This window comes from Odocoileus virginianus, chromosome 2 (genome assembly GCF_023699985.2).
Source record: "Odocoileus virginianus isolate 20LAN1187 ecotype Illinois chromosome 2, Ovbor_1.2, whole genome shotgun sequence".
NCBI classification, from domain to species: domain Eukaryota; kingdom Metazoa; phylum Chordata; class Mammalia; order Artiodactyla; family Cervidae; genus Odocoileus; species Odocoileus virginianus.
This window is the reverse complement of record NC_069675.1, coordinates 69,646,962-69,781,415: the sequence shown is the minus strand read 5'-3', so window position 1 is coordinate 69,781,415 and position 134,454 is coordinate 69,646,962. Positions and strand designations below refer to the sequence as shown.

Sequence of the window (134,454 nt, the reverse complement as noted above, 5' to 3'; positions counted from 1 at the left end):
GGGCTAAGGGGAGGGTAAGAAGGGATCACAAGCAAATTTGAAACATGCTTTGCTTGTGTGAGAAACCAGAAATCCAACTGGACAATGTGTTAAATGATGGGGAGTCCCCGTGAGCCCTGCAGTATGTTTGAGGAAAACAAGTTTGGATGGGCTGGAAGCAGAGGAACAAGGATTCTAGAGGTCAGATACAAGGTTGCTATTCAAATTTGAGTTAAGACCCAACTAAATGATGGCAGAGGGCAGGCTTAATGTACAGGGGATTATGTGAAGGAGTATTTCTTGCATGGTAGGAAGTGGACTAGGTATTTGTGGGACTGTTCTAGGTTCTTTGGATTGTTATCGACAGCCTGGTGAAGTAGTAACCACTTTACAAAGTAAACTTTCAGGTTAAGTGATCTGCTTAAGGTTGCACAGCCACTTGGTGGTAGAATCGAATTTTGAAACCAAGCTATGGCCCAGTCTATTTTCATCTTCACCATATCACAGTTTCTCAGGATAAGGTCCTAAGCTTTGATTGTTACACTGATTATAATGGGGGTAATAAATATATGCTAGAGTCAGCAGAAAGAATGCCAGAATGTAGCCTTAATCTTATCGAATTAATGTAGCCACTTAGCCCGACCTTGGTACCTCAACGAAGAACAATGCTTAGCTCCGTTTACTGCTTTTCTTCTTTAAAACCTGTATCGCCCCTTATTACCAACTTGTCTGTTTTGTTTCCTCCTACTCCGCACCACCTCTTGGCTGGAAGTAAATGATAATGCAGCTGCTTTTCACAGTTATCTTAATTGGCTTTCTGGGACGATGTACTTTGAAGGGGACTTCTGTTACTTATTAATGGCTGCAGCAGTGAATTGTAATAATGAAGTAAGTCAAAATATAGGGGAGGAAGGAAAAGGCAGCTGGGTATAGTCTAACCCAGCTGGGTTAGACTTACCTAGATCCAACTACCAATTTTATAGGAACTCTGACAGGAATATATTAAATTACATCAGTCAATAAAATACAGACTAGTAAATTTTACAGGACAACTGATCCAGTCTCTTCAACTAAGTTTCACTGGGGAGAGAGAGAGGGCAAATTAACAAAAGACGGAAAGGAATAACAAGCAGAACTAAACCATAATGTGTTTAGGGAAGTACAGACAAGGAATATTAAGGAAGTGGCTACTCTAAAAGGCAGGGGTATTCTTAGGGTTGGTTGGTTTAGTCGCTAAGTCATGGAGTTAAAAATTGTGGGGGCACACAACAGGGTTTGGGGGACAGCAAAATCATACCTTGGTCATGAATGTTGTTTACAAGGGTGTTCGCCTTATAACTGCATATCTACATGTCTGTCAACGTGGGTTTTAAAATTTGTATTTACCTATAAAGGGTGCTGTGTGTTTAAAATGGTACACAGTCTGCAGGAACAAGAACCAGTTTGAGAGGCTGTGCAGCCAAGACCAACACTCATATAATCAGGCTTAGCAGAATTGGTCTACCAAGGTGCTACAGTGCCTGCTACTGAGTATCATACTCCAAGAATTCTTCCAGAAACTACAGTTGCCACCAATGCAAAATCTTTGCTCATTTCAGCCTCTGTTTCTTTGTTTCTGCAGCTTTTGCTGCAAAGCCGGGGTTGGTTGATGGAACCCAAATTCCAGGCAAGTGGGGGAAATGGAGGGTCTCTTGTCTTCAGCTTCCAGAGTGGGTGTGGTTTAGTTGCTCAGTCTTGTCCAACTCTTGGACCCCGTGGGCTGTGTAGCCTGCCAGGCTCCTCTGTCCATGGGATTTTTGAGGCAAGAATACTGGAGTGGGTTGCCGTTTCCTTCTCCAGTGGATCTTTCCCACCCAGGAATCAGACCTGGGTGGGTCTCCCAAATTGCAGGCAGATTCTTTACTGACTGAGCTACAAGGGTGGGCTCTAACTCTGAGGTGGGGGATTTGGACGAAAAGAATGATAAATGCCCTGCTTCAGTGCCATTCAGACTTGACTACATGTTAGAATGTGGGGGGAGTGCTTTTAAAAACACCATTGCCAAGGTTGTACCCCAGGCCAATTAACACAAGATCTCTCTGGTGAGACTGACTGACGTGGTTTTTTCTTTGACTTCCTGTGCGATTGCACATGCGGCCAAGTTCATGAACCAACCGGTGCCTACACCCTTACAAGGTGTGATCTCAGGTTAGCCACCTTGGAATCACCTGGAAGCTTGTTAGAAATGCAGAATCTCAGTTCCAGGCGTGCACAAACACACACCTCACACACTGGCTATACTGAATTAGAATCTGCTTTGAAATAGCCCTGGGTGATAACTCATGCACATACCAGTTTGAAAAGGGCTGTTCTGGCTCTCCAAAGTCACACCTAACACAGAGACCCATCGCAAAGCTCATTACTGGACACTCCATTGCACTCCAGAGAGAAGAAATCCAATTCCACGCACCAGAACGCTGACACAAGCTTCCCTAACCAGGAAACCTTGACAAACTAATCGTCCAACCCCACCCACTGGGCGAAACCTCCACAATAAAAAAGAACCTCAGACCACAAGAATACAGAAAGCCCACTCCAGACACAGCAATCTAAACATGATGAAAAGGCAGAGAAATACCCAACACCTAAAGGAACATGAAAAAAGCCCACCAAGTCAAACAAAAGAGGAGGAAATAGGGAATCTACCTGAAAAAGAATTTAGAATAATGATAATAAAAATGATCCAAAATCTTGAAAACAAAATGGAGTTACAAATAAATAGCCTGGAGACAAAGATTGAGAAGATGCAAGAAATGTTTAACAAGGACCTAGAAGAAATAAAAAAAAATCAATTAAAAATTAATAATGAAATAAATGAGATCAAAAACACTCTGGAGGGAACCATGAGTAGAATAACAGAGGCAGAAGATAGGATAAGTGACTTAGAAGATAAAATGGTGGAAATAAATGAAGCAGAGAGGAAAAAAGAAAAAAGAATAAAAAAAAATGAGGACAACCTCAGGGACCTCTGGGACTATGTGAAACGCCCCAACATTCGAATCATAGGAGTCCCAGAAGAAGAAGACAAAAAGAAAGGCCATGAGAAGATACTCGAGGAGATAATTGCTGAAAACTTCCCTAAAATGGGGAAGGAAATAGCCAACCAAGTTCAAGAAACCCAGAGAGTCCCAAACAGGATAAACCCAAGGCGAAACACCCCAAGACACATATTAATCAAATTAACAAAGATCAAACACAAAGAACAAATATTAAAAGCAGCAAGGGAGAAACAACAAATAACACACAAAGGGATTCCCATAAGGATAACAGCTGATCTATCAATAGAAACCCTTCAGGCCAGAAGGGAATGGCAGGACATACTTAAAGTAATGAAAGAGAATAACCTACAACCTAGATTACTCTACCCAGCAAGAATCTCATTCAGATATGAAGGAGAACTCAAAAGCTTTACAGACAAGCAAAAGCTGAGAGAATTCAGCACCACCAAACCAGCTCTTCAACAAATACTAAAGGATCTTCTCTAGACAGGAAACGCAGAAAGGTGGTATAAAAGTGAACCCCAAACAACAAAATAAATGGCAACGGGACCATACCTATCAATAATTACCTTAAATGTAAATGGGTTGAATGCCCCAACCAAAAGACAAAGGCTGGCTGAATGGATACAAAAGCAAGACCCCTATATATGCTGTCTACAAGAGACCCACCTCAAAGCAAGGGACACATACAGACTAAAAGTGAAGGGCTGGAAAAAAATATTCCACGCAAACGGAGACCAAAAGAAAGCAGGAGTCGCAATACTCATATCAGATAAAATAGACTTTCAAATTAAGTCTGTGAAAAGAGACAAAGATGGACACTACATAATGATCAAAGGATCAATCCAAGAAGAAGATATAACAATTATAAATATATATGCACCCAACATAGGAGCACCGCAATATGTAAGGCAAACGCTAACGAGTATGAAAGAGGAAATTAATAGTAACACAATAATAGTAGGAGACTTTAATACCCCACTCACAACTATGGATAGATCAACTAAACAGAAAATGAACAAGGAAACACAAACTTTAACGGACACAATGGACCAGCTAGACCTAATTGACATCTATAGGACGTTTCACCCCAAAACAATCAACTTCACCTTTTTCTCAAGTGCACACGGAACCTTCTCCAGAATAGATCACATCCTGGGCCATAAATCTAGTCTTGGTAAATTCAAAAAGACTGAAATCATTCCGGTCATCTTTTCTGACCACAGTGCAGTAAGATTGGATCTCAATTACAGGAAAAAAATTATTAAAAATTCAAACATATGGAGGCTAAACAACACGCTTCTGAATAACCAACAAATCATAGAAGAAATCAAAAAAGAAATCAAAATATGCATAGAAATGAATGAAAATGATAACACAACAACCCAAAACCTATGGGACACTGTAAAAGCAGTGCTAAGGGGAAGATTCATAGCATTACAGGCCTACCTCAAGAAACAAGAAAAAAGTCAAATAAATAACCTAACTCTACACCTAAAGCAACTAGAGGAAGAAGAAATGAAGAACCCCAGGGTTAGTAGAAGGAAAGAAATCTTAAAAATTAGGGCAGAAATAAATGCAAAAGAAACTAAAGAGACCATAGCAAAAATTAACAAAGCTAAAAGCTGGTTTTTTGAAAAAATTAACAAAATTGACAAACCATTAGCAAGACTCATTAAGAAACAAAGGGAGAAGAACCAAATTAACAAAATTAGAAATGAAAAAGGAGAGATCACAACAGACAACACTGAAATACAAAGGATCATAAGAGACTACTACCAGCAGCTCTATGCCAATAAAATGGACAACTTGGAAGAAATGGACAAGTTCTTAGAGAAGTATAACTTTCCAAAACTGAACCAGGAAGAAATAGAAGATCTTAACAAAACCATCACCAGCAAGGAAATCGAAACTGTAATCAGAAATCTTCCAGCAAACAAAAGCCCAGGACCAGATGGCTTCACAGCTGAATTCTACCAAAAATTTAGAGAAGAGCTAACACCTATCTTACTCAAACTCTTCCAGAAAATTGCAGAAGAAGGTAGACTTCCAAACTCATTCTATGAGGCCACCATCACCCTAATTCCAAAACCAGACAAAGATGCCACAAAAAAAGAAAACTACAGGCCAATATCGCTGATGAACATAGATGCAAAAATCCTTAACAAAATTCTAGCAAACAGAATCCAACAACATATTAAAAAAATCATTCATCATGACCAAGTGGGCTTTATCCCAGGAATGCAAGGATTCTTTAATATCCGCAAATCAATCAATGTAATACACCACATTAACAAATTGAAAGATAAAAACCATATGATTATCTCAATAGATGCAGAAAAAGCCTTTGACAAAATTCAACATCCATTTATGATTAAAACTCTCCAGAAAGCAGGAATAGAAGGAACATACCTCAACATAATAAAAGCTATATATGACAAACCCACAGCAAGCATCACCCTCAATGGTGAAAAATTGAAAGCATTTCCCCTGAAATCAGGAACAAGACAAGGATGCCCACTCTCACCACTACTATTCAACATAGTTTTGGAAGTTTTGGCCACAGCAATCAGGGCAGAAAAAGAAGTAAAAGGAATCCAGATAGGAAAAGAAGAAGTGAAACTCTCGCTGTTTGCAGATGACATGATCCTCTACATAGAAAACCCTAAAGACTCTACCAGAAAATTACTAGAGCTAATCAATGAATACAGTCAAGTTGCAGGATATAAAATTAACACACAGAAATCTCTTGCATTCCTATACACTAACAATGAGAAAACAGAAAGAGAAATTAAGGAAACAATACCATTCACCATTGCAACAAAAAGAATAAAATACTTAGGAGTATATCTACCTAAAGAAACAAAAGACCTATACATAGAAAACTATAAAACACTGATGAAAGAAATCAAAGAGGACACAAATAGATGGAGAAATATACCATGTTCATGGATTGGAAGAATCAATATTGTCAAAATGGCTATACTACCCAAAGTAATCTATAGATTCAATGCAATCCCTATCAAACTACCAACAGTATTTTTCACAGAACTAGAACAAATAATTTCACAATTTGTATGGAAATACAAAAAACCTCGAATAGCCAAAGTAATCCTGAGAAAGAAGAATGGAACTGGAGGAATCAATCTGCCTGACTTCAGACTCTACTACAAAGCCACAGTCATCAAGACAGTATGGTACTGGCACAAAGACAGAAATATAGATCAATGGAACAGAATAGAAAGCCCAGAGATAAGTCCACGAACCTATGGTCACCTTATCTTCGACAAAGGAGGCAAGGATATACAATGGAAAAAAGATAACCTCTTTAACAAGTGGTGCTGGGAAAACTGGTCAACCACCTGTAAAAGAATGAAACTAGAACACTTTCTAACACCATACACAAAAATAAACTCAAAATGGATTAAAGATCTAAATATAAGACTAGAAACTATCAAACTCCTAGAGGAGAACATAGGCAAAACACTCTCCGACATAAATCACAGCAGGATCCTCTATGACCCACATCCCAGAATTTCAGAAATAAAAGCAAAAATAAACAAATGGGACCTAATGAAACTTAAAAGCTTTTGCACAACAAAGGAAACTATAAGCAAGGTGAAAAGACAGCCCTCAGATTGGGAGAAAATAATAGCAAATGAAGCAACAGACAAAGGATTAATCTCAAAAATATACAAGCAACTCCTCCAGCTCAACTCCAGAAAAATAAATGACCCAATCAAAAAATGGGCCAAAGAACTCAACAGACATTTCTCCAAGGAAGACATACAGATGGCTAACAAACACATGAAAAGATGCTCAACATCACTCATTATCAGAGAAATGCAAATCAAAACCACAATGAGGTACCATTATACGCCAGTCAGGATGGCTGCTATCCAAAAGTCTACAAGCAATAAATGCTGGAGAGGGTGTGGAGAAAAGGGAACCCTCTTACACTGTTGGTGGGAATGCAAATTAGTACAGCCACTATGGAAAACAGTGTGGAGATTTCTTAAAAAGCTGGAAATAGAACTGCCATATGACCCAGCAATCCCACTTCTGGGCATACACACCAAGGAAACCAGATCTGAAAGAGCCACATGCACCCCAATGTTCATCGCAGCACTGTTTATAATAGCCAGGACATGGAAGCAACCCAGATGCCCATCAGCAGACGAATGGATGAGGAAGCTGTGGTACATATACACCATGGAATATTACTCAGCCATTAAAAAGAATTCATTTGAATCACTTCTAATGAGATGGATGAAACTGGAGCCCATTATACAGAGCGAAGTAAGCCAGAAAGATAAAGACCATTATAGTATACTAACACATATATATGGACTTTAGAAAGATGGTAACGATAACTCTACATGCAAAACAGAAAAAGAGACTCAGATGTATGGAACAGACTTGTGGACTCTGGGAGAAGGCAAGGGTGGGATGTTTCAGGAGAACAGCATTGAAACATGTGTATTATCTAGGGTGAAACGGATAACCAGCTCAGGTTGGGTACATGAGACAAGTGCTCGGGCCTGGTGCACTGGGAAGACCCAGAGGGATCGGGTGGAGAGGGAGGTGGGAGGGGGGACTGGGATGGGGAATACATGTAAATCCATGGCTAATTCATATCAATGTATAACAAAAACTACTGTAATGATGTAAAGTAATTAGCCTCCAACTAATAAAAATTTAAAAAATAAAAATAAATAAAAATAAAAAAAATAAAAAAAAAAAAGAAAAGGGCTGTTCTTCCAAGGCCAGCTCAAGTCACACCAGTAAGGCTATTCCCTAGTCTGGAGCAGGGAAATGACCTCCCACTTCTCCTTTCCGTAGCACTTCTGAGTTACATTTCCCCTGGACAGATACAGCAGACTTTCTGGGTTGTGGTTAATTGTCTCCTGTTGGCTCGTCTCCTTCCCAGACTTTAAGCCCTGGTAGGCAGGGACCCTGCTCTCCTTCATGTCTTCACAGTACTTAGCGCACGGCTGCCCATGAGGCGGGAGCTCAGGATGCGTGGTCAGTGAAGCAGTGATTTCCTTCTGCATCTTTCTCCTGCTGCACTGGCCTCCTTGTTCCCACTCTCATTTTCAGGCATTCACATCTGTATTCCAATTTAAAGGCAACTTCAAATATAACTTTAAAAGAACTTTAAAATTCAAGCCCAGTCTATTCCTGCAACTACCTCCAGATACAGGATAAGCTGGTTAACTCCCATGGATCTCTGTTGTCTGTAAAAGGAAGTGAGCTAGGAAGCCTTCAGAGATGCAGTCCAGTTTAAATATCCTCTGATTCTGTGGTTCCCTACTGCCTAATTATGGCTATGAAGAAACTGTAAAATTAAATATAGAGTCGCTGGAGCCACCTTGCGACACTTCCTGGGAACTGCATGTCTTCATTGTGACACCAGAAACTTCCCCAGAGCCCATTAGTCAGAGATCCATTCTCAAGAATTTATGGGAAACGCAACCACACAAAATTAAATTCCCTCTCTCAACCCCCAGAAAGATGGGAATAAAGGAGTTTACAAAGTATAATTCTACAAAGACCGGGGGGGTGGGAAAGGCAAGAGATCTGTGAGAATTAAAAAATTTATTTACACAAAAATTGACCTGTGTTTTAGGTGGGAGATAGAAAACAGCTAACTCTTCTAGGGAAGAAATTACAATGTAAGTGTTGCTTGTCAATAAAAAGTGAGCAGATTTTTTCTGAATCCTACAAGTTGCAGTAGGTACGGGGACTATAGAGAAGATAAACATGTGGCAATGGGTTAAAAATGGGGATGAGTAGAAAGTCTGTATATGAAATAATGGGATCCTGAGGTGTCCATGCTCACCCCTCACAGCCAGGAGTTGCTACCACCCTTCCTAGAGGCTTCTTATGGGCAGAAATGGAGTGACAGAGCCTCCAGACTTGAGGTCACAGGGTGTGGGGAAAAGTGGGGATGAATCATAGGGTCAAATACCAGGACTTTTGTGAACATCTGCATCTTGAATGATGAGCTCCTCTCAGATTGTTTCCTTCCTTATGCCTTCCCTCTCCCAGAATTTTGGCAGCCAGGCCGAAAATTAGGAATGACCTCTCTGGAAACCTGGCCCAAGAGAAAAGACTCACAAATGGCTGTCCGCTGAACGTTTGCTAACTAAAAGGTAGGCTCATTGCAGATATTCTATGTTGAAAGTCTCCAGTCATCAAGATAGATGGACACATAGGTAGTTTCCAGTCTAGTATGTGAGATCATTCAAACACAGAAATGTATAGACAAATCAATAAAAATCTGCATACCTGATACTCAGACCTAACAGATATTTGCATTCAATCAGAATATTCAGTTCTTCACGTTAACATAAATGAGAGAATAAAACAACAACAACAAAACCAAAAAAAAAGAAAGGGAAAGCAAAGCAGAATATCAAAGAAAAAGCTAAACTCACTTTAATTAATATTCTTAGATAGGAGATGACATTGACTCCAAAAACCACAAGATTAGGATTCATAAAAAAGAAAGAATGAGAGAGGATTCTCTAAAATAAAAACTATTAATTGAAATAAAAGATTCAGGAGAAGAATTAGATAAGTCAAGGAAATCTCCCCAAATTAAAAAACACACACAAAAAAGAGTGAGAAATGGAAAACAGGAGGAAATGATAAAAAATTTAGAGGGCCAATCTAAAGGCCAAATCTGACTAGCTGGAAGTCTAGAAAAAGAAAATAGGAAAACAGAAGGGAAAGTGATTATCAGAGAAAGGATATAAGAGAACTTCCCAGAATTGAGGGATTTTAGTCTCTGGGTTGGCCTAGCACAAAAAACAAAAAATTATCTGTGCTCATCATGACATTTTGAAACTCCAAGAATAAAAGAAATTTTTTTTTAAATCCAGAGAAAAAGAATAGGTCACATATAAAAAGAACCTGAATGGATTTAAATGTTCCTCATTAATATGGAGACCTAAAAAACAACTCTGAAAGGAGATTCTATGTAGAATTCTTTTTTTTTTTTAATAATTTTTATTTATGTGTTTTTGGCTATGCTGGGTCTTTGTGGCTGTGCAGGCTTTTCTCTGGTTGTGTTGAGCAGGGGCTGCTCTCTAGCTTCGGTGCTCAGATTTCTCCTTGTGGTGGCTTCTCTTGCTGTGGAGCATAGGCTCTAGGGCGCATGAGCTTCAGTAGATGTGGCTCCTGGGCTCTGGGGCACAGGCGAAATAGCTGTGGCATGTGGGCTCTTCCCGAATCAGGGATCGAACCAGTGTCTCCTGCATTGGCAGGCGAATTCTTCACCACTGAGCCACCAGGGAAGCCCCTATGTAGAATTCTATACTCATTCGACTTACCTGTCAAATGTAAAGTGATGTACCCAAATAGGCAAACAGCTAAATGTTTCCTTCCCTTATTTGACTTCTCAGGAATCTACTGGAGGACATACTCTAGCAAAAGGAACAAGTGCATCGAGAAAGAGGGAGACCTGGGATCCTGTGGGGCTGGTGCCACTGGCCTAGGGAACAACCGATCTTGAGTGAACCCTGAGGATGTGGTTTCTAGAAACACAGTGCAAGAAATGACATTGACAGGTGATAGACACTACAGAGCTGATGGTCCATGTGAAGAGTAAGGAAAGCCCTTCTACCAGTTAGGGAGCAGGGATAAAATCTGCCTGGTTTACCACTGGATCTCCAGTGCCTGACTCTTCCTGACCATAGTAGCTGCCCAGTAAATCATGCTAAAGGACTGAATGAATGAATGCATGAATAAGAAATGATCAAACTTCACATATGTGCTTTGATCCAGGCAATACAGCAGACACCTAGAAATACAGGATAATATTAAATGCATGGCCTGGGACTTCCCTGGTGATCCAGTGGCTAAGATTCCAAGCACCCAATGCAGGAGGCCTGGGTTCAATTGCTGGTCAGGGAACTAGATCCCACAATTTGCAACTGGGAGTTCGAGCGCCTCAACTAAGACCTGGTGCAGCCAAATCAATATTAAAAATAAATAAATGCACAGTCAAATCCTCAAAAAAGCAAGGACAACTAGGGGACAAATAGGTCACTTAGAAATCATATTGCAAGGCTTTAATTTACACATACCGGGAGTGGCAACATGACAGCTCACAATCACACAGCTGATAATAACTGAGTGGGGTTGCAGGGAGCCTGGGTAGCCCTCCTCCCAATCCAGTGTTTCCACTTTATCCTGGTGCCTCTCCACTTCCTTGAACTAGCAAAACCAAGTACAGGGCTGTGACGGTATTAAAGCCCCCACTGCTGGGCTGTGATAAATCCAGTGAGATGCACAAGACAGGGGTGGAACAGTCCCTTGAGTTTCCCCTTTTAAACCGGTGACAGTGATGAAAGAGAATAAAACTGACTGGAGAATTCTGAAAGAAAATGATTTCTAGAGAAGTGGAAAACTGAAAGAGGGGAAATCTCTTTTAATGTTTCACACCAGAGTAGGGCAAACAACTTGAAACATGCTGGAAGGTCTCTAATAGTTACCCAAAAGTAAAGCACCCTCCCTTGATTCCAGTCTCCACATCCCTCTCCAGCTCACATCCATTTCTCTTTTCCCTTTCATAGCAAAACCCCCTGAAGGGCTGTCTCTACTCTTCCCTGCTCCTTCTCCTTGAATCAATTAAGTCAACGCTGCATCCCCATCCTGTCAGGATAGCTCTTGCTGGAGTCACAGCAGTGCCGAACCTGAGATGTTGCTTCATTCATCTCACGTCTCACTTAAACATCTTCACTTGGCTCCCAGGACACCACTTTCTCCCTCCCTCCCTTGTCCTCCTCAGACTTGCTGTGTCCTCTTCATCTTCTTGACCTCTAAGTGCTGGAGCGTCTCAGAACCCAGTTCTCAGACCACTTCTTTCGCCTTTACCTACACTGATGCCCCAATGAACTTCATCCAAGTTCATGGCTTTAGACACCCTGATGTCCTGATGACTCCAATAGCTCCACAACTCCAAACTCATCCACTGCCTGTTCAAACACCCACTGGTGTAACTGTCCTAAAGGGACCTGGATTCCCCTGCCCAACCCTTCCACGGCCTTCCCCATTTCAGAAAACGACAAAGTCATGCCTCCAGTTGCTCCAACCATCCTCGAATTCTCCTCTCACACCTCAAACCCAATGCATCATCAAATTGCACTGGTTGAACCTTCAAAATGTACCTAGAACCACCCCGCAGCCCCATCACCACAGTTCTACCGAGGCCAGCATCTATCAGCTCCAGTGGGAAGAGCCCTGCTAGGTCTGCTTCTCCCCTGCCCATGGGCTCTTAACACTGTGGATGGTGACCTCTGAAAACATTTAGATTACATCATGCTTCTTTGCAAAATACTTCAAAGGTTTCACATCTCACCAGTATAAAAACGTAAATCCTAAAATCTCCCCCATTGTCCCTCTTCCCCTTCTGACCATGCTCTGCCTCAGGACCTTTGTTTGCTGTTTCTTCTGTTTGAGAAACTCATCTTCCATAAGTCAAAACAGCTCACACCATCATTTCTTTATGGTTCATGCCTGAATGTCCCCTTATCACTCATGGCTTCCCTGGCCACTCTGCACAGAATGGGAACAACCACCCCAGCCCTGGATTCCCTACCCTTTTCTCCTTGCTTTCTGTTTTCTTCCATAGTTCTTCTCAGCACCTGACATGTTAGAATTTACTTGTTCAGTAGTTTATAGCCTGTCTCCCCCTGGGCTATAAGCTCCATATAGGCAGGGACTCATCTTACTCCCTGCTGTGTCTGCAATACAGTAAGTCCTCCACACATGAATGAGTTCCATTCCAACTGCATGCTTGTAAGTCCAATTTGTTTGTAAGTCCCAGTTTGTTCGTAAGTCCAACAAGATTAATAAGGGTACCCAACTAATACAATCAGTTATATCGTACTGTACTAAGTCTATAATACTGTTACAGGTTTTCACACAAATAATATGTAAAAAACAAAGACAAAAAATGAAGAAAGTATTTTTAATCTTACAGTACAGTGCCTTAAAAAGTACAATAGTACCAGCTACCTCACCCCTGCCTTTATGCTTGCTTCTGGACATCCTGGGTTTGAAATAAAGATACTGCACTACTGTGTTCTATACGGTACCCTACAGTACACAAAAGCTCAACCACTTGTAGCAGATGCACGCATGTGACAATGTATGCCAGACAGGGGAACTAACTTACAATATTGGACATGCGGATGCATGTCCACATCTTTGAAAAGTTCACAACTTGAAGGTTCATATGTAGGGAACTTCCTGTACCTTGTGGACTTGGCACGTGGAAGACACTCAGCAAGTATTTGCTGAATGAATGAACCTGATCTCTCGTGCCCCTACTTCCTGCTGGGAAGTTAGTGAGAAAAGGGGACCCTGGGAAGTTCTCAGTGAGAAAAGGGGACCGCAAAGCAGACAGTCTTGTGGCATTTTCTCAGACTCATGGAGGGATTCCTAGGGTCCCTGAAGATGCTAGTTTGAGCCCTCAAAGGGAAAGGGCTGGACACAGTGCACCATAATTCCTTGCTATGCCACTCACTTTTTATAATCTGATTTCAGTTAATTCTGACTTTGGATATAGACTCCATGAGGTATGTGTTATTATCCCCATTTGGCAAGTGAATAAATATCGAGTTGGCCAAAAAGTTCTCTCAGGTTTTTCCATACCATCACATCTTACACCCAAGTGAAAGTGCTAGTCACTCAGGTGTGCCTGGCTCTTTGCGACCCCATGGACTGTAGCCCACCATGCTCCTCTGTCCATGGGATTCTCCAGGCAAGAATACTGGAGTGGATTGCTATTTCCTTTTCCAGGGGATCTTCCCAACCCAGGGATTGACCTGGGGTCTCCTACATTGCAGGCAGACTCTTTACCGACTGAGGCAACAGAGAAGATCCAGTGAAAGTGTTAGTCACTCAGTCGTGTCCAACTCTTTGTGACCCCATGGACTGTAGCCCACCAGGCTCCTCTGTCCATGGAATTCTCCAGGGAAGCATACTGGAGTGGGTTGCCACTTCCTTCTCTAGGGGATCTTCCCAACCTAGGGATTAATTCAATACAAACTTTTGACCAACCAAATACAAACTCAGCAAATTATGCAACTTGTCAGAATCATACTAGCAGAGAGAAAAACTCAAGCCCTATCCCAGGTGGGTCTGATTCCCATGTCTGGGTGCTTACCTTCCATGGAAATCCATGTCCTAATGGAGGGCACTTTTGCTCCTTGAAATTTGTTGTAAAAATAGAGCAGTACTTTAGAAAATAATATGAGATGTGTATATACTATAATATTACCACTGAATATGGGACTCGACCTTGTACCACAGAGGTATATTATATACAACTAATTAGAGTTTATAATTCCTTTTTTTAGAACTGATTAAATGTCTTTATTAAAATTTGAATTCCCATAATATTGTAATGAGAAGTGCTCACATAAGTAGCAAATAGAATAGACTCTGGTCATTTATAAAATAGCATTATATGAAACAAGTCTCAATAAATTTTGAAAGATTGAAATATTAAAAGCATCTTCTCTGATCACAATGGAATGAAACTAGAAATAAGTAATAGAAGGGAAAGGGGAAATTTTACAAATATATGGAAATTAAACAATGTCTTCTGTTTTTTAAACTAAGGTGCAACTGATATATAACATAATAGTCAATTCAAGTGCACGACATAATGATTTGATGTATGTATATATTGTAAAACTATTACTATAATAAATCTAGTTAACATCCTGTACCAGACAGAGCTGCAAGATTTTTTTCCTTGTAATGAGTATTTTTAAGCTCTACTCTCTTAGCAACTGTTAAATATACAATACAGTATTATTAACCACTGTCATGATGCTGTACATTACACCCCTGGACTTATTTTATAACTAGAAGTTTGCACCTTTTGACCACCTTCACTCACTTCACTCTACCTCTCAACCCTCTGTTTCTGGTAACCAACAATCTGTTCTCTGTATCTATGTACCTTTTTGATTTGTCTTAGATTCCACATATAAGTGAGATCATACAGTATTTGTCACTCAGCATAATCCCTTTCATGTTGTCAAAAATTGCAGGATTTTCTTCTTCTTATGGTTGAATAATATTCCATTGTATTGTATGTGTGTATATGTCTGTCATTCTCTTTGTCCATTGATGGACATTGGGTTATTTCCATGTCTTGTCTATTGTAAATAATATTATAAGGAACATGGGGGTGTAGATACTCTTTTCAGTTAGTGTTATTGTTTCTTTCAGATAAATACTCATGGTGGAATTGCCAGATCATTTGATAGTTCTATTTAAAATATTTTGAGGAAACTTCATGCTGTTTTCCACATTGGCTATACCAATTCATATTTGTACCAACAGTGCTTGGGGCTTCTCTTTTCTCCATTACCTGCTAACATTTGTTATTTTTTCTTCTTGATAACAGTAATTCTAATAAGTGTGAGGTGATATCTCACTGTGATTTTTATTTGTATTTCTCTATGATGGGCATGAGTTTGAGTAAACTCCGGGAGTTGGTGATGGACAGGGAGGCCTGGTGTGCTGCGATTCATGGGGTTGCAAAGAGCTGGACACGACTGAGCAACTGAACTGAACTGAACTGAACTGAATGATTAGTGATGTTGAACACTTTTTCATGTACCCATTGGCCACTGATATGTGATCTTTAGAAAAATGTATATTCAGATCCTCTGCCAATTTTTAAATTGGGTTATTTGGGGTTTTTTTGCTATTGAGTTACATGAGTTCTTTGTATATTTTGGATATATATAAAGGGTATGTATTTGGGTATATATATATATATACACACACATATATATAAAGGGTATATATATATATTTGGATATTTATAAAGGGTAACCCTTTATCAGATATGTGATTTGCCAATGTTTTTTCCCATTTGGTAAGTTGAATCTTCATTTTTGTTGATGTACAGCATAGTGACTATAGTTAATAATACTGTATTATATATTTGAAAGTTGCTAAGAGACTAGACCTTTAAAGTCTTCATCACAAGAAAAAAATATCCATAACTATGTTTCGTGATGGATGTTAACTAGACTTATTGTGGTGATCACATCATAATGTATACAAATATTGAATTATCATGTTATATACTTGAAAATAATAGTGTTATGTGTCAATTATACCTCAATAAAAAACAAAAACAAGACCATAAAACAATATGGTCTTAGCATAAAGATAGACATATAGACTAATGGAACAGAGTAGAGAGTCCAGAAATAAACTCTCACATACATGACCAAGAATTCAACTTTCTGACCTCATGGACTGTACCTTTTGTGACCCCATGGACTGTAGCCCCCCAGGCTCCTCTATCCATGGGGATTCTCCAGGCAAGGATACTGGAGTGGGTTGTCATGCGCTCCTCCAGGGGATCTTCCCAACCAGGGATCAAATCCAGGTCTCCTGCATTGCAGGCAGATTCTTTACCAACTGAGCTACCAGTGAAGCCTTACGTGCCAATTACACCTCAATAGAAAACAAAAACAAAACCATAAAACAATATGGTCTTAGCATAAAGATAGACATATAGACTAATGGAACAGAGTAGAGAGCCCAGAAATAAACTCTCACATATGTGATCAAGAATTCAACTTACCGAGAAGGCATTGCTACCAGCTGTTGACTGACAATGTGAGTAACTGGGTGGGAGCTCTCCCACAAGATCTGGAAACTTCTTGGCTTGAGCTGTAAGCCCAGGGCTCTTAGGTGCTGTCTTCCATCCCTGCTGCCCAATTGGTGGTGAGAAAACTGGCGAAAATGCCAGCAAAACAGGTGGTAAGGGTAAATTTGTGGTTTATGATAGGAGAACTTGCCTGATTATAAAATATCAACCATGTTGTGTTGCCTTCTTCAAAATGTCAGATCTTAAGTCTGGAGAAGGAAACTCAGATCTTTCAGAACCATAAATATTGTCCAGGCTATACTGGCTCTCCTCTTCTACAAGTTCTACTGTTGTATATTTTACATTTAGGTCTAGGAAGCCATTTTGAATTAGTTTTTGTGAGGGGTGTAAGGTCTGGGTCTAGGTTCTCTCCTTCTCTTGCATGTGGATGTCCTGTTGTTCTTTGTTGAAAAGACTGTTCTTTCTTTTGCCATGTAATTGCCTTTGCTCATTTGTCAAATATCAGCTGACCATATTTGCCTGTGTCTATTTCTGGGCTTTCTATTCTCTTTCACTGATCTATGTGTCTTATTGCTGGGACTGCAATTTCAGTGGAATTATTGGACAATCCGTCTCAGCAGACAAAGGCAAAGCTGTCGGAGCCTCAGCTAATTCGTTGACTTGATTCACACAAAAGAGGTTGGACAGTTTCTACAGTTTTGCTTCATTATTTGCTGTCGCTTGGGCCCAGATGATACCAAGGCCATCTGAAATGTTTATTCAGGCTAGTGTGGTTCTGAATGGTATGAAAGACAAGTAGCACAAAATCTCTCTATTGAATAAAGTAATTTTTAAAGGATTCTGAAGCTTTTCATGTTGTGAACATAAACATCACCATTTAAAAGCAAGAAATGAAAAGGCTAATGAAACTTCAGTTTAAAAACATCTTCGTGACTGTGAAGCTTAATTAGAAGAAATTAACAAAATTTAAAATATGGAATAATGATGGGACTTCCCTGGAGGTCCAGTGGTTAAGACTTGAGCTTCCAATACAGGGGGTGTGGGTTCGATCCCTGGTCAAGAAACGAATATCTCACAAGCCTCTCTGCCAAGAAATCAAAAAACAGAAGCAATGTAGCAAATTCAATAAAGACTTTAAAAATGGTCCACATTAAAAAAATCTTTTAAAAATATGGAATATTGAAAATAACAAAACATGTTATTTGTTACTTTTTTCTTAAGCTTAAAATACTGTTTAAAATACCATTTTTAGGGCTTTCTTGGTGACTCAGTGGTAAAGAATCTTCCTGCCAATGCAGGAGACACCAGTTTGATCCCTGATCTGGGAAGATGGCACATGCGCGGAGCAGTTAAGCCTGTGCGCCACAAGTACTGAGCCCGAGTGCTGCGACCACTGAAGCAGTAGTGTTCAACTATTCACTCAGTACTCTCCACAGTAGAGTGAGCAGCTAAGCCCGTGCACTCTAGAGCCCACATACAAGAACAAGAAAAGCCACTGCAATGAGAAGCCCGAACACTGCAATGAAGAGTAGCTCCCACGCACTGCAACTAGAGAAAGCCTGCACAGCAACAAAGACCCAGCACAGCCAAAAATAAAATAAATAAATGAAACTATTAAAAAAAATACTATTTGCAGTCAAAATGTTTTAGACAAACATGCATCATTATTCACTTGAAAACCAAGTGTATCCACTAAAAAAATTAAAAGTCCAAATTATAAGAGGTGTAGCTTGATTTACTGTGTTTACTATTGACCAAAATTTAAAATTCTAGCTTCCTGAAATAAATATTTCATGAGTTATTTATTCTTAGGAAGGAGCACTTCAGGAACAACCTATAGATAAGGATTGGGTTTCAATTTCTCTTTATCCCTATAATGTTCTCTTCTTTTATGATAAAATATAAATATGCAATACAAATCCCCTTGAATAAGTTCCTTTCTAGGTTTCCTTGCCTAATGAACTACAGTAGGTAAATTACAAAAGCCAAGCAAATTGTGTTTCTTTCCTACTTCACAAGTTTCTAAGACATTTTATAATTCACATCACAGAAATAAAAAAGAAAATCTTCAATGAATTCTTAATTATAGAGAACTTAAGAAAAGGAAATAAACACAATGTTATACTTTGACTAAGTGCTGAAAGTAAACAAATTGAGCTTATTAAAAAAATGTCCTTAGGAATGACCCAGCCCTTTATAAGAACACATGATGACAATATCCATATGATGTTCCAAATATCAGCAGGAAGACTTCCCATCTGTTCTTTGGTCTATACAGCCTGCTAACAGATGAATTTATTTTATTTTTTATTTTTTTAACAGATGAATTTAAAAGCAGAATAGAAAATGCAGTTGATTCTTATATATTGGCCTTCAACCTTCTTAAATTCATCTATTTCATTTCAAGATGGGTTTATTCAGGAATCGGCAAGAATTTGGGGGACTTCCCTGGTGGTCCAGTGGTTAAGAATCTGCCTGCCAGTGTGGGAGACATGGGTTTGATCCCTGGTCTGCAAAGATTCCACATGCCATGGGGCAACTAAGCCCATACACCACAACTACTGAATCTGTGCCCTAGAGCCCGTGCTTTACAAGAAGCAAAGCCACTGCAATGAGAAGCCCATGCACCACAACCAGAGAAAGCTCATGTGCAGAATGAAGACCCAGCGCGGCCAAAACAATAAATAGATTAATTAATTTTTTAAAAAAAGAAGAATCAATAATTTGGGCTAGGCAGTCTGTAGAACCACAGGCAAGTCTGGAGAAAAAAGGAGAGAAAACTCTTTTATAGAGAAGGGGGAATTGGGAGGAGCTATTTTAAACAGAATCCATTGGAGGAAACTGGGAATTCAAAGTATAATGACTTCATTGGCTGAGTTGTGACAATCTCTCATTGACTAGGCTATTGACTGGCAGGGAGAAATTCCTCCTTCCTTTTGCCAGGTAATGAAGTAGTAACCTTCTTCCTATATTAGAGATGCAAAGGTACAGTGTCTTTCTGTTGGGTCTGCAGTTGACAGTGGAATGGCAGGACATGAGTTTACCCCTCTGGCCTCCCAACTCCATTTTAAATGGGGGTTCTGTTTATTAACTTTCACAGCATGATTTCTAATGGATGTGTAGTTCTCCATGGTACATTTGCCTAGAAATGCCTAATGAAAGCACAGCTGCCCTCAGCCACAGTTCAGAGATGAGATGAGATGAGATACAAGTAACAAAATTTATGACTACCACTTATTAAAATGTGTATCTGAAACCATGCCAAGTGCTTTATGTACATCCTACATGAAGTGGTACTATTTTTATCCCCATTTAACAATGAGAGACAATGGTGTACTGGTAAATGTTTTATAACTACTCTCTAAGAAAAAATTCCTGATTCATAGCATTTTCCAACTTCCATGGTATAAATATTCCCACTATGGCCGATTTAGAGCTATCAGCAAGGCATCACTGAGCAGAGTTGGGAAGAGATGAATAGTGGCACACCATTATATAGTTTTTCCACTGTACAGAAACAATAGACAAAAATAACTGTAACAGAATATAAAATAGTAAAATGTAATAAAATAATGAAGTAATTAGTTTAAGTATTTATTATGGTTGTCTAGTGTTTTTCCAGTGGTCATGTATGGATGTGAGAGTAGGACTGTGAACAAAGGTGAGCATCGAAAAATTGATGCTTTTGAACTGTGGTGTTGGAGAAGACTCTTGAGAGTCCCTTGGACTGCAAGGAGATCCAGCCAGTCCATCCTAAAGGAGATCAGTCCTGGGTGTTGATTGGAAGGACTGATGCTGAAGCTGAAACTCCAGTACTTTGGCCACCTCATGCGAAGAGTTGACTCATTGGAAAAGACCCTGATGCTGGGAGGGATTGGGGGCAGGAGGAGAAGGGGACGACAGAGGATGAGATGGCTGGATGGCATCACCAACTTGATGGACATGAGTTTGAGTAAACTCTGGGAGTTGGTGTTGGACAGGGAGGCCTGGCATGCTGTGATTCGTTGGGTCGCAAAGAGTCGGACACGACTGAGCGACTGAACTGAACTGAACTGAACTGAGGGCTTCCCTGGTGGCTCAGATGGTAAAGCAATCTGTCTGCGATGCAGGAGACCAGGGTTCTATCCCTGGGTTGGGAGTATCCTCTGGAGAAGTGAATGGCAGGAGCCTGGTGGGCTACAGTTCAGGTGGTTGCAACAAGTCAGACTCGACTAACACTTTCACTTTTTATTATGGTTGTCTAATGTAAGTTGTTTAATTGTAACTTTTTATAATTTAATTTTTGATAATAGCTGTGTTTAATAACCCACTTGTGAAATTTCTGTAATTTTGCCAATTGGCTCTCACCACTGGAATGAGATTAAGTTACTTGCACAGCCACTGGACTTCAAATGTCATCCTCTCAGTTCAAGGACCATTTTGCCTTATCTGTTGATGCCCATTTAAGTCACATAATTATTAGTCCATGTGGAGAATCACACAGGAATAGATAAAATGGGGGAGGTGTGTTTAATAATACAATACAATACATTCTATGGCAGTGGTGTGGTGTGCACAGTGAGAAAAGATGAATCAGTTAGTTCTATCTTGGGAAATTAGGTGTTTTAACACTTAAGCAAGGGTCAGCAATGGCTGCTGACATGAAATATAGACAACTTGACATTGTGTGTTTCCTGATGGAAGGACCATTATCTCTTACAGTTATGCCAAGAAAGCAAAACTCAAATAATCTGTACTTGATTTACTACTGACAATCTACTACCAATTTAGAGAAAATTAGAAGATAAAGCAACATATAAAACTATCCTATAGGACTGAATCAACAAAATCTAGACTATAAGAAAACTACAGGACATATAGTCCTATTTCTCCTATAAATAAATTGCAAGAAAAATATGCATGGATCTTATTGAAACTTGATTTAAATAAATTGTAAATAAATTCTCCAGCCAGACAGTTGGGAAAATATGAACACCAACTAAATATTTTATGATACTAGGAAAATATTGTTAGTTTACTAGTTGCAGTTAAATTTTGTTAGTTTATTAGTAAACATTGTTAGTTTATTAGTTGCAGTTAAATTTTGTGAAAAAAGTTCCTATCTTTAGAGATACATATTGAAATATTTACATAGATGAAGTGATAAGACATCCAAGATCTTTTCAAACTTCTAAGAGGATATTTATGTTCAACTGATCTTTGATAAGGGTGCCAAGACAATTAAATGGGAGAAAGAATAGCCTTTTCATCAAACAGTGGGGGGACAACTGGATATCCACATGCGAAAGAATGAAGCTGGATTCCTACCTCATACCATACACAAGAATTTACCCAAAATAGATCACGAAACTAAGACCTAAATGTAAGAGCTAAAACTATAAAAATTCGTAGAGGAAAACAGAGGAGTAAATCTCTGTAGCCTTAAGTTAGACAATGATTTCTTAGATATGATGCCAAAAGCGCAAGCAACAAAAGAACAAAATGGATAAACTGGACTCCATCAAAAGCAAAAACTTGTGGGCTGCCAAAAGCTCATCAGGTGAAAAGACAACCCACCAAATGGGAGAAAAGATTTGCAAATCATATCTCTGATAAAGGACTTATATCTAGAACATATAAAGAATATTTGCAACTCAACAATAAAAAGACATTTAATATAGGCAAAGAATTTGAATCTTCATTTCTCCAAAGAAAGTATACAAATATCCAATAAGCACATGGAAAAATACCCAGCACTATTAGTCATTAAGGAAAATATATTAATAAATCAAAACTACAATGAAATACCACTTAAAATCCACTAGAATGGCTATTAAAAAAACAATACACATCTGCAAGAGTGCAGAGAAATTGAAACTGTTGTATATTGCTGGTGGGAATGTTAAACAGTACATCACTTTGGAAAACAGCTTGGCAATTCCTCAAAATGTTAAACACAGAGTGGACTTCCCTGGCAACCCAGTGGTCAAGACTCCGTGCTCCCATGCAGGAAGCACAAGTTTGATTCCTGGTCAGCGAACTAAGATCCCACGTTTCGCTCGACATGGCCAAAAAAATAAAAATAAACATATAGTTGCCATACGACTCAGCAATTCCACCACAAGGTAGAGAAGTGAACACATATGTCCACACATATGTGTGTACACAAATGATCGTAGTGGAGTTATTCATGATGCCAAAAAAGTGGAAACAACCCAAATATCCATCAACTTATGAATGAATAAATAAAATGTGGTTATCCATACACTGGAATATTATTCAGCAATAAAAGTAATGAAGTACTGAAACGTGCTGCAATGTGGGGGAACCTTGAAACTTAATGCTAAGTGAAAGAAGCCAGTCATATTAGACCACATATTTTATTATTCCATTTGTATGAAAATGTAGAGAAACAACAAATTTATAGAGCCAGGACGTAGACTGGCAATTGTTTACAGATGGGGGAGGGCTGGGGAAAGGGACAGACTGCTAATGGTTAGCAAAGTCTTTTAGGGAAGGATGATATGTTTGAAAATTAGATCGTGGTGATGGCGGCACAGTATGGTGACTATACTAAAAACACTGAAATTGTACACTTTAAATGGATGAATTGTATAGTATGTGAATTATGTCTCAATAAAGTTATTTTAAAAAAATTCTACTAGGAGGAGAAATAAATAAGATCAACCACGGACTGGTAAATGTTGAAGCCAGGAGAGGAGTACTGGGGGATACTCATAATATTATTATCTCTAGTTTACAGTTAAAATTTTCTGGGGACTTCCCTGGCAGTTAAGACGTCACCTTCCAATGCAGGGGGTGCAATTTTGATCCCTGATGGGGGGAACTAAGATCCTACATGCTGTGCAACCAAAAAACCAAAACCTAAAACAGAAGCACTATTGTAACAAATTCAATAAAGGATTTAAAAATGGTGCCCATCAAAAAAATCTTGAAAAAAAAAATTCTGAAAGAAAAATTGGATACGCCATTTCCTAGACTTTTCAGATGTGCTTAGCCAGATGTTCTCTGACCTTTTGGAGTTCATGGGCTCAGAGAAGTTCATCAGTCCTTTTAGGTGGGGTGGAGTGGAGTTGTTTTACATGTAACCCAAGCTGCTGCCGCCCACTTTCACCATCTTTCTACTCCACTGACCACTCTGCCCACTCACGGGCAGCTTGGCCAGCCTCTGCCACAGCCTGGCCTCTGGGCCAATAGTGGGCCTCTGCCAGGGCCAGCCCCCCTTCCCGGCCTCCTCCTCCAAATCCCTGACCTCTGCTATGTCCTCCTTTCTACTTGTCACCACCCACCCTGTCGGAGGGGGACCCCAGTGAACCAGCTCTTGCCTCCTCTCCTCAGACCTCTCTGTCCCCCACACAGACTCTCCCAGAGGGTGAAACTCAGGCACAGCCTCACACATCATCCAGGCCCCTGGCTCTCACTTCCAGACTCACGCCCCCTCTGGCCTCTCTGTGAGTATCCTACTCCCTCCGGGTGCTTCCCTGCCCTCCGTGCCGCCAGCTGCCTTCCAGCACACAGCCCAGGGACAGATCTGCGAGAAGCTGAGTTCCTTCCTACATGACTCTTGAGCCCTAAACAAATGAAGGGATGTATATGTTTGGGCACATTGAGGTCCCTGGAGATCTGCCAATGGTTAAAAAGCACTAGAAAGGTTCTGGAACATTCTACAACAGTTAGAGGGTGGGCAACCCAGTTAGGTAGCTCTGCTTGATGTCTCACACCTGTGTGGTCTCTGACTCAGCCCAAATCCAGAGTGACTTCGGTATGAAATACAAAGGTAGCCTGGAAGAAAGAAGATCAGAGGAGGAACTGAAGACAGGCTGCAATGGCAGAGTCGGAGAGGAGGAAGGGCCATACGATGAATGGCAGAAGCAGAATTGCCAGGACTTGGTGACCAGTTGGACATAAGGATTAAGAAGAGCTCCAGGTGGGGGGAACCAGGTGAAAGGAGATGGTTAGGATAGAAATACAGAGGACCAAATTCAAGTGTGATTGTTGAAATGGAATGTCTGTGAATGACTGTGGTGGGTAGCAGGGCTTAGCTGGAGACTGAGGTCTAGAGCTGAAGTGAACCAGCAATGCTGTTGTGTGGCATCTACATCAGGGCTCAGAGGCCTCTCTCAGGGATAGGGTGGCCCTATGGTCCGAGCCTGCTTTACACTTGCAATCCTGGTTTATGCCTATTGTCCCTGTTAGCACTTCCTTCACTTTCAAAAGTGTCCCAGTTTGGATGACAAACTATCTTCCATTCAGAGCTCTGTTTCTTTCCTGCTCTGTGACCTTAGGACCAAAGCATTTCTGTTCTTGGCGTCTCCCGTTTCTTTCCTCTGCAAAAGATGGAGATTGAACAGTGGTGTGAAATGTCCCTTCCGGCTGAGAAGTTGTGTCCATCTTATCTGGTGCCATCTCTCTTGGGGTTCAGGTCACCATATGTGGGACGTCAGTCATCTCCAAAGAGAAGGTTTGTGTGTATGTGTTGCGGAGGAGGGGGTACCCAGGCTGAGGACTAGCGTCCATGGAGCCCTCTCAGCACCAGCCTGTGTCTATGCTGGAGCCATCTGGCTTGCAGGACAGGTGACAATTGGTGAGAAAGGGCTGGAAACTTGGACAGTGCTCTTTGGTGAGGGCAGCGGGGTGGTATTAGGCTTCGATGACTACCTGGGAAGGCAGTGGGACTGTAGTCAAGTGAAAGTGAAAGGTGATCAGTCGTGTCCGACTCTTTGTGACCCCATAGACTGTACAGTTCATGGAATTCTCCAGGCCAGAATACTGGAGTGGGTAGCCTTTTCCTTCTCCAGAGGATCTTCCCAACTCAGGGATCGAACCCAGGTCTCCTGCATTGCAGGTGGATTCTTTACCAGCTGAGTCACAAGGGAAGCCCAAGAATGGAGCTTGGGTACCCACCTGGAGTGGGTAGCCTATCCCTTCGCCAGTGGATCTTCCTCACCCAGGAATCGAACCAGGGTCTCCTGCATTGCAGGTGGATTCTTTACCAGCTGAGTTATCAGGGAAGCCGCTTGTAGTCAAACCTGGCTTCAAATCGAGCTGCCACTTGACCTCTCTGAGTCTCAGTTTGCTCATCAGTAAAATGGGGTTTATAAGGCAGCCTTGCCAGGATGTGTGAATCTGGAGGTGATAGTGCTGGAGGCAGCAACCACCATGGAGGTGTTACCAGTCTGGTATCGCAGCGGCTGAACTATGGGCAGAAGCTTTAGGAAGCCAGGACCCGGAGCGGGACGGGAGGAGATTCCCGGAAGCCGGGGGGGGGCACCAATGGGCGCGGACTGGCTCTGCTCGAGGCGGGGAAGCGGGGATCCCAACACACTGGACGGGGAAGGGGAGGCCGGCCCCGCAGATGCCGCTTCGCGTCCTCGATTAACCTCCGGGCGCCCGCCTGGGGTCGCCGGTCCCCGGCTGTCACCTGAACGCTCGGGGAGGGGGCGAGGGAACCGGGCGGGAGGGGAGGCGGGACCTGGAGGCCGGGGGGTGGGGCGAGGGGCGGGTGGCGGGGGCCGGCGCCCCGCGGGGAGGCCGGCCACGTGACGCCCGCAGCCCCGGGCCGGGCGGCCAGGCGGGGAGCGCCGCGGCGGCCCCAGGAGGTGGCGGCGGGCACGGGAGCCCGGGCCGCGCGGGACTGGTCGTCGGGGCCCCGGGACGGCGGCCCCGGGGCTCCCATGCCATGGAGAAGCTGGCGGCCGGGCTGGCCGGCCTGCGCTGGAGCATGGGCGCCTTCCCGCTGGACCTCATCGTCAGCCGCTGCCGCTTGCCCACGCTCGCCTGCCTTGGGCCAGGTATCGGGGGTGCTGGGGAGAGGGGCCCGCAGGGGGCTCTCCCGGCAGGTGCCAGCTGGGCCGTGAGGATGCGGCTCCTGCCCTCCTGCTCCTCCGCGCGGACCTCGCTCTGTTCCCGGAGCGCCTCCCCGGAGACCCGGGGTCCGGAAACCGAGGGGATGCCTCCTCCCGGGCCCCGCGGACGGGCACAGGGACAGAAACCTGGGACAGGGACTGGAGCCGGGCCCCGGAGAGAGCTCTCCGGCCCAGATGGACCCCGGAGCCTGGCGGAGCCACCCTGCCCGTCCCGTCGGTGCACCCCCTTTTCTCGCCGCCCCCGGACCCCCGTCCGGGCCGCGCCCCCCTCCATCTCTTTGTCTCTGGCCTCTCACCTCGATTCTCCCGCATCCCTGGGCCTCGGACTCTTGTCTTCACGCTGCCGCCGCCCCCCACCCTCACCCCACGTCTTGGGACTCTTCTTGCACCCTCCTTTCGCGGCCCGGGGGTGGTGGGCAGCCTCCGCTCCCCGCGGACCGGCAGGCCACCTCTGGGCCTGAAGGAGGGCGTCTTCCCTCCCGGCGCGTCCCCAAGTCCCCCACCCCCGACCCCCGGCCCTTCCCACATCTTGCTCCACTTCTCCTTGGGGTTCCGGGGGCCCAGGTTGCTCTGCTGATGCTTGGGGGCCCGAGAGGGGTGCCCGGAGGCTGCCCAGAGCAAGGGGACCGTTTCAGGAAAAGGGGGCCGCTTGGCTGGGGGAGGGGCGGGAGCCGGGGCTGGCAGCCAGGCCGGGGGTTTTGTGTGTGAGAAGAATAGGGGTTTGGCCCGCGTTGGCACACTCGCTTCCCTGAATGCTAATGCGGCCCGCGGCTTCAGGCTTGTCTCCTCTCCGCGGGGGCCGGGAGCCCCTCCTCCGACCCGCCGCGGCCGGGAGTGGGCACAGCGAGTGTCAGCTGTCCAGGAGCGGGCTCCGTGAAGGATCTATGCCGGGGCCGTCGGGCAGGGGTGCCTGGCGGTCCAGTGTCTTGTTCTCGCCCATCATCAGCGTGTGATGCTGATGTCAACAGCAGAGCTGTGTGTGTGTCTGCGTGTGAATGGAATATGCTGATCCTAGGTCGTGGCTGGCCACTTTCCCACACATCCGCTTTGGCATCTCCCCCTCCTGGGGGTCTTTTTTTGAGGACAGGCAGGCCTCCTTTGGGCTCCCTTGACCTCTGGCCCCCTTGTCTTGTCTCCTGTTGTGCACCTGTTATAATGGTCAGTTTATTGTCCTCCTACTGGGCTGCAGGCTCCTTGAGGTAGGGCATCCTGCCTAACAAAGATTATGGAAGGATTGAATGAATGAATGAAGGCATGAGCAACTGGTATAATGGCCCAGCCATCAGTCTGTGACAGTGGTGGCTATAGCTGTGGTCACCTTTTGTTATCAAAATTGTGAGTTGTGAATATGTGATCAAAAGTATGTCTTGGCCCTTGGATTAGTGGGACTGTGAGACCGAGTTGCGTCATAGGGGTGACAAGCCCCTATCGCTGTGATCTAGGTGGCTGTGTTGACTCCACTGTTGGTGACCTTGATCCATGGTTGGTGTGTATCCTGTGTGGCTGTGGCCTGCATCCCTTGGAAGGGCAGGCTGGGGCTTAAGAGAGCTCTAAGAGGAGGTTTCGGAATAGGAGAGCTTTCTCTGCCCCAGGTGAGGAGTTGAGGAGAAAGCCCCACACCCCCAACCACATATACACATACACGTGATGAGAGCCAGGCCCTCCTTGCAGGTCCTGAACACCCCCTCCCCTCCCCTCATCAAATGTACACACTTCAGGGAGTCCCCAGCCATCAGAGTAAACCATTTCCCATTTGGTTGGGTGGCAGAAATTTATTAAGTTGTGTTGGAGGGAGCGTCCCCCACCCCCACTCTACCCACCAGCTGCATCCAGGAGACGGCTCCAAGGCCTCCTGGAAGCTGGGCCAGCCTCCTGCTCTCCTGGAAACTGTTGCTGGGGTTGGAGCCTCTGGGGCCCGGGCCCCTCCCAACACCTTTGCCCCAGCGCAGCTTCCCCCAGGACTATCCCCCTCCCCTTCTAAATCCCCCCCCCCCCCCGCCCCTGCCCCCGCCCGCCTCCTCTGGCCTTCATCACTGTGTCCCACAAACTGGGAGGTGAAGGTCTCTGGGAGGGAATGCCAAAAGCAGCTTCTCTGAGGTGGGGCCAGGGGTATCTGAGACCCCAAATGTTCCCTCTTCTTTGGGGTCCCTTGGATGAAGAAGCCTGTCTGTGGCAGTGGGCGAGAAGGAAGGGGCTGCCCAAAGGAGCCGTGAATCAGCTCCTCTAAGCCCCGCTATTCTCCTGACCCGAGTAACCCACAGCTCTGGGCTCCACAATGGACGACCCCTTCTCAGCCCTCTCTGGGCCCCCAACAAGGCCCTCCTTTCCTGGCCCAGGAGCTGACTTGGGGCTGAGAATTCTGCTGGTGTGAGTTGTGGTTCTGAGGTCCAGCCCAAGTGTCTGCTGCTCAGCACTGTCTCCCATCCTCCATGCTGCCCCTCTCCCGCCTCAGCTAGTTTGCTGCCCCTTCTGCGAGAGCTCAGACTGCCTCCATTCAGTGCCTCATACTGGGCCCGTATCCTCTGTTCACATCTCTCCCCACCTCCCTCCCCCTGGACCTGAGGGCTCCTGGAGGGCAAGGGCTGGCTCTTCCGCTGGGAGCCCCTGGCTCCAGCACACAGCCTGGGACAGCAGGCAGTCCAGTAGAATGATAAATGCAGGATGGAGGCTGGATTGGTTGCTGGGGCCCCATTGGAAGCCTGAGCCCTGAGAGACGGGGCCTGATTCAGCCCTGAGGTCACAGCTGGCAGCCCCCTGTCCCTGGAGCATTGCTGGCCTGGACAAGGATCATGGGGAGCTGTCCTTGGGCGGTGTCTCGGTGAGGAGGTCACCCTGTCTGTTCTCTCTGCCCCTCCTAATGTTCTCTTTTCTGTCCTCCCTCCTCTGTCCTCCTGCCCCCTCCCAGGGGAGTATGCCGAGGGCGTCAGTGAGCGAGACATCCTGCTCATTCATTCCTGCCGCCAGTGGACCACGGTGACAGCCCACACCCTGGAGGAGGGCCACTACGTCATCGGGCCCAAGATTGACATCCCCCTGCAGTACCCAGGTGTGCCCAGCCAGGGACAGATGGCACAGAGCCAGTGGGGGATGTAGGCAGGGGGATGGGGTGCAGAAAGTCTTGGGAACTGGATGTTGGTGACCGGCTTTTCCTTAGAGCTGCAGGGATGAGCAAGGTCATGGCTGATGAGCCGGTTGGGGGAGGGGGGACAGTGGTGATTAAGGTTAGGGTTAGAGTTAGGGTCCACTGGTTTTCATACTGTTCTGTCAAGTCCCCGGGTTTCTGGTTTCAAACCTTTGATTCCCATTTTAAAGTAGATTTGAAACTAATGATTAAAAAAAATCCACACCTTCATATCACTACAAGTCAAACCCTAAATCCTGAGTAGAGACGTTTGGTGTGTACCACAATCTGCTTCATTAACCCTTTTTGTACAGACCCTCAAAGAAAATATCTCCTGCCAGGATTCTCTCAGTATTGCGCAACCCAAAGACATAGAAACAAAGGGATGCCCAGGCTGATTATATGGCTGCATCTGCTAGCCTTAATCCTGTTTTTCTGATGTTTGTGTTAAATTTATTGTTTTCATTGATTGACTTTTTTTTTTAAGTCTTTATTGAATTTGTTACAATATTGCTTCTGTTTCATGTTTTGATTTTTTGGCACCAAGGCATGTGAGATCTAAGTTCCCTACCAGGGATTGAACCCATACCCCCTGCATTGGAAGGCGAAGTCTTAACCGCTGTGCCACCAGGGAAGTCCCCATTGATTGACTCTTAAGTGGATGTTAAAATTTAAAAACTTTTAATAAAATTATGCTAGAGACCAGGGCTTCCATGGTGGCTCAGTGGTAAAGAACCCGACTGCCAGTGCAGGAGACCTAGGAGACCTGAGTTCAGTCCCTGGGTCAGGAAGATCCCCTGGAGAAGGAAATGGCAACCCACTCCAGTATTCTTGCCTGGGAAATCCCCATGGACAGAGGAGCTTGGGGGGCTGCAGTCCAGAGGGGTGCAAAGAGTTGGACACAACTTAGCGACTAAACAATGAATTTTTACTTTTATCTATTTTGTATGTGATGCTGATGTCCTAAAGATTTTGTTTAAAGAAAGGATTCTGCTTCTAAAAAAAGAAGTCCTTTGATTTTACACAGGATGGAACAGAAGGCCTAGGAAGGGAAACGACCTGCCCAGGGTCACACAGCTAATAAGCAGAAGAGCAAGAGCTAGCACCCAGGCATCTCGATTCTTGGGCTGGTGCTTGCTGCCACATCAGGGATGCAGGGTTGTTGTCCCCTGAATGAAAAGGGTGCAAGACTGGTGGCCATCAGCCCAGAGATGCCCCTATTTAAGCCCAGGAGCCCACAGCTCCTGTGTATCAACATGTGCTGCTTTACAGACACTGGGCAGAGCTTTGCCACCATCACAGCCTCACAGCAACCCTGTGAGGAAGTCTCAGAGATCCAGGAGTTAGGAGTTAGATCAGTTCTGTGTTTAACTGCTGCCCACCCCCAAACAGGGCTTTCTTGGTGGCTCAGATAGTGAAGAATCCGCCTGCAATGTGGGAGACCTGGTTTCGATCCCTGGGTTGGGAAGATCCCCTGGAGAAGGGAATGGCAACTTACTCCAGTATTGTTGCCTGGAGAATTCCATGGACAGAAGAGCCTGGCGGGCTACATACCATGGGGTTGCAAAGAGACTGCAACCCCTTTCACCCTGCAACAAAGGTTGGAATCCTTGGGGCTGGGAAGGCTCCCAGCCCCTTCCTCATAGGTCTGCTGTTCCCCCTCTGGCCCTGCCTGGTTCTCCCCTGAGTCAGTGGGACAGGACCAAACCCTTTACAGGGCTTCTGCTTTTTACAACACCCTGTGAACTTGTTGTATTCTTGTAGTCCTCACACCCCATTTTGAAGATGAGGAAACTCAAGTATCTTTCTGACCTGGGGTTCTGTCCTCGGGACCCTGGGAAGGCCTGCCCAAGCTAGAAACTTCCCAGCCTGGGTATTTGGCATTGGTCCAGGGAAAAGTCCTAGGTCATCTCATTGGGACAAAAAAGAAAGGACTGGGGGACTTCCCTGGTGCTCCAGTGGTTAAGACTCTGCCCTTCCACTGCAGGGGGCGCGGGTTCCATCCCTGGTCCGGGAATAAGGTCCCGCTGCCAAAAAAACCCAAAACAAATCAGGGAAACCGAGATCCAGAGCCTCCTAGGGAACTGTGGGCCCACGGGGCTCCTGGCTCTTTCCCCCCATCGCTTTTGGTGGCCCCTTGACTGTGTATGGCGGTGATCATGGGGTGACAGCTGGCTAGCCGAGGTTTCGCATCCCTGACCCATTTTTACATTGGGCTGCTCGCACCCCGCCTGGTTGGGGGTGGGTAGGGAGGCCGAAGCCCCCTAGGAGGGGGAGGGGTCGCCGGCAGGTTAACGAGGAAGCTCTGAGTGCACAGCCCGACGCTGGTTCCTCCTAATGAATTAGTAATAGCGCGGGCTGGCGCGCGGGCGGGGGCGGAGGCTGTGGACCTAGGCGAGAGCCGCCGCGGTGGGCGGGGTGGGGTGGGGTCCAGGCCAAGGTTCACCGCCGTGGGAGGCTGGGAGACCGTCCTTCTCCAGGGTCACTCCCCCAGCAACTCCCCGCCTCGCTCCCTGCTCCAGCGGCGGACCCTGCGGAGCACCGCGTGAGCCAAGTTGTATGCTTTCATTTTACCGATGGGAAAACCGAAGCCTGTAGGGATTAAATAATTTGCGCAAGACCATACAGGTGGCAGGTGGCACCAGGTCTGTCCGACTCTCAAGTCTGTGCATTTACCCACCATTCTTTAAGGAGCATCTGCTCTGGGTCAGGTGCTTTGGGAGTCTCGGGCAGGGAGGAGGGGCAGGCCAGGGTGGGGCACTTCCCTAGAGCCGCGGGGGTCGAGGGAGAAGACCTCGTGTCTCTTGTAGGGGGAAGGCAGGAGAGGAAGCTGCCCCCAGTGGGGCTGCAGAGGGAGGAGAAGGCTTGCCGGGGCCAAAGCATCACTCCCCAGAGGTCTTCTTTCCTTCCTCCCGGCAGTGATGACCGGTGCTGGGCTCAGGCTGCGGCGGAGGGGGTGGTGCTGGCTACCATGGTTACATTGATCTTCCCTGCCACATCCTCCCCCAGCTCTAGCCCTGACTTGGCTCCAACTCTCCCCACAGGGGGCAGTGGGCATTTCTCCCTGCCTGGCTGCTTGGAATTGGTGGTGGTGGTGGGGGTGATGGGGGTTGTGTGTGGATATGGGGGGCGGCGACTGGATGAGGGAAGGGGTGGTGCCACTCTTGGATGGTGGCAGACCTGTGATTCCTCACCCGCTGGGTCCCCTCCCCAGGGTGTCCTTGCTGCCCTGGAGGGCTGTGGCTCATCTGAGGCCTCTTCCCACCAGGGTCTCAGAGTGGTTGGGGCAGGGTGCGGGGTAGGGATGGGGTGCATTCCCTCTGGGTTTCTCTGGGCATTTCCCCCTCTCGGTTCTCCCTTTGCCTGCTCTTAGATGTTGACGCTGCAGGCGCTGCCCTGGGCCCTCTGCTCTACACCCCTGCATTAGGACGTGGGTGTCTCCATCTTGGTTCTGGCTGGGCTTTGAAACCACCACATCCCCCATGCTGTATATACAATGCTGTGTGTGTTCCTGCTAGGAGTACACTGTGGGATTTCTCTGGGAAGGGGGTCCCCGATGGATCGGGATCCTCTTTTCTTCCTCGTCCCTGAGCTATCTGGCCTGCCCCACAGCTGACACTGCTTGCTGTGGGCCGCTGATCTTCTGTTACTTCTGACTACGTGTCCCCAAGCCCTGCGCCCACACGCTTACCTGCCTGCCCGAGGAGCACCCCTTGCAGGGCCTCATTTGGCCTCCCCAGTTTGGCCCATGCTCCTGATAGCTTACTGTGTGCATTGTCGGGTTCGTGCTCTCCGAAGAAGATTTAGCTCTGGGACTAGGGACCAGGCTTGATCACTCAAGAGCTTTTGTGTAGCAGAGTTTTATCGAAGTAGGACAGAGAAAGCTTCTGACATAGACATCAGAAGGGGGACGGAGAGGGCCCCCCTCGCTAGTGTTAGCAAGGGAGTTATGTACTTTTTAAAATTAGTTATTATAATAAAAGCATGGCTCAAGGTTGTAAAGATCTTACTAGACCCACTCCCATAATGTACATTTTAAGATAACAGGATTAGCCAGAAGGTTTTTCAGGAAGGAGAAACTGTCCTCAGCAGGATATATTGTTGTCATATAATCCTTAGTACAGAGTTTAAACTGAGTTGTGTAATCATCAGTTCCGGGCTTAAAGGAAAAAACGTTTTATGTGACTAAGGAATGTAGAGGAAAAAAAAAAAGTTTATCCTTTTCTCCTCCTTGAGATCCCCAGACCCCTCTGTCCTTGGGGACCCCCGGATTTCTTACCAACCTGTGTAGGAATTGACTCTTTCACTCCCCAACTGGTTCCTTCCAGGGTCCCAGTTTTGGTTAACAGCTTTGCTGTCTCCATTTCTGACCAGGCTGGTAGCTGGAACCCCTTCCTCCCTCACCACTCGGCAATCACCGCAGTCTGATGAGGCTTCCTACTGGAACCTGTACCCCTTGTTCTGTTTGTTTTTTGCTCTCCCCTCAGCTGATGCCCCTGCTTTTTTCCAGAACTCATTACTGGGTTATTTACCTAAGTGTACCTGTTATCTTTATAGAGTTCACCTTTGATCCTGGTCTTTCTTTGCTCAGAACACACCAGTGGGTCTCATTTTTATGGAATAAAGTCCTACCATATGGCATTCAGAGCTTTTCATAGACCAGTCACTATCTGCTTCACCCTGTCATCACCCCCCTCAAATCCTACTCTCCAGGCACACTCACCATGTTGGGCAGACAGTTTGCTTCTGTGACCATGTGTCTTGACTCATGCCGTTTCTTCTGTGTGGAATGTTCACTCTGTAAAATTCATTCTTATGATCCCCCTACACTGCCAGGCAGATTTCCCCCAACTTGGTGGCCGCTTCGTCTTTTGTTGAGTCTGTTGTAGCCATCCTGCCTTCCTGTCACACCCTGCTATCACATACTTTATCTGGATTTGATATCTTGAGGGCAGATCATATCTTACCCAGATCTGCCCCCCTCATTGGGTCTAGGCTAGTGTCTGGCACACAGAAGGTGCTCTATAAATGCTTGTGGAATGAATAAATGAATGTAATAGGCAGCAACCACTAGAATCACTGCAGAAGTTAGAGTTACGTTGTCTTCTCTCAGCCTACACAAGACTCTCTTCCTCCAGTGTAAGGCCTAAAAAGAGGCCAGATGCCAGCCTGGTTCACAGCCTGACTTTGTGCTCATGTAAGTGGGCACATGGGGCTTCCCAGGTGACTCCGTGGTAAAAAATCTGCTTGCTAATGCAGGAAACACGGATTCCATCCCTGAGTCAGGCAGATCCCCTGGAGGAGGGCGTGGCCACCCACTCCAGTATTCTTGCCTGGGAAATGCCATGGACAGAGGTGCCTGGTGGGCTACAGTCCATGGGGCTGCAAAAGAGGTGGGGACGACTTAGCAACTAAACAACAACAACAAGGTGGGCACATAAATGGTATGCGGCCAGTGAGGTCAGAGTTAACACAGAGGGGTGTCAGTGTTACAGATTAGCATCATTCTTTAAAGCCTGTGTCTTTTGAGGGCGTCTCCTGAGCCAATGGAAACACAGCCTTGGACTGCAGGTCGGGAAGACCTCATCTGAGGGAGGCAACTTGCTGGGCTCAGATCTGAGGCCTCTGGGATAGTGGGGCTGGATGTTGGACCACAGCAGGCTTTGGGAACAGACCAGGAGTCAGAGTGGCTCTCCTTGGGTCTCCAAAGCCTGGGGCTCGGCCCTGGTTTGCCCATTGCTTCAGTGTGGGTTAGCAATCTAAAGCTAACACAGGAGGCCAGATTCAGACAGGGCCCGCAAACATCTGCTCCAGTTTCTTCAGATGAGGATTCAAAACCCCCGAAAGGGGAAGGGATTTGTCTGGGTCATAGCAAATCAGAGTGGGGCTGGGACCAAGCTAGGCATTAGCATCCCCAGTGCCACACTAATGTTAGTGTTCAAGTGTTTGGGTACCAGTTTGCCCTTGGGTTTCTCTAGGCAGACACATGCTGGCCTTGTCACATACCCACTAACTCTCCACTGGGTAAGGGTTGTGCTCTATTTGCTAGGAATCTGTGCTCACCTCCCTGCTGAGTCTTGAACCAGCTGACCAGCTTCCACTAGTGCAAACCTGCCCTTCTGCCCACCTGAGTTCCAGAAGGACTGGCTGACACGAGGGGCGAAAGATGTGGGGACCAGGAGGCCTCTCAGGATGCAGGCTAGGCTTCCCAGCAAGTAGGCCCACCCTAGCAGCCTGCGTTCCCTCCTGTGCAGGGAAGTTCAAGCTCCTGGAACAGGCCAGGGATGTTCGGGAGCCAGTGAGGTACTTCAGCAGCGTGGAGGAGGTGGCCAGCGTCTTTCCTGATCGCATCTTTGTGATGGAAGCCATCACCTTCAGTGTCAAGGTCAGTCCTTTCTGCACCGGACATGGTGCCCCCAGGTTCCATTATCCTCAGGGGCAAGCCTGACCCTGGTTGGAGGGTTCCCGTTAGGTTCTGAGAGGTAGAAGTGTCACAGTGTGGCTTCTGGCAGCCCCCTGAAAGCCTTTGGCTAGGTGTATGAACTTCCTGGAACTGGGCCCAAGAACTTCCTGCAAAAGGTGGGGAAGCAGGAAGTGTGTGTGGAGGTTCGTACCTTGACTTGGCGATCTTTCAGGGCAGCCATCCTAGCATCTACTGGTGGGGGTGGTGGCTGTGGAGACATAGAGTGCAAACAGCCCCCCATTTAATGTACAGATAGCTCTTTACTATTTACAAACCCTTTTCTTATTCATCAATTCTTGTTGAATAGGTGATTATATTGCCCAATTGTAAAAAATGATACAAGTGTTGCTGTATATTGAATAATTTCAAAGTATTTCAGTATACATAGAGTCTACTTAAGGCTTTCCTGGTGGCTCAGATGGTAATGAATCTGCCTGCAATGTGGGAGACCCAGTTCGATCCCTGAAGAAAATGGCAACCCACTCCAGTATTCTTGCCTGGGAAATCCCATGGACAGAGGAGCCTGGCAGGCTACAGTTCATGGAGTCACAAAGAGTCAGGCATGGCTGAGCGATTAACACTTACTTTATAGTCTATTTAATCCTTACAGCAATTCTTATAGCAAATAAAATAATTATGTTTCCAAGAGGTAACTCAGGCTGCACCACCGTGACCATGTGGCTTCTACAGAATGCATGCCCTCAGTCCAGTGCTCTTGATCTTGGGAAAGCCCCAAGAGGAGGGTTGCCCTCCTGGGTCCCGGGACTGGCTTTCCCTCGGCTGATGCTAAGGCCTCCCTCTGTTTCTGGGACCCCCAGGTGGTGTCAGGGGAGTTCAGCGAGGACAGCGAGGTGTACAACTTCACGCTGCACGCGGGCGATGAGCTCACTCTCATGGGCCAGGCGGAGATCCTGTGCGCCAAGACCACCAAGGAGCGCTCCCGCTTCACAACCCTGCTGCGCAAGTTGGGCCGGGCTGGGGCGCTGGCCGGGGTGGGCGGCGGCGGCCCGGGGGGCGCTGGGGCCGCGGGTGGCGGCGGGGGTGCCAGGCCCATCAAAGGCAAGATGCCCTGCCTCATCTGCATGAACCACCGCACCAACGAGAGCCTGAGCCTGCCCTTCCAGTGCCAGGGCCGCTTCAGCACGCGCAGCCCGCTGGAGCTGCAGATGCAGGAGGGCGAGCACACGGTGCGCGCCATTATCGAGCGCGTGCGGCTCCCGGTGAACGTGCTGGTGCCCAGCCGGCCACCCCGCAATCCCTATGACCTGCACCCGGTGCGGGAGGGCCACTGCTACAAGCTGGTCAGCATCATCTCCAAGACAGTGGTGCTGGGGCTGGCGCTGCGCCGCGAGGGCCCGGCCCCGCTGCACTTCCTGCTGCTCACCAACACGCCGCGCTTCGCATTGCCGCAGGGCCTCCTGGCCGGGGACCCGCGCGTGGAGCGCCTGGTGCGCGACAGCGCCTCCTACTGTCGCGAGCGCTTCGACCCCGACGAGTACTCGACCGCAGTGCGCGAGGCTCCCGCCGAGCTGGCCGACGACTGCGCCAGCCCGCGCCGCGCGCGCCTCTGCCTGCCCGCGCCCCCGCGCACCCTCGTGCCCGCCCGCGCCCCCGGCCCCGGCCCACCCGGCGACGGCGACCAGGAGTACGTGATCCCCGACTGGGCCGGCGGGCCCGAGCCCGCTGCGCCGCCCGCCGAGATTCCCTACGAGGAGCTGTGGACGCACCAGGCGGCCGATGGCCTAGCCGAGAGCAGGACCCGGCCGCTCCCGGGGCCCGATCTTATCTCCTTCGGAGCCGCCGGGCCGCCCCGCCTGGAGCCCGAGGCGGCGCCGCCTCCCGTGCCTCCCAAATCCGAGGCGGTGAGTGGACGCGGTGGAGGCGAGGAGGGTGGGAGGCCAGCTGCTGAGCTCTGGGGGCCTGGCCTTCCGGGGAGGTGGCCAGCCAGGGGGCAGGGTTTGGGTTTGGAAAGCTCTTTCTCCTGGGCCCCTTCCTTGGCATGTCGGTCTCCAGTCCCCGAGGTGTGCGACAGAGGGTGGCCAGAGGTGGGGAGGGGGGAGAAAAAAAAGAGGAAGGAGACGCAGGCGCTTTTGTAGGAAGGGGTACCAGGGACAGTGAGTGGCCTTGGTAGTTGTGGGACAAAGATACCAGCAGGTCCCTAGCCTCATAAGAGTATGGGATGAGCCTAGAACAGCATTACCCAGAAGGTTCCACAGAACAAAGGCTCCTTTAAGTTGTCTGGTGAAAAGAAGGATCTAGGGTAAATAAAAGTTAGAAAATATAGTCTGTGATTCCAGCTCTCTCCATCCTCACTGGAGCCACAGAGTATCCATTATAATAAAGGCTCTGAGAAGTCCTGCTGGTCAGAAACCTATTTATCTGGGTTTAACACAGAAGTTTCCAACAGAGCTTGTCTACAGACTATGGACAGCACCTATTAATGTCCCATGGAGTCCATAAGAAAGGGATCCAGATGGCAGATACTTTTCCTTCTGTTCTTCTCATTACACCTTTTTCTTCTTTCTCTCCTTTTCCTTGAGGAAGGAATATGTCTACTTAACTTTTTGTTGTTGTTGTTGTTTGTTTTATCTACTTCTCTCTTTTTTCTTACATTCATGGTGGATTTCGAAGGCCACAGGAGACAGTTGTGCGTGTTGTGGACTCTTGATGAGTCTGACAGGCTGGAGATGACCAGAAAGGGTGGGGTGGGTGGCTGAGTTGCAAGGCCGACTTTTGGCAAAGTGGGTCAGTAGCAGGCACCCCCCTTGCCCAGCTGCCTGGGGACGGGGTGGCATCATGGCCCTGTGCTTCCAGGTGAAGGAGGAGTGCCGCCTACTCAACGCCCCTCCTGTGCCCCCGCGGGGTGGCAGTGGCCGGCTCTCGGGTAGCCCCCCAGTACCCCCACGCTTCCCTAAGCTGCAGCCCGTCCACTCCCCCAGCTCCAGCCTCTCCTACTACTCCTCTGGCCTCCAGGATGGGTAAGCCCCTCCCTTCCTTCTCTGGGTCCTGGGCCGCCTCAGGTGGATGGAAGCAGGGGAGGGGGACAGGGAGAGGGCGGGGAGGAGCGCCAGTGTGAGGAAGAGGAAGACTGCAGACCCCAGGGTTTGGAGGGTGCATATTGCTGAGAAGAACCTGAGGGAGGGGCCCTTGGGGTCTGGGGCTTCCTGCCTCAGTTGGCTGCTTATCTAGATGATAACGACTGCGTGGGAGTGTGGCTCTCTTTCCTTCCAGACTGAGATCTGCTGCAGGATGGAGTACTCCTTGCCGTTGAAAATTTTCTGTGTAGTTCAGTTTAGTTTTTCCTGGAGTGCGGGTTGTCGGAAGGAAGAATAGAGCAATCTCAGAGGGTGTCAGGCCTTGGGGACTGGGGGCTGGACGGGCCAGCATGGCTGAGATCTTTGTGACCTGGCGGAATGGTGGTTTGTGGTGGCACATGTGTGTCCCTATCACGTTTCCCTCTTGCTCTGCTTACCCGTGTCTGTCTTTTTGTCTGCAGGGCGGGATCCCGAAGTGGCAGTGGCTCTCCATCACCTGACGCCTACTCCCTCTATTGCTACCCCTGCACCTGGGGAGACTGCAAGGTGGGCGAGTCCTCCAGCCGTCCACCCCCAGGCCCCCTGCCCTCAACCACGCAGCCCAGCCAGGCCTCCCGGGCCCTTGTGGAGCCCCTGAGTGGTCGAGCTGCCTGCCTCCTGGGGGCCGACACCCCCACCAAGACTTACCACGGCTGCCCACCTCCATTCAAGCCCTCCCACCCCCAGAAACGCTTTGCTCCGTTTGGAGCTCTTAACCCCTTTTCTGGGCCTGCCTACCCCACGGGCCCTTCAGCGGCCTCCTCTTCCGGGCCTGCAGCTGCCTCAGGTCCCCTGGCTACCTCCAGCCCCGCTTACTCCCCAGGCCTGGGCTCTCCAGGCCAGGCCTACTCGGCAGCTTCCGCCTCCTCCTGCCCCACCTCCTCCTCCTCCTCCTCTGAGTGGCAGGAACCCTCCCTGGAGCCCTTCGACCCCTTTGAGCTGGGCCGGGGCAGTTCTCCAGAGCCTGAGCTGCTGCGCTGTCAGGAGCCCAGAGCTGTGGGGGCACCTGGGCCCGGCCTCTCGCCACTTGGACCCCCCAAGGCCTTTGAGCCCGAAAGCTTGGTGTCGCGGCAGGGCCCTGCCCCACTGTCACCAGCGGCCCCGCAGGGCCCCGAGGCTGGTGGAGCGCGACTCCTTCTCACCCAGGGGCGCCTCGAAGGGCCTCCTGCCAGTCCCCGGGATGGGGCCACGGCCTGGGGAGGCCGAGAAGCCGCCTCCTGGCAGCCCCCCGCTGACCTGTCTGCACTCTCCCTGGAGGAGGTCTCCCGAAGTCTGCGTTTCATCGGGCTCTCAGAGGACGTGGTCAGCTTCTTTGCCCGAGAGCGCATTGACGGCAGCATCTTCGTGCAGCTCAGTGAGGACATCCTGGCAGATGATTTCCGCCTGACCAAGCTGCAGGTCAAGAAGATCATGCAGTTCATCAAAGGCTGGCGGCCCAAGATCTGACCTTCCTGCTTGGGGCCGCCTGACTGGAATTTTGGCCCAGAACCGCCCCCCACCCCCCGGGCCCCGGGGGGCCAGCCCTGGGTCTGCAGGGGGCCAGCCCTCCCCGAGGTGGGGCCTGCCGCAGGGAGAATCTCTGCCAGGACTGCAGCTGCTCAGCAGTCACGGAGAGTGAATCCAGGGGAGGCGCGCTGGGAAACGAGGTCCTCTGGGCCAGACCCCTGCATGCCTCTTGCCTCTGAGTGTGCAGAGTAGGTGGGGGAGCGGCTGAAGGCACCAGCGAACAGGGTGCCCAGGGCTGTGATTCCCATGCGGCAGCTGGAAGCTGGCTTTTGTGGTGACCTAACAGCTCCCTCGGCCCTGCTGTGGAGCCCTCTGACAGCTTGATCTCAGTCCACAGCTTGTAGGTGCAGGCCGGAGACGAAGACGACGGCCCCCCCATTGAAGCACAGATTCCCCAAGTGCCCACTGTCCTCTGTGGACTCTGCTCCAAGCTGCCTCAGACAGAGGGCCAATTTCTGTATCTCTGGGATGCCCTCTTTACCCTCTAGCCCCGCCCCCGCTCCACCATGTGCTGGGTCCCTGGCCCTGAACACAGGTGTATTGCATACAAGCCTGAGCCACCGCGCCGCAGAGCTCCACCTGTGGGCTCTGGTTCTCGGGTGATACCTTTGGAAGGCCACAGCCCTGCCCTTCCCACTTACCTGGTAAGCGAGGCAGTTGCTCCCCCATGTTTCCAGCACTCTGGCCTCTGCCCCAATCTGGCTGCATCTAGCCCTCCATCCTACCTGTTGCGTCCAGTCCATGACGACTTTCTGTGGAAGGGCAGGTGATTGTAAGGGCAGCTGCACCCTGATTCTCGAGGTGGGTGGCCTTCAATCACTCCCACTGTTCTCCTGCCCCATCCCTTGACTCCTGCAAACACCTGGTGTCCTTCCCTGGTTTTCTGTCACTGGTGCAGGTGGCTTGGGAAAACCTACTTTTATCCTCCTGGAGCTCAGCCCTCCTGCGCTTGTTCACCTGCACCCGAGCAGATCTTTGTGCCCTGAATCCTGAGCATGGCCATCTGCCAGCACCCAGAACAGCTTGGCTGTCATGTCCAACCACCCATCCCCCGAGCTCTTCTCTGTCTCACTTACCCAAAGCACACTAATTCTCCTAGTGTCAGGCCCAGGGGTATCAGCCTTCTCGTCTGCCTTATCTAGATATTTATTTCCTCTGTTTTTCTATCTTAAGAGTAGAGAAGCCGTGCCAGTGCTCATGCCCTGAGCAGGCTGTCTCAGCACAGAGGGGAATCAAGGTAGAGCACAGAGACTGGGATGCTGAGACGTTGTGTTTCCTTGCCGATCACTTAGTGAGTCCTCGAGGGCTAGTGAAATAAATGCTAGACCACTGAAGAGTAGTGCGAGTGGAACTGTGTTCTTTCAGAGGACCGACTGGTATGACGTCTGTGCCCTTGGGCAGGGGAGGACCTTGGAAATGGTTATGCACACGGTCCACTTGTTCCTCAGAGGCAGCTGATACAGCGGCCCTCATTCCTTTCTGAAAACCCCTCACCTGTCCCAAAACTATAACAACCTTCAGTTCCCATTAATGTTTCAGCATAATTCAACACACCTCCCTAGGGCTGCTGGGGCTTCCCTGGCAGCTCAGCTGGTAAAAAAATCTGCCTGCAATGCAGGAGACCCTGGTTTAATTCCTGGGTCTGGAAGCTCCCCTGGAGAAGGGATAGGCTACCCATACTCTGGTATTGGGCTTCCCTGGTTGCTCAGGCGGTAAAGAATTCGCCTACAATGCGGGAAGGAGACCTGGGTTCGAAAGGTCCCCTGGAGAAGGAAATGGATCCACTCCAGTATTCTTGCCTGGGAAATCCCGTTGACAGAGGAGCCTGGCAGGCTACAATCCATGGGGTTGCAGAGTCGGACACAACTAAGCGACTAAGCATAGCAGTTAGGTCTACTGGGTGGAAAGATCATACTTCAGAGCCCCATGCTCCTACCCAGGTTTAATTTCCTGTCTTGTCCAAATGCCTGTCTTGAGGCTGCTCAGAGCCCTGCCCTAACACTGCCACCCCCACCCCTGGAAGCCTGTTATTGGCCTTGGTGTAGAGGATCAGTTCTCTACCTTCTGTGGGTCACCTGAAAACTCCAACTCAGAGATGCCTTGGCTTCCTAGCAGCCAGCTGTTGAGTGTTGAGTAGAGCTGGGGCTGAGCTCCCCGCTTGCTGGTCCCCACAGCAGAACTTGGACCATGGGCGGGGCGGGGGAGGGGAGGAATACTGAAGTGCTCACAGCTGGAGCAGAGGTAGGAGGGATTGGTAACATCTTCAAGTCAGGGTGGTGCAGCGTGATGGGACCTGAATTACGATTCTATACATTCAGTGAATCCTTCTGCCAGACCCAGAGAGGAGCCCCAGAGCTGTTTACCTGGACTGGGCACAGTTTCTGCCAGAATACAAGTGTAGGAATTTACTCCACCAGAAGGCAGAGGGCGGGGAAGAGTGGAGGTGTCAGTAGACTGCAGGTGGTGGTGGGTCACGCAACTGATCACTGGGCATTGTCCACCTTCTGTGCTCTGGGGCAGCTGAGATGTGCAGGATGCACTGACCAGAAAAGCGTTACCTCCTCTGCCTAATGCAGAGGATGAAAGGGTTGGATAGCATCACCAATTCAAAGGACATGAACTTGGGCAAACTCCGGGAGACAGGGACAGGGAGGCCTGGCATGCTGCAATCCGTGGGGTCACAAAGAGTCAAACACGACTTAGCAACTGAACAACTGCCTACTATCAACGTTCCATAAACATCCTGAGCATGCACATGAATGAGTTATACCAAGAAAAGAACTGGGTAAAACTGTCCAACGAGGATATGCAGTTTGGGAAAAGGAGTCTCTTACACGCTGGCCCTCCATAACTCTCCTACTCCTTGGTTTAGCCAGGACTCTTCCCCGCTGTAAGCAGAAGCCCAGCCAAAGCCTTTACATGTGCGTGCATGCAGGCCAAGTCGCTTCAGTTGTGTCCAACTCTTTGTGACCCTATGGATTGTAGCCCACCAGGCTCCTCTGTTCCTGAGGATTCTCTAGGCAAGAATACTGGAGTGGGTTGCTATGCCCTCCCTCCAGGAGATCTTCCTGACCCAGGGATCAAAGGTCATTCTCCATCACCGCAATTTCTCTCTCAAGGTGCTGCTCCAAGCTCCCAACACATTCCTACCCCAGAGGACAGGGTTTTATTCCAGCTCACTCTTTGAAAGTAAGGGGGTTACACCAGAAGGGCAATGACAGAAAAGAAGGCAATGGGCAGTCAGACTGACGAAGAGTTTGATTTTTATTGTTAAATGCATCTGGCTGAGTGCAAACTTGCCCTCACCACCACTGGCCTCCCAGGAGGAGCAGGCAACAAGGATGGCCCCAGAAACACTGCCACCCTAGGCCTCGGGGCTTATAAATTGGTGCACACAGAGGGTTCCACCTTCCAACAGGAAGTACAAACTACATCACAGCCAGACCTATCTGGGAGGGAGAGATGTCCTAGCCAAAGGCACTTTAATCAAGGCACATACCCAGTGCCAGAGTTTGTCTTCCTTCTGGTCACTCTGATAAATCTAGATGCCACTCTGTTGAGAACCAGTGCTGCCACGGTTGGCATTAGTGGGCGAGTGGGCAGGTGACAGAGCCTGCTCATTGGTAGAACTTCTTGTTAGGGTTGTTGGCATGGTCCACAAGCAGCTGACATGGGGTGAACTGTTTTCCATAGGCAGCCTCGTACTTCCGGAGCCGGTCCACTATTTTCTGTGCCCCGTACAGATCCACAAAGTGGAAGGGCCCTGAATGCAGAAAGAAGATTTTGTTGAAGGAAAAGCGAAACAAGCTCTGGGGTGAAGTAAACTACCTTTTTGACTTGCGAGACTGACCTCCAAGACACGGGGGGAAGCCAAGCCCAAAGACCGCACCGATGTCTCCCTCTGTGGGAGTGGCCAAGACCCCTTCCTGTAGGCACAGGACAGCTTCGTTCACAAACCTGGTCACTAGGCGGTACTGGATGTCTTCGTCTGAGGAGCTGCCAACAGGGAGAGACATTCAGGGAGAGGAAGCGTCAAGAGGCAGGATGCAGGGGCCCCGGCACAGGACGGGAGTGAGGGCTGGTGCTGCTGGGGCTCGGGTGTCAGCTGCTCAGTCACGTCTGACTCTTGCGACCCCATGGACTGCCAGGCTCCTCTGTCCATGGGATTCGCCAGGCAAGAACGCTGGAGCGGGTTGCCATTTCCTTCTCCGCTGGCGCCTGGGGCCAGCCCTAATGAACTTCTGCCTCTAGAGGAGGAGCCGCCCTTGGAAAGAGACAGTAGAGAGCTGCCTGCCCTGATTAACTGGAAACGAGCACCGAGCACAGGCCCTGCAGGGTAGACAGTATCTCCTGATATCAGCAGGTACTGACTACAGATGACAGTGAATGGTGTGTGGGTTGAGCGAGCCCAGAACTTTCTAGTTGCTTTCTGGCACCCTCAGAGGGACAGCTTATCCAGAGGTCTTCCCAAGGCTTGGCTGCAGTCCTTACCCTGATGTCTGGTAGAGAATGAGGTGGAATGTGGAAAGGCAGAAAGTGTTAAGAATCAGGAATGTTTCCTCTGATCACATATGGTGATCATAAAAAAAAAAAAGGACTGCAGAGGGTCCAAGAAGCTTTGGGCTGGTGAGAAACACACTTCCACACTGATAGCCCCTCAACTGAACTTACACGTCAGGCTGAGAAGGCATCTTCAGACTTGCCAAAATACTGTCCATGTCAGAATTCAAATTCTTATTCTTCACACCCTCCTGGTAGATATAAAAGCCCTTCCCGGACTTGCGACCTAAAAGAAGAAAAGGGAGAGTTATGATTTCTCAGAGCCCAGCACTGAGAATTCTCTCTGCTAGTCTCCTAGAAAGCCCTAGCCTCTCTTCCGTACTCCTGAATTTGTAAATCTAGCCTACTCCAGAAATTAGTATTTGTCAGAAGAGTTGGCAGAGAAGGAAAAAAGAGCGTGTGCTTCCTGGAGCTTGGAAATCTGGGTACCTGGGTGGGAAAGGCCGTGTGGGCGAGTGTTAATGTCCACACCTGCAGTACCAGGCCCTCGGACATCCAGGTTCTAGTGTTGATTTTGTTGCTACTTTGCCGAGAGAAAGCCACTTCTCTGGTGGGCCTCAATTACATACTTAGAGGTTTCCTTTCTCCACATAGGTGGTCAGAGAACACGGAAAGCCTGGGTGTAGGGCTCCTGCAGTACCATGGTGTAGTAGAGGCCACGGGTAGGAACAAACGCCTGTCGATCTTGCACTGCGTGGGCAATGGCAGGGCCTCAGGAGGCCAGAGTTCCACCTTTTGTCCAAAATCTACAGGCCCAGCCTAAGAAGAGGCTGTCATGAAATAATTTTTAAATTCCCTATGACAGTGGGCTCTGTTGAAAAAATACACTCTTCTACCCGGGCCTCTGCAGTTCTTGGGTCACAGGGACCATCAGTCATGGTGCTAGTTCCATTTCTCTGAGGCTACTCACCCAGGAAGCCCTTGGATATCATCTGCCGCAGCATTTCCAGGCTTCCACCTGCAAACCGCTCCCCAAAGTCTTTGCTGAGATTTTCTGCCACATGTTTTGCGACATCCACACCAACTTCATCCACCAGTGTAGCGGCGCCCACAGGGAAGCCGAAGCTTGTGGTCAGGGAGTCCAGCTTCTTAGGGCCAACTCCTTCCTGGATGGGCAGCAAACCCAGGACCTCAGGGGAAGGCTGTCCCAGATTCCCCTAAGGGCGCCCTGTGCTGCTCTCAGAATCAGCCTGGTGTAGCGCCCACTTATCTTCTGGGTGCTGCCAGGTCAGACCCAGGACTGGGACTGATACACACAGGGAAGCACTGTGTGTATCAGTGCTGGAGATACACTGGAGAGGCTGGAGAGCCCCAGGGGAAAGTGTGAGCCTTTCCTAACCTATGGCATTCAAAGGAGGTCTAGACATGAACAAGTTACTCATTTCTTTCTTGTTTGCAATCCTGAATCTCAAGAATACCGAGATTCCATGCTAGATGGGGTAAGGTTCCCTACCCGGAGAGAAGAGACATCACTGAGGAGCAGGGCTGCACAGGCCAGTGATCCCTGAGTCTGATGGGGCCAGCGAGGCTGGCCGTGCCCCTTCTGCCACTGACCAACCCGACAGCTACCAGAGGGGTCTGTGTGTGGCAGAAGCAGGTACAGCACCAATCAGACCAAACGGGCCGTGTTCTGGATGGGGATGCAGAAACAGCACATACAGCATGTCGGGAGGCCTTGGGGTGACTGAAGCAGGGAGGACACTAGAGGAGCAGAGCTAAAATTCTGCCCATTTTCGCCCATGACGTCCCAACAGTGGGTGGAATGGAAGGGCAGCAAAATGCCTTCCTGGAGAAGAGCCAGGAGTTAGTGTATTAGAAGGAAGTCTGCTCTTCCTCTTGACATTACCAGTCTGGAAAACTAGTTTTAGGAGTGGAAGATGCCTCCAACTTTCTGAGAGCGATACCAACCTGGAGAATTCTGATGACTTCAGACATCATGGGTGCGAGGCACCTGGTGGTATAGAAGCCAGGTCCATCCTGCAAAGGGAGAGAACACGAGCTCATGGGCTCCTCGATTGAGGGCACTGCCCAAGTCTGAAAGTGGTCTCCCTTCACCAGGAGCCATTTCAAAATTCAAGATGATTTATAATCTCAGTCAGAATCCTTAATATTGAACTGCAAGAGAAGCCAGAGTTAGGGGCAGCCTAGTTTGATTCCAAGAGGACAGGGGATAGTCTCACATCATCTGCAAGGTCTGGAATGGTTGGGAGAACCCGCCATGTCCCAGACCCCAACTCAGCAGTAGTCACACCACTGTCCATATTATAGATGACCAAGGGAGAATCACATCAAAGAAAGAAAGAAAGAAAGTGAAGTCGCTCAGTCATGTCTGACTCTTTGCGACCCTATGGACTGTAGCCTACCAGGCTCCTCTGTCCATGGAATTTTCCAGGCAAGAATACTGGAGTGGGTTGCCATTTCCTTTTCCAGGGGATCCTCCCAACCCGGGGATTGGAACCTGGGTCTTCCTTATTGCAGGCAGATGCTTTACCATCTGGGCTACCAAGGAAGCCCAATCATATCAACGGCTGATCTATTTGACCTGAAGAGTCACCAAGAAGCCTGGACATATAAGCAGTTTTCATGGCACTTTTCTGAATCTGCTGCTCTGATCCACAGCTCCTCACCTTAACCACAATGATGACCTTCCCTTGTCTGAGGCCGACATCTACGGCAGAGGCAGTTGTGTCCTTCGAAGTCTTCTCAGTTGTGATAATCTCCAGCAGCTGCATCTTGTCCACAGGAGAGAAGTAGTGCATGCCGATCACCTGGCAAGGGGGACAAAACACTGACAGACTTAAGAACTCTTGAGAGGGGAAACTTAATAGGGTTCTTTTTTTTGCTAGGAAAGCACTGCAGAGAAAGGCTGTTGTAGTATAAGAATACGGGCTTGATATGGTCAAATGGTTTGGTTTCATGGTTCTTTGATTAAGAGTCCAGTATGTTCAGGGGAAAGCTACCTGAAATTCTCTTCCATTTGCTTCTAGGGCTTTTCACTAAGGGCAATGGATCTTACCCACAATGCCAAACCCACAGCTAAAGGCCAAAGTAGATTTATTGGGGAAGAATGAGTGAGGGTTCCAATTATATTAATGATGACAATGGTTTGGGTGAGAGGGTCCACTTTTTAATGGGTGGGGGGAGACAGGCAGAAGAATTACTTAATATGCTGGACTGTCAGAGATGCATCTAGATTTTACACAGATGGGTCTCACCACCAGGATACTGTCTGCCCTTTCCATTCACAGATTTTGCACACACTGCTGCCACTGCTGCTGTCGCTTCAGTCGTGTCCGACTCTGTGCGACCCCATAGACGGCAGCCCACCAAGCTCCCCCGTCCCTGGGATTCTCCAGGCAAGAACACTGGAGTGGGTTGCCATTTCCTTCTCCAATGCATGAAAGTGAAAAGTGAAAGTGAAGTCGCTCAGTCGTGTCTGACTCTTAGTGACCCCATGAACTGGAGCCCACCAGGCTCCTCTATCCATGGGATTTTCCAGGCAAGAGTACTGGAGTGGGGTGCCATTGCCTTCTCCGTTTGCACACACAGGTTCAGCCAAAATAGGATTCAACTGGTTGAATCTGATTCAACCAACTGGTCTGAATTCTTGGATGTGAGACCTGAGGATACAGAGGGCCGACTGAATTTCCTGTCCTACACTATTTCTATAAGGGGCTTGGGGTTCTGGAACTAATCCCCCAAGGACACAGAGGGATGACTGCCCTGGGTTTAAGTAACATTTCTCAACACTCAAATTCCCTCAGGTGTCATTAAACCAGTGATTCTCAAAGTCAAGTACCCAGACCAGCAGCATTAGCATCGCCTGGCAATGTTAGAACTGCGAATTCTCAGGCCCTCCCCAGATCTACTGAATGAGGTACTCTAGGGGCAGGGCCCAGATCTGTGTTTGAGAATCCCTCCAGGTGATTCTGGTACATGCTAAAACTTGAGAACAGCCTCAATAAGCTAACGATTAGGCAGTCTTCACAACTAAATTGTGACAGAAGTCTATCCATTAATTCATAGTTTTGCCCCCTGCCCCCTACTTTACCTATAACTAATATCTACCATACTGCTTATTATCCACTGTTCATTAACACATTTATCATTTATTCGTTACATGTAATCCATTACAACTCTGTGAACTAGTCAGTCTAATTATCTAGATGAGGAAGAAAGCTTAATCAGGAGGTTAGTATTAGTAGGTCAGGGTCAGTTAGTGAACAGCAGGGTGGGACTCCATCAAGGTGGGTCTGTCTCCACAGCCTGCCCATGTCCCATTGTGTGACACACAGGTCACTGAAATGTTACACCAACTTATCAGTCCCAAAGTTGCTTTTAACCTCTAAATTATTCTTCTACTTATGTCTAAAATACTTAGAAAGATAGGACCTGATTCTTACTATACTCCTGAGCAAAAGGAGTTCACCTTTACTATGTGTAGTTCATATACAATAAAATGCACAGGCCTTAAAAGTGCTCAGTTTGCTAAGTTCTGACAACTGTGTATCTACCCACGCAATCACTACTCCAGGCAAAACCTATTTACATCGTTCAAAAAAGTTGTGCCAAAAGGTGACCGCCTCTGTCCTAGATTTCTGGGACCTGCCCAAGTGGAATACTTCCCAGGTGGAGTACTGGAGGGCCTGTGTCCTGGGCACGTCGAGATGGCTGGTCACCCTGCTTGGGTTGCCCTGGCCTTACTCTTACATGAACGACATAGGCAAGCAGATGACAAAAGCTCAAGGTCTCTGGGGGGTGAGAAACACAAAGCGTGCTGCTTGTTCCGCTCCATGGGGGAGAAAAGAGAGGTCAGCATCACAGACACAACATCAGGGTCTCCTCTGCCGCCTCAGTGCTGAGGAGCTGCTGCGAATGATTATGACGTGGCCAGATCTGCCTTGACCCTGTGTCTGTGTCTCCCTGCAGGGCCACACTCACAGCTGCTACTTCCTCCTGCGACCTCCTCCTGCCATTACTGAGCCTGCCTCTATCAGGCCCACATCACCTCTAATCTGCTGCATGCTGGGAAACAAGATGACCCTGTGTCAGCAAGCTATTAGAACAACAATCAATAGACTTTTAGGTTTTGAGCACATGGACTTTGTATTAACAGTTATGGCTGTTTAAAGGCCTTTTATATTTCCTGCCAACTTCTGGCTGGTTCTGGTTAGCTGAGGCTAACTGCTATCCTCCAGAGAGGTGAACTGTTTTATTTCTCCTTGAATAATTGCACTTGATTTCTCTGGTAAACAGCAGAAGCTCAAAGATAAATTTCTAGGTACTGTTTCAAACATTCACAGTGAAGTGCTTCTACACCTACCCCTCTCATGTCCTGTAGAAAAGCTCTAAGCAAACCCATGTGTGGACACATCCTACTGCACCCCGAGATCTTCCATTTTTGGATCCGCAGTGGGAACCAAACCCATTCCGACAGTTACCAGAGAATGCTCTGTAGCTCAAGTGTTATTTTTGGAGCATCTCTTATTTTAGAGCCTGGCTTTCAATACCCAACTGTAAATAAAAAGGTAGCTTTTATAGTCTGAGCCTGAATAATAATTCCCATTAAGCATGCAAATCATCTATAAGGTATGTTTTAGTTGTACTTCACTTGTTTCTGCATTTCATACTGGTCATGTTACTAGCTTTTCTGTGGCCAGTTTCTGAGACTACATCATCACCCTCGCCCACTTTATAATCCATACTGCTCCTTTCTCATGTTCTAAGCCTTCATCAGTGAGCCTGAAGCAGCAAAACATTTCAGGATTTTCCTCTGCTCAGAATTTACCTTCTCAGGTCTTTTACTGACAGTAGCAATCTCACCGATCGGAAGAGCAGATGTGTTGCTGGCAAAGACACAGTGATCTGGAATCACCTGCAGGAGAAAAGCATTTAAGAATGTGTCAGGTAGGCCCGGGAGGTGACAACAGCCCAAAGCAAAGTCAGTGAGCGACACCTGAGTCTCTGCCAGCCTCATCTTTGTAAGAATAAACCATAACGTGCACGCCTGTCTCATGTTACACATGTGATACTCAGAAATGGCACACCACTATATTTCTATCTACAGTACAAGAATACTATTAACTGTGGGTTTTACTGATCTGGAGAATAGTCTCTAATGTAGACTGTCTCAGCATTCTGCCCACAATCTTGACTTATTCACACTTTTATTCAGATGCTTGGGTGAAAAACATGGAAGGCACACCTGTTAAACTTGTGCAAATCTGGGCAGGCAGAATCCTAACATCAGAGCTGAGAATCAAGGTTCAAGATACATTTGATACACTGAAACAATGGGTATAAAACAAGACCAATTATAATGAGAATAAAGATAAAGGACTGTATTAGGATTTTATGAAAAAGAAGAAAGGAAAAAAAGTAGGCATCTAATGGGCAAAACCTGGCTTGGCAGTAAACTTGTGTATAGAGCCTATGATCTTATTTATTTTTTATTATTTTTATTTGGTTGCACTGGGTCTTAGTTGCGGAATGTGGGATCTAGTTCCCTGACCAGGGGCTGAACCTGGGCTGCCTGCATTAGGAGTGTGGGGTCTTAGCTACTGGACCACCAGGGAAGTTCCCCATGATCTAATTTAATCAAAAGTATAATGTAAGTCAAAAGTAGAGCCCAATGGGCAGAAAGCTAACATAGTTTCAAGCTGCGTCATTAGTGGTATAGAGTCTAACGTTGGTGGTAAAATTCTCTATGAAGAGCAAACCAATGTCTCCAAAGATGGCTGGCAACAACATGTCCCTCCTGGTACATGTGAGTCTCCGTGCATCCAGAGGGGGAGTCTCTTTCCCCTCCCCTTAAACCTGGCCTGGCCTGTGATGTGCTTTTACCAACAGAAAGCAGCAGAAGTAACTCTGCCAGTTGCAGGCCTCGCCTAGTGAAGCCTCACGGCTTCTGCTCTGCTCTCGTGGACACTGGGAGCTATGCTGCAGAGAAGTTCTGGTTCAACCAGTAAGGGAGGACCAGGCCACGGGGAGAGGGAGGTGCCCCAATAAGCTTTCTGCTGAATGCAGTCTCATGAGTGCCCCCACTGGGAAGCCACATGGAGTTAAGGCCAGTGGCCTCGTGGAGCCCTGCCCTAACTGCAGAACTGTGAAAAGGTCGTGGTGATTTGTGGTGGTGTGTGGTGGTCTCTCACATGCCAAGAGAGCACTGAGACATGGTGAAGGCAACAGAAGAAATGACCGGGACAGTGAGGGGAATGGAGACACGGATTATGAAGACAGCAGAGGAGTGAGTTTCTTTAGCTCTGTGGAGAGGAAAGCAGGGAAATTCTGAATCCCTGAGGACCACTCGGTGGACTCAGCTTTACCATTTGCCTATAAAGAAAGCAGAGCCCAGGTGAGAGGATGGATCTGAGGCCCTCCTAAAGGTCTTGCACCTGAATTCTATGATGTTCTAAAGACAGCTCTGTTCTGGACCTCGCTCTTTTCTACTCTTTCTGAAGAACTTCTTTGAGTATCTACCTTAGATGATTTCACTAGCTTCACGAAAGAGGTAAAGGCCAGTGATTGATTACATAAACATCCACAACATACACGACATCTTGGACTTTACCTTCGACAATTATCTTCCTACTCTTTTCTTACTATCAGCTAAAAGCTCATGACTCCCTGAACACCCTCCCTTTCTCATCCCTGTCTGCTGCCTTTTCCCTGGTGCCTTCCCTCTGTGGCCCGCATGGACACAGGAAACCCTTTGCTTTTCTTTCTCTTTCCTTTCTCTTCTCCCTTAAGCTTTACACTTTGGCTTGAACTACTGTATTGATCTGTTTACAGCCTGTACGTCTCCTGATCTGATCCCTCTTTCTTCTTTTCCGTGATCACTAGCTTCCCAACTACTAACCTTAACAAACTTCTCTATACATGGATCCTCCCAAGCCCTGATTTTCCGGAAGCAAACACCAGCATCCCGTCAGGTGGCAAATGCTCTTTCAGTGGTGAATGGCTGTGTGTACTTTTGCCACCCCTCAGCCTCCCCTCCAGTGCCTGCTGGAGTGTCCCCCGAAGCCCCAGAAACAGTGGGTATACATCTCTGCTGCAGGGCCACCTCAGGACAGAGGGGACACGCACCTACCCTGCTCTTCTGAATATTCTCCTGCAGCTGAATCTCCACTGCACTCTGTCTAAAGTGAAGACTTTGGAATGTGTGTTTCACAAGTAGAATCGGTCCCAACCGGAGCTGCTGCTCTTTAGTTTCTAAACCCTCAGTCTTGAGTAGAGCTGAGATTGTCCTCAAGTGGCAGGAGTCTTAGGAGCACAGCCCACTACCTGAGACACCTGGAATGTTGCCAAGTCAGTGCTACTTTATGTACACCGCTTACGGACCTCCACTGTTTACTTCACTGTAGGCTAGTCCAGGTCCTGGTTCTACCTCTCGCCTGGAGTATTGCCACATCTTCTTTCCTCCTCCTTCATACCACCTGGTTTAAGTACTTGCTTTGTTCATGTCATCCCATCTCAAGAGTTGACTGTGCACAGCATGTGGACTCAAGACCAAAGCAGCATTTTCCACAAAATGAGCATCCGAATCCTGCCTGGAGAGTGTTTCTCCCCTATTTTCGCTGCTGCCTAGACCTGAATTAGTTGAGCTGTAGCTTGCAGCCAACCTGAAATGCCAAGATGTCAGGCTACGGTCCATGAGGTTATCTGTGTATGTCTGGGTGACTGAATTCCCATGTCAGGCTAATGAACTCTGTGCTTCAGTTAGTAAGATACTTGTGTGTCTTCCCTGAGGACTTTGATTTGATCTTCACACACAGTGTGCACAGGTGCACATAGAAACTTATGTCTGGGGGGACACAGTTTTGAAGGGCACCTCAAAACTGCTGTAGAGCCTGCTGTATTCCCCTTTGGCTGGCAAAGAAAATAAAGCTACTTTACCTTCTCCCATCCACTCCCCACACAGAAACAAACAAAACCCCTTACGTTTGGGCCCTAAAAACAGAGTTTTTAGGAGAAAAACAGAGAAACTACTGAGTTTCCTGTAGTTCTTTAAAGAACCCTATCTCCGTGTTCTCCACTCACTGCACTAGGATTCAGTACTGCAGGCCCCTTATTTACCGCTTCTACTTCCTTGAGCACTCTGTGCTTAAGGTTGAGGTCCTCAAAAACTGCTTCAATCACCATGTCGGCCTTTTCAAAACCCCGATAATCAAGCTGCCCAATCAAGTTGCTGAACATGGTATCCCTTTCAAACGATGTCAGTGTTTTCTTCTTCACTTTATCATTCAGTCTGGAAACAAAACAAAACAAAACACATCTCTAGTCAGAGTGGGAGAACAGGAAACTAATATTTACTGAGTGTCCATAGGCCAGAAAGTATACCATGTATTTTCTACCAATTCAGAGAGGTTAGCTATGCCCCTCCCATTTTGAGGGAGCTGAGCTGCTCAAAGAAGCTCAGAGGGACTTGTTAAGGGAAAGTACTAGGATTCAGACAGTTTGACCCTCACATCCACAGTCTTCCTACTACAAGATGCCTCTAATGCCCAACCTACATAAAACAGCTAAATCTGCCAGAAGGAGTAAACATGAACACCAGAATGGCAAACAAAAAAGCAGCTTGAGTCATTCTCTCCCTACAACAGGGGAGACAGCCAACACGGGTCCGAGACCACATGAGTTTATACTTGCTTCCATGTCATTTTGTTATTCTGTAACTGTGATCTACTGGAGGACAGAGACCCTGCATTATGTCTTGTATTCTTAATCCATTTCCTGGTCAGTACCTAGTAGCACACTATATTGATTACATAAAACATTAACTCAACATTTCTTCTTCCCCAGAGAGCTAAACAAGATTCCTGCTACTCCGACACTGAACTGATTGTTTCTATTGCCAAGGAAAACAGGCTCTTTTAGGTTTCACTCTGACCACACTTTCAGAATAAATGACCTAGAGTTTTCCTCTGAATTAAGAATGAAGCTGCAATCCATTCATTAGTTTCCCTAGCAAAAGAAAAAGCCATGTGGTAAGTTCAAAGTAGCAGTCAAAGTCTTAAAGTATGGATTCAAACATCCTGGTTTCTGGCAGCTATGTTGGCAATCAGCAAACAAGATGCCTGTGAATGTTCAAAGCATTATTAGTTGCTCTAATTCTGATGCCTAATGGAACTATTCCTAAGGGAGGACTGGAGATGTGTATGTCCTGAGTCAACAGTGCAGTGAGGGGCACTCACCAGAGCCTGATGTTTCTAAGGCAAAAAGGGAAACCCAGGACAGCTGGATCCAAAAGAGATCAAGGAGAAAAGGTTACTCTAGAGCAGCAATTTCTCATTTGGGTGACAGAATGAAACGCTGTTTGGGAACACTTGCATGCTGGCCTCAGGGCAATGGTTACCAAGCACGTGCCATTTTTGAGCTCTGAATCTCTTTTACTTCAGCACCTTGCTACCTTGACATTAAGATAGTGGCTATCTGCCAGCATGATTAAACCTGTGAGGTGGTGCATGGTATTATGGCAACAATATATGAGCCTCTCTGCAGAAAAGGGGTAAAAACATGTGTAAGCTACATAATTCATTTAAGAAACAAAAAGCTCACTCAGCTAAAAGTCACATGTAAGACAGTCAAAGTGCAGCCAGCCTCAGACAGTCCATTACACTGGAGCAGAGAAATGAGCTGAAACTGATTCCCAGTTTTGCGAAGTTTACTGTTCCACTTTTCCCCTCAGCATTATGGGGGTGGGGGTGGGTTATGAGAAGGGGGATGGGCAAGAGGGAGAGTAATATTCCCCTTTTATTAATTCAGAGGGAAGACGTAGACACAGTTCATAAGATCCAGACACTATGGAGCCAAATCAGTTAACTGCTTCTCCATGGTCATGCCAGTCAAGAAATACGAGGCTCACAAGTGCAGATCCCAGCCCTATCTTCAGAATGCAATTACACGTTTCTTCATATCCCAAATCTCAGTTCTCTCCATGGACACACACAGTCATGCTGTTTGAATATTCTAAAACAATACAGCAATTAAAATTCACAAATATGGCAATTTCTAGTCTGATACCAAAGCATAACATACATGATATTTAAAACATCTAATATATAAGGTTTTCTCTTCTGCACTCAAAGACTATAGACCCCAATGATGTTAATGATTTATAATAACATTGTCTGCAACAACAGCAAAAAAAAAAAGTGAAAGAAGGAATTAGTGTTTCTCAAAATCAAAGATATAAGACTTAACTGTGGAGTATCCAGTACAGATCATGTTCAGGAAAAAGGAAACTGTGATGGCGAAAATCAAAACACATTCTACTCTCCCAGCAAAGGCAGAGAGCAGGCTCACCCTTTGAACACCTGCTGCTGTCCTCGACCCAGCGCGGGCAGTGTAGTGTCCTTAAGTATGGTCTGTAGGCCCTTATCCACGGAGACTTGAGCAATGCCAGCTCCCATCAGCCCTGCACCAAGAACAGCAAGCTGCCTGAAAGGAAAGGATGAAATGACTTTTGATAAAAGCTTTTAATTCAGTAAAAAGTGGGATTGCCCAGGTTATCATCCAATAAACCAACTAAAGCAGCGACAACAATAAAGTATTTAAAATCATTTTTATCTACAAAGACACCTTTCATAAATGAAAGATTTTTAAAGTTAAATGCAAAAATCCATTAGGTCTAAAAGAATTGGTTTACCTAAAAAGAATTATACTGATTTTCAATCATTCCCGAGATGACTGAAAACAAAACAAAACAACCCAGATTATGCTTAAATTCATGAATACTTTTCTTCAAACAAAGGCCAACTTGCAGTGATGGGCCCAAAGACTAATTCTCTTTTCAACTACTTACTTGTTAGTGATTTTGCCATTTTCCAGTCATCTTTCATTTCTCCTGAAATCTGTGCCTTTATCACGCTTTACCTGGATTGGTTCAAAATACTTCCCTCAAACACCTCCATACATGCGTCTGACTGCCTTTTCCAGCCCTGAATTCCTCTGGAACTTATCAGAACCGTTTGGCTTATACCATATTATTCTGGAATGGCTTTCATGTACATTATTTTTGTCTCCTCAACTAAATTCTAAGCTTTCTGAGGGACAGAATTCATGTCTGATGACTCTTTAGTTTTCCATTGCTCTGGAACAATATGCCATTTTCCCATTAGTAACTAAAAAAAAATTTTCAGAACAACTTCCTTCATAAAAGAAGCCCAAGTTTATAGCACTGCAGATCTAAATTAGAGCTGCTTCATTCCTAACAATTCTGATATTCAAAAATCTTACTCAAGACCTGAAAAGGAAACCTAATTTCAACTCCAGGGAGCATCTTTCAAATGCAGTTTTGTGATAATACACATATTTTACATGGTGCGTGTTAAGTAACTGGAGAACCTGAGAAAAATAGGGTAGAAAAATATAAAGAATAGGAGCTGAAAAACTTGTTCATATATTTACTGCATCGAAAATTAAAAAATTTTCTTGAGAAATGACCCCACAAAAATTAAGACAACCATAGAAGAGGAAGAAATTTGCAACCTGCATAGCAGACAAAAGATTGCTACTAGGGAACTATAAAGAACACACATATCAATAATAACAACCCAATAAAATGGGCCGGGGTTTATACAAAGCAATTCACAAAAGAAGACAGATTGCCAATAAAATGCCCAATCTCCCTAATAATCTGGGAAATGCAAATTAAAACAAGACACTCTCTCCATCAGGTTGGCAAAAGTTTAAAAAGTAAATATGAAGGCGAGGATGTAAAAAAACTGGTTCTTTCATGCGTGGCTGATAGAAGTATGGTGGTGGTGGTGGTGGTGGTTTAGTTGCTAAGTATACTTTGCCCTATAGAGGAGGTCAAATACATTAAAACCAAAAATTGTATCCTTTATCCTCTATGGCCCAGTAATTCTACTATCTATTCCAGGGAAATGGACTTGTGCATAAGATGATATGCTAGGATGAAGAGTCATGTAATGTTTACAATAATGAAAAAACTGGGAACAAGCATCAGTCCATCAGGAGGCGATGAAAAGGAACAAGTTAACTGGTATGTAACCATCATACACAGTCTCTCCCCCAAGTTGTACCATTGACTAAAAAGAGCAAGTTATAGGATCCATACTGATAGATCCTTTTTATGTTATTAATAAAACATTCAAATCATAAACACAAAACAGATTCATCTAGAATTTTAAAAAGTTTTTCTTAAAAAGGATAGTAAGAATGCATTCTTCGTATAAAAAATTATTTTATGAAAAGAGAAAACAGGTAAGGAATTAAAATTACCCCCCAAGGGAAAGGGGAAGAGGCCTAGAGAAACAGAAGTGGAACTATTACTGACCACTAGGGAAGCAGGAAGGGGGATGCCCTTTCTTCAATTTATTAAATTTTCAGTTCAACCTAAGTCTGCCTTGCATACCTTATAATTTATTCTTCATTTCTAACATGCTGTTATCTTTTCCTTCAATTTATTTCCCCAAGTTAGGTCAACTCTTACATCATCCTGTTTTTCTGTCTGTTTAGTTCTGAGTTTTTGAATTTTTGATTCAAAGTAATTCTTTTTCTTATCTGCAAATATTTACTTAAGGTCACAGAATTCAAGTCTGGGAGCATTCTGCTACAGTTTTCTTTTGCACTGTGGTGGTTTTGGGGGCAGAGTTTTCATAAGCTTAAGTATTTTGAATCTCATTTGTTTCTTCTTCCATGGGTTTCATATGCATGCTACCTGTCTTTTCCATGCATTGGTATACAGTAACAGCTTCTCTGGGTGGTATCGCATACTCCCTTCATAAAACAGTAAGAGTTACAGGCAGACCAGAATAGGAGTTTGGAGTGGCTAACTAGGTTTCTTAAAAGTAAATATTTATAATTTAAAATTTAATGGTAAATTTTTATAGAATGTGTGAAGAAGTACAGATTCAAGTGGCTATCATCATTCCAGTGCAAAATGGAAGTAACTGCTCTCAGCCACTGAATGTGATACTTGGTGGTTCACAGGCAGATTGATACCGATTGATACAGACTGATAACAGATAGATACCGATCACCATGTGTGCTAGACAAGCAGTGAAGACTGTATTTCATATTCTAGTTTGGAAATCAGTCCTCTTGGCAAGAATCTTATCTGTCTCACCTGGACTTCTTACTGATTTCCTCTTCTGTTTTAGATCTGAATTTCATTAAAGGTGAGAGAAGATTGTACAGGAGAAGGAAGTAACATTAGCTGCTTTCACAAGCCCCTTTGTGTAATTCAGCTAGACAGTGTTTCTCAACCTTGGCACCACGGGCATTTTGGACTGGTTACTTTGTTGTGCGGCTCTCCTATGTACTGCAGGATGTTGAGCAACATTCCTGGCCACTGGCCACCAGACGCCCGTCCCATCCCTCCCTCCCCAGTTGTGACACCTAAAAATGTCTCCTGACATTGTCAAATGTCCCCTGGTGGCAACAGTGCCCAGGTTAAGAACCACTGAGCAAGAGGGTGAGTTTAGGGACATTATTAAACTTCAGATGCTGAAGAGCTATTTAGGCAGCATAACATTGAAAGCCTCGCTAAACAGAATAGATAGGAAACAGGTAAGGGGACTCAAATACTTAGGCTGCAGGCGAAACAAAGGACAAGCCTTTAGCAGCGAGAATAAGGCTTTATGGTTTTGTTTATTTTTTGCTGTGCTGAGGCCTTAGTTCCCCAACCAAGGACTGAACCCAGGCACCTGGCAGTGGAAGCTTGGAGTCCTACCCACTGGACCACCAGAGAATTTCTAAGGCTTTGTTTTTTAATGAGGGAAAAGTATGAATTCCCAGAGATGGTATCTCAAGTCACAGGGATAGACAAGGTCATCAATCAGGACACAGTGTGTGTATTTGGTTTAGGAAGGGAGAACCAAAACCAGATTTCCAGGGGACAACAATGGTGACACAAAAATGCCTCTATAGGAGCCATTAGAGAAGTCTGGAGAGCTTCCCAGGTGGCTTAGTGGTAAAGAATCCACCTGCTAATGCAGAAGACATGGGCTCGACCCCTGGGTTGGGAAGATCCCCTGGAGAAGGCAATGGCAACCCACTCCAGTATTCTTGCCTGGGGAATCCCATGGACAGAAGAGCCTGGCGGGCTACAGTTCATGGGGTCACAAAAGGGTCAGACATGACTGAGGGACTAAACAACAACAGAGAGGTCTGGAGAAAACTCAGCACAAGCACAACTCTGAAAGCCATGAAGTCCATGGTAGGATAGGGGTCTATACCGATCAGGGCAAAAGCGGTTTAGGGCAAGACTGAGGCATCAATGAGCTTAGCATGTGCTGAAATCCACAGCGACTTCCTAGGCAGAGTTGAACTTACTTAACCTCCTTCTGCGGAGCTCCGAATTTATTCTTCTTGCATTGGGTTTGACCACGGTAAAGTCCCATCAAGGCTTTTGATTCTTTGGTCATTGCGAGCTCTCCAAATCTCTGGAAAGTAAAGGGGAAGAAAAGGTAGAGCTTCCCAGTCTTGGAGACGTGGATTCCTTCGGGACAGTTTCTCTGCAGAGCAGGGGCAACATGTGCAAAGCCTCAGGTCCTGAGCTGCAGAAGTCGGTCACCTCCTGCCAAGTGTCTTTCTCTCACTCTCCTCATCTGCACTTTTGACGATTTGCTTTGCAAGGTTTTGGATATAACTGAGCTCTCAAGATTCTCTACATCAGAGGGTGTGGCAACTTTTATCATGGAACTAGAGTGGACCAATTATCTCAACCATCACTCTCATTTTAAAGATTGGGAAGAGAAGGTTCAGAGAAATTTAGTGACCTTGCTCAAAGCCACCCTGCTTCAAAGGGGCAGAAAGCGAACCTGAACCCAGGCAGTATGACTCCCAACTTCAGTTCTCTTTCCAAGGTAGTATGCTGCGCCATGTGATATCTACCACTTTAAATGTATCTTAACGTTTACAGAGAACAAATCTCAAGTTAGTGGATAAGAGCATGAGATTTAGAATCTGTATTTGGAAGAAATCAGTTTAAAGCCTGGCCCTGCCACTTCCCAGTTGTGAAGCTTTCTTCATTCTTAAAATGGGAAAAACAATACCTATTTTACAGTACTGTTGTGAGGAGTCAATGAGAGCACTCGTAAAATGACTGGGTTTTGGCTATTACCATCATCATTACTAGAATCTACAGGTTCAATTACATGGTTACAAATAGCATTTCAAAGAAGGAATCCCTGCTAATAATGCTGCCTTCATGTATGAATAGAACATGAAACAATGTTCTACTAATCTTGGTAAAGTAGGTTCTACTCAGTAAGTCAGTGATTTTTCACACTACAGGCAGAAATCCATCAGTGGACATGAATTTAGCACAGTGTAATAAGTAGAACAGACAGAAAATACTGAATACAGTGTACAGGCTAATTATTTTGTGAAATATGCTTCAATCTTTGTGTACATATGTATACATATGTATACATGTGTTGTTGTGCTTGGTGATAACATAAAGGAATTCATAAGAGTGCACTGTGGTAAGCAACTCAGGATAAAGAATGTTTTCTCTGGAACTTGTCCTGAGTTCTTCAGATATCTTTTGTTCTATTCCTGGAAAGCAATCATCCAAAGAATAGCAAGGAGAGATGAGAAAGACTTCCTCAGCGATCAATGCAAAGAAATAGAGGAAAACAATAGAATGGGAAAGACTAGAGATCTCTTCAAGAAAATTAGAGATACCAAGGGAACATTTCATGCAAAGATAGGCTCAATAGAGGACAGAAATTGTATGGACCTAATAGAAGCAGAAGGTATTAAGAAGAGGTGGCAACAATACAGGAGAACTGTACAAAAAAGATCTTCACGACCCAGATAATCACGATGCTGTGATCACTCACACTTACCTAGATGTAGACATCCTGAAATGTGAAGTCAAGTGGGCCTTAGGAAGCATCACTACAAACAAAGCTAGTGGAGGTGATGGAATTCCAGTTGAGCTATTTCAAATCCTGAAAGATGATGCTATGAAAGTGCTGCACTCAGTATGTCAGCAAATTTGGAAAACTCAGCAGTGGCCACAGGACTGGAAAAGGTCAGTTTTCATTCCAATCCCCAAAAAAGGTAATGCCAAAGAATGCTCAAACTACCACACAATTGCACTCATCTCACATGCTAGTAAAGTAATGCTCAAAATTCTCCAAGCCAGGCTTCAGCAATATGTGAACCGTGAACTTCCAGATGTTTAAGCTGGTGTTAGAAAAGGCAGAGGAACCAGAGATCAAATTGCCAACATCTGCTGGATCATCGAAAAAGCAGAGGGTTCCAGAAAAACATTTCTGCTTTATTGACTATGCCAAAGCCTTTGACTGTGTGGATCACAGTATACTGTGGAAAATTCTGAAGGACATGGGAATACCAGACTGCCTGACCTGCCTCTTGAGAAACCTGTATGCAGGTCAGGAAGCAACAGTTAGAACTGGACATGGAACAACAGACTGGTTCCAAATAGGAAAAGGAGTACATCAAGGCTGTATATTGTCACCCTGCTTATTTAACTTCTATGCAGAGTAGATCATGAGAAATGCTGGGCTGGAGGAAGCACAAGCTGGAATCAAGATTGCCGGAAGAAAGATCAATAACCTCAGATATGCAGATGACACCACCCTTATGGCAAAAAATGAAGAACTAAAGAGCCTCTTGATGGAAGTGAAAGAGGAGAGTGAAACAGTTGGCTTAAAGCTCAACACTCAGAAAACGAAGATCATGGCATCCGGTCCTGTCACTTCATGGCAAATAGATGGTGAAACAGTGGCTGATTTTATTTTTTTTGGGCTCCAAAATCACTGCAGATGGTGATTGCAGCCATAAAATTAAAAGATGCTTACTCCTTGGAAGGAAAGTTATGATCAACCTAGACAGCATATTAAAAGTAGAGACATTAAAAAAAAAAAAAAAGTAGAGACATTCCTTTGTCAACAAAGGTCCATCTAGTCATATGGTTTTTCCAGTAGTCACATATGGATGTGAGAGTTGGACTATAAAGAAAGCTGAGCGCCGAAGAATTGATGCTTTTGAACTGTGGTGTTGGAGAAGACTCTTGAGAGTCCCTTGGACTGCAAGGAGATTCAACCAGTCCATCCTAAAGGAGATCAGTCCTGGGTGTTCATTGGAAGGACTGATGCTGAAGCTGAAACTCCAATTTTTTGGCCACTGATGCGAAGAGCTGACTCATTGGAAAAGACCCTGATGCTGGGAAAGATTGAGGGCAGGAGAAGGGGATGACAGAGGATGAGATGGTTGGATGGCATCACCGACTCAATGGACATGGGTTTGGGTAGACTCCGGCAGTTGGTGATGGACAGAGGCCTGGTGTGCTGCGGTTCACGGGGTTGCAAAGAGCTGGATACGACTGAGCGACTGAAGTGAACTGAATCATCCTTCACTGATTGCTTAAAACTTCAAAGCAATTGAATCCATTAAAATCTGATATCCAGCAACTTGTTAGGAAGTGGAAGGGGTAAGGTTGGTTCCTGAGTCACTCGGTTTTCTTGTTTTAGTGGGTGCAAAAATTTCCCTTTTAGTTTACCAAAGGGAGGCTGGGATTCAGTTTTATCTGTAGGCCTAACAAGTAAGAATCGTATTTCCCTACCAGTGTATTCATTATGTCACAACGAATCCAGCCCAACTACAGAACAAAAAGTCCAAAGGATTCCTTTTGAAAGGATTATAACTCTGTCTCTGCTTTTCCTCATTATACCCTTGTTACTGAGCAAAAGTGAAAACTGAAAGTTGCTCAGTAATGTTCAACTCTTGGCAACCCCATGGACTGTATAGTCCATGGAATTCTCCAGGCCAGAATACAGGAGTGGGTAGCCTTTCCCTTATCCAGGGTATCTTCCCAACCCAGAGATTGAACTCAGGTCTCCCCCACTGCAGGCAGATTCTTTACCAGCTGAGCCACAAGGGAAGTAAGGGAAGCTGTCACTGAGAGCAAGTTCAAATACTGGACTGGCCAAAAAGTTTGTTGGGGTTTTCTCATCTTTTAAATGGCTTTAATTTCTCTATATATAAAATTTATTTTTGGCTGTGCTAGGTCTTTGTTGCAGCGCATGGGCTCTCTCCAGTTGCGGCGAGTGGGGGTACGCTCTCGCTGTAGTGCTTGGCTCCCCACTGCGGGGCTTCTCTCGCTGCGGAGCACAGGCTCTAGGGTGTGCGGGTTTCAGCAGCTGCGGCTCACGGGTTCCACAGTGCGTGGGCTCAGCTGCCTCACGGCCTGCGGAATCCCTCTAGGCCAGGGACTGAACGTGTGTGCTTTGCATTGGCAGGTGGACTCCTAACCACTGGACCACCAGGGAAGTCCTTCCGTAACATCTTAACGGAAAAACTGAAATGAAGTTTTTGTCCAACCCAACATCTGGGGACTACTATGGTTTTCTCAGCATCTACTGGCTCAGTGAGATTAATTGGAAGAAATGACAACCACCAGAAGAAAACATTTTTTTTTTTACTAGACTTTGAATAGTTTTTCTTTTTGCAGTTTTACACACAGCATTTTAGATCTTGGTTTTCCTGTCTCCAATAGTAAAACACTGAAAGGAAATAATTTTACCTGAGATTCAGAGAGATAGCCAGCGTTACTCCCTTGCTCGATTCCAGTCTTCACTACCTAAAAAACATAGAGAGCACTTGTTCCTTGTTGGAATGGACTGTTGAAATGTACAATAATGCTGAAGAAAGAATGCTAGTGTTGTTAGTCTTCAAAAAGTAAGTCAGAAGTCTAAACTGAAGTGAGAAAGAGAAGAGGATTGAGTGCCTTATTGCTTAAGACAATTAATTCTCCATCTCTGAGGCTACTGCTAAACCTAGCATAAAATGGAAGGAAATAAAATGGAAGGAGAATTAAGGTCACAAAATGAAAAGCATACAGAGGTTCCACAGCTCAAATTCTACCTCCTTATCCTTTGAATTGTTATTTTGTCAGAGAAAGAGTTGTTGTCACCCCCTTTCTGAGTTCAATAACAGGTTTATCATTTCCTCTTCCCTCCTCCTCAAATTATTCGTCCAGCTCCTCTCCTGTTTTTCAAATATGAGCAGGTCCCCTAAGTTCCACTTTCAGCCCTTTCTCCCTCTCCATTCATCTGTCCTCAGTAACATCATTTAGTTTACCACGTTAATCATGATCTCTGTGAAATCCAATTTAACATTTGGGGTTAAGTACTATCCTAAGTACAAAGGCAAGTATAAAAGAAATAACTGTGTACTCAATCACCATAATTTATTGATGATTAAAAAAATAAATCTATATCCTTAACTGACTTCTCTGTCCAAACTACTGTTGCCTGAACTTCCTGAAATATCTAATCTCAACACTTCTAAAACTGAACTCTCTTTGGCAAGTCTCTTACTACCCTCATATTTTCACTTTTACTATTCTATCTCAGGGTCTTATTCAAACTTCAAGTCTGAATTATGCATAGTTTCCTAGTTCATTGTTCTACTTTGTCTATTTCTAATTCATTTTTACTCACCACCATGAAGATGGTTCTCTATGACCTATATAGGACAAAGGTCAAATTTCTTAAATCATTATCTTCTAAAATACAGCTTCAGTCTGCCTGCCTGAAGACATTTCATAATCCTTCCACAAAAATTGATCTTGTTTAGTTTCTTGAGGAGCCTCATGCTTTCCAACTTCTGTAACTTTATTCAAATGCCCATCCCTACCTGGCACTATTTTCTTTTCATCTACTCTCTGCCTGTTTTTAAGGGCTCAAGTCAAATTCCATGAGGCTCTACCTAATTTCTCTGGCTCAGAGGGACTGTTCCCTTCTCAGTGAATTTAGCAATTTTCCTCTATCCTGATTATCTGGCATTAACCCCCTGCAGCTGCATACCACCCTTCATCCTGACATCTGCCTTACCCCATATATGTGTTCAATCTCCCCAACTCAGACTGTTAGGTGAATGAGGGTAGGGGACCATGTTTCATAACTAATGTACTTTGGTGTCTTTGGCTCAAAATATATTTGCTGACCAATTCAGTCTCCAATTCTGAAGTCTTTGATCATATGCTCTTTAAAGCTTAGACTTTCCAGATTGAAGATTTTATAACTTTTAAAGTCTACCTTTAGACAGAAATTTATTCAACTCTGTGATGATTTTAAGTATCCTCCCTTATCTTTTCCAGAGCTTCTCTATACCATTACATCTTTTTCATAATTGTGGCATTGGAGAGTCGATGAGATATTTTAGGTAATGATCATAGTTTTGACTAAGGACAAAATAGAGCCATTAATTTTGTTTCGACTACCTCTTAATTAATGTCTGGTATTTTACTGGCCTTATTATACTGATAAGACATAGGTTTCTTTCCTGGTTTATAACTGGTAGTTTTAAGCTCATTAACTAAAAAGTATGCCTGGTACTAATTTCCCCCAAATATCCATTTATGTAAATCCTCATAGCTTGCTATGCTCATGTGTTATTTTTAGTTAAGTATTTTGACAGCAGCATGAAGAACTTTAGTGCTGGCATGCATGGTGCAGAAAGAATGGCAATTAAAAAAAAAAAAGAAAGAATGGCAATAAAGAGTACTGCTCTAGACAGAGGGAAGAAGCATGAGAGATGTTGGAGGATGGCGTAAAGACTCACATCAATTATTTTCAGGGGTGCAGGATAAAGGCCTTTGGTCTGCTTTCGTACTTTTTCTTCCACCTTTTTGTAAATCTGTTGCCTGACAAATGGAATACTCAAGGCGTATGATGTCAATTCTGTAAGGTAAAATGCTATTAGCTTCTTACTGGTAAGGGCCCAGCCTCCATTATTAGTTTGTTCTGTAAACTCCACAAAAATGCAGTGATTCTAGCTCTCTGAAAGAACTGTTCTTTACTCTATATACACAATCTAAATTGCAACCTAAGCACTTCTTTAAATGTAAGTTGATAAGTATTAAAGCTGAGTGTTGGGTACATGGTATTTATTACACAATTATATTATTCCGTTTTGGTATTGCTTTAAATTTTCCAAAATAAAAAGTTTTTTCTGAAAATGTCTTTAACAATGTAAGGCCCAGGACTAGGGCTTAGAGCAGAGTTATTGTACCCTCTAAGGCTTAGTTTACACTTAAGAGTAAACAATGCACTTATCTTTTCCTTATTCAAATTTATAGCAAGTCAAATTAAATTCCCCTGGAGAGAAGTTGTGTTTTTGTTCTTTAATAATGACACTCACTTTCTACCAATCCCTTGTCTCTCTTTGGAGTGATCTTTTTATCAGCTAGTCCTTTGGCAAAAGTAATTGCAACTTCTTCTAGGTATTCAATTGTTCGTTCCTCTGAAGGTTTTACTCCTGGTCCTGTAAAGATGAACACAACAGACTGGAATGTCAGTCAGGCTTGGCTCAGCCCCAGGTGGGCAAAATCCCAGGAAAACCAAAGCTGAAGACTCGTACCTATTTTCAGTGCAGCTAAGACAAACTAGAAACTGGTGGGTGGCAGTGTCATGAACTATGGACTCAAAAAGAGAAGTCACACTGAGCAAAGGTGCAACAACCTATTCCAGGGAGAAAACAAATCTTAAGCCCAGTAAATCTGGCTTCCACTTCTGAGGAGGATGTATTATGTCTCATGAGACTTGTATTCTCGCTGCAAAACTGGAAAAAAAAGTCAACTGCAAAATCACTTTGTAAAGATACTGGAGAGCTGTGGAAGCAACAAAGGTTATATAAATAGAATTCCAGAGAGGGAAGAGCCTGTCAGAGGTGAACTGTGGACATTCTCTTTTCTGCAGGCACGTGATGCTTTTGGGCATAGGCTGAGGACTGGATGTGGCTCAGGCAGAAGGATGCTACTTGAGGGAACGTGAAATGATCAGAGCTTTTGGTGGTCACATAACAATAGGTCAGAACTAGAAAAAATCAAACACAAGGCTAGTTTTCCCCCATGGAACATCTGTGAAGTTCTAAAGTGGTACAAGAGGCTGGAAGCTAGAGTGTATTCTCTCACAGCGTCATAATGTTTAGCATAGCAGTACTTCTACAGAGAGAGGAACTTGCCAAAAACATCAACTGATTTTTCACTTGAGGCCTTTGCCTGACACCAAACTTACTGAACAGAGGAAAATAAAGAGCTCGACTCAAAAACCCCAAAGGTTGTTTTTACAGCCTTTGAAAATACACACCCACCAGGCTCTCAACCAAAAGCTTTTAAGAGCCACACCGGAGGGAGAGGAGGCTGGGGCTGACAAGGCGATCGGGTGCAACCTCACGGTGTGCAGGAAAGAAAATACCAACAGAGGGGGAGACCTGCAACAGACATACAACCAATCTCTCCATTAAGACATCCACCTATTTTCAGCCTCTGTGGAGGAGACAAAAAACAAACGAAGTCACTAACTGCCGAATAACAGAAGTGCACAGGGTCCATGGACGTCATAATGCTGGAATTATGGAAGAATATGGGAGATCAGTTGCTACAGAAAAGAAGCGCTTCAGAGACCTACAGAGGGGCCCCTTGAAACTCTGGCCAAGTTATCATTCTGCACGTGCATTAGAGGAAACTATCTGAGGTCAGGGAGACAGCCATCATAAAGGCATGAAAAAAAGTAAGAAAAAAATGGCTAGGAGACAAATTGACTGATAGAAACAGATGCAGAAAATGGAAAGACAGAATAAGCAGATACAAAGGTTAGAAAGGTTACTGTAAATTCATGCTGTATGTTCAAGAAGATAGAGGAAAACAGAAACATAATAAGGAAAAATTGAAGATTTAACAGTGAATCAAATGTTACTTCTAAATATGAGAAAAAAACAATCCTGAAACAAAAAATACAGGTGATTGGATTAATAGCAAATTATATAATGAAGAAGAAAAAAATCAGGAAACTTGAATATATGGCAAAGAAATATAAACAGAATGAAAAAGAAAAACAGAGCTTCTAACATATGTGAGGCCGAAGTCTCAGAAAAAAGGTAGGGAACTGAGGAGACAAAAGATCTGTACTCTAAAAACTATAAGATGCTAATGAAAGAAACTGAAGATGACACAAACTGATGGGAAGATATACCATTTTCTTGGATTGGATGAATCAATATTGTCAAAAAGACTATACTACCCAAGGCAATCTACAGATTCAATGCAATCCCTATCAAATTACCAATGGCTCTTTTCAGAGAATTAGAAGAAAGAAATCTTAAAATTTGCATGGAGACACAAAAGACCCCACAGTCATCAAAACAGTATGGTACTGGCACAAAAACAGAAATATAGATCAATGGAACAGGACAGAGGGCCCAGAAGTAAATCTGCACACTTATGGTCAAGAAATCTATGACAAAGAAGGCAAAACTACAATGGAGGAAAGAGAGCCTCTTCAGTAAGTGGTGCTGGAAAAACTGGAGAGCTACATGTAAAAGAATGAAATTAGAACATTTTCTAATACCATACACAAAAATAAACTCAAAATGGATTAAAGACCTAAATGTAAGGACAGGAACTATAAAACTCTTAGAGAAAAACAGAACTCTCTGACATAAGTTGCAGCAAGATCCTCTTCGACCCACCTCCTTGAGTAATGGAAATAAAAAACAAATGTAATGAATGGGATCTAATGAAATTTAAAAGCTTTTGCACAGTGAAGGAAACTATTAATATAAATAAGATGAAATGACAACCTTCAGAATGGGAGAAAATAACTGAAAACAAAGCAACCAACAAAGAATTAATCTCCAAAATGTACAAGTAGCTCATGAAGGAGTTTCCTTGATAGCTCAGTTGGTAAAGAATCTGCCTGCAAAAAAGGAGACCCTGGTTCGATTCCTGGGTCAGGAAGATCCACTGGAGAAGGGATAGGGTACCCACTTCAGTATTCCTGGGATTCCCTGGTGGCTCAACTGGTAAAGAATCTGCCCGCAATGCGGGAGACCTGGGTTTGACCCCTGGGTTGGGAGGATCCTCTGGAGAAGGGAACAGCTACCCACTCCAGTATTCTGGCCTGGAAAATTCCATGAGGTTGCAAAGACTCGGACACGACTGAGAGACTTTCACTTTCACCTTCATGCAACTCAATATCAGGAGAGCAAACAACCCAGTCAAAAAGTGGGTGGACGATCTAAACAAGCATTTCTCCAAAGAAGACATACAGCAGATGGCCAATAAACACAGGAAAAGATACTCAATATTGTTCATCAGTAGAGAAATGCAAATGACTCATTTCTTAAGTATATGAATTTCACTTTAACCAATATTCAAGATATCAGCACTTTAAGAAAATATATAACTTCATAAGGCTCAATTCTGAGTCATGTTAACACTTACCCAGTGGTTCCACCAGTTGGTCAACCAGTCCCATTTTCTTTGCTCTGTCTGCACGAATGCCTCTACCAGTCAGCATTATGTCAAAAGCAGCAGGTATACCCACCTAACAGGGAAGCAAGGATTCGAGTAGAAGGGGAAAAATATCAGAGTGACAATTACAATTTACAAATCATACAACTGAGCCAAATATTAAAATAAGAAAAGTCAAACCAGATTTTCATGCTATATATCAAATAATGAAATTTTATACACTGATACACATTTAGGTAACTTTTAGTTTTAGAAACCTCCACTTGAAGTGAAAATGTCTTTATATATCTTGTTTAATTCAGTATGTAGGATTTCTGTCTTATGGATTGATAAAGTGGAGAAAAAAAAACTCATGTTTTCTAAAATTGTACAATTACATCATTTTGAGTTTCTTCTCTATCATTTGTATAATATTTAAAATTCCTGTACTGGAATTAGTAGACTTTGAGAAACTTCATCATTTTGAAAATGTCTTTACAAAGGATCTCAGACTTGGGATTTCCCTGGTGGTCCAGTGGTTGAGACTCTGCACTCTCAACCTGTGCAGGGGGCCCAGGTTCAATCCCTGGGAGGGGATGGAAATACCCGCCTCTTCCAACAATAACAAAAGAAACTCAGCTATATTTTTTACACACATATAGGCATATTCATTCTTTCAATAAATCCCTTGACAATTTCTATGAAGAAATATACACTATTATCAGAATGAATACCATAAGCTTTCCCATTTTTCTGTGTCCAACTCATATTAATTTCTCTCCAAAGAGCATTTCTGTGGAGTGCTGTTTTCCTGAAGAATCTATAGTGCCAGAGGCTATGAGGTTCAGGCAGTCCTCATGTTTGATGTTAAGATTGCTCTGTAGCCTCCAGGTCTCACTGTCCTTCCCCTTCTTAACAGTTCAAAAGCTGGATGGTACCCTTTTGGTTTTATAGAATACAATGAGATATTCCAGGGACTTTCCTGGTGGTCCAGTGTTAAGACTGTACTTCCACTGTCAAGGGTTTGATCCCTGGTCAGGAAACTAAGATTCCACATGCTGTGCAGCCAAAAAAAAAGGTCTGTCTCTTACAGTTATCATGAGATAAGATCCAAGGATCTGAAAAGCTGGTAAGATGGTACTGTGCAGAGAAGGAACAAATTAAACTGTAAGTTTCAGAAAGCAAGACATGTATGTTATTCATCTCTTCCCTTCTTTAGGGACTAACAAAGGCCCATGATCAATCATCTTGATTAAGGAATTAAAAAAATAAACAGACATTGATCTCATATATTCATATTTTATTTGGTTTCTAAATTTTACCATGAGTACACATACAATACCTTCTGAACAACAGGAAATAGATCAAACAGATACATAGGACTGAGGATCTCAAGTTCACATGGAGATCTTAAACTCACCATCTTGGGCAGCCTTTGTGTGGCTCCTGCTCCTGGTAAGATTCCAAGCAAGACCTCAGGGGAACCCAATACTGTTTTCTTATCTTTTGTTGCTATTCTGTATTGGCATGAAATGGCAAGCTTCAAACAAATGAAGGAGAATTAGAATGTTAAAAAATGTAGTTTTATAGCATTTTAGGATATGTGCGGGTATAAAAATTACTTATAAAGCAGGAATGTGCCCACAGAATAAACTGAAATTCCTTAGGCTGGCACTTGATGCTTTCTAGAATTAACCTTTCTGGCTTTCCTTCATTTCTCTTCCCTAAGTTATTAAACTCTTTTAGGGCTGCAGATTCCCTTGAAAATCTGCTGAAAAGTATGGAAATTCTCAAAAGAAAAATGCACATACAATTATATAGGTATCGCAGGTTTAGAAGCCCTATACCCCATAAAGACTCTTCAGTCAAGCAGGCCTACTTATGGTATCCTAATTAGACTTTGTTATCCTTGTCTTTGCTCACATCATGCCACATGTGGAATGTTTTGCCACTGTTTTCTGGTTAATCAAATTCTGCTTATCTTTTAGAACCAGACACAGCTTTCCTTAATTAATGCGTGAAAGTGGCTAGTATAGAACCCAGCACGTGATAAATGTCCAAAAAATGTCCCCTCCCCCTTCTTCTTTTCTATATGCTCCAGTCTGGTAAGTATCTCCTCTCTCAGACCTTGTGTTATTCATCATTACTACACACAGAACACATGACATACACTATATGCTAACTGTCTCAACTAAAGTAGCTCAAGAGCACGAACTGCACTTCTGAATTTCTGCCTTGCACACTTGAACAAGGTTTTTTAGAACTGAAAGGGAACTTAGGGATCTAGTTCAACTCTTCTCAATTTATAAATGAAAACGTGCTACTCTGATTTGCTCGCTCAGTGCCATGAGACTAAGACTAAAAACCTATCCAGAAGTTTAATGACTCAGAAAAAGTTGACTCGCCCTCAAGAGCTTTTTTTAAGGCAAAACAGTGGCCTAAAGGTTTGCAGTTGGTGGATCCCAACAATGAGCTGGCCTGTGTCTCGTTGACTCTGGAAAAAATCTGTACCTCAAGTCCTCCTCCTAAGCAGGATCCGTTGATGGCAGCCACGACAGGCTTTGTGGACTTCTCAAGTTTCTCAAACGTTTTCTGTGCTTCTTGTGATATTTGTGTTACCTCTTGAGAGGTCGTGCAAGCATTTAACATGCTGCAGTAAACATGAAAGCAGAGAACAGAAAAAAAAAAACCAAAAACAAAGATAAAACTATAACTCATTTTATTCAGTACTTCATCCACCATAACCTCATTGTACCATATATCAATATTTGGCAGTGAGTCTTCAAATAGTCAGAAGTTTAAGAAGAATGATTTTTTCTCAGACAGCACTAATATCAGTGACATCATCTCTCTATAGAATTCAGGGAACATGAACAAAACATGGTGATAATCTATATCTGCTTTGATAGCAAATCATTAGATTACAAACCATCTTCTGGTAAATAATTTCATGATCAGATTAAACATTTTAATTATCAGGTAGCTTTCAGATTGAACATCAGTGGAAATGACAGAGAAAAAAGCTTCTCTTACAACAGTGTTTCCTCAACATCCTTTAATTTCAGATTGCTTCATTTGCTACTTAACTGTTTCTGAACACATTTAAGCTGCAAGTTTTTCATTTTTGATCAAAGATAACTGATTTCCTGTCATTTTGTGTGCTGGGAATGGCTCAGCTAGCCTCACAGAAGCTGCAAGTATTTTCCTAAGGATTTAGGTGGCTACTATTGGGTATATCAATGTCTTGCTAGGCTGATATAACCAAGCCAAAAGAAAAAGTCCTTGGTGTAGATAACTCTGCTTTTTTTTAAAAAAATAGAGTATTTATAAATTTCTAATTGCTGTACATAACAAAGAAGAGTACACAATATTCAGTTCAGTCCAGTCACGTCCAACTCTTTGTGACCCCATGAACTGCACGCAGCACAGCAGGAGTCCCTGTCCATCACCAACTACCAGAGACTACCCAAACTCATGTCCATTGAGTCAGTGATGCCATCCAACCATCTCATCCTCTGTCATCCCCTTCTCCTCCTGCCCTCAATCTTTCCCAGCATCAGGGTCTTTTCCAATGAGTCAGCTCTTCTCATCAGGTGGTCAAAGGATTGGAGTTTCAATTACAATGAACACCCAGGACTGATTTCCTTTAGGATGAACTGGTTGGATCTCCTTGTGGTCCAAGGGACTCTCAAGAGTCTTCTCCAACACCACAGTTCAAAAGCAGCAATTCTTTGGCGCTCAGCTTTCTTTACAGTCCAACTCTCACATCCACACATGACTATTGGAAAAACCATAGCCTTGACTAGATGGACCTTTGTTGACAAAGTAATGTCTCTGCTTTTTAATATGCTGTCTAGGTTGATCATAACTTTCCTTCCAAGGAGTAAGCATCTTTTAATTTTATGGCTGCAATCACCATCTGCAGTGATTTTGGAGCCAAAAAAAATAAAATCAGCCACTGTTTCGCCATCTATTTGCCATGAAGTGACAGGACTGGATGCCATGATCTTCGTTTTCTGAGTGTTGAGCTTTAAGCCAACTTTTTCACTCTCCTCTTTCACTTCCATCAAGAGGCTCTTTAGTTCTTCATTTTTTGCCATAAGGGTGGTGTCATCTGCATATCTGAGGTTATTGATCTTTCTTCCGGCAATCTTGATTCCAGTTTGTGCTTCCTCCAGCCCAGCATTTCTCATGATCTACTCTGCATAGAAGTTAAATAAGCAGGGTGACAATATACAGCCTTGATGTACTCCTTTTCCTATTTGGAACCAGTCTGTTGTTCCATGTCCAGTTCTAACCGTTGCTTCCTGACCTGCATACAGGTTTCTCAAGAGGCAGGTCAGGCAGTCTGGTATTCCCATGTCCTTCAGAATTTTCCACAGTATATTGTGATCCACACAGTCAAAGGCTTTGGCATAGTCAATAAAGCAGAAATGTTTTTCTGGAACCCTCTTGCTTTTTCGATGATCCAGCAGATGTTGGCAATCTGATCTCTGGTTCCTCTGCCTTTTCTAACACCAGCTTGAACATCTGGAAGTTCACGGTTCACATATTGCTGAAGCCTGGCTTGGAGAATTTTGAGCATTACTTTACTAGCATGTGAGATGAGTGCAATTGTGTGGTAGTTTGAGCATTCTTTGGCATTACCTTTTTTGGGGACTGGAATGAAAACTGACCTTTTCCAGTCCTGTGGCCACTGCTGAGTTTTCCAAATTTGCTGACATACTGAGTGCAGCACTTTCACAGCATCATCTTTCAGGATTTGAAATATCTCAACTGAAATTTCATCACCTCCACTAGCTTTGTTTGTAGTGATGCTTCCTAAGGCCCACTTGACTTCACATTTCAGGATGTCTACATCTAGGTAAGTGTGAGTGATCACACCATCATGATTATCTGGGTCGTGAAAATCTTTTTTGTACAGTTCTTCTGTGTATTGTTGCCACCTCTTCTTAATATCTTCTGCTTCTGTTAGGTCCACACCATTTCTGTCCTTTATTGAGCCTATCTTTGCATGAAATGTTCCCTTGGTATCTCTAATTTTCTTGAAGAGATCTCTAGTCTTTCCCATTCTGTTATTTTCCTCTATTTCTTTGCATTGATCGCTGAGTAGGGTTTTCTTATCTCTCCATGCTATTCTTTGGAACTCTGCACTCAAATGAGTATATCTTTCCTTTTCTCCTTTGCTTTCATTTCTCTTCTTTTCACAGCTATTTGTAAGGCCTCCTCAGACAGCCATTTTGCTTTTTTGCATTTCTTTTTCTTGGGGATGGCCTTGATCCCTCTCTACAATGTCACGAACCTCCATCCATAGCTCATCAGGCACTCTATCAGATCTAGTCCCTCAAATCTATTTCTCACTTCCACTGTATAATCATAAGGGATTTGATTTAGGTCATACCTGAATGGTTTAGTGGTTTTCCCCACTTTGTTCAATTGAAGTCTGAATTTGGCAATAAGGAGTTCATGATCTGAGCCACAGTCAGCTCCAAGTCTTGTTTTTGCTGACTGTATAGAGCTTCTCCATCTTTGGCTGCAAAGAATATAGTCAATCTGATTTCGGTGTTGGCCATCTGGTGATGTCCACATGTAGAGTCTTCTCTTGTGTTGTTGAAAGAGGGTGTTTGCTAGGACCAGTGTGTTCTCTTGGCAAAACTCAATTAGCCTTTGCTCTGCTTCATTCTGTACTCCAAGGCCAAATTTGCCTGTTACTCCAGGTGTTTCTTGACTTCCTACTTTTGCATTCCAGTCCCCTATAATGAAAAGGACATCTTTTTTGGGTGTTAGTTCTAAAAGGTCTTGTAGATCTTCACAGAGCTGTTCAACTTCAGCTTCTTCAGCGTTACTGGTTGGGGCACAGACTTGGATTACCGTGATATTAAATGGTTTGCCTTGGAAATGAACAGAGATCATTCTGTGCTTTTTGAGATTGCATCCAAGTACTGCATTTCAGATTCTTTCGTTGACTATGATGGCTACTCCATTTCTTCTAAGGGATTCCTGCCCACAATAGTAGATATAATGGTCATCTGAGTTAAATTCACCCATTCCTGTCCATTTTAGTTCGCTGATTCCTAGAATGTCGACGGTCACTCTTGCCATCTCCTGTTTGACCACTTCCAATTTGCCTTGATTCATGGACCTAACATTCCAGGTTCCTATGCAATATTGCTCTTTATAGCATCGGACCTTGCTTCTATCACCAGTCCCATCCACAGCTGGGTGCTATTTTTTCTTTGGCTCCATCCCTTCATTCTTTCTGGAGTTATTTCTCCCTTATTTCGGCACCCACCAACCTGGAGAGTTCCTCTTTCAATGTCCTATCTTTTTGCCTTTTCATACTGTTCATGGGATTCTCAAGGCAAGAATACTGAAGTGGTTTGCCATTCCCTTCTCCAGTGGACCACATTCTGTCAGACCTCTCCACCTGACCCATCCATCTTAGGTGGCCCCACACGGCATGGCTTGGTTTCACTGAGTTAGAGAAGGCTGTGGTCCATGTGATCAGATTGGCTTGTTTTCTCTGACTGTGGTTTCAGTCTGTCTGCCCTCTGATGCCCTCTCTTAGCGCCTACTGTCTTACTTGGGTTTCTCTTACCATGGACGTGGGGTATCTCCTCACAGCCATATTGAACAAAGTTTAAAAATATACAAGTACGTTAAATACAAATTACTAAGCCAATAATGCTGGCTATCATTGCCTAAACTGCAAAAAAAGAATCATAAAACAAATACCTATTTTTTACAGAATTAACAAATGTCAACATTTTAACCCATTAAACAAACACTAAGATATCATCTCTCCTTATTTTTGCTTTAAAGTGTAAAAAAGTTATATATATATATATATATATACATATATATATATATATATGTATACACAAAATATCATGAAAAAAAAGAAATAAAATATTAGTTGTATTGGTATTCTCTGACCTTCTCAGGTTCTATCAGCTACTTCATTTACTCTGAAACATCCATTATCATATACTTGAAGTACAATCTTCAGACCAACTATGTATTTGTATCCATAAATAATACAGAGAAGTATTTTATGTGTTGTTTTAAAATGTTTATATAAACTATATATTGTACCAAATATTTTGCGAGATGCTTTGTTTTTTTAATTTAACATTATATTTTTGAGTTCTAACATTACGCTGTAGATCTAGTTAGATCCTTTGAATTGTTTTTGTAGCATTTTATCTTAAGAATAGTCCACATTTACTTATCTATTTCCCTCATGGCTGACAGCTTGTTTCAAATTCTTCACTATTGTAAATTACACAGGACTGAACATCCTTATGCATGTATGGGTCCTTAAAAACAAAGCCTGGGATTTTTCCAGCATACATACCTAGAAGAGGTATCTCTTAATTATATGATACGTGTATTTTCAGTTTTACTAAATTTTATCAAATTGTTCTCCAAGGTGGCTATACCAATTTTCAGTCCTACTAGTAACACTCAACTTTCTCATTTTCCCAAGTCTTTGCTAACATAATATTTTCAAACTTTTAAATGTTTGCTGGTCTGATAGAAAAAAAGGGCATCTCATTGTTAGTTTGGTTTTATAGTAATTTTTTTATTCTACTCAAATAGTGCTCCTTGAACTACTTTCAACTTCTTTAAAGAAAGGCTGGATTCAGTCTTATAAGGTTTAAGCAACAAGTCCTTTCTTTATCACTTTTATTTATATTCATGAAAATAACACACAAAAAGTAACTTTCAGAGAAAATTTACTTCTACTTTCTTTTCAAATGAGAAATGATAAGGCCTAAAAAACATACCATTAGCCAAGATAAAAAGTGATTTCAAATTTTCTGAAACTTACTTGAGATCAGCACCTGCAATGAAGCAGCCTGGCTTTGTTGAGATAAGGACGGCACTTCTGATCTGACTGCTAGACCAGACTTCATTCATTACTTCCATGAACTCTGAATGCAGTTCTTGACTTAGAGTATTCACCTGCCGAAGGGAAATACACATAAATCTAAGTGTTTAAATTTGAAGTAGCAGATATACAAACCACCACCCAATACTATTTTGATTACAGGAAATATATTTACCCAGGAGAAATATACTGTTTTAACAGTTTCTTTTAAGAAACAGGAAATAAAGAAACCAACAAGCCAGCAGCTGTTTATTCAGGTGCTTTGGCCAATGCCTCCCTCTAAAAATAGTTCTCCTTAAAGGAGGAACTCATATTTCTAAGAGTTTGAATCAATGCAGGCTATAAAGTAAGTCTACATTTATCAGCATGGAAAAACATTTGTATAATGTTAAGGGGAAAAAGAATCAAAATTAGACAAATAGTATGATCTTAATTTTTAGAATACTGTTTGCTGAAATTGGATTAAATGTTAAAAGTGGTTATTTTGGGGTTTGGAGTATGAATGACAGTTATTTTCCTCTTAATTGCTTTCAAATGTCTGACCATAGGCATTTGTTATGTTTGTGTTCAGGAAAAATGCTTAATTTAGAAAATACTGAAAAAATACCATAAGTCTGAATCACTGCTCAGTAAATGCCAACTTCACTCGAGGGAGAGGGACTGGCTCTTACTTTCCTTAATTTGTGTTAGTTGTTAATTGCTTGCATCTAGGTCCTCCTACTTCATTTAGGTCTCTGGTAACAAGATTTCTGAAACAAGAAATCTTTACAGCAACTTTAGGTGGGGGGAAAGAGTGAGCTCCTCAAATATAGCTTTTCTTGGCAAAAGACTGGATTAATGCTTCATATTTTGTTGAAGTTGCCAAAAACAAATGAAGCTCCACTTTGAGTGGGATTTGATTTCTGATAACATGAATTGCACCAAGTCATTCAAGGCCCTCAAGAACCTTAATGACATTTAACTCAGTCAATTTACTACAAGTAATGACTCATGTAAGGCAGGTTAAGAAAATTGACATAAGAACCTCATAGTTAGGACAAGTAGGTCAATACTCTTATAAACAAAGCTTGCACTTGGCTTCTTATCTAACAAATCATCTTATAATTCTACAGTGTAACAGAAGGCTTTTGTTAATCCTTGATGTTAATCTGACACCTCCAGTGAACTAGAAAGAATTCTTAAACAAGGATGTCTGCTGCAGAAAACTGCATCCTGTGGGCAAGTTCTCAAACTCTAACTATCAAAACTGTAAACTAATACAACAAGATTAGTGCCAAATTGGTGGATTTATTTCTCTGCCATTCAGGAATGCATTAATGAATGCAGTGAGTAAAAATAAACTGCAGTAAATTAAATTAGGTACCTTTGAATTGGGTGAGTTAATTCGGATAACTGCCACATCCCCTTTGACTCCATAGTTAAGATGGGTTCTGGCTAAAAAGAGAAGGAAAACTTATTTGTAAACAAGTTTATGGCTAAATAAGTATAAAAAGCAATGAAAACATGTCATTGAGAAATCAAACTTACTCAGCAAAACAGAAGACCTTGTAAAACTGCGGCAAATATAACCTGTAAGAAAAACGTATTTCACAATTAATTATTTTCAAAACAGAACTTCTATTTGTTGTTTTGTTGTTCAGGCGCTAAGTTGTGTCCAACTCTTTGTGACCCCCATGGACTGCAGCATGCCAGGCTCCTCTGTCCTCCACTATCCCCTGGAGTTTGTTCAAATTCATGAAATTCATGAATTTCTATAATATAAGGAAGCTGGAGTTTACAACAAGAAAACCAAAATTAGAACAAAGTGTTACAGATCATTATTGTGACTATTACTGTATCTTTTTTGTTTCAATTATCAGGTCATATGATTCAGTTCAGTTCAGTTCAGTTGCTCAGTCCTGTCCGACTCTTTGCGACCCAACGAATCACAGCACGCCAGGCCTCCCTGTCCAACACCAACTCCCAGAGTTTACTCAAACTCATGTCCATCAAGTTGGTGATGCCATCCAGCCATCTCATCCTCTGTCGTCCCCTTCTCCTCCTGCCCCCAATCCCTCCCAGCATCAGGGTCTTTTCCAATAAGTCAACTCTTCGAATGAGGTGGCCAAAGTACTGGAGTTTCAGCTTCAGCATCAGTCCTTCCAATGAACACCCAGGACTGATCTTTAGGATGGACTGCTTGGATCTCCTTGCAGTCCAAGGGTCATATAATTATCTGGATACTAAATGTGGTAGTTGGAAGAATGGCCTCTCAAGGATGTCCATGTCCCCAGAAATTGAGTATGTTAGGTTATATGGCAAATGGAGATAAAGGATGCAAATAGAATGAAGGTGGCTAATTAGCTGACCTTAATACAGGGAGATTAGCCTGGATTATTCAGCTATACAGTGTAATTAAAAAGGAGCAGAAAAAGGCAAAAGAACCAGAAGATGGCAGCATGAGAACCCACTCTGTTGGCTATGAAGAAGTCAATAAATGCAGGCAGCCTCTGGAAGCTAGAAAAAACAAGGAAATGGATTCTCCCTTAGAGTGTCCAGAATGAACTCAGCCCTGCCAATACCTCTGATGTCAGCCCAATAAGACTCATTTCTGATGTCCATAACTGTAAGATCATAAATTTGTATTGTTTCAGATGTTGTTTGTGGAAAGGCCACAATAGGAAACAAATACACTAAGGCAATAAGTAATCTATTGATACAAAGCAATCTATAATGTCAGTTCCAAATGCATTCCAAATATATCTCAGGCACATTCTCCAGCCAGGTCCTCTTGCATTTTTATGGAGAGATGGACTTTCCAGTGTCATGTAAAGTAAAATCAAGGTGCATCAGAGACTCCGCATGTCTCTCCATCCTGCAGTTCTTTAAAGGAGGGGAAGGGAAGGCACAGAAAAAAAGCAACTTTGTACTGCCTTAAAGGCCAAACGACATGCTGTTAAAGAAAGAAAACTGTAGATGGCACCAGAACCACAGTGGGGTGATCAACGGTTCTGTCTGCAATTTATTCTTTAAGCAATCCAAACCAGTACTCACAGGGCAAAGACAAAGGACCTGAAGGTCCCAAGCCTTGGGTTCAACCATCAAGTTTATCATTCACTAGCTGTACAGCCATGTATAAGTCTCTTGGAGCATTTCAGTGTTCTTACAAAGATAGAAGTAGAAGTGATGTAATGATTATAGTAGTACCTGTAAATCAAAGTGCTACACTAAAGTAAATTAAGATAGGAGAAGCCAGCCATCTCCTCAATCTCCAGTGCCTCTATTTCACTAATGATAAACTTCCTTTTGCTTTTCCATTATTTGCAATCTGTATCATCTGTATTTATCACTCTTCCTTCTTTATATCTGTATCAGTTCAGTTTAGTCGCTCAGTCATGTCCGACTCTTTGCGACCCCGTGAACCACAGCACGCCAGGCCTCCCTGTCCATCACCAACTCCTGGAGTTTACTCAAACTCATGTCCATCGAGTCAGTGATGCCATCCAGCCATCTCATCCTCTGTCATCCCCTTCTCCTCCTGCCCTCAATCTATCCCAGCATCAGGATCTTTTCAAATGAGTCAGTTCTTCACATCAGGTGGCCAAAGTATTGGAGTTTCAGCTTCAACATCAGTCCCTCCAATGAACACCCAGGACTGATCTCCTTTAGGATGGACTGCTTGGATCTCCTTGCAGTCCAAGGGACTCTCAAGAGTCTTCTCCAACACCACAGTATCACAGCTTCACAAAGCCTTATTTTGAGATTCTGTCTACAACAAATCTTTCCCTTCCATGCCCCAATTTTTATCTTTATGACTCACTGTTTGGTTCTCTAATCACTGCATCTGTAGCAGCTGTTTCCTCCAAGTAAACTGCAGTCTCCTCCAACATCATCTCGGAGTCATTCATTGCACAACTAAAGTCTAGTGCAGTCCATCAGAACTGCTCCAGGCACCCAGGGTGAGCAGCAAGATAAAAATCCCTGTCTCTGTGGAGGAGGTGAAAATAGGTTTGGCATGAAAACAGAGTTTGCCAATAAAGTAAACATTCTGTGGGAGGGGAGTCAGGTGACAAGCAATTATAACTAGAATAGGGTAAACTGAATTAGTGAGTGTGAACTGATTAGGAATGCAGGGTGGGAGAGATGAGGTGGAAAGATAGACAAAAAGCAAAAAACATAAATAAGTTCGAAGATACGCACCTAAGAAAAAAAAGAAAATAGAGCAGGTGGAGGGGCTTGGACAAGGGTTGTAATTCTGAAGACTAAATACTGGAGACAGCAGGTTTGTGCTAACTGATAAATCATAAACTCTCACCCACTAACCTGCCTTTGCGCCACCCCCCTCACACCCATAGAGACCTACACAAAACCTCCTCTAAATCAAGAGACAAAAAAAGAGAAAAATCAGCAAATATACAACTCTATCTGAATTGGAAAACAATTCCAAGCCACAATAAACTAAATCAAGTTGAAATACAGGGTAGCTTTGCTTTTAGAATATAGCCTTACTCACTAACCTAACTAGGAGAGCTTACTTCAGAGCTGCTGGGTGAACTTTCACCCATATTTCCCATGCCAGCAAAAGAGAGAGAACCCTTTACTCTACTTTTTAATTATTTTAACTCAAGAAGATACCTACAAGACCTAAGACTATAGCAGTGGAGAGAGCTGGATTATGCTGATACATATTTCAAATATGAACGTGTTACTATGGTTGTAACAATCAACAGTTTTTCTCAATATTTAGTCCTGGTGAAGTGACAGAATTAAGTATGTAAGAGTCAAATTTAAATATACACCATCTGCTAAGATATCTGCCTTCAATTCATTTCCTGAGAAATTATTCTACTACTTATGTAATTAGGAATTTGGATTTAGAATAGGAGTCGGGGGTGGAGAATAAGAGTGGGAATTAAGATATTTTGATCAAGATGTGCTCTTCATTTGACAGTCATACTCAGAATTATAGCACTCATGCAGGAATGGGTTAAAACTCCAAAAAGTACAAATCAGTGTAAAGAATTTTAATCATCCATCATTAAATATCATAATCTCATTAAAAGTCTGGCACTACCTAGGCACAGACTTTTAGTTAGTGTTAGTCTTTTCAGTCTAAATGGCAATCCAGGTGTGCAGGTAATTTTAAATTCACTTTCTAGGCCTTTTGTTCCCCTAAAATTTATACATTGCTACTAAAAGGGGCAATAACTAATAAGTCATATTTTCTTTAAGAAATTTTAAATTAATTTTTATTAGAGTATAGTTGATTTATCAACACTATATTGTCTTAGTTTCTGCTGTATAACAAAGTAAATCAGTTATACACATACATGTATCCACTCTTTCTTAGATTCTATTCCCATATAGGTCACTACAGAGTACTGAGCTCCCTGAGCTATTTTATAGCAGGTTCTTATTAGTTATCTGTTTTACATATAGTAGCGTGTGTATGTCAGTACCAATCCTCCAATTTATCCCTCCCCCCAGCCATATTTTCTTATAGGTTAAAACAGAATGCAAAATATAGATACACATATGTGTATCTATATTTCTATACAAAAAATAAAGAAAAACTAAGCTTGTAACTTTTTATCACACATGTAAAATGTAAAAATTACCTTAAAAAAGTCTCAGATATATAAAATCATAGTTCTTCAGGGCAGGGAAGAGTTAATAATAGCTCTGTTTATTAATAATAATAGCACTTACTCCATGAAAAACTGCTTTACACCTAAAATACACCCTTTAAAGCTCACAAGGTGGTATTATTCCCCATTTCACAAATGAGAAAACAGATATAGAAATGACTTGCCCAAGGTCACCAAAGGGTAAGGTCACCAGTGGGTAAAAGGCAGAGCCAGATTGAAACTGAGAAGTCACACTCCATATCTAATATTTTTAATTGCATTACCTTAAAATCAATGAAAGGGAAGTTCAAAAGTATACATCTGATAATTTTAAAGTGTTAAACCAAAAATGTGGAAAACAATCAAACTGTCAGGTAACATGACCAAATACTAACAGTAGGTATGTGAGTAGTAAGAGAAAGGGTGATTCTTTTTTTCTTAATCCTTTGCCCTGATCTTTGCAACATTTCAATTTCCTGTAGTGTTATGACAGGTATGCACACACATATAGAGCAGTCCCGTGGACACTAAAAACACTGGCTGAAATAACAAAGCAGAAAAGGTTCAAACATTCAAAATTAGTCCCTAACAGTAAAGGCACTCCTCTAAAAACAGCATACAGTGATTCAGAAGGAGGAAGGCATTTTATAAATTATATTTCTAATTAAGTAACCGACATTAAGTACAACATGCAATAAAAAGTCACCTTTCACCTTACAGATTTGAGACGGAAGAAAAATGCTTAATTTTCCATAAGCACCCACTTTAACTCTTTCACTGCCAATTTGAAGAGAAAAAGACAATACGGCTAATGCAAGCTAACTGGTTATAGTCAGAAACAAGAGTAGAAATAGTTGGTACAATTATCTAACATCTTGTTCTTTAAGAAACAAGGTATCTGCATTAAAAAAAAAAAGTGCTGCTTCTGGAAAGTTGCAGAATCTGCCTCTTGAGATTCTACATATTATACATTCACACTGGAATTACTGAAGCTGCAAGAGTTGAACTTCCTGTTGAAATGTGGTAATAGGCAAAAAAAGTTGTGAGGGAAAGGCGTAGGGAATGGCAGTCATTTGCAAGGCTGGTTCATTTCATGCAAGAAGTAAATAAGATGCTCCCCGTTACAGGCAAGGTGCAGTGAAGCACAAAGATGTGACAGATTGGACTGTCCTTGTCCTCTTAGTCCTCCCAATCCAGTAGGGACAGGTTCAAGGCCATCATTAAAGAAAGTAAGAGGAGACCTGCGGAAAATGCCAGACCGGGTGGACAGGACTCAGAGACGTTAGGGGTTACGAAGCCTGAAACCGCTGCAGGACTCAAGACGAGAGAGAAAATGTCAGTCGCTGCGCCAGGGTATGAGACCGGGTTTCAGAGCAGCATCACTCCCCCTAATCTAGGGCCGCGGCAGGGTGGCGGCAGCCAACGGGAGACTCCCAGGTCTCCGCAGTTCTGCCCCGGGGCGGTGGGGTGCCTTCAACCAGGCCTCACCTGAGCAGCGGAGCGTCCTGGAGGCAGTAAAGCGGCGGAGGCTGCCAATAGCTCGAGAGGCCACCATCTTGAGCGGGAGTGGACGAAAGTGGAAAGCCCTTCGAGTGCGGGCAGTCGAGTAGAGGACTTTTCTTCCCGCAGCCTGGCACTGGCCAGGCGCCCGAAGTACTGCCTGACTGAAAACCCGCAACTGAAACCCCGATGGCGAGGTGCCGCCGGCTCCTTAACCTTGCCCTTCGCTTCCGGCTAACGCCCCGTTAGCCGAAAAAAAAAAAAAGGACACTTTCTCCGCAGGGAAGGAAGAAAGCGCAGAGAGGAGGACAGCCTTCCGGAGTCAGGCAGCCGGCGAGCAGCCAGGGAGGCCTGTGAGGCCCACGAAGGGTCCTTTCCAGGGAGGCCCCGCCTCTTGGTCCCCGTCTGGTCCTGTCATTAGGGCTGGAGCCCTGCCTGTAGCTGGAGTCTAAGCCGTCGCGACCTAAGGTGAGAAGGGGCGTGCGCTCGGCTGCCGCCTGGCCTTTCTCCGGCGGGGTCCGCAGTTTCCCGCCTGCTACGCCTGTGCCCGCGGCCGCCTGGCCTCCACTCCCTGGGGGAGTGGAATTCGAGGGAGCGGAAGGAAGTTTCTCAATCCGGGTCTCCAGTACCACTGCAGTTTGGGCAGTAATTTGGCCTAGCGTTCTGTCTGTAGCTCCGAGCAACGATGTTGCCTATGCCTTTTAATTTACCACGCAAGTTAACGAACTTGTGTGTGTGTGTCGGTTTAAAGCGCTGGCCTGTGTTCCAGTGGTGTTATATCCCCTATTTTGCCTGTAGGCAGGTCGGCGGCTATTGAGAATCGGAACAGGGCCAGGAATTTACCCCTTTTATGCTTCCGAGGGTGGATCTCGGTCGTGTAGCTATTTTGGGACTCAGTTGTCGGAGGAACAAAGGCATTCCTGTGTCCGGCTCCGACAGCCAAGGCTCACGATCATTTTCTAATCCAGAAGGGAACCGAAGATCGTCTGGTCTTTCATCTCCTTCACTGCATCGGTGCTGCCCATGAATCAGAGTGAGTCAGTTTACCCATGGCCACAGGTGGTAGCCTGTGTCTACTGACTTCTAGTCAAGAGCTCTGCGCTGCATGATAGCTGTTTTTGTGCTGGAGAGAGAGGCTTGAGCCCTGGCATAAATTAATTGATTCCAGAAAGTGATGTTGAGGACCCTCTAGGTCGTTTCACCGCCATCTCATTTAATCCTCACGATCCCCAAACTGTTATTTACGTTTTGTAGGTAAAGTTTGGGGGGCATGGAGATTTATATAAATTATTTGCTATGTGGCAGAGCCAGATTCGGGCATAAATTTGTGCCACGTTTCACCAGATTGCCTGTTCCTCAGGAGAGGGAGAAGGAAGAGGCAGGGGGAAATGGCAGGGAAGTTGAGACTGAATTGAGGAGTATGGGAAGAAGAGAGGTTTCTGTTTAAAGCTCAAGTCAAATAGTGAGTCTTCCATCACTGTGAGCGAGTTAAGCAGAATCTGGATGAGCAGTGACCTCTTAATTTGCAAGAAAGGATTCTTGATGATCACCAGAGGCCCTCCAACTTACAAGGTTTTTACAGTTCAAAGCTTGTTCTGCCCATGTAGTGCTTTTTCTTCATCTAATTCAGTGTAGTACTTATTGTTTAGATCAGGAATGGCAAACTTTTTCTGTAAAGGGCCAGGTAGTAAATAGTTCAGGCTTTATAACCCACATTGATCTCTGTCATATGTTCTTTGTTTTATTTTGCTCTACAACTCTTTTTTTTTTTTTTTTTTGCTCTACAACTCTTTAAAAATGTGAAATCTATTATTAGTTAGAGGCCCATGGGTTGTAGTTTGCCAGCCTCTGATTTAGGTCACCGTTTGACTGACTTTTTTGTTTCTTGTACTCTGAGCAAAATCGTAAGCTCCATCAAGGACAGAAATGTTATTTTTCTCACTGTGGCTTTCATAAGGGGAACTAAAGACTTTTATACCATCACCTACTGATACTAATAGCAAGCACAAGTATAACTCTTTATGGAGTATGGGTTTTAACCCTTTGTTTTCCATGTTACAAATGTTTTATCTGAATCTGTTGTTAGCCTTTTAACTTTATTTTAGTATCTTTTACTGTGTAGATATTATAAATGCTTATTTAATCACATTTTTTTGTTATTTTCCATTGTGGCCTCTGGGTTTTATCCCATATGTTGGAAACCTTTCCCCATCTAAGATTGTAAAAATATTCTCTGATATTTTCTTGTAGCAGGTTAAAAAGTATATATTTACATTAATCCATCTGTAATTTGTACTTATAGTGTGAGAAATGGATCTATTTTTTTCCCAGTGGTTAGACATTTCCTCAGCAAATCTATTGAGTAAGTCATCTTTCTCCCACTATTTGAAATGTTTTCTTTATTATATACTAAGTTTTCATACACATGAGTATGCTTCTGAACTTACTATATCCTGTTCTGTTGATTCAGTTCAGTTCAGTCGATCAGTCGTGTCTGACTCTTTGTGACCTCATAGACTGCAGCATGCTTCTCTGTCCATCACCAACTCTTGGAGCTTACTCAAACTCATGCCCATCGAATTGGTGATGCCATCCAACAATCTCATCCTCTGTCGTCCCTTCTCCTCCTGCCTTCAGTCTTTCCCAGCATCAGGGTCTTTTCCAATGAGTCAGTTCTTCGCATCAGGTGGCCAAAGTATTGAAGTTTCAGCTTCAGCATCAGTCCTTCCAGTGAATATTCAGGACTGATTTCCTTTAGGATCAGCACTGTTTAATTTCTGGTGCTTTATAGAAAGATTTGATATCTGTTAGAGCAAGGTCTCTCTTTTTTTCTCAATCAACATTTTTTTAATTGTTTTCATGAACTTTATTTCAAAATAATCTTTACTTATGGAGACTTGTATTCCAGACTCAAGTGGCATCAAATGTTGCTTCTGGATAAAGTGGTCCTCATCTAATGGGCCAGTTTGTGTCTTCCTGGCCAGAGTCGTTGAATATATATAAGCTGGTGAGCCTAGAGGTTGGACTCCTCTTTTCAATCCATATATTTGATAAATGTGATTTTTTTTTCTTTTTGGAAGCCACAGGACATCTCTTTTTAGTCTATGAAGACCTAACAGAAATTAAACAAGGCTTTTATATTAGCTATTGCTGTATAGAGTTGGACCACAAAGAAGGCTGAGTGCCAAAGAATTAATGCTTTCGAATTGCGGTGCTAGAGAAGACTCCTGAGAGTTCCCTGGACTGCAGGGAGATCAAGCCTGTCAATCCTAAAGGAAATCAACCCTGAATATTCATTGGAAGGAATTTTCATTGGATGCTGAAGCGCTAATACTTTGGCCATCTAATGGGAAGAGCCCATTCATTGGAAAAGAGCCTGATGCTGGGAAAGATTGAAGGCAAAAGAAGAATGGGGTGGCAGAGGATGAGATGAGATTAGATAACATCCTCGACTCAACAGACATGAATTTGAACAAACTCTGGGACGTAGTGAAGGATGGGGAAGAATGGCATGGGATTTCTAAGAGTCGGACACGACTTAGTGACTGAACAACAAACAACAATTGTTGTGTAACAAATTACTCCAAAATTTAGTAGCTTAAAACAATAAAAATTTATTATCTCATACAGTTTTTGAGGGCCAGGAATCTGGGGTGACTTGGCTGGGTTGTTCTGGCTTAGAGTTTCTCATGAGGTTGCAGTCAGAATGTTGTCCAGGCCTGTAGTCATCTGAAAACTTGTCTGAGCTAGAGGATCCACTTCCAAACTCACTCACATGACTGTTGACAGGAGGCATCATCCTCTTACCTCATCATGAGAGCCTCTTCGTGGGGCTCTTCCTGATGTGCCAGCTGCCTTCTCCTGGAGCGAGTGTTCTGAGAGACAGACCAAGATGGGAACTGCAGGATCTCTTACAGCTGAATCTAAAAAGTGACGCCTCATCACTTCTGGTGTATTCTTTGTTTACACAGACCAACCATGTAAATAAAAATTCAGAGAAGTGGAATTACTGGTCAGAAGTTAGGTGTAGTTGTAATTTTTTGATAGTTAATTGCCAAATTGCAGTTTATACTCTGAGCAGCAGTATATGAGAGAGCCTGTTTGTGCAGCCTCTACCACACAGTGACTGTCAGACCTCTGACTCAAATAGTATACCTCTGTGCTGCTGTAATTTGTGTTTCTTTTATGAGTGAGATTGAACATGTATCTAAGAGCCATTTGTGTTTCCATTTCCATGAATACTTTGTTCATATCGTTTCCCCATTTTTTTCTTACTATTTCATAGGAACTCATTATGGGGAATTTAGGAAAATGTTTTAATATATTTAAAATATGTTTTAATATGTAGGAGTTTTGTATTTTTATTATTTTGAAATAATATCAAGCTAGTGTAGTGTATGAACTTTTTTTCTTATATCAGGTAAGAAGTGATACTGTACTATCTTTGAATATTTGAGTGTGTATTTCCTTCAAATACAAATATTCCATAAGGCATTCTACGTCATCACAATACAACCATCAAAATCAGGAAAGTCACATTGGTGGCTTCCTGATCCTGTCCAACAGTCTCTAACCCTTTGACCCTAGAGAAAAACATAAACTCTGGAGCTAGCATGCGTGCGTGCTCAGTTGCTTCAGTCAAGTCCAACTCTTTGTGATCCTGTGGACTGTAGCCTGCCAGGCTCCTCTGTCATGGGATTCTCCAGGCAAGAATACTGCTGGAGCTAGACTGTCTGGCTTCAAATCATAGCTCTGCCTCTTACTAGTTACTCAATTCCTCTATGCTTCAGTCTCTCATCTCTTACAAACAATACAGTAATCATGCTTACTTCACAGGTCCTTTTGAGAATTAGATTAATGCTTAGATTAATGGTTTGCATACCATGAAAGCTATGTCAACATAGCTATAATATTAGGGGAAAGGCAGTTGGTAATAGAGTACATTTTTAGTATTTTATAGTAACCATGGGTGAGATCAGAGATCATAGCCTATAGTGTAAACTACAGGTTGTTCAAATAACCCAAAAAGTCTTTTTGTTTTCTTTTTCAGATTTCAAAATGACTTCCCTCTTGACTTACACTTTTAAAAATCTTCCCAGTACATCAAAATGGGCCCTCAGATTTTGTAAGTTTCATTTGTTCTTTTTAAGATTAGATTTGAATGTGTAAGCATCTTGTGCAAACATGGAATTGTATTGCTTTTTATAAACACTTGATTTTGTCTTCCAGGTGTGAGACCTCTGAGCAGTTCCTCCCAGCTACAGGCTGCTGCAGGTACAGTAATTTATAAAAAATAAAAATATTTCTGATTTAAAAGTTAGATTATAGGATCTAGATTTGTGAATTTTGAATAAAAACCAAAACTAATTTGCTAGCTCTCCTTTTTATGATCAATAAGAACATCACTGTTGCCTTCAAATTAAAACAATACAGGACCAATCAGTAATGATAGTACATGGTGTAAGGTGGGCTTGAGGATGTTGGCTGGAGGTTTCTTTCTGGGATGTGGAGCCTATGGAGTCACTGAGGTTCTGTGAACTTCCTAGTTAGTTTACTCAGCTACTGGCTGTCAGTCCTAAAGATGCGTGTGTGCTGAGTCATGTCCAACTCTTTGTGACCTCACAGGTTGTAGCCTACCAGGCTCCTCTGTTCATGGGATTGTCCCAGGCAAGAATACTGGAGTGGGTTGCCATTTCCTCCTCCAGGGGCTCTTCCTGACCCAGGGATTTAACCTGTGTCTCCTGCATTGGCAGGTGAATTCTTTCCCACTAAGCCACCAGGGAAGCCCCAGTCCTAAAGATGATTAGTCTCCATCTGTTGTGGAGCCAAAAGTTAACTTTTTACACTTTCAGTGACAGGCTCCTGTTACTGAGTATGTTCTCAGTCCATATGCAAGAGGATGCATATCTGAAATAGGTGTGACTGTGGGACTAGTTAATAAAAGAAGGTTGTTTAGTCAATATGAAATGAAAAAAGAAGGAAATTTGTTGATACTATATGGTCTTTTAGACCCTTGGTAAACCCAACAGATTAGACTTCTTCACTGTTGAATACATACTTTTGCAGAACCCGCTGTAGTTTTGTATATTCACTTGCCTGGGTCCTATATTGATCTATGACTTCTGATTTTGGTCTTATTATGGTATTTCTACTTGGATAATAATGTAATAGAAAAAATTCTTTACCAAGATTCAGAAGACCTCAGCTTTGGTTCAGTTCTTCTTCTTTCTGGGCAGTTTGACCTTGAACTGATCATGTCATTTCCCTGCTTTATAGTTTTTTAAATCTAACAAAGAATAGTAATTTTAGCCATGTTAACCTCAAGTAGTTATTAAGATATCTCAAACATTTTGAAATCTGTAAATTCAGTGGAAGTACAAGATGATATTTTTATATTGTTTTACATATAGTATATTCCCAGGGGTCTGTTACTTAATCCCACCTAGAAAAGTTTCATTTTGTCATATAAAAAATATATTTTCTTTGGCTTCTAAACTCTAACTAGAATATAGATATGTGTTAACCTCATGAAGAATAATAATGCGTTTCCATCTCATTTCACCTTTCACCTAATTCTAATGTTCACTCAGAAATTCCTATTGCAGTCACACAGATAGGTCTGTTTCTTGCCAGCTGGGAGAAAGTCACGTTGAATACCACGTTAAATACCATTTTTTTCTGACATTTAGAATATTCTTCTTTATATTGCTCTTAAACAGTTTTTGTGTTTCTCTCTCCCCAACTAAATTGTAAACCTTTGTGAGACTTAAGCCTTGTCATGTTACTGGTGTTTAACACTGTTCTACAAGTGGTTTGTTTTAACACTGATGTTGATAGTGGTGCAAGAGGGCACATGGTAAGACAAAGGAATGTGATCAGCTGATTTGATGGGAGGAAAAGGGAGTGTACTCATGCTGAACAGGCTTTAGTTTACAATAGGGTAGCAGAGGGCATAAAGAGGGAACTTGGGTTTTACTTTCTATATTTTAGTATTATTTATTTTTTTCTTTTTTAACCACCACTCATGTTTTATTTTTAATTAAATCATTAGAAAAAGGTTGCTCTTTTGATGTTACAAACAGCTACACAAATTGAGTCATACAGAATCAGGAAGCATGCTAGGTTTTTGTCAAATGGCAGTAGTCACCAACCAGATGCCTTTATTTCTACATAGAAAAGCAAGAGTATTAAGCTATGTGAAGAATAAAACAGTATCTGTTATTCTAACTTCTAGTATTAAGGACAGACTTAATCAGTTGCTTTCAGTGAAATGGATTGTCAAGCACTTGATAAAAGTAATTTGTTAATGACATAAGTGATATTATCACTGGGTATAATCTCTGTATTTGCGTTAAATTTTATTTGGAAACTTGTAAATGCTCGTTAATTTCTTAATCTTTTTTTTTTTTTTTAGTTGGAGTGGTTTGGTAAATGACTAATGCAATTTGGCATTGAGTGATAAAATTCTTCTTAGAATGTCTCTTTAAAAATATAAAAACTTACCTGACTTCTTATATTTTAATTTATTTTTCTCTGAACTTTATCTTAAAGCTTCCCAGACTAAATCGAAAAAAACCCTAGCCAAACCCAACATAAGGAATATTGTGGTGGTGGATGGTGTTCGCATTCCATTTTTGCTGTCAGGCACTTCGTAAGTATGAAATGATTCTGTTACTTGTTATTACTTTTTTTTTTCTTTGTTTTTTCCAGCTGTATTAAGGTATGATTAACAAATAAAAACTGCATATATTTAGGTTGTACAATGTGATATTTTTTTTTTAAGGTATACAATGTGATGATTCATTGTATATTGTTGTTCAGTCACTAAGTTGTGTCCAACTCTTTGCAACACCATGGACTGCAACACGCTGGGATTCCCTGTCCTTTACTATCTCCTGGAGTTTGCTCATGCTCACGTCCTTTGAGTCAGTGATACCATCCAACCATCTTATTCTCTGTTGCCCCCTTCTCCTGCCCTTGGTCTTTCTCAGCATCAGGGTCTTTTCCAATGAGTTGGCTCTTTGCATCAGGTGACCAAAATATTGGAATTTCAGTTTCAACTCAGTTATTCCAATGAATAGTCAAGGTTGATTTCATTTAGGATTGACTGGTTTGATCTCCTTGCTGCCCAAGGAACTGTCAAGAATCTTCTCCAGCACCACAGTTTGAAAACATCAATTCTTTGGCACTCAGCCTTCTTTATGATTCAACTTTCACACCTGTACATGACTACTTGAAAAACCGTACCTTTGACTATATGAACCTTTGTGGGCAAGTGATGTCTCTGTTTTTTCATACACTGTCATAGTGTATGAAAAAGGTTTGTCATAGCTTTTTTTCCAAAGAGCAAGCTTCTTTTATTAATTTCATGGCTGCAGTCACCATCCAAGTGGTTTTGGAGCTCAAGAAAGTAAAGTCTGTCACTGTTTCCATTTTTTCCCCTTCTATTTGCATGAAGTGATGGGACTGGATGCCACGATCTTAAGTTTTTGAATGCTGAAGTTTAAGCCAGCTTTATCACTCTTGCACCTTCATCAAGAGGCTGTTTAGTTCCTCTTTGCTTTCTGCCATTAGGGTGGTGTCCTCTGCATATCTGAGGTTGTTAATATTTCTCAAGGCAGTCTTGATGCCAGTCTGTGATTCATCCAGCCCAGCATTTCACATGATGTACTCTGCATATAAGTTAAATAAGGAGAGTGACAATATACAGTCTTGACGTACTCCTTTCGCAATTTTGAACCAATCTGTTGTTCCTCGTCTGGTTCTAACTGTTGCTTCTTGACCTATATTTAATGTGTATATACATTGTGAAATGATTACCACAATCAAGTTAATTAACATATCCATCACCCCTTATAGTTTATTTATTCCTTCTTTTAAGGTGTTGTCAAAAGGAACCTTTGTGAATGTAACCCAGTAGGTAATACTATTGCTGAAAGTGTTAGTCACTTAGTTGTGTCCAACTCTTTGTGACCATGTGGACTGTAGCCCGCCAGGTTCCTCTGTCCATGGAATTCTCCAGGCAAGAATACTGGAGTAGGTTGCCATTCCCTTCTCCTGGGATTTTCCCAACCCAGGCATTGAACTCAGGTCTCCTGGATTGTATGCAGATACTTTACCATCTGAACCACCAAGGAAGCCCCTAATAATATTGCTGCTGCTAAGTCACTTCAGTCGTGTCCGACTCTGTGTGACCCCATAGACGGTAGCCCAGCAGGCTCCCCCGTCCCTGGGATTCTCCAGGCAAGAGTACTAGAGTGGGGTGCCATTCTCTTCTCCAATAATATTGCTAGTCAACTAATGTATAATTAATACTTTCATGAAATTAATACAGAATAATTCAGTAGTGAAATAGCGTGGCAGAATCTGTTTTTCATCTTTTCTCATGAGCTAGTCTAGTGTAGTGTTAGACTGAACTAGCTGTATTTTGAAGACCTAGTGTGGGACTAGGTAGCTTGCTTCCAACAGATGCCCTTTCCCCATCTGGAGAGAAATACATTGTTTCTGTGCCTCTTCAGAAGTTTAAATACTAAGGCCATGGGCCTGTGGGCACCTTGAAGGGACTTTAATCTGCTGCTTTGGCTTTCTGGAAGTTATCAGAATTGGAGTTGATGGACTGGTCCAAATCATTGTACAGCACAGTCCCAAATATATGAAATAACAATGGTCCTAGACCAACCCTCAAGTCCCCCAGAACCTAACTACTGTTCCCCCTAGATTTCCTTTCTCCTTTTCTGTTCCCAGCTGAGGCCCAGTCTGTCTAAAAGTTGATGATGGACTTTGGGAACTAAGTGAAAATTAAATGAAACATTAGTTATATTCTCTTAAGATTATTTTGATGTTCACGTTTTGAACTAGCAGTCACTAACTTAAAAACAAGCTAAGAAAAGTTATCTGCTAAAAATAATGAGACCTTTCTATACTAATATGGAAATATCTTGGAGATATGTTAGGTGTAAAAAGCAAAGTTCAGAGCATTGTGTATAATGCCACCATTTATGAAAGATATGGACGTGTGTATGCATGTGTATGTATGTATATGTATGTGCAGGCATGCATGCATGTACATACAGAAACAAGAAACGTTCGTTTTTAAACAGTGGTTTAGGACCTAGAGAGTATCTTCTTAGGTAAGTAAATGGTGAAGATTCTTCACCTTCTCAATATGATACCTTTCTTGTATGGACACAACAGTAGTAAGAGTAAGAATCTGAAGCTTTAGCAGCAGAAAAATAATGTGAGGGGATCCTTGTTGTATTTAGCAGCAGCAGGATAGGAAAAGAAACTTCCATCAAGAGAAGGAAATTCTTGACTAGAAAGGCCATTTTTTAGTAAACGTTGTTTGTATACTGTGTAGAAGTTTGAGTCTAACTGTTTCACTAGCCGCTGAAAAAATATGAACATGCTCAAAGATACCATTTACACATTTCCTTTGATAGTTGGTATCAAACTATCAAAGGTGAAATTTGATTTGAGATATTCAGCACATTGGTATAGGTTTTATTCCATTTGTTATTTTTTATTATTATGTTTTAGTTTAATTTAGAATCCTAATTGAGGAAGAAGATAAAGTTCATGAGTAATTTAATAGCACAGAGAAGAATGTTGAGTAATGGTAGGCAAATATAGTTAATAGAGAAGAAGGAATAAAAATTTTAAGGTACTATTCATGTGCAAAACAAAAATGACTAAAAATAATGCAGAGAGAAGAATTTATAAAGAAGACAAATAGTTAAATCATATTATTAATCTTACGATTGAGGTAACAAATGAGTCTTCTAAAAAATAATTTTCTAGATGGAAAAAGATTTTTTTCTGTTTAATTTGCTTTCAGCTTTCAACTTAATTTGCTTTGCTTTCAACTTGTGTCACTTGAAAGACCTATAGATATTTTGGAAGTATTTTGGAAGCACTGTTAGGAATATACCCCAGCAGTGACATGTGGGAATCTTTCAGCATCCTGGCTGAGAGGGAGTTACAGGAGCATGAGAAGAAAAATTGTAAAATGACAGATAATTATGGTTTAAGCATTTTAAAATTGATACACTTTTGTCCAAGTTACTCTGCTGTAAATTTTAGGGAACTGGTTTTCCCTATAAAAGATTTTTAAAATCACTGATGGTTCTTCTAGTGACTCACAGTAAAAAAAACATTTCTGAGTTTTCAGATTTTAATTTTCAGGAATTTAAAGAATAAATATTCTTATTTAATCCAGCTGCATCTGGAACATTTCATAGTTCCAGAAAGTAAAGAAATGCTTTAAAAAAAGGGGCATGTCAAAAAACACAGGACCAACCTAAAATAACTTCCAACGACAAAAATTAGGAAAATTTTATTAATAAAATAAATTATAATAGTATAATATTATACTATAACTCAAAACATTAGATATCTATGAATCCAATCTGATATAAATAAATGATTGAATAAAGAAATAAAAGAGAAAAGATAAGTCTTTCTTGAAGAGTTTCAATTAATAGATACAGAAGGAATGAGGGAAATAGATAAATCATCACAGGAATAGCTGCTGCAACCAGGATCTAGGAATGAATGCTAAAATTAGTGGGGGAGAAAGGTTAAGAAGGAACAAGATATTGGCATAGCCTCAATTCTCTCCCCCAAAATATTTATTAACTATTGTGAGGATTTTAACATGTGCCCACAAATTCTTTGTTACTTTTCTCACTTGGAAGTGGAGCTTAATTCTTCCCTTGAGTAAGGGCCAGAAGTGACTCACTTCTAATAAATTGAGTTCAGAAAGGGAAAAATAATGAAGAAAACTGGCAGACACTGCTTCAACTAAATGATCAAGTTAATATCACTAGTAAGAAGTTATGTTGCTTTCACATTCACTCTGATAAGAAGCAGAGGGTATTTTACCTCTGTGATACTCTTCCCTGGTGTCCATAACCCCAGTCTTCCAAGTGTCAAGGTCAAGAAGGATAAGGAAAGACTGAGAAACAGTCACAAATTGGAGATTAAGGAAGCATGATAAGTAAATGCATGGACTGGAACCTGGAACAGACCAGTAATAGGGAAATAGTGGAAAAACTGACGAGGTCAGGTCAAGCTTAGCGAGTAGTAGTGTGCTGGTGTTAATTTCTTTGTTTTGACAAGTGCATCATGTTTACATAATATTAGCATTAGAGGAAGCAGGGTGAAGGGTATGGAGGAACTCTGTTCTTTCTTTCCAATTTGTAAAACCTTAGATAACTTCAAAACCAAGTTTTCTTTAAAAGTCCTAATATATCCCTCATGTCCCTTTAGACCTCACAAAATAACTAATGAATTTTTTAAAAATAAAAGGGAACTTAAAACAGTGGGGTTTAGTTTTGCAGAATATTTGCCATATGTCATGCTGAACAGTAAGACAGTGGGCAGGATTTTTGTTCAGTTCTTAGCTTAAAAGGAGTCAAGACTTGTCAGAGTTTTAAGGATGACAAATAGCAAAGTCATACTGTTTCTTTGTTTGAAATGATGTTAAGTGCTTTTATATTAATAGCAGCTTATGGTTAGCTTATTTCTTTAGATATTTCAAATAGAATGAAAAACATTTTTTATTAAAGCTCTAGGCTTTTGGTTAAATTATTTATTTTCTTCCTCCAGATATAAAGACCTGATGCCACATGATTTGGCTAGAGCAGCACTTTTGTAAGTAAATGCAGTTACATTTTAGATCTTATTTCAATAAAAACCCTTTTCTCCAGTTTTTACACTTGAAATAGTATGTCTAATAGAATTCCCATAGCTAAGATATGTTAACTTTATGCGGTGAGAAAAAGCACTTAGTAGATTTTATAAGATTCATCTAGTCTTCATTTTAGCCATGTGTGCTACACAAATTCAAGCAGGTGGTGAATGTCAGTGATCTTTATTTTGCAGGCTTGACGATCTCTTGGCATGATAGTATTCCTTAATGTACTGTAGCTAGCTGCAGGTTATAAACAGTGTAGGACTGGATTGATCAGGCTAAAAACCAATACGTGTATTTGATGGTTATCTCAGAAACTTCATTACTGTATGAGGATAGCTGAACAGATTATGCAAATACAGATGCAGAACCTGTATATACAGAAGACCAACTGTGTACTAATGGCATAGTACAGCATCCTCAGAATTTCATATTCATGGTGGGGTAGGGGTGGAATACCTCCCTATTTATCTAGAAAGAAGCCTAGAATGAGACATGAAGATTCCTCATTTAGCTTTCGTAATTGTTATCATTTTGCCATGTGTGCTGTGCTTAGTCACTCAGTCACGTCCAACTCTTTGAGACCCCATGGACTGTAGCCCATCAGGCTCCTCTGTCCGTGGGGGTTCTCCAGGCAAGAATACTGAAGTGGGTGGCCATGTCCTCCTCCAGGGGATCTTCTCGACCCAGGAATTGAACCCAGGTCTCCTGCCCCCATTTTTTTTTTTTTTCCATATTTAGTATTTTTTTTTCCCCAGACCAGGATCTGGTCAAAATTCATATTATTATGCAAATGAATGTATCTCTTTAGTCTCTTTTAATTTAGGACATCCCCCCAACCCACTCCCCTTGATAGTGACTTTTTGAAAGGTCCAGGCCAGCTGTTCTGTAGAATGTCGCACATTCTGGATATATTTTTCTAGTAATATTTAACTCTCCTCGGTGAATTTCCTGTAAACTGAAAGTTAATCTCTAAGCTTGATTAGATTCAGGTTAAACAGTTTTTGGTAAGAATGCTTCACAGGTAAAGCATATGGCTATTGCATCATGTCAAGAGGCACATGATGTATAATGTTAAATCGAACTCTTCAGTCAGAGTGGTCAAACCACCAGATCTTTTGGTGATAAATGTGTGTTTTTTTTCTTTTGCAATTAGTAAGTCATCTGTAAGGTGATATCTTAACACCATATTCCCCAGCAACCTTTGACCAAGTGGCTTTAGCATTCATTGATAATTTTTGCCTGGATTAGTTATTACGTTAGAGATGATAAAATTTTGACTTTACTTATTCTTTTATTCCTCCTATATTTATTGGTTGATATTTTTATGTAAAGAGCAGCTTTCCCTTTCAAAAAAATGATGTGTTTATATTGATATTTCAAATTTAAATGTAACATATTTGGGATTTTACTTCATCTCTTTAATTTTCTATTTGTTTCTCTTTTCTTTTTGACTGAAAACTTTGGTTTATGTATCTGTTTATCCTATTCCAGATTTTTTTTCTTTCGTTTTTTATTGGAGTATTGTTGATTTACAGTATTAGTTTCAAGGGTACAACAGAGTGATTCAGAATTTTTATAGATTATATTCCAAATTATTGATGATTCTTCCTATTTAACTTTTTATTGCCAATTGAGCATCAAAAGTTGACTTTTTAAATCAGTCTTTGATAGTGTGCCACATGCTTGTCAAATTAAGGAAAAGACACAATCTCTACTTTTTTAAATTCAAAGTTAACCTTTTAACCAGAGTTAACTGTAATGTTTTATGTGGTGATCTGTGGCACTGTCTTGAATGTATGAAATGTTTCTTTGCCTTCTGCCTGCAGGGGTTTGTTGCATCAGACCAGTGTCCCGAAGGATGTTGTTGATTATATCGTCTTTGGCACAGTTATACAGGAAGTGAAAACAAGCAATGTGGCTAGAGAGGTGAGTCAAATGTTATGTTGTTTGAAGAGATTGATAGGAGAATCAATTTGAATTTTAGTTAATAGAATTTACTCTTTAAAAGCTATTAAAATTCACTAAAGTTATATTTAATTTAAAATGCGATTTTACTATTTGAATTATTTTATATTTAAAAAAATTGTATAAATCAAATGATGTACACTATACTAGTATATGTTTATGCTGTATTATAAATCAAATCAATTATTTGAGCTGGTTTTGGATATATTTGTATTTCTCTTAGGAAAACAGAGATTTTGGCAAAGCATCACTGATGTGACTTTTTGTAATGTGAGATATAGTGACCTCCAGTCAACTTAAAATTTCCATTTTACAGAGAACTTATTTCATATCCATGGTTTTTGTTGGAGGGAGTTGTGCTTATTCATTTGTTCCCTTTGACTAGTGGGCACATAGGGCATTTTTTTTTTAACTATTTCATAGGAATTTACCTTTACCCCAGTTGGCAAAGCTCCATGTACTGTTTATTGAGCAACTGAGATAATGAGAGGCCTTGGCAATTCTGTGGCATGTCCCACAGTCATTTTGTAATGAAGACTGGAAAAACGTTTTCTGAGCTTTGTTTCCATTCGCAAGTGGCTATTTGGATAAGGTTGGCTCCAAAGCACATTTCAGTGTGCTGAGCATTTTCTGTATTTCTAGTTTGTGCTTGCCATACTATTGCTTTCAGTATAGTTGGAACTTTCACCACTGTCAGCCAAGAGAAAGGAAAAGGAGTAGGACTGGAAGTATGTTTTGTCCCACCTTTTTACTCATCAGTAAATGTTCAAAAGTAAATGTTCAAACTGCTGAAGGCCTGGTGTTACTCAAGTCCACAATAGTCAACTGTTGCATATTGTAAGGGAGGCAGGAAAGGATTAAGAACAGGAAGAGGTTTTTTCCCCACCTCCTAATTTTTTGGAGTTTCCTTGATCTTCACACTTCTAATTGTATCACGCATGACAATTTCATGAATATATCAAATTATTCATAATACATTTTCAGCTCTTATATTCTGGAAAAAAAAACCTAAGTGACTCTTAAAAGAGCACTTAAAAGTAAATGTTGAATCTGTTTCAATTTTCTCTATATATCTATTCTACCTCAACAATTAAAGCCTTGTTTTTTTCTAAATTTTTTTCCTGGAAATTTTATATCCATGTGCAAATCTCAGCTATTGATTGACATGCGGTAGATCCCTCTCCTGGCCCTGTACTAATAATGCTAAAGGCTGAATTCAGGGAACATTAGAATGTCTTTTTAAAGTCATTTTGCAACCTGAAGGCTGCTGTGACTTCCAGCAAGAAAACTTTCAGAACCTCTTGTCTGTGGTAACATTGTAATAATAAAATCCTGAAAGGCTTCTGATGCTGGGTTCCCATGAACCTGACTTTAACGAATGCCTCAGCTTATTTCCCTGGTCTCCAACTTACCTAAGAGACATCTTCCTCCTTTCCCTTCATTGCACCATCTAGTGCCTAAGCTTGCCTTGAGATTCAAACTTTAAATAGAAGCACGGAGACAAGGTTCACCAGCAACCACTTCTATTTAAAGTTCTTTCAGTCCTGAGTCTCTTGGGGCCAAGGGTGTGACGATTGCCTGAGGATCAGGCCATTACGACCTGAGTGCCCTTTACCCTTGCCTCACTGGGGAGCTCTTTTCCCCTTCCTGGTGGAGACTTGCCTTTCTCTTCCTTTTGGATTGGTTTACATCAAGAGCCTGACGTGCAGTTGCCAGTAGGTAGTTTTTAGCAAAGTGAAGCATAAAGCTGAAAATCAGTTAAGAAACAGCCCTCTAATCTCGGCTTTGGAAGCATGTTAATCTTACCAAATGATAGGAAGTTTTGTATTCTGAGGATTGTTAGAAAAAATTAATTCCCTTAATAGGAACCAGAGTTTCATAGTAACTGGTGGTGGTCGGGGACATGAGATGTTGAGAGCTTTGTTTTTATTTATTTATTTATTTATTTATTTTTTGAGAGCTTTGTTTTTAAAGTGAAACTTTTAATATTATAAAAATAAGTATTGAATATTTTATTTTTGTGCCTATGCATCAGTTCTTATACATGAACAAAAATAGAATCAGGCATTCATTGTATTTTTGGCAGTGTAATTAACTCAATAAATGGTATAATAAAATAATAGACATCCTTATTTCTATTTTTGCAAGATTAATGGAGGGCCTCAGTTTTTCTCAAGGTCCTTCAAATTAATTCTCTTTTGAAACACCTCTTATGTCATCTTCCTGATCAGTTTTCTTGTTTCTAGTTGTTAACTGGTCCAGTCCTTATTTTTCAGAGACTCACTTGTGGCCCAGGCAGTTTTCCAGAATTTTTTTCATTCACTTGAACTTTTGGATATTTGGCATGTTTTTCAGCTCGGCTTTGCTTTGGATTGACAGTGCGCTGTCTGAAATATCAGGCAATCACTGAAAGTAGAGATGAACATAGAGCAAGTCAGGGACCTGTGTGGGAATCTGTTCATGAATGGTCAACTCTTTAGAAATTATTTTCATGTCTGATGACTTTGCTTTACTTCTAAGCCTTATAACTGCAGGAACACAGGTCATGAGACTCTCACCCCATGATATATTTCATCATTCCACCAACCATATGTAGCAGGTTTACTTTAGGTCTATTTGAAAATTTTAAATGAGTTAAAATCAAATTATATATTAATGTTCTTAGAAGCGCTGGGAAAAGCATTGCTAAGAGAGGAGGTGAACTGCCAGAGGACTGTAGGCTTGTATACCACACTAGAAAATTGCTGCAAGGAATTTGGCAGTGCTTGTTGATTAACGGCTAGATAAAAAATTCATAAACCATTTCCATGATGGGCTTAGTTGTATTTTAAATATTCCTCTGTGAGATATTATCTCCTTTCCTGATTTACCATATAGTGAAGTACTGCTCACAGCACCACTCACATGTTGCACTTCCTTTATAAGTGATCATTGCATTCACTGTATTTTCTGAAGGCTGCCCTCGGAGCCGGCTTCTCTGACAAGACTCCTGCTCACACTGTCACCATGGCTTGCATCTCTTCCAACCAAGCCATGACCACAGGTATGTTTTTTTTTTTGACAGCAGAAGGTACATGTTGGTTCTCCTTTGTCTTTTCTATGATCATTAAAAATTATTCTTAACAGAAATACATGATCTCTGAATTTGTGTTTCAGAAAATAAAGTAGCATTTACATTTTTTGATTTTTGACAGTAGTTCTCCACCTTTTTCTTGCCCTCCATACCTGAGGACCACAACCATTCATGTAATTTCTCCATCAGTAGTGTGGCTGGCTATCACAGAGGTTATTAACTGGAGGGCATACTTCTGGATTTGAAGCAAGAGGAGTTTATCACCTGCTAGGTTTTAAGATTAGGTGATTCTAGCATGATACTCCCCCACGAAGATGGTGGCCTTCCTCCCTCCACCATCATCATAGCGATAAATCACTGACTTGGATGGTACAGCTCTTGGCTCTACTTTTCCCCCACATCTTGGCCTTTTTATAATTATTTACAAATTCTCACAACAAACTGAGCAAATCTGTGGAACATTTTGTAACACCAGCCCTTACTGTGAAGAGACAGGAAACCTGAAAGATATAGTGATCATGTGCTCTCTTAGTGATATCAAGGCCAAGTGGCCAGCCTACCATAAAGGTGGCAGGGAATGAAGCTGGAGGCAGAAATGGGCGCATTCTCCACTCCGCACAGCATGACTGCTTCCAGTTAGAGCGACATAGTACTTGCCGGTGGCCGTAAAGAGGGCAGGGGGCTGCCTTACATCTAAAAGCCAGACTTTCTCTAGCTTGTAGTAGAAACTGAAATTCTCTTTATAGGAAAAAAAGTTGTTGCTGAAACTGAAGCTGGGAGCATATGAAATATGCCACATGTTCTGCTTTAGAATATGATTTATGTGAGAATTGGTCCAGTGGATACTTCTAAAAGTTGATGTCCCTGTAGCCTGAATGAATTGTTTTTCTCTAGTGCATTGAATGTATTTTGAGTCATTCCAAAAAATTATCCTAATCCCTCTGAAAAGATAAATACCTGAATTACACATGTTGTACAATGCTAATAACTAATGTACATTTTTTAAATCAAGCCTAAATTTAAGAAAAAAATTACCAGCGGTCTGTTAATTTATGCAAAAGATGCTCATGTGCGTATGACATGTGCCTGTGCCCTGTAGCTGTCGGCCTGATTGCTTCCGGCCAGTGTGACGTGGTCGTGGCAGGTGGTGTGGAGTTAATGTCTGATGTCCCTATTCGCCACTCAAGGAAAATGAGGAAAATGATGCTGGATCTCAATAAGGCCAAGACTCTGGCTCAGCGACTCTCTGTAATTTCTAAATTCAGATTGAATTTCCTATCTCCAGAGGTAAGACTCGTGAATGCTAACATAAAGACGTGTATTGCCAAAGCATCCCACTGCAGAGATTTAGTGTTCGATAAGATGGCATGGGTTCAGTTACATTCTAATAGCTGCAGATTCTGTTAGTTACAAGGAAAGGTTAATTATTAGGTCAAGATGAAGAAAAAAATAGCGGAAGATTTGAATTTGTAAACCCTTTTTAGAGATGCCTTGCTTACAAAGAACTTCCCTTGTCCCAATCTTGATTGATCGTAGACTTTAACTTTCCCAGATAACCCTAGTGTGATATAGCACCTGTTCACAGTGTACCTGGTCCTGAATATCTCCTTTCCCAGCTTCCTGCAGTGAGTGAGTTCTCCACCAGTGAGACTATGGGCCACTCTGCAGACCGACTGGCCGCTGCCTTTGCTATTTCTCGGGAGGAGCAGGATGAATACGCACTGCGCTCTCACAGCCTGGCCAAAAGGGCACAGGATGAAGGACTTCTTTCCGATATTGTGCCCTTCAAAGTACCAGGTAAAACAGTTTGCTCAGCTTTGTAAAGGGGAATGCTTCTTGATATTGTTAGGGAGTTCTGAATTTCTTCTAAACTCCAAAAACCCTAAGTGACTTTCCAATCAGTATTTCCAAAATACTCAGCTTTTATTCTTAAACATTGACTCAGGTTTCAATTTTTGTTGTAACATATGTAAGCATTTTAAAGAGATGTTCTATAAGTCTCCTTTAGGTCTGGCAGATATATTTTAGTTCTTATGTGCATGCCTGTTTTTAAAGTTCTGTATTTATAAGTCTTCTGTAAAGAAGAGCCAAATGTAAATGAATATCTTAAGAAAATAAGATATCCTCTTTAATGTTAAATCATTTAGATTATTTCCGAAATGCCTTAAGAGTTTGCTTTCATATTTGGTAATGTCTTGATAACTATAAAGAGCTTTCTTTTTAGTGAATAGTTATGGTTTACATTTTATTTGTTCTTGTATTTTTAAAGCATATTTCTCTGGAGAAGATATATAATGCTTATTGAGCTTAGAGTTAAAAACTTCATATTTTTATAGGAAGAGATACAGTTACACAAGATAACGGCATTCGTCCTTCCTCTCTGGATCAGATGGCCAAACTAAAACCTGCATTCATCAAGCCCTATGGCACAGTGACAGCTGCAAATTCTTCTTTCCTGGTAACTATGTGTGCTATATGTGTTTACTAGTGATCTTTTATATTTGTGTATTCTGAAAAAGAAAGCCTAAAATAGATGTACTTGTGTGTATTACGAATAGAGACTTAAAAACCTGCTTACTCAGATTTCTCTGGTGGTGATGTGGGTAAGAATCCACCTGCCAATGCAGGGGACACAGGTTCAACCCGTGGTCTGGGAAGATTCCACAGGCTGCGGAGCAACTAAACCTGTGTACCACAACTGTTGAGCCAGAGCTCTAGAGCCCACCAGCCGCAGCTACAGAGCCCACCGGCCACAGCTACTAGCCCACCGGCCACAGCCCACACGCCTAGAGCCTGTGCTGCGCCGCAGAGAGAGCTGCCACAACGAGAAGCCTGCCCACTGCAACTAAGGAGTAGCCCCCACTTGCCACAACTAGAGAAAGCCCTCACGCAGCAACAAAGGCCCAGCACAGCCAAAAATAAATAAAATATACTTACTACAAAGACTATTAAAATAGAATCAGCTTTTAAAGGCGTAGAAGTCACCTGATCCTGTCACCATTCTAATACAAAAAAACCATTCTCAAAAAAAAAAAAAGCTCTTCTCTTCAGTCACTTCAGCAGTCAAAAAATTTTGCCTGCCTGTGCTGGGCACTGGAGATAAAAAGTTAACTGTAGGGGCTTCCCTACTGGCCTAGTGGTTAAGACTCTGAGCTCCCAATGCAGGGGGCCCAGGTTCGATCCCTGGTCAGGGAACTAGATCCCACATGCTGCAACTAAGACCTGGTGCAGCCAAATAAATGAATAAATATTAAAAAAAAAAAAAAGTTAACTGTAACATAGTGAGAAAGTTCTGTGATGACTGCAAGCATTGGCTCTTGGAGAAGATACATAGTTGGGTAAGTCAGAGAGTCTTCTTAGAGGAGGTAATACTTGATCAGGTAATCTTGAAGGATGAGTACAAGCCAGTTCAAGAAGTGTATAAAAGGCCTTCTAGGCAAAGGGAATGGCAAATGCAACTTTGGGAGTTAGGAGAGCAAAGGGCCTCTTTGGAGAAAAGCCTGGTTGGAACACAGGATATGAATTTTGGGAGTCATCTATGACTTGGAGGACAGGGAAGCCTGGCGTGCTGCAGTCCATGGGATCACAAAGAGTCAGACACAGCTTAGCACCTGAGCAACATAAGACTTCGAAAGTAGGCAGAGAGAATGACAAGATACTTTTTCTAGCTCTGATTGTTAGAAAATTATGTTTTATGCTGACCCCCAAGTTACTTTCCTATAAGCATCATGGAGTAAATCTACTCTCATTTTTGGTTGTTCTTTTATGTATATGCAGGTAGCTTATGTCCTTGCTTGGTTTTTTTTTTTCTTTCCTCCTCTATTAAATGTCCCTCTTGATTCTGCTTCTGCTTGTGAGATGTGATTTCCCTCCTCCTACTACCTTGGGTGCAGTCTTCAGGATATAGTTCATCTGGTCAGTGTTTCTTTTTACAGTATTATTCTCCTACCCAGACATAGTCTAGAAAGAAACATAGGCAAATGTTTGACATATTTGACCTTGATAAATGACAATTTAATGCCTGCTCTTGAGTTTAGGAAAGGATGCCTGAGGTAATTTTAGCAGGATGGTGTACCACCTGGTAAAGCCTGAGCAGTGAAGGACTGGTTAGGAGGTTATTTCTAAAACCAAATTGGATGATAGGTTCATATGGCATCAGTTATACTCTTGGCAGATCTGAACCCCCTTGAATACTTGTGAGGTGTGCAAAAGGTTCAGGTTTATTCATCAAAAATCGGAAACACAAGTCATTAGAGGTAATATATCACAGATACATGGATTTTCAGAGATGCAGTTAATGCACCATATTCATTGCAGTTTTTCATAATTGCACATTGAATATAGTAATGTGATGTTACTATGTATAGTCACCTGTGTTTCCAGACTTTCTGGCCACCTTATTGGTAGTGGCTGCATAGCATCTTCAGAGTTACTGAGTTACAAAAATATGATCTGAAATTACGGTAGAGATTGTTTTAATTTTGTCAATTCTAGAGAGTAGTTTCTTTTCCTTTGGAATTTTTGTAGTTTGTTTTTTTTTTTTTTTTTGAGATTTTTCTTTTGAAACGGTAGTAAAGGGCTTTTGTGAGTAGTACTAATTTGTCCCCCGCTTCTCAGTTGTCAGTTGGAAAAAAGCATATGTGGTGTTTCCAGAGAGGGAAGACCATGGTCCTTATATTCTCAGCTGTCTACCTATTTCTTCTTCTGCTTGGTTTGCTTGTTATAGAGCCTTTAAATTGAAGAAAATCATGTACAAGCCACAGGCAGGAAACAGCTGAGAAGCAGTCCAGACAATATAAAAATAAATCAGTAAAGAAGAGATTTTGGGGAGGATTAACTCACAAAATCCCTCATATTCTGTGCCATATGCAAAAATCTTCTAGTTTATTATGAATACATATTGAGTTACCAATTCTCATCATTCATTTTGATAATCATGATACTTTTTGAATAGACTTTTCTACCCTCATCTGCCAGAAATGGGTCAGTGTGTATGTGTCTAAACTGTGACTTAATGATGGATAAAATGAAAAGATTTTGTTACAGAGTCGCTCTGTAAGTGTGATGCATTGGTAAATTTAGGAACAGAGCATAGAAGATGGCTGAAGAAATAGCACCAGATAGGCTGCAGTTATTTAACATTTTTGTTCCAATTAACATTTCAGACCGATGGTGCGTCTGCAGTACTGATTATGGCAGAGGAAAAAGCTCTGGCCATGGGTTATAAGCCGAAGGCATATCTCAGGTAAAGTAAGTATTCAAGTAAGTTTCCTGTGGTTTCTTTACTTTAGTAGAGAGCTCACCCTTCTGTTTTTTACCTAGGGATTTCATGTACGTGTCCCAGGATCCAAAAGATCAGCTTTTACTTGGGTAGGTAGCATTGTATATTCTTGGATTAGTCTAGAAAATATTGGTTACCCATGTTTATTACATAGATTTTAAAAGTATATAAAGCACTGAGTTCATAATTTTTGAACTCATAGTTTTGTGGGTTGGGTTTTTAAAATAATAATCCTTTACATTGTGTTATCATTTTATAGTTTCATCACTTTTCTACTTTTTCCTATACTTTTCTACTTTTTCCTATACTTTTCTACTACAGTTATCATATATATACAACTTTTTATTCTTTTTTACATTAAGATGTCATAAGCATTTTTTTATACTGCTACTTTGCAACACAATCAGAATAGCTTTTTATAAAAGCCTCCTAATGTTTAGATAGACTCCTCTCCCTTCCTCACAAGGCTGTACCCTCACTAACCTCCATCATGTCATTTAACTAGCCATGCCCCTTATGCTCTGCTGTTTGAGCTCTGTGTTCTTCTGGCTCTTCACATTAACTTGCCCTTCTCTTTTATTGTCTACTTGCTTGCTATCTCTTTCTCTGAGTCTAGAATATCAACTGCAGAGGGCAGAGGCCATGTCTGTTCAGTTTACTGTTGTATCACCAACAGTTTGTTTGTACAGTAGAATCAGTGAATGAGTAGAGGACCTTCTAGTAACTATGTAAAATTCGTTTGGGGAATATGAAAGAGTTCTTTAGTTAAAAATGAAAGTTTTAATATCGTATCACTGATTTTTTTTTTTTCAGACCAACATATGCTACTCCAAAAGTTCTGGAAAAGGCAGGATTAACAATGAATGATATTGATGCTTTTGAATTTCATGAAGCTTTCTCAGTAAGTCATTTTAAAGACACATATCAAAGGACTATAATTGTTTAATATGCGTGAAACAAGTAGACCTTTATGTTTGAAGTACTGACTTAACACTACTGGGAGGAAATCCAGGGCTACACCCACAGTGTTGAAAAACATATCTTTTGAAGCTATCTCTTTGAGTCCCCTCAGAAGTATCAGGTTGTTTCTTTAGAAAATATTCACTGAAAACTGATTTAAAGATTTGCTTAGCTCTGAAGTTAGACAAACTCATGCGAAAAAGAAAGCCTTGAGGGATTTTACTACAAGAAGGTCCTTATTGAGTTATTTTCCTTTCTAGGGTCAGATTTTGGCTAATTTGAAGGCCATGGATTCTGATTGGTTTGCACAAAACTACATGGGTAGAAAAGCCAAGGTAAGTTTCTGGTTGAAAATATGCTTGAGGAAAAAAAAGATACGCTTGAGGGATTTTCCTGGCAGTCCAGTGGTGGCAGTGCTTCCACTGCATGGGGTGTGGGTTCTATTGCTGGTGGGGGAACTAAGATCCTGCATGCCACACAGTGTAGCCCCCCCCCAAAAAAAAACCTTTGAATTTCCAAAGCACTATAATATTTGGCACTTTAATACCTGCTAATAAAAATATGAAGAGGAAGGCTGCTGCTTCTTAGGAAAATTTTTGTGTGTTATTTCATATATTTATTTCTTAGTTGAAAAATAGCTCCTGGAAATTCTTTGGAAAAAATAAAAGCAAAAATTCAAATTGTCTTTTATTCATCCACTCTGATGTCAGATGAAAAATAAACAGGGCCCTTGACTTTCAGAATTGATTTGGAATTTCTTTCGTAGTAAAATAGCATATGGTGGGTCTTTAAGAAAGTTATTTCCCTCTATTGCAATTACTTCCTGTTACTCAGAGCCTGGCCTGATTTTTAAGTAAACTCACCTTTTTATTTGTGTTTATTTTTGTGGGAGCCAGGTTGGATCGCCTCCTTTGGAGAAGTTTAACAACTGGGGTGGATCCCTGTCCCTGGGGCACCCGTTTGGAGCCACTGGCTGTCGGCTGGTCATGGCAGCTGCCAACAGGTTACGGAAGGAAGGAGGCCAGTATGGTCTGGTTGCCGCCTGTGCAGCTGGAGGGCAGGTAGGTCACAGAAGCTTAATAGGAGCTTCCAGAAAGTTATTTTCTTAGAAACAAACTCATCCGAGAATGTTTGATTTAGCTTAATTCGAAACAGTCTTAGAGTGATTTTTCTGATGACACACAACTGGAAAAAAAGCCCATTTTTGCAGGCCGGGGAGTACAACTTCAATCCTAAGAGTTCTTGGAATGAAAGAAGCTATTTAAATCCAAACTTTTTTTTCCCCCTAAAATAATGTTTACAGGTTTTATTTGTAAAAGTTACATGTGCTCATTATGGAAATTATGGAAAATAAAAAAAGTATGTAGAAAATAAGACTAGAATCACTTATAATCCCCACATCAGACACTATCATTATTCATACTTTGATATATTTTTTTCTTTAATAATAAAATTTTATTCATTTATTTAGTCACCTTAAGACCTTATCTATAAAATCTCTCCAAGAGGAAAATTGTCTTTCATGAGAACTGAACTATGCAATGGAGAATTAATTTACCTCTGGATAATTTGTTGCTATTTAGCTGGGGAAAATTATGTTTTCTACAGATTTTTTTCTATCTCTTTTACTTGTGCTACCGACAAAACTTCCTACCTGTAGCATTTCACTGTGGGACTACAATCCAAAGGAAGGCTGGCTGTACTCTTTTTTTTTTTTTTTTAACCCTGCTGGAAACAGATTTGATTTTTCACCAGATAACAGAATCTCTCTGTTGCTGACCAAGATGAATAAGATACGTAAAAGTATAAACATCTTGCATTTTAAAGCCTTTATTTATGGCTTTTCCTCAGAGACTTTGAAAAAGCAAGGGGTCAGTTATTTTTAGGTTAGAATATTTTAGACTTCATGATCGGAAGTATTTTCTAATCTGGCTAACTTTGTTTATGGAAAACCATGGTTGGTCAGGACTGGAACCCTCCTTATCTTTCTATGCCAAGATTCATTGGGGGAGATAACTGGTGCACAACGTTGTACATAGTGCGTAGTCCACATTGGTCAGTGTCCTTTGGTTTTGAGTGTTCCCTAATTTTTTAATCTAGCACATAAAGAATTAGTAACCTAATACTAGATGCTTTTGTAAGTGAACAAAGAATAATATCCAGTGTTATTACTTTCCTCTAGAAGTTTAAGGGTAGTGAGGAAGGCGATGAGCATTCTAGACACTAGATTCAACTCGGCATTGTTTCATCAAGAGCCAAGTGAGTGCTGTATAGACATGATTAGATCAGAGGAGGAATCCATCACTGGGTCTACAGCAGGAGTTCTCAGCTTTGGCACTAGTAACACTTTGGGCTAGGTAATTCTTTGTTTGGCTGGCAGGATTATGCCGCGTGTTGTAGGGTGTTTAGCATGGTTTCTGTCCACTAGATAACAGTAGTAAACAACCCTCCTTATTACCCGCTCTCCCTGTCTCACCATATACACACAGTTGGGACAACCAAAAATATCTCCAGACATTACTAAATGTCCTCTGGGGTGGGTGGGGAGCAAAATCACTGCAGTTGGGAATCACTGATATAGAATAGTATAAAAGATTTGGAACATGAAAATAACACAGCTTAAATAAAATAGGAGAAGGACTATTCTAACTTACTATGTATCCTTCTAGGACAACTCCAAGTCGGTCAGACCTTCCCACCTCTGTTCTTTCGTTTGCTTGTGCTTGTATCAAGGATATTTAACAGTTTGTTTTGAACTACAGTGTATACTAGATTAAGGATAGAGACCATGTAGCAAAACCTTGTACCCACACAGTGTTTAGCTAGGTGCCTTATACATAATAGTTGCTTAATAAATATTGTGGGGATTGAGTTGAATCTAGCAGTAGGGAGATTAGTTAAACTATTAACTGGATTGATAACAGTCCAGAAGAAAGAATGATTATGATTATCAGATAGGATTTAGACACGTGACATCATACATTTCTATACTAGGTTTAAACTAGGGAGGTAACTGTACTGTGCCTAGTGCTTGGGAAGGGGTTTTCTACCTTTGACTTTTGTGGGACTGCAGCTCATCATCTCCACATGCATAGAGTAGTAAAGAAGAGACCAGGCTTTGGAATCATCTGGTTTCAAGTCCTGACCCTGTTATTTGATAGCTTTCTGGATTTGAGTGAATAATGTAACCTTTTTTACATTTTTACATAAAAAGCCCCTATTTTTCTCATCTTTCTCACAAGAAAGAAAACTGTTGTCAAATTCACTGTATCATGATTATTTTTATACAGCTAAAAAAAGCCACTGTGGCTTATTTTAATAGCAACCACTTATGGAGCATCTACTAGAAATCAGATTCTACTAGGCAGACTTTGATACACATGTGTATGCATGTATGTGTGTGTGTGGTATATGTACACACACACATTGTATGCTATTGCTTAATTTAATGCTCACAAAAATACTTTGATGTGGGCACCATGAGCCCCATTTTATAGAGGAAGTTGAGGTTCAGAGTGGCTAATAACTTTCCCAAGATCTCACAGTGTTTGAATGGCAGAGTCAGGATTGAGTTCCAAAACCTGTACTTTTCTCATGGTTCTCTGCTGCCTCCATACTGGCTGCGTTCATTGCCTTTCATTGCTCTAATTGGACTTCTTTTTCCTTTTACAGGGCCATGCTATGATAGTGGAAGCTTATCCAAAATAATAGATCCAGAAGAGGTGACCTGGAGTTTCTGTGCAGCACTCGGCCTAGGCAATGCCATTTCAATGCACTATTCAATGACATCTCTAGTTCCCAGCTCCTCTTAGGAAAGCAAAATTTGTGGCCTTTTGTTCAATACTTTGCAATTAAGCCTTTCCAGTGTTCTGAGCTTTCCAAGAATCACAGCTTACTACTCTTTCAGGGATCCCTTAGTTACCAGAATCTCTCACAGTGATAAGTCAAGCAATTGTGTTTGGTCTCTATTTTTATTAAGGACTGAATGAGTGGCTGCAGTTTTGGAAAGAGACTAGGTGAGATTTGGGATCACCTTTGTAACATTTGCAAATTATAACTCATTCGTATTTGTGACCTTACGATAAACGTTTTCTATAAAATACAAAACCAGTGTGCCTAAATTAACTTAATTATGGGAAAATAGTTCAGAATCTAAGCATCACTGAAAATTTACTGAAATCTAAGCATCACTGAAAAATCTAAATGTTTAGATGTATAAATACCTTGTTAAAAGTGTTAGTTGCTTGTGTCCAATTCTGTGACCCCATGGACTGTAGCCTGCCAGGCTCGTCTATCCATGGAATTCTCCAGGAAAGAATACTTGAGTGGGTTGCCATTCCCTTCTCCAGAGGATCTTCCTGATGCAGGGATCTAACCCGCATCTCCTACATGGCATGCAGATTCTTTACCATCCGAGCCAACAGGGAAGCCCATATTGGATAACCTTAATAAAGTAGAAAAGTTTGAGAACCACTTGCCTTGTTTTATTAGAGGTAAGAGGTGGTTCTCTTGTTTTAGGGACAGATTTTGCCTTGGACTGCTCATTTGTAACTTCTAACTTTTGGTCTACCATGAGGCCGCTTGGAACATAAAGTCCTGCTTTAGAATAACACCATTTTTTCCCCATTGCCCAACTGAAGTAAATTTATTTTATTACTGTTTGGAGATGTTTCTGTTTGCCAGGTGTAAAGAAATTTTAAAAATTTGGTCCACATACTAAAAATCCTCTCAGTTTTTTGACAACCAAACTGCATTGAATAACATGTGCTCATGCTTTGAAGAAGCAGTCTCAGCTGCAACCATTTATGTGAATGATGTTTAGATATATGAAAGTTACTAGCAATCATAATCATTCTCTAGTTCAGGAAGTTTGGGCAAGGGAGCAAGTGCTAACCTTTTAAAAGGTTATTTGAGGATCCCAGCATCATTTCCCCATGATTTCATTAGTAAATTCTATATAACGTGAATTTTTAATGCTGTAAACCAGTGTATTTACAAATCACAAGTATTAACTCTAGAAGTTAAATATAAAAGATAAAAAACTCTTTGCAATTTAGGGAAAAATACCACTTTTACTCTTAGGTTGCGATGGGTACTTTTTTTAAAACCACACAGTAAAAGTGTTATCATAAAAGAGAGATGTAGAAGTTGGCTTAAGTTGAAATAAGAACGTTTGTTCTTTATATGATAGAGTAGGAAGACAAGCCACAAATGTGGTGAAGATACAGATATAACTTAACAAAGAATGTGCGTATATATATATGTATCTTACAAAGGTATATCATATATACATATGATAGAGATATCTCTCTTAGATCTTTGTCATATTTATAGGATAGATATCTTACAAAATATGTATGATATAGATATATTTTACAAAGGATCTGGGATGTATACAGAATTCCTGTAAATTAGTAAGAGGAGAGATAGCATAGTAAAAACTGGCAAAAGATATTAACAGGTATTTTTTAAGAAAATAATACACAAATGGAGAATAAACATAAAAAGATGCTCATTAGTCATCAAGAAAAACCAAATGAAGATCATGATAAGGTATTACTTTATGCCTAACAGACTGGCAAAAATGAACAGGACTTGAGAACACTAAGCATTAGTGAGAATGTGGACAATAGGGACTTTTTATACCTGCTGATAAGAATGCAAACTGATACCACCATTGTGGAAAACAGTCTGGCATTATCTTGTACATTTGAATATGACACGTGGCTTATAATTCAGCATGTCCGCTCTTAGGTATATTTCCTGAAGAAACTTGCACACGAGTTATCAGGAGACACGTACAACAGTGATGATAGCAGCATTGCTCTTTAATAGCAAAATATTATAAATAACAAATGTTCATCAACAGCAAAATTTCAAAAACAAACAAAACTAAGTATACTCCTTGGCAGCCTACATAGGAGATGAAAATATTTTCCAAAACAATTAAGAAAAAAAGAGAAGTCTTATTGAAGAATTCCAAATAATATGTGTAGACCCCACACTCCAGGAGGTGGAGCATGCCCTTCCCCAGGTAAGTGTGGGCTAGACTTAGTGACTCAACTCCAAAGAATAAAGTATGAAGATGGAGAACCAGGCAACCTTACAGTGGAGAAACCTGGCAGACACTAGCTTAACTAAGAGCCCAGGGTTATCATCATAGTGCTGGCATGTGGATATCACAGACCTGATGGTACGATGAAATCAAAAGGGCCCTTCTCCTTAGTGGTATTCTTTCCGAGTACCCATAACCTAGTTGAATCTTGAGACAGCATCAGACTAAACTAAATCAAACTAAAGTAAACAAAATTCTTGTCAATACTCATAACTATCAAGGTCATGAAAAACTGTCACAGACCAGAGGAGGCTAAGGAGATCTGACAACTAAAGGTAATGTAGTATCCTGGGTTGGATTCTGAAATAGAAAAAGGACAATAATAAACTGATGAAATTTGAATGAAATCTGGAGTTAATAGTTTAAAAAGGAGCACAGATAAAGGAGCACATATATGGTGAAATTATTTTTGAGAAGAGTGCCAAGACTATTTAATGGAGTAAGGACAGTATTTTCAACAAATGGTATTGGGAAAATTGTATATACACATGCAAAATAATGAAGTTGGACCCCTGCCTTATGCTGTACAAAATGAACTCAAAACAGATCAAAGACACAAACAGAAGAGCTAAAATGATAAAACTCTTAGAAACATGGGGAAAGCTACATGATACTGGGTCTGGCAGTGATTCTTGGATATGACACCAAAAGCACAGGAGAGAAAAAAAAATTGGAGTTCATAAAAAAATGTTGGTACATCAGAGGACATGTTGAAAACACAACCTGTGAAATGGGGGAAAATATAAATCATATCTGATAAGGGTTATTCAGAGTATATAAAGAACTACAACTCAACAGCTAGAAAAACAGTTTAAAAATTGGCAAATGATTTGAATAGACATTTCTCTAGAGAAGGTATACAATGAACAATGAGTGCATGAAAAGATATTTTACATCACAAATCACTGGAGAAATGCAAATCAAACTGTGACTTCACAGCCAATAGAATGGCTACTTAAAAAAAAAACCCTGAAAATAACAAGTGTTGATGAGGATATGGAGAAATTGAAACCTTTGTGTACTATTGATGGGAATTTAAAATTGTGCAGATGGAATGGAAAATAGTATAGCAGTTCCTCAAAAAGTTAAAGGTAGAATTACCAAATGACCTAGCAGTTTCAGGTCTAGTATATATCCAAAAGAATTGAAAGTAGGGTCTCAGAAATATTTATATACCTATGTTCATAACAGCATTATGCACAATTACTAAAACTTGGAAACACTCGTGTTCATTGATGGACCAATGGATGAATAAAAGGAAGGCAATCCTGTCATATGTTACAACATGGATAAACCTTGAGGATATGCTAAGTGAAACAAGCCAGTTACAAAAGACAAATACTGTATGATTCCACTTGTATCAGGGATTTAAATATTCAAAACAAATTCTTAAGGACAGTAGAATGGTGGCTGCCAGGGCATGGAGGGGTGATGAGTTGTTTAGTGGGTACAGAGTTTCTGTTTTGAAAAAATGAATTCTGAAGGTTGGTTGCACAGCAATGTGAATGTACTTAATATTACTGAAATGTATATTTTAAAATGGTTAAAGTGATAAATTTTATGTGTATTTTATCATAGTTAAAAAAAATTTTTTTTAAGGTAAGAGAAAACATTCAGAACAGAGGTTACCTCTAGGTGGGGGGCAGTGGCACTGGACTGGAGAGGAGCACATAGGTTAAAGTTACGTACCGTTTCAAAACATTTTGTACACCCGCGTTATTTTCATTTGCATGACTGCTACAAAACCCCATCCTTGGCTGTGGTGATTACAGTTATCTCCTTGATGTTCTTAAATAGCTGAAACTGGTTATATTCTTCATAAAGATGCCAACTTAAAGTGTCTTTTCATGTAAAACTTTAATTACACTCTCTGTTCCACCTGATAACCAATTGCAAGTGGAGCCTTTGTTTGCCCTTATTTTCTTTCAGACTTTGGAAGTTTGGCTACCCTTTCCCCAAGGCTCTCCCCTGCCCTCAGCTATTTGCTTCCAGCAGTCTCTGCTTCTATCTTTCCTGAGAGAAGAATTCTAATTCTCTGCCTGGCTCCTCCCCGTGTCCTTTCTCAGTTTTGTATATTTTTTCAGGCCTCTCAAGTTTTGATCTCTCTTGAGGAGTAAAAGGTGGTATCAGGGTCTTCTGGGCTTTCTCAGATTTTTAATGGGTGACTCAGATGCTCTCTGCCTGTATCACAGTGGTTTTCTGGGGACTCTGAACCGGTATATTGTGCTGCTTCAAAGAAGAGCGGTCATTGATTGAGAGGAAATGGGAGAATGTGGGGACTGGAGGACAAAAATAGTAGACGGTACTATTCTGAAAATAGATTATTGTGAAAGACAAGAAACATTCAGACATGTTGGCAGTGTTTGTACTCAATGTCATACTCAACTCGAAGCCCTTTTCCCTTTCACACTTAAAGGAATGTCAGTGATGAATTGATTCCCAAAGCAGAACTCCAGATAGAAAGTTCAGAGCTTTCCCAGGAACACCTAATGTAGTCTATCCTGCTGTACAAACTTAAATTCCAGGATGTAATTTTTTGTGTTTCCTTGCTTGTCAAGATTCTATTTTTAAATATGTAAAATGGTCAGGAAAACTGTTTGAAAATCACTTTTTTCTAGTATAAAAATACATGCTCATTATAAAAAAAAATTCAAACAATACAGAGTAGAAGAAGAAAATGAAGAATCAAGTAGAGATGTCCACCCTTTATACTTTGGTATCTCTCCTTTTTAATGCATACATATTTATATGGACATATGGAATGTAATTGCCTAGTATAGTATTCTGGAACCCTTTTATATTACTTAGATGTGTAACCTAAATATTGTTTCACCTAAATTTGGTAGGTCCAGCTGTGGTTCATCATTTTTAGTGACCATATAGCATTCCTTGGGATGGATATATCCTAATTGGTTTCACCACGTGCCTCTTTTTTAAGGGTGTAAACATAGAGTACTCATCCTTTGCACATTTATCTGTCCACTTGTTTACTTATTTCTTTAAGCCTTCTTATTAGAAATACAATTGCTGCTAAATCTCGCCTTCTTGGATTTACCTCCTGAGCATTCTTTTTATTCCACTTTTTTTTTTAAATGATAAGAGCCAAGTGAACAAAGGCTTAATGTCATTTCATTTATCCATTCTAAAGTGTGCTGTTAGCAGCAGAGCGTGCCTTGAGTATGTGTAATCATTTGAGAAGGAAGACGAGAACACGTGTATCTTCAGAAGCATGCTCAGAAAAGGAACCTGCTGCTTCTATATTACTTGAATTTTAAAAAATTATAATTAAGAAAATTTAAAAAAATTAAGACTGTAAATGTTAATAATGTAAAAGTGGAATTGAGACATGATTCTGTTGTCAGGGAAACCAGCTAGGCCAAGCCCCCACTGATTGATTCCAGGACTGCTGCCTCCTGTGGAGCAAGGCACAGAAATATTGCAGTTGTCCTGGTGAGTTGGTATCTTCTATTTAAAAGAATGATTGAATCCATTTAGAGAAGTATTTGGGCTGATTTATAAGCAGTTAAAATTTGCACACAAACCATTAAGTGGAAGTACAGTGTATGTAAGAAAATATTTTCAATGGCATATGGCTAGCATATCACTTTTTATTTCTAAAGAAAACATCTTCATTTCACTTTATAAAAATATTCATGAGTGAGTTCCATGGAGGTCCAGTGTTCAGAACTCTACACTTTTACTGCCAAGGGTGCAGGTTCAATCCCTGATTAGGGTACTAAGATCCAGTAAGCTGCATAGTGCAACCAAAAAAGAAAAAGAAAATCCATGAATTTTTAAATTAACAAACATTTATCAGATTTTTTTCATTTATTTGGTTTAAAAAATTTTCAGAGTCCTGCCATCATCCTCTTGAGGATTCCATAAATTAACTCAGCTAGATGTCTTGGTGTCCTCTAAAGGCTTTTCTTAAATATTTCTTCTCTATATCTAGTGTTAGCTTGATCCTGTCATTTTTAAAATGTCAGTGTTTGTCATCTTTTCTCCTTAATTCTTGGCAGTCTGTGTTACCTTTCTCTCTACTTTTAAATTTTATACCTCCTGCTTATGAATGTGCTTCTATAAATGACTTTTTATATACATACATATGTCTATGAAACTTACATATTATACTAATGTGTTTTATAAAGCTTAAAGAAAGAGAGACCTATTAACTTCCCTTTTTCCTATATTTTGAAAAGAAACAAACCAAATTCTGTCCTTTGCCTCCAATGTTTGGAAGATCAGCATTCCTTTCAATTAAGCCATCCTTTCTTTGTAACTATAGGGAGGGAAATAATTAGACAAGAAATCACTGAATAGTTCAAATAAAACCATTTTTATCAAATATGTAACATAAACTGTTGATTAGTTAAAAACCTGGTTGAGAAAGTTTTGCTTGTAATTACTTTGAACTTTGGTGATCATTTTTACAGCAAAGGCAGGCTTATTCATTAGGTAGCCTCAGCTAGTTTTTCATGCTTTTCTTGCTGGGATAATTTAGGGGTGCGGACAGATGACTACAAGAGAAATGAGTGTGACTAATGGGAAACAGAGGACTACCTTTCCCACGGGCTAAGCTCTGGGAGGGGGATAGGGTTCAGGTCGTTGGCCAAGACCCATCCCTGGATTCAAGGACACACCCTCGGCCTCCTTGAAGGAACACCATCTCTGCCTGTGGGTCACTCAGAGTTTCTGTCTTCCCCACCAAGGAGCGCTCCCTGAAGCCTCTGCAGGCCCCCCCTCTCCTCTGCACTCCAGGCCCACCAACAGTAGTTCCTTCAAAACAATGGTTTTTCAGGATGATTAAAATTTTGATAGTGTGAAAAGGAATTTTCAGAGCAAACTTAGTCAAGGGTTGGTAGTGGTGACACCTCCTCCATGTTTCTGGGAAAGCAACAGGAAATGCTATCCACATCTGAGGCCTCTACCTTCTTCAGCCTATCTAGAAACATCCACTTGAAGAAGTCTGTTTTCCACCAATGGGCTGGGACATGTATACGAAGAGGAGTTTTCCTTTTAAAGCTTTGCTGGAAAGCCCTTTATGCACTCAGCCTCACACAGCCTCACACTCAGCCTGCACGCTGCCCCTAAAAATGCTTCATTTTCACCTGGCATCTTTACTTCTTCCTTTGCTGTGTTCTGAGATGTAGGTTTCACTTGTGGCCTAGGAAGGGGTGAAGTGAAGTCACTCAGTCATGTCCAACTCTTTGCAGCCCCATGGATGTAGCCTACCAGCCTCCTCTGTTCATGGGATTTTCCAGGCAAAGGTACTGGAATGGGTTGCCATTTCCTTCTCCAGGGGATCCTCCTAACCCAGGGATCAAACCCAGGTCTCCCACATTGCAGGCAAATGCTTTACCATCTGAGCCACCAGGGAAGTCTGAAGGGGTGGAAAGGCCCAACTGCAGAATGATTATTATTATTGCCATCTCTCCTTTGATGGATTGTATCCATTTCTACATTTTCACTTGGCTTCCTGCCTGGGCAGCAGAAATCCTAGGAACTTTGCTCCCAGCTGCAGTGACTCCCATGCGTACCTATCTTACTTTTCAAATGCCAACTGGAGGCAGACTTTCAGAGAGGGGAACAAGGGACAATCAGAGTTACCAGGAGTCCAGGATACAATCAGGAGCCCGGGAACCTGAATCTGTCCTCTGACTGGGCTGCTTTCTCTGCTGTTGGAGAGCTGGCCCTAAATCCCCAGTTTTCTCTTGGATTCTAGCTGTGCCTGTCTCCTCCAAAGGCTGTGGAACATCTACTTTTGACCTGCTCTCAGGGATCAAAGTGAAACTTGAAGCCAGCAACTCACCAAGGAGTTGGTGGATCTGGGGGGTTGGCTGCCGCAGAAGCGTTTGCGTAAAGCCTCTTGGACCTGCAGGAGAGGTGAATGCTGTTATGCATGGCCTTCCAGTGCAAGTCAGGCATGAGGAGACAAGTAGACTCACCTTCTTGTCCATGAGGCAACCAAACAGTAAGATGAAGACACCCTGAAAAGAGGGATATGGGGATCCGTTAGTTAAGGAGAAAGGAATCAACTGAAATCAACTCATTGCCTTTCAACCTCTGTCCTTTTGCCTAATTCCCATCCTGAGGCTTCCCATCTCAGTTCTGAGCATTAACATCACTTGATGCATAGGATCCATTTCAGATGCTTTTCTTACTGTTATGAGGAAGATGAATATCAAAAGATAGGGTACTGGCAATTCCATGACTTCAATAGCAATTCCAGATGTTTTACAGATAAGAGAAACAAAGCTCAAAGAAGTCTGTCCAAAGTTTCCTAGCAGTCCGTGGAGGAACTGGGATACAGACTTAAGCCTTTTAAAATTCCTGCGCCTGTGTTTTCCTGCTCCATCGTGATACCTCCTTGAGAAGGGACTGGCAGTGACCTAGGCTGTCTAACAGGGCAAAGAGCACGGCTGCCACCGTGTCACCCACCTGGGAGGCGTTGAGAACTGTGAAGAGGTAGTGAGGGACTAAGGAGACTTCCTGCAGCAGAGTGGCCAGCCCCAGCCCCCAGGTGAGGCCGAAGATAGGTGTAAGAACGAGCAGAGCTTTGATCACCCCCAGGAGGGCTTGGCGCTTCTCCACCTGGGGTCCCTCTGACAGCGAGGGTCTCAGCAGCTTCAGCACAGCCATGGTGAGTACCAGCCCATTCACGCCCACGATGGCCAGCACTGGACCCACGAAGGTGTAGAGTGCTCCTCCCTTCTTGTCCAGCCAGCATGCCCCCTCCCTCAGGTATTGCCCTCGGGGTAAGTAGAGTCCTAGGGTGATACCTGCTAAACCCATCGGGCACAGGTAGCCAAGGAGCACCATCAGGGAGAGTACTCGGAGCTTGGACAGCTGATGGAAGACAAAGAGAAGCTGGTGGGCCAACAACAGGGCCTGAGCCAGCATCCAGAAGAAGGTGGCCAGGTAGAGAAAGTGACAGAGGAAGGCAGCAGCCAGGCAGAGCGGGCTGTGGGGCCCCGGAGGGAGGAGTGGAGCTCCTAGGAAGCAGGTGTTTGCGGCCAGCAGGCAGAGGACCATGTTGAGCAGGGCCGAGTGGCGTAAGTAGGCGACCTTGTTCTGCACCACAAACCTCCACACCAGCCTGTACACGCCCAGGCACATGAGCAAGGCTAGAATGGAGGCTCCCAGCCCCACCTGACTCAGCAGCTCCAGGGTGGGGTGGTTTGGAACCGTGTGTCCCGACATGAGGATGGAGAAGGCAGTGAGGTGCCGGCAGATACACTGAGTGGTGGGGCTGGCACTGGCTGCCTGCACCTGGCACCCTGCATCTGACCAGCCTCCCTTGCCCTGGAAGAGATCGTGGTCCCAGAAGACACAGTGGGGACTGCCATCTGTGTCCCCAAAGTCCATGGTGACCTCTACCTGCTTAAAGACCTGGCCACCTGCCATGATGGAGATGGCGAGGACCAGACCAGGAGTGGCATAGAGGGAGCCCCCCAGCCCTTGCCCGTAGTTTGAGGGCAGAAGGTGGTCCAGTTTCTGCAGCACCAGGCTAGTAATGCTGACGTTGGTTCCGTTATAGCGCAGGGGTGCCAGTGAGTGCCTGGGAATCCATGCCCGCAGTGGAGGCTGAGTAGGGAAGGAGGCTCTGTAGTTAGCTGGAAATGTGGGCTCGAGGAGCTGGCTCTGCAGCTGCACGTTGGGCAAGACGAAGGAGAAAGGCTGGTCCTGTGGGCACAGGCTGCGTGCCAGGGTCTCCACCGCCAGCAGGAGACTGGAGCCCACCGAGGGCATCTGCCTCTGGGCTGGGGTCCACAGAGAGCTGGAGTTCATGCCAAGGACCTTGTCTGTGATTTTCAGGACAGCCTGCGGCACCCAATAGAGAGACGAGGCCTGGCTGCCAGAGCTCACAGCATTGAGCTGGGGCGCTGGGAACCACAGACCCCAAAGCTATCCTTCCAAGTCCAGCTCAAGACCCAAGGATGGGGAGAAAGAGGGAGAGGAAGATGGGCCTGTGAAGAGAGACTTTCTAAATGGGAAGGGTGGGGGGTTGTTCAGCCAGCTGCTGGGGTGCCTTCAATATGTGGCTCCTGAGGAACACCCCACCCCTCCGTATGACAACCCACCTCCCCCTTTCATCCCTTGGGGCCTCTAATGTCCTAAAGGAGCCCCTCCAGGTCTGTAAAGCTAGGAATGGTGCCCAGTGGTAGAGGGAACACGCTCTGAAGTAGAGGACCACCTGCATGTCTGTAGCCACAAGTGATGCACATTCCAGACATGAAGGGTGTGCAGGGTCATTGTCCCTGATTATTCCTTTGGCTGCAGCTTAGGGGTCACCACCTGGTGCCTATACTGAGAGCTGGTTTAGGTGGGTCCCACAAAGCCAAGTGCGTTTGAGTACCTTCATGCAGGTACCTTGTGTGTGGGCCTGGGGGGATTCAGATCAAGTCCACATGTCTGCACACACATGAACACCTCTGAACTCCTATCTCCACACTCCTTCCTGTTTTCCCCAGCCTCCCATGTGTTCCCAGCATCTTGCCTTCTCCACGCTCCATGGTCTTGGCGTATGCAGGAGGAGAAAGGGACCAGGAGAGCAGACACTTGGACTCTAGAAAGGTCTGCCATCTGACAGCCCATGGTGATGTCAGAGGGACAGAAATACCTGGGGGAAGAGCCTCCTGCCCCTACTACCCAGCTGGCCCCTGACGTGATTCAGAGATCTCACCTCCAGGGCGCTGCAGTTGAGCTGTGTTCCGGTGTCTGCCACCACCTTGGCCAGGACTGTCATGGTGCCCACCAGGGCCAGTAAGTCGGAGGGGGAGGTCACTGCCACTACCTGCTCCTGCAGCTGAGCCAAGATCTGTGACACCTCTTCCTCAGGCCAGCCCTGGCCTGCCTGCAGCAGCTTGAGACAGATAAGACAGCAGAAGACGGGTAGGTGAGCCCTCAAGAAGGAGAGGCCACTTCCTTCCCAGCCCAGCACCTCCTTTCTTTCTCCCCACACCCCATCCCAGGGGAGCAGGAAGCAGAGAGGGGAATGTGGGAGGAATTCACACCAAGGTCTGTGGAGCAGATACCTGCGGGCATGGAGGTTTGGGACTACGCCAACACTGGGTAGTAGGGTCTCAACACCTGCTTCCTGGCTCTGCTAGGGCTCCAGTTCAGAGAAGCTGAATAACCTTACTGCTGGGCCTCGGGGGGAAAGGACTCTAAAGCTGGGTCCTGAGTGAGGAAGGGATTGATCATGGAGGATGGGGCATGTGGGCAGCAGGGTCAGAAGCTTTACCTGGGCTCTGAGGAGCAGAGCCAGGAGCCCCGAGTCTGTGCAGCTGCTGTGGATGGGTCCCCAGACCCCATCAGGCCCACAGGGCCTCTTCACCGTGCCCGTCCTGTTCCCGGGACACTGGGCCTGTACCACGTGGCCAGGCTTGGTGACGTTCCAGGAGACAGTTGAAGAGTCCTCAGGGCAGGTGGTGTCTCCATCTGAAATGACATCAGGGAGGGCTTAGCAGCACATTCAAGCCTGAGCCTTTCCTTGAGCAGCCCTGCAGGCTGTGGAGTCTGGTTGTGGTGCCCAGCCTGGGGAGACACCTGGGGGAGCTCCCAGGGTGGGCAGTGAGAGGATGGCCGGCCAGATCCCAGGCCCCACGTACCCCGGATGATGGTGACAGAGACGGCGACCCTGAGGGGGCTCAGACCGGGGCTCTGCAGCTCACAAGCGTACGTGGTGTTGGCTGCAGGGCAGTGCTCAACAGCCAGCGTGAAGCACTGGGAGTCCGGCGCGTTGAACACGGAGGCTGAAGGAGACATGAGAAGGGAATGGTCTCTGGGCCAGGGACACACCTAGACCCCTTGGGGTCTTTCTAGCAATTTCAGGAGCAGATGAAATAGTGGAGAAAAGCTGAGTGGTATGTGGGCAGCAGACTACTGCAGGCTGAGCTGATATTTGGGGCTGGGAGACCCTGGTGTGTGTGTCGGGGGTGTCTTATAAGCTCCAGGCCCTGAAGCCGCAGTGGACTCCTTTGTAAAATGGGACTATCATCAGAGGAAGCTTGCACAGTAGCATTGGGTGGGTTCCAGGAGATCGTGTGGATGAAAGCATGATGTGAAAGTTGTCTACACACAGGTGGTTATTGTTGAATAGAACTGGGGTCAAAACAGTATTGGACTTGGACCCGGAACTTCCAAGTTGAATGGCAGCCTGTTTCCTGGGAGCTGGAGCCCCAGCTGCCTGGAGGTGACTAGCTTCCCCTTCTCCCTGGCCCCCCGAGACAGCTGGCCCCGTTCCATACCTTGGCTACCCTCTCTGGGGCTCCAGGAAGCCGTGTAGCCCAGATGTGCGCTGGGGATGCAGCAGCTCAGCTGGAAGCCGGGGGAGGTGGCACAGGAGACGGAGAGCTGGTCTGGGAGTCCAGTCACATCTGTTGCCTGCAGGGGCACCCTCACCACCTGGTGCAGCTCCCACCTGAATCCCTGGGCCTCGAAGTGGCATATGTACTCACCTGCAGACACACGCCTGCTGCACCTCTCAGCTGCTCAGCCCCCACCGGTACTGCACAGCCCCTCCTGCCTCCCCAGCCACACCCTAGGTCTGCCCTCTCCATCAAGCCTGAGCTAAACCCCAGTAGGAAAGATCCCTGTGCCCTCAAGGACAGCTAGGAGGAAGAGGAGATCCTGATGCTTTGTCATGAGCCGGTCACTGTGCATCCTAAGATGAACCTCCCTGTCTCCAGGAGATGCTCTTCCCGCACCACCCGCTGCCATCTCGGCATCATGAGGAAAAGCCCACATCTGTCCTCAGTTGAAATTGAGATCACACTTTCAGCATTTTCTCATCAAAATTCTTCACATCCATGGGCTTCTTAGCCTTTGTTTCACCAGAATGTATAAACGGAGAGAAGGAAAATGAAGAGGAGGAAAGACAAGAAGGAAGGAGGAGAGAGAGAGGAGGAGGAGCTGGAGGGGAGGAGAGGAAGAGGAGAGAAGAAAGAAGGGGAGGAGCGTGAAGGCAGGAGAGGGGGAGGGAGCGACAGGCAGGCTACCTGCCCATCTATGGGAGATGTTGATGATGCTGAGGACAGTCCGGCCCCGGCTGGAGGTCAAGGACACACAGGTCCCTGCCCGCAGAAGGATGGGGCTGGGGCTTCCTGTGGGCCACAGGAACCAGTTCAGGTTGGTGGTCTCCTGGTTCGTGAGGAGGGTCAGGTTCAGGGTGTCGCCAGGCATCTGCAGCCAGGAGTCAAGGCTCAGGGTCGCGGGGACTGCAGGAAGCAGGAGACAGGACCCCCGGAGCAGGAACTTGTGGCCCTGGAGCCTCACCCTCCTCCCCCATCTTCCGAAGCCCATCTCTCCTCACTCCTTCCCCACCTGACACTAATTGTCCTGTTTTGTCCCTGGAGGAGTGTGGCTGCTGCAGTCCAGCCTGGGAGACCCTGTCTGTCAGTAGGAACCACACAGGAAAGCTTTTTGACCCAGGACTTCCCCCTCCACCAGAAAGGAAACTTTCCTTGTCCACCTGTCTTCAGAGCCCTATTGTTGGTTAGTCTCACTATTCCTGTCCCAAGTGTGGGGCCTGTGATCTGCTGTGATACCTGGCATTTTCTCTCACCCAGAGGAGCCGCTGGGCTTGGACCAGCTGGCAGAGATTACAGCCGTCAGAGAGGAAGAAACAGAGAGGGTTTTGTTCACTCGAGGCTATTGGTTTCCAAGTTCCCAGCCTTCCTCACCAGGTGGCAACAGCTGGCAGTACCCGGCTTCAGTAGGGCTCAGAACAAGACAGCCACACGGCCGGTGCTTGATGGGGGTGTGACAGGGTTGGTGATGGTTGCAGATGCTGGCGTTCCACTGGTACCCAGAGAGGCAAGCACAGTAGCTGCACCCATCATGGGTAACATTGCACTCTGAGACAGAAGGAAGGGAAATGAGAAGTGTCTGGGTGTCTGTGAAAGGGTGTCTGGGAAAGCCCAATGCCTGCTGTCTGCGAGGCCCTAGGGCTGGGTTTCTGGAACAATCCCAAAGTCACTGCCTTCCTAGCCAGGGTTCAAAGCAGCAGAGCGTGCTGGGCAAAGGCATCCGAGGTGGGAGGAGAGAAGCCCCGGCTCAGCATCATCTGCCCCTTGGGCCTCTGCCAAAGTTTAGAAGATGGGGACATGGAGCAGGAAGGGAAGGTCTGTCCGATGGGAGGTGGGGAAGAAGCTGGGCACATAGACCCTCCAAGAAATAGGGAGGGGCTCCCCGCAGTATCTCAGACCAGGGCGCTGTGGGAGGGCTGGGCTCCTTGCACCCTGAGCTCCCCCTCCCACCTGAGCAGCTAAGAGCCATCGAAAGGCCGGGGGTCAGGAGAGGTTCTTCCCCACCTGTTGTGAGGTTGAGGCCAGCGAGAGTCACTGGGGCTGAGGAAACCGAGGCAGCTGGGACAGTCAGGGGCTGGGAGAGTGCAGCCCGCCAGGGCGCATCAGAGAAGTCCAGCTGTACGTAGACGGAGACCAGGAGCAGTTCTGCTGGAGAGGGGAGAGCTGGAGGGAAAGGAGCGGCTGCTGAGGGCCCGACATTAGCTGTCCCCTCCAGGAACCCGAAGACGTCCCACCTTCCTCCTCCCATAGCCCATGCAGACAGGTCCGTGCAGACAGGACCCAGGAAGGTGGGCTCTGCTCACCCATCACACATGCCGCTTCATGTGGCCCTCCCAACAACCCCCCTTATACAGGTGAGACTCTCCAGGAGGAAAAAGGTTTTGTCAAGACCTCACAGCTAGAGGGCTGCCTTCGCACCTGTGACCAGTGCCAGACCTGGTCTCTCTCTGACCCGCACTGCCCTCCCCCTCGGCAGTGCCTCTCCCAGACCTTTCTTTCTGCCTCGTTCCCTGCTCCCCACCCTCCCATTCGTCCACTCACCACCTGCTCCACTTTCGGGGTCCAGCTGTGGCCCTGATCCCCCTCGAGCCTGACTCTGTCCCTGGAACAGAGCACAGAGAGACTCTGAGGAGAGCTGAACCCTGCCTTTCTCTGGGGACACCTTCTTCTCTAAGCTGCTGGGGGGTGGGGGGCGGCAGCCTGGCTAATCTGCTGTGACGTGGTCTCTCGGAAGCTCCTCTTGTTGACTGGAATCAAGCGGGCAGAGCAGGAGGGGAAAGCCAGCTTTTGGTAGGAGGTGCCTGACTGCAGCCCCAGGGATCCCTCCCAGGCCGGCAAGGCCCACCTGAACCCAGGAACCTGGCACACCCTGGAGAGTCAACAAGCTTTGCTTAATTCCTTCCTGAATGCACCCATCCCTGGCTCTGTACTCACAGAGCGCCAAGCCCTTGTGTGTGTGCGCCAAGCCCCTCCACGACTTTTGGCGACCCCATGGACTGTAGCCCTCCAGGCTCCTCTGTCCATGGGGATTCTCCAGGCAAGAATACTGGAGTGGGTTGCTTTGCCCTCTTCCAGAAGATCTTCCCGACCCAGGGATCGAACCTATGTCTCTTATGTCTCCTGCTTTGGCAGGAGGGTTCTTTACCATTAGTACCACCTGGGAAGCCCATCCCTGGGCCTCTAGGCTGATTGAAATGACTGGGTCTGGAGCTCCAGTGAGGTGGGTTGGGTAGAGCTGCCTGGAACCCAGAAAGAAAGTGAAAGTCGCTCAGTCGTGTCCGACTTTGCGGCCCCAAGGGCTAAACAGTTCACAGAATTCTTCAGGCCAGAATACTAGAGTGGGTAGCCTTTCCCTTCTCCAGGGGATCTTCCCAACCCAGGGATTGAACCCAGGTCTCCTGCATTGCAGGCGGATTCTTTATCAGCTGAGCCACGAGGGAAGCCCAAGAATACTGGAGTGGAGTGGGTAGCCTATTCATTCTCCAGAGGATCTTCCGTACCCAGGAATGGAACTGGTTTCTCCTGCATTGCAGGCTGATTCTTTACCAACTGAGCTATCAGGGAAGCTTGGAGATTATTCCCTCCATAGCAATTGCCATGAGGGTAAGCAGAAGCAATACCTAGGTCTCTGGTGTGTGTACATATTTCCTCACCCACATCTCCCTCTCTCAAAATTGCACGTGTGTGAGGAGGTCAGTCTAAAAACAGATATGCTCTAGATGAGTATGTGGCTAGAGATAGATAGATAACCACCTGGGAGAACACACAACTCATAAAGTGCCAGACTAGATACTGCTAACTTTCCTCAGATTCTCTCCTCCTCTATGCCAGAATTTGGCAAGTTTTTATTTTCATTTTTAAGTAGCAACTTGACTGGAAGAGCCTTTACCTAAAGTGCAGCAGGCATCACTGGTGTTCATAAGAATTCAAATAAAGAAACAAAAGCTATCCTCACACTCTGAAAAATCAGGCTGAACTCTCTCATAAAAAACCATCCTCTTAAAAAAATATGTTACAGGGGCTTCCCTGGTGGTTCAGTAGTTAAGATTCTGTGCTCCCAGTTCTGGGAACCTGGGTTTGATCCCTGGTCAGGGAACCTGATCCTACATGCTGCAACTAAGACCTGGCTCAGGCAAATAAATAAATATTAAAAAAAAAAAAAAAAGCATGACTTCCCCTCCTCCAGCACTCTCCCATCCACCCATCCATTCATCCTACACTGTGCTGCCTCTCACACCCAGAGGCCCCTACCATCACCTCTTCAGACTTTCTCATGGTCCTCACCCAGGCTTACTCACAGGCTGGGATGCTCGGGCAGCTGGTGGCTCCACCAGAGCGAGAGTCATGGCCAGGAGCAGCACAGGCGCAGCCGAGCAGACCATGGCTCAGTGAAGCCGTCCCCAAGAGCCCACCTGCTGCCGCATGATGCAAATGTCCTGAGAGGAGAGCTGGCAGGGCTGTGCACAGATGGAATGAGAGGGAAGAGAGGAAGGGAGCAAGGCTGAGTTTACAGAGGAAGTGTTACAGCCCATGCTACAGTCAAATGGGCAGCCAGGTCACTGTGGGGCCCCCTGGAGCTCACAGGCTCCAGTGAGAGTGGTCTGCCCAGGTTCCCTGCTGGAGTCTGGGCCCAGGACTCAGTGAGCAGGAGAGAAGGTGGGGGGCTCTAGGTCACAACACCAGGCATGTGTCCATCAGCCAGGTTCCGTCACATCTCCAAGGGTCCGGAAAATACGGATTTTTCTGCAGCTCCCAGGAAGCTGGGTCATTGATCAAAAAGGCAAGATTAGAAAAGACAAACATCAGAGCTGATGGCTATGCTGAAATAATTTCTAGATAGACTGGACTCTTAAATGTAACAAAGAATCTGGGAAAATACCCAGGGAAATTATCACGGCGTTTCATAAAATAATTTCGTAGTGAGGAAGGCTTTTCTAAGTATGACATAAAACCCAGAAGCCAGAGAGGAAATAATAAATTAGAAAGTATACAAAGTTTTAAATTTGGAATGAAAAGACTGTTGGGATAAAAAGGCAAAAGACAACATATTTGTAAGACTATGATTGTAAGGCTGATCTTTTAAAAATGTTATCTATTTACTTATTTATTTTTGGCTGCACTAGGTATTCATTGTTGCAAGCAGGCTTTCTGGTAGTTGCAGCAAGTAGGGACTACTCTTCATTGTGGTGCACTGGCTTAGTTGCCCCCTCCCCCACAACATGTGGAATCTTTTCAGACCAGGGATCGAACCCATGTCCCCTGTGTTGGCAGGAGGATTCTTAACCACTGGACCACTAGGGAAGATCAAGCGCTAATCTTAACATAAACATTTTTTATCTTACACATCAGTAAGTGGGCAAAAAAATCAAAGAAATATCAATGGTTTGATAAACATATAAAACACCCAACTTAAGATATAAGATATGCAAATTGAAATAGAAAGTTCTTTTTCTCCCACTAATTATCAAAAGGTGAGATATTGGTTATCTTAAGTGTTAATAAAAGTGTACTTGTACAAAAACATGTGTATAAGGATGGAGATCAAACCAGTCAGTCCTAAATGAAATCAATCCTGAATATTCACTGGAAGGATTGATGCTGAAGCTGAAACTCCAATACTTTGGACACCTGATACAAAGAGCTGACTCATTAGAAAAGACCCTGATGCTGAGAAAGATTGAGGGCAGGAAGAAAAGGGGATGACAGAGGATGAGATGGTTAAATGGCATCATTGACTCAATGGACATGAGTTTGAGAAAACTCTAGGAGATGGTGAGGGACAGGGAGGTCTGGCGCACTGCAGTCCATGGGGTCGCAAAGAATTGGACATGACTTGGCAGCTGAACAACAAGGAAGTTCAAGGTAGAGCTGTTTGTGATAGTAAATGAATTAAACAACCCAAATGCCCAAAAAGGATAGGTTAGGTAAGTTATGGCATTTCCAAATAGAACATTGTTATGGGGAAAAAGTAAAGTAGCTCTATTTGGAATGAACCATGATATAAATGGTGAAATTTAAACTGTATTTTATGCTCTCCTTCAGGTAAAAAAAGGAATCCATATTAGATACTTATGCATTTTATACTTGGAATATTCCTAGAAGAATACATTAGAAAGTTAGCAATAATTGTTGCCTCTTGAAAATGAGATTAGGAGTCTGAATTGTTCTCTGTGCTGTTTGATACACATATTTTCTAACTTTAGGCATGTCCTTTTTTAATTATAGAAAAAGAAAGAGCTGAGACTTCCCAGTGATTATGACTCTATGCTTCCAATGCTGGGGGTGCAGGTTTGATACTTGGTTGGGGAATTAAGATCTCATATACTGTGCAGTGTGGCCAAAAAAGAAAAGAAAGAACTGATTTACACACACACACACACACACACACACACACACACACACACAGCACCTAGGGTGGAAATCTAGCCTCAATACATTTCTACTTTCTCTAACACCCCATGTTAGAATCATTGCTGAAAAAACAGCAAACACATAGAGCAAAATACATTCATGGGAGCAAAGACTTCGTAAATAGCTGATTTCAGAAAACATGAAAATGAAGAAGAATCAGATCTGAGAACCAGAGAGACAAGACACAGGTACTTGGGGTGGGACACTGTTAGCATGTTGGCAAGTGTCTCCTTGCTGCAGGTGGTCTCAGATGGACACCAACAGCATCTACTATTGTTGCCAAAGGGGGTCAATCAGAGAACTGAGTGGACCTGGCCAGCACTCACCAGGGCCTCTCAAGGACAGGGATGACAGAAGAGAGAGGTGGAATTGAGACGCGTGCAGGTGAGCTGCTTCCTTGCTGGGTGGACACTGAGCAGCGGACGTTTCCAGTTAGGAGAGGCAAGCACAGACCACTTGGAGAGATGTTTTATCTAGAAGCAGAAACACTAAAGGAACAAGTGACTCAGAGAACATTAGGAAGTCAATGGAGGGGACTTTCCTGGTGGTCTAGTGGCTAAGACTCCAGGCACCCAATGCAGAGGGCCCGGGTTCCATTGCTGGTCAGGGAATTATGATCCCACAAGCTACAACTAAGCCCAAGCCCTGTAACTAAAGAAGCCTGTGTGCCACAAAAAGACCCAGCACTTGCCAAAATAAATGATAACAGTAATAATTTTTTTTTAAAAGAAAGTCAACAGAGGTGGAGCTGGAGAGACTCCTAAGGATTCAACCCCCAAAACAGAATTTTTCCTAATTGGTATTCAATTCATCTTAATCTCTTTGAGTTCAAATGAGAAGTGAGTATAACAAGGGGAATAACATATTCCTGGGTCCATGAAAGTTGAAGTGTCCAAAGTGTATAAAACTACAAGTAGAACTAAGGAAGTGAGATTATTGCCATAATTATGGGTCTATGAATGTGTTCCGTACAAATGGTATAACTCCCATTTAATGAAACAAGCTATATTTTCAATGTCATAGGAGTACATAACATTTAAAAGAATTCTGTTGTGAATTCATTCATTCATATATCCATTAAATGAAACTTATTAAGCACTGGTGTCCAATGCTATGCTAGGTCCTAGACATCCGGTGGTGCTGTGGACTAAATGTGTCTTGGTGCACTTACCAAAATAAGGGCTGGGCACAAAGACTGTGACAATTATTATGGAATATAGTCTTTTTTTTTTTTTGGTTGCTACCAAGGCTTGGCTAGTATCAGGGCATGTCAGAGGATGGTGTGTGGAGAGGAGGGGAAAATGCACAGCTGTTTACCCAGTTGGAAACCTTGATGCAGTACAGTTTCAGTAATAGCTAATTAGCTAATTCTTGACTAAGACAGAAAGGTCCAGTACAGAAAAAAACATGTTTAAAATTGCTTGACACCATATAATATATGATCTATGAAATATATGACAATAAAAAGTATTTTAACAAAAAGGTAGGTGCTGTATATGTCTTCAGAAAAACTAAGGATATTTCTGATATCAAAAAAATTTAAGGGGTGTGTGTGTGTGTGTGTGAATAAACATACGGGGAGGACTAGGACATTGGAATGAAACAGAATTTTTTCTTTTAAAGGCAAAAAAATTTCAAATCCTCTAAGGTAGGAGCCTATGGATTAAAAAAAAATTATTTTATTTATTTATTTATTATTTTTGGCTTCTCTGGGTCTTTGCTGTGGTGCATGGGCTTTTGTCACTGCACGTGAGCTTTCTCTAGTTGCAGTGAGCAGGCTTTTGAGGCTATTGAGGTGGCTTCTCTTGTTGCAGAGCATGGGCTCTATTTAGAGCATGTGGACTCAGTAGTTCTGGCTCACAGACTTAGTTGCTTGGCAACATGTGGGATCTTAGTTCCCAGACCAGGGGTCGAACCTGCCCCTGCATTGGCAGGCGGATTCTTAACCACTGGACCACCAGGGAAGTCCTGGAGCCTGTTGATTTTAATGTACAATTCAGGCTATCAAAATGTTAATAAGTTTAAGTATCTACTAAGCACACACCCTATCTATTTAGATTAATCTATGAAAATCATTTTATAACATGGAGATATAGATGACCTTCCTAAGCATGAAATGGAATCCTAAAGCCACATAGGACAGG

General features: G+C 43.4%; 4 protein-coding genes and 1 long non-coding RNA gene across 9 annotated transcripts; 3 read left to right on the top strand and 2 right to left on the bottom strand.

Moving 5' to 3' along the window:
- The first annotated feature begins 8,188 nt into the window (after window positions 1-8,188).
- Window positions 8,189-17,512, top strand: LOC139029829 (uncharacterized). Its single transcript, XR_011482062.1, has 2 exons — window positions 8,189-9,172; window positions 10,427-17,512. It is a non-coding gene; the product is annotated as an uncharacterized lncRNA (long non-coding RNA).
- Window positions 17,513-26,187: 8,675 nt separating this feature from the next.
- Window positions 26,188-42,038, top strand: GAREM2 (GRB2 associated regulator of MAPK1 subtype 2). 2 transcript variants are annotated; one of them, XM_020913858.2, is made up of 6 exons: window positions 26,188-26,465; window positions 29,446-29,586; window positions 35,916-36,046; window positions 36,943-37,986; window positions 38,939-39,102; window positions 39,621-42,038. In XM_020913858.2, the coding sequence occupies exons 1-6, from the start codon at window positions 26,354-26,356 to the stop codon at window positions 40,642-40,644; spliced, it is 2,616 nt and encodes an 871-aa protein (XP_020769517.2). In that variant the 5' UTR covers window positions 26,188-26,353; the 3' UTR covers window positions 40,645-42,038. The 2 variants fall into 2 exon arrangements, with proteins under 2 accessions (XP_020769517.2, XP_070306789.1); XM_070450688.1 differs by lacking the exon at window positions 26,188-26,465 and adding an exon at window positions 28,029-28,132 and having other exon boundaries at window positions 29,446-29,588.
- Window positions 42,039-43,950: 1,912 nt separating this feature from the next.
- Window positions 43,951-85,743, bottom strand: HADHA (hydroxyacyl-CoA dehydrogenase trifunctional multienzyme complex subunit alpha). 2 transcript variants are annotated; one of them, XM_020913846.2, is made up of 20 exons: window positions 85,490-85,743; window positions 79,923-79,964; window positions 79,759-79,829; window positions 78,336-78,469; window positions 73,013-73,151; window positions 71,922-72,041; window positions 70,493-70,595; window positions 67,411-67,533; window positions 66,832-66,950; window positions 64,790-64,846; window positions 60,565-60,674; window positions 56,569-56,703; window positions 54,340-54,511; window positions 51,053-51,139; window positions 47,892-48,032; window positions 47,173-47,241; window positions 46,175-46,370; window positions 45,376-45,490; window positions 44,555-44,700; window positions 43,951-44,467 (listed from the first exon to the last, which is right to left on the bottom strand). In XM_020913846.2, the coding sequence occupies exons 1-20, from the start codon at window positions 85,554-85,556 to the stop codon at window positions 44,322-44,324; spliced, it is 2,292 nt and encodes a 763-aa protein (XP_020769505.1). In that variant the 5' UTR covers window positions 85,557-85,743; the 3' UTR covers window positions 43,951-44,321. The 2 variants fall into 2 exon arrangements, with proteins under 2 accessions (XP_020769505.1, XP_070306773.1); XM_070450672.1 differs by lacking the exon at window positions 85,490-85,743 and adding an exon at window positions 82,195-82,341.
- A 133-nt stretch (window positions 85,744-85,876) lies between these two features.
- HADHB (hydroxyacyl-CoA dehydrogenase trifunctional multienzyme complex subunit beta) lies at window positions 85,877-114,135 on the top strand. 3 transcript variants are annotated; one of them, XM_020913847.2, is made up of 16 exons: window positions 86,130-86,534; window positions 90,552-90,626; window positions 90,731-90,775; window positions 93,053-93,152; window positions 98,108-98,152; window positions 100,022-100,121; window positions 103,116-103,203; window positions 104,333-104,520; window positions 104,850-105,030; window positions 105,570-105,691; window positions 108,399-108,478; window positions 108,556-108,603; window positions 109,328-109,415; window positions 109,735-109,809; window positions 110,371-110,535; window positions 113,147-114,135. In XM_020913847.2, exons 1-16 carry the CDS (start codon window positions 86,525-86,527, stop codon window positions 113,180-113,182), a joined length of 1,446 nt encoding a protein of 481 aa, XP_020769506.2. In that variant the 5' UTR covers window positions 86,130-86,524; the 3' UTR covers window positions 113,183-114,135. The 3 variants fall into 3 exon arrangements, with proteins under 3 accessions (XP_020769509.1, XP_020769508.1, XP_020769506.2); XM_020913850.2 differs by lacking the exons at window positions 86,130-86,534; window positions 113,147-114,135 and adding an exon at window positions 85,877-85,969 and having other exon boundaries at window positions 110,371-110,598; XM_020913849.2 differs by lacking the exon at window positions 113,147-114,135 and having other exon boundaries at window positions 86,127-86,534; window positions 110,371-110,598.
- Window positions 114,136-119,904: 5,769 nt separating this feature from the next.
- Window positions 119,905-130,345, bottom strand: ADGRF3 (adhesion G protein-coupled receptor F3). The gene is made up of 13 exons (XM_070450666.1): window positions 130,198-130,345; window positions 128,441-128,501; window positions 127,904-128,044; window positions 127,274-127,447; window positions 126,590-126,835; window positions 125,840-126,049; window positions 125,201-125,344; window positions 124,834-125,030; window positions 124,273-124,452; window positions 122,028-123,410; window positions 121,535-121,576; window positions 121,399-121,461; window positions 119,905-120,753 (listed from the first exon to the last, which is right to left on the bottom strand). The coding sequence occupies exons 1-13, from the start codon at window positions 130,279-130,281 to the stop codon at window positions 120,694-120,696; spliced, it is 2,985 nt and encodes a 994-aa protein (XP_070306767.1). The 5' UTR covers window positions 130,282-130,345; the 3' UTR covers window positions 119,905-120,693.
- Window positions 130,346-134,454: the final 4,109 nt, after the last annotated feature.

Coding starts and splice junctions, on each gene's coding strand:
- GAREM2 (XM_020913858.2), top strand. CDS start 26,354: ATGGAGAAGCTGGCGGCCGGGCTGGCCGGCCTGCGCTGGAGCATGGGC. Junction 29,587..35,915: donor CATCCCCCTGCAGTACCCAG/GTGTGCCCAGCC, acceptor CCTCCTGTGCAG/GGAAGTTCAAGCTCCTGGAA. Junction 36,047..36,942: donor CCATCACCTTCAGTGTCAAG/GTCAGTCCTTTC, acceptor TGGGACCCCCAG/GTGGTGTCAGGGGAGTTCAG.
- HADHA (XM_070450672.1), bottom strand. CDS start 82,282: ATGAATGACTCCGAGATGATGTTGGAGGAGACTGCAGTTTACTTGGAG. Junction 54,512..56,568: donor CAGCAGCAGGTGTTCAAAGG/GTGAGCCTGCTC, acceptor TTTTGTTTCCAG/ACTGAATGATAAAGTGAAGA. Junction 45,491..46,174: donor GATATCCAAGGGCTTCCTGG/GTGAGTAGCCTC, acceptor TTCTTCTTTTAG/GTCGCAAGTCCGGGAAGGGC.
- HADHB (XM_020913849.2), top strand. Junction 90,776..93,052: donor CCAGCTACAGGCTGCTGCAG/GTACAGTAATTT, acceptor TTTATCTTAAAG/CTTCCCAGACTAAATCGAAA. Junction 98,153..100,021: donor TTGGCTAGAGCAGCACTTTT/GTAAGTAAATGC, acceptor TTCTGCCTGCAG/GGGTTTGTTGCATCAGACCA.
- ADGRF3 (XM_070450666.1), bottom strand. CDS start 130,281: ATGGTCTGCTCGGCTGCGCCTGTGCTGCTCCTGGCCATGACTCTCGCT. Junction 125,345..125,839: donor CCCCAGAGAGGGTAGCCAAG/GTATGGAACGGG, acceptor TGTCTCCTTCAG/CCTCCGTGTTCAACGCGCCG. Junction 124,453..124,833: donor CTCTGCTCCTCAGAGCCCAG/GTAAAGCTTCTG, acceptor ATCTGTCTCAAG/CTGCTGCAGGCAGGCCAGGG.